We start from the raw sequence: 131896 nt of genomic DNA, 5'->3' as shown, positions 1-131896 counted from the left end.
TGTTTTGTCGTGTGCTACCGTATTAGTCATAGTACATTAATATTCTGATGAGACTCCCTGTGAGGTCGGCTTGACTCATACACACATGTAGGTAACAACGTGACAATATTCAACACAATATTAAAATCATATTAACCATAAAACACCAACAATTGAATAAAATATAAAATATTATTGCTACTTTTTATATAACAAACAACGAATATAAACTTATATTAAATATATATTTACCGGTGGGAGGCCTTTGTAGACTAACCAGTCTGGGTAGGTACTCACTCATTTTTCAATATCCTGCTGCCAAGCAGTTATACTTTTAATTGCTGTGTTCACGATTGAAGGGTTAGTAAGCCAGTATACTTATAGGCACAAGGGACATTACATTTTTAGATCCTATAGTTGGCGGCATACCGACTTTATACGTTTTATATGGCCAGTTACTACCGTCGAAATTGGTATATTTGCTCCTTCACCTACTTATTAAAATAAAAATAAATAAAGAAGATAAAGTATAAAATAAAATAACTTACTATTATCTTTTATGTTCAATGTTATAATAGCCAATAGATTGCAAATCATGTCAAAGTTTAACATAATATGTGTACTCCCTACATTATAGTTTTGTCCTCTTTCAAAACAATCTGTAATGGGACAACAATCTAACTTTCTAGATTTGATCGTAGTTGTTATCGCAAAAGTTAGAGACAGAAAAGATCTAAAGAACATATAACGCAATTGGACTATAAATAAAAGGGCCAAATCTTATTAATTTTTTTGTTTTTCTCCAGCATTATATATTGGTATAATATTTTTTCTATAAAATGTCCAAATCAGATAAAAAATATATACTAAAATGTATACTTACACATATGTATGTATACATACACCCAAGGTTGGTGGCGCATTGGCGATGTAAGGGATGGTTAACATTTCTTACAATGCCAATGTCTATAGGCTTTGATGACCACTTACATCGTCCGCATACCTAAACCATAAAAAAATACTCTTACGCAAAAACATCTATCTATAGTAAACAAAAGACGAGTAAAGTAATTTAAAAATTGTCAATTACTTTAGCGAAACGACTCAAAACAAACAACTATTGTCATGTTTGTTGCTACAGATACATTAAATAAGCATTAAAAGACGCATAAACTACAGAGACGGAATGGCTTGTTATTTACGTAACATCGCCTCATGCAATTCAAGTGGTAGAACAATGGGTGGGTAATGTCCTTTCTGGTCCAGAAACTTCGTCCGGCCTAGATTCACTTATACGTCATCAGCCATGAAAGCTATTCTGGTAATTAAGACGTTCGATATTTGCGAAGACTTTTAATTAGACGATTTAATTTTCACTCTTTTCCTCCCGCAAGCCAATTGAGTTTGAAACTACTTCAAGAATCTAAAACTTTGAAATTAAGATATAAAAATCTATTTTTATTTTATTTTATTGGATTTTGGATTATTAAAAGAAAAGTTTAAATACAAATACACACTAGACTAACCGATATATTAATTATTACCAGTGTTCGAATTATTATCGAAATTCAACCATAATCATTATGGAATTTATCATTTAATTTAAAAAATAAATCGTATATGAATTTGCATGCTTCAAACATGATAATACTTAATTCAAAACTAATTTAATATTTTCAAATTGATAAAGCTACGAAACAAAAAAAAAACAAATTACATTGATAACAGAGGAGAAAAATGAACCCACCTGTTTTGCCTATTTATGTATAGATATATTGTATAGGAAAATCATACTTGAAATTTTACAATTACGTGAGACAAAATTGCGTTCTAATATTCTCTTTCGAAAATGTTCCTATGAAGTCAGTTTAAATTTAATTTCTTCAATCAATGTTACTTTAACATTTTGATAGTCAATCTATTTTCGGTTTCTAAAATAAAAAAAATCTTTATATTCTAAAGAAAAAAAAACTTATTTCAAGAAAATTTTAAATAAAACGAAACATTTAAAACAAGCACCTTAACTTAACCTATTTGTTTCTTAGTCATTTGTTTTCAACTAAATAATATTTAAATTAAAGTAAAAAATTGTATTGCTTCAAAACAATAACAGAAGGTTTAAATATATCATTTTGTGAAGTCATTAATAATAAATAACAAATATTGGAATTGAATAAATATAAAACTAATATAAATCAGTTGTGGGTTAAAAATAATCACATTAGCTTTCCTTGTATTTTAAAAAATACTCAAAAAATTAGTGTATTCGAATAACAATTATCAATTCGATTAATTTAAAAGATAAAGAAATACTCATAGATAAAGAAAAACTCATTCGAATAAGAAAACGGGTAGATGACTTTACTCCAATTCAAAGTCGAACAGATTTTAATAGTCACATATCACATTAAGTCAAACTGTGTTAATTAATAAAATGATTTGTGTATGAAACACATAACGATTTGTTAGTAAATGATGAGGCATATAAAGCAAACATAATATGTAGTACGCACAAACGAAGTATTCACAGAATATAACCCCAATATTATAAGCATAAAATTTGTTTGTTGTGCACGTTTATAAATTCTCATAGTAGTCGGTGTAAATATAAGAGTACATAATAGAGATTATATATACGTATAGTTTGGAAATATATAGTCAAATATTTGCAATATTTTTTACATAAATTGTCAATAAGTCGCAGTTACCAAATTTATGTTTTAGAAATGGTGATAACAGCGGTAAGCAACTTCAGCTTCATTTATTTACCACATTTTTAATTCCAATTATTTATATAATAAATTATATATTCATTTGAGATCTGTTTGAGCCACACTTCATTGATATAGTATTTGTTTAAATAGCTGTTTTAGCAACTATCCAAAACTATACAAATGCAAAATAAAAATAAAATCGTTAAAGATCGTTTCTGTGTTTAAGGGATAAAGCTAATGACTTTTTAGATGAAAACGCACATGGGGAATGAAACCATCGCCTCCAGACCCTTTTAAATAGAGATATGAATAACTGCAATGTAAATAAGATATAAAAAAAGAAAAACCCAGCTGAGTTTTTTGTCGGTTCTCCTTAGGTCTGAAGTGTAACAAGCACTTCAGAACCGACATCAACCGACAGCAACCGAATCGATGGTTATTTTTTTAGTATTATTACTATTATTATTTAAGTTAAGTGGTTTAGTCGTGATAAAATATTAACAGGTAGACGAAGTTATTTTTGCATTTATAATATTATCATAAATCATAAACAAAGTGGTGTAAATATAAATATATTCGAATTAATTAATGTGACCGAACAAAGTCGGACCATGCAGCACGTTCTATTATAATTTCATTACGATATACCTACGTATTGAGACCGCAACGTATATCGCAATAATGATAACTACGAACAATGACAAATGTGTCATTAATAAGGATAATATTACAGTTCATCAAACGGTTTAATGAGATTCATTCACAATATATTAATCATAATCTAGTAATTAGTCATTACGGCTCTCATAAATAGTAGCAATGCTTTTAGTTGTAGAGAAATCCTGTAAGGGTCGGCCTGATACCAAAGATTGGCTTGGATTGCGATTGGTAGAGACTTTTTCAACCATCAAGATACCCGGTAAGTAGGTGACAAGGATTTAAGCCATTGCATTGTGATAATCATTGAGTCGCTATATTATTAGGGCAGATACAAAAACCTGTTCTAATCCAAGTTGTTATTATAAAAATAATCCAAAGGATAAAGTCACATTGACTATCACTTCGACGTCTTCCACTTGTAACTCGAGTTACTTTACTAAACGTCTCTTAATGAACGTACAGCGTTATCCATCGCTCGAATGCTCTTTATGAATTGAAATTGCGGACCCTGTGAGCTTGAGAGCACTATGTGTCCTCATATTTTTGTTTATTAATATGGGCTTTAATCATTTTTTTTAATATATGGTAGTTCCAATGACATAAACTTAATTAACACAATAATCTAAGTTAATCGGTTTTTATTGTATAATTTAGCTTTTTTTTAAAATTGGTACAGAATTTAACAAAAACATATTTTATAATTATTTTGTAAATTTGTTTTGCATATTTCTTTTTATCTTTTGAACTTTGTACATATTTTTAACAAAGAGCTTCTAACAAAGTCCTTCGGTTTATGATTTTGGAAAAGTTGTTATGAATATTAAATGATTTTTAATTGAAGTAAAAAAATCCTTTTTAATTCCGTCACATCAAAGAAATCGCAGACAGTCTGCGGGCAAAATGAACAAGAACAATTAGAAGTAAATTGTTTCAAGGGTCCTTAATTGCGTTGGTATTTCAATGCTCCTTAGGGCTGGAAAATTTAATTATATTTAAAAGAACTTTGAAGATGAAAAATTTTTATAATTAAAAAAATTTAGCAATATTACGTGACATTGGTTGCTATTTAATAAGAACGTTTAAAAATAAGCCTTTTCTTAATACTCTGTAAATAATTGGTATTCGTATATATATTTTGAAAAAAAGTATGTATATTTCTTCAATTTCAAATATTATAAAATAACTGTTGATATTTCGAACGGTGCCTTCAGGCTGTTGTTAAATCTGTTTCAAATCAATTTGCAAAGCTATAAATGAGCATTAAAGAAGCTTGAAGCATGATCGCAAGGTCATATGCCTGTTGAAATATAAATCAATGTGATTTACTTTTACGTAAAAAAATAATGTATAGAGAATATTACATTATAATTATCAGACTGATATTATAAATGCGAAAGTAACTCTGTCAGCCTGTTTTTTACCATCACGACTAAACCACTGAACCGTTCGTAATGCAATTCGCATATAAATTACGAGATTTGCGGAAAGACACAGGCCCAACGGAAAAAATAATTTGACGCGTATTAAGTCGTGGAGAAAACTTACTATAAATATGCAATTAGAAAAAAAATTGTCCGTTAAACCGTTACTACTTCGTTTGTATGAAATTAGTATTTTATATTTTACTTTAAGGACATTTTTTTAATGGAGACTAATACAAGTATATCCTTTCCTAAAACTAAAACTGTCTCAATACTGAATTATATCCAGTACAGTCGTGTTAAGCAACAGACATACTGTTAAAGTAAAAAGTAAAATGTAAAGTACTATAGTGTTCGTAAGGATCATACTTATAAAATTAAATTTAATTCTTAATGCCTCATTTATAAACAAACGTTCACACAGTCTCGATAGCATCGGATCGGATGCGGGCGCTACGTAAGTACATGTAATTATAACGGTGAAATGACACTTGTCGATAGGCATCATAGCGCTCATTCGAGTGGAACTTCTGCCTCGTTCCCATCATGAAACCGTATACCATTGTGAAGGACTCTTGCCGCTATAATCAAGAGGTGATGTAAATTAAATCGTAGAAACCTCCTTTTGCTAACGCTTTAAAATAAAACAAAAGTGAGATAAACAATGTAGTCTGTTTCAGGGCTTCAAAATCGATTTGGAAATAAAATCTTGTAAATATCGATAGCTCTAAGTCAAGATACAAGATTTATATCAGACCTGAAAACACAACGGCGAAATAAATGAAGAGGTAATATAACTATCGTTTATTTACATGGAACAATAAAACGTTGTTCATTTCATTCAAGAAAAGAAGTGGTATCATCTAAAAAATCGCTTAACTTTAGTTTAACATACAAGCGGTATTTTTTTAAATATTTCACTGTCGAGTTCAGGATTTTTTAAAACTCACTTTGACTCTTTCGTGAAGTAATTATTCATTGATTTCTATATAATAGATAAATTTAATTGTATATATAGATTTATATTTGCGCAAGTTGAACTGGGTAGGTTCATAAAATGTGCCAAGCAGTAATACTTAGTATATTTTAGTCCGGTTTCAAGAGTGAATGAGTCTACTGGCCTAAGGGACAAACATCTTAGTCTCCATTTTCGGTGGTGCATTATCAACGTAAGGAATGGCTAATATTTCTTACAGCACCATTATTTATGGGTGGTGATAACCACTAACCATCAGGCCCAATAACCCAACCAAACACCTATTTCAAAAAAATATATAAATGTTGGCGTTCTTCTATTCATCTTCTGCCAATATATTCCATAGACATACTATAAGATAAAACACAAACTACGTATTAATTTCACTGTTTTCTGTTAAGTTTCTGTAAAGTTTGACTGGCAGAGAATGCCTACAGGCATTTAGTCACCCTCTTGTTTCAACTGCGTATCGTGGTGGTCAATAAAGTATTTAAATAAATAAATATATTTGTAAGCGATATGCCGTTTCATTGTATTATTCTTATTTTAAATAAGGCAATTAAAACATGTCTAATAAAAGAAACTAATACACTATTACTCAAAGCTACAAAAACTACAGTACAACTTGATGTACAAAAGCGTCTGTTAGCGGGTCAGAGAAAACAATAGATGTAAATTTTTCCCACGACATCGCTGTAAATGTACCGGTGATGGAAAACTCATGTATAACATTCTAGCATATTTAAATAGCAACAATATTAGCGAGAATATGTTAAATATAACGAAAGTTTTACTTGCTAATTATGTATATGTGTACAAAAAGAATTAAATATTAAAAGAGTATTACTTCATATATTTCGCTTAAAAACTTATATATTTTCAGCCTTAAATATGAGCCGAGATAGCTCAGAGGATAGAATACGTGAATCTTAATTGAACATTAAGCAAGTACCAAGGAGTTGCCACATGCTTAGTTTGTTTTTATAATTCATATCATGCGGTGAAGGAAGACTACGCGAGGAACTCTTCCTAACATATTAGTTGAAATAATGCCTTATATGTCAATCAACCAACCTGCATTGGAAAGGCATGGTGAAATAACCTCGAACCTTTCGTCTAAGGCTTTGCCCAACGAATTTAAATTAGTTTTTAAAGCCAAATAAATTTAGTTATTAAATAAGCCTTGAAAATTTCTTATGCAAATAAAATAAATTATTCAAATCGATTTTCATCTGAATATACAAAAGCCGATCCAATATAGTTAGAATACCACTATAATTATAGTATATATAGATACGTATGTACGTGTCCGCTATTCACTTTATATGGTTATAGATTGTTGGGTTATTAGTCATTTGCTACTTTACATATCTTCGTGCAATTTGTATAACAATTGTCAAACTAGTGGCTTTGCATTAGTATTCCGTCTGGTAATTTAGTTAACAAATTATTATATATTATCATCAAAGAAGGACTGTTGTGTTCATTCTTTGTAGCTGAAGTTAATATTACCGTTTGACTTAAATAATATTTCAACAGATACATAACATTAAATAATATAACAGTGTTTTTATAAAAGTATGTGTATCATTTAAGGTGTAATATATTTCGGACCGCGACATAAAAAACATAAAAATTAATACTAAAAATATTTTTAATAACGTGATTTAAATGTTCTAAAAAGGTAAAAATTACAATTCAAAGTTAATCAATCTCATCATTTTGTTACATTATACAATTTTGTACCTAATATAATCGTTTGTCGCGAGATTTTCTGTAACTTGCTTTATAAATATAATTTATTAATAATAAACTAATATCGAAATAACCAAACCTGATCATGCTCGAATCATATAAATATAACACAGTTAAATGTGCTAATCTGATTATGTCAAATATGAAAGATAAAACAACACGTCAAAAATTATAATCATTTTTTTAGTTAAAAGACGAGTGACGTCAAATTTAAAAAGCTAAAACAATATTGACACTCTTAAGCATGTAGGGTATTCATTGTCATTTGAAATATAATTAAAACATACTTAAGTGTAGTATATTGACAAATGCACTATAAAAATAATAAATTATAAGAAGAGGACATTTCGTCTAGCTGACTCTCTTGTGATAGTATACCCAAGTAGAGTACCGAGATGATTAAACAAACAATAAATTACATATTGTTTTCCTTATAAATAATCCAAGAAATGTATAATATATACAGTGTATGTAATTTATAGTTTTGAGATCCAAATTTTAGTCATAATTAAAAGCGACATGAAAACAATAGCAAGCCATCAAGACGACCCGGATCAAGTATGTTATCATTTAGATTTAGACCGTGATTATAAACTTGTATATCGCTGGCGTGGGATTAACGCTCTTAATAAGTTTCCTGGTAAACATATTATCATAACTTAAATTGAATATATGTAAACTCATTTATATCGTCTACGATATGTTACAGTAAAAAGGTTCTATCTTTCTTTTTAATTTTAATATTTTATCAAAACAACATTCCATTTTTTAATAATAATGGCAAAAGGTTTTTGGAGGATATTACAGTTAATAAATCATAATACATATTAATTTAAACGTACGCTATTACAAGGAATTTGTAATTAATATATATAATAATCTTATTATATTTACAAATGAACTTGTTTCAAGTATATTAAATGTATACATATACTAACCTTCTTTAATTATGATATAAGATTAACGTCAACTTAATTACTCTAATTAAACACACGATACACGAAGACTATATTGAACAGCATACCTATAGTGACAAACATAAGGATAAAGAATTATATATATATATATTATATAAAACACTAGCACATCCTGATTTCGCACGGAAATATACCTTTTATTATTAAATTTAAAGGTACCCGGTACACCGGTTCACAATGTACCCTTTGTACTGAAAAGAAATAGTATTTAAGTAGGAAATCAGAAAATTATAAACAAAAATAACTTGCTTCTTTATACAATACTAGCCGCCCATCTCGACTTTGTACAAATTAATGGGAAGGAAAAATTAATAAAAAAATCTTTCTTAGCGGATACTAACGTTATGGCGATTTTATGAATATTATTGTAGACTATACCAGTCTACAATGTAGTATAGTATGATATATAAAAAAATTATAAAAATTAAATTGAATCGATCTTATGTGACTACAATAAAATCATTGCTAATTATCTCTGTCAAATAACAGAAATTATCCCGAAAATTAACAATAAAGTTAAATGAGACGCTGTAATTGTGCCTCAAATTGCATCTCACGTTTAATTGAATAGGCTAATGATATATATTGAAGTATTCATTTGATTGCAATTCTATCATCTGGATTGAAAATAGCCAGTCAGGCAGCGTGAAGGTCATGTAACAATATTGTAACCTTGAATGAGGAACTCGCTTCCTTTGTAAAGAATAATAAATTAAATTTACATTGATTGCTATTATATAATAATAAGTGGTATCGAGTATGAATTTGAGTATTTATAGCAATTAATTTGGGTGTTTGTAGATAATTTGAAGACTTTTAAAACATATTATAACTGACAGTAAAAAAAAACAAAGATAAATAAATAGTACACACAAGTATTAGCAGCAGCTGTAGTTTTTACAAGGGACATAACATCTTAGGTTCCAAGGTTTGTGGCGCATTGGCGATGTGAGGAATGATTAATATTTCTTACAGCGCAAAATGTCTACGGGTGATTACTAACCATCAGGTGGCCCACATGCTCGCCTACGTATTTAAAAAAAATTAGCAATTGCTATTTAAATTATTATGAATTAATAAATATTAGTAATAATAGTATTTTATGTTACTAGTTTCTGGCCGCTGCTGCAACCGCGTTTAAACGGGGGACGCATGTGTTATATGTACCCTATATTCTTCTCTGTACTGACAACGTGTGTGCCATTTTATGATGATCAGTTAACTAGTTAAGGGTCCGTTCACACAGACCGGCTCGGAGAGCATCGGCCTGCTTTTTTCTTTTCACACAGACCGGGTCGTATACGCTTGGAATTGGCCGGAGCGGAGCCGCCAACTATTTCACATCGACCGGCTGGAAGAGATCTGAAAGCGGGTGCGAGCGAGAAAGAGCACGCAAGCGGAGCCGGTCGGCTCCTTTTATTACTTCACACGAAGCGCGTTCAGGCATTTTTAATGACAAAAAAGGTGCAAATGCAAAAATAAACTTTACTACAATCACTCAAAACACTGTTTCCAACGTGATAAAAATCTGCTCTCCTCTCCGAGCCGGTCTGTGTGAACGGACCCTTAAGCGTAAGAATCAAACTCACTTACGCATTTATAATATTAAGTTAAGATAAAAATCGGAGTTAACACTTTATCTGATATGCCTATGTAATATATACGCAACGTCAATATATATACCATACACATTGCGAACCGAATCTATTCCGAGTATAGTTATTTGTGACTAGTAATTGCACATTCCACGGGAGTGGCAAAAGGCGTGTCGTTCTCAGAACTTGAACTCAGATGTTTGTATAAGGAACCCTTTGTTGTTGTTACAACTCTTATGAGAAAGAAAGGTGTAATGAACGGGAGTTCAAGAGCTATGGTGATGAGACTGTCATGAATGTTTGCATTTGAAATATTTTTCTTTTATTTACACGGAAAGATAACTTTGAAAATTTATCGACATTCGATTCGATCAATCTATTATATTATCGACATCTACAACGCTAACATTATATGAATATTTGACAACATTGTAATACTGTTGCAAGTGTTAATTTTAAAAAAAAGTAACATAAGCAAACAATATATATGTGCTACGTACTTAACTAATTTTTATAGTGCTCAATTTGTATTTATAATTCATCTCGTTAAGGACAACAATACAACAGAAAACTCCACCGACACATGTCGAATGAAATTCTGCTATAGGTGTAATCGCCAAACCGCAGTAAAACAGGGTGGTGTAATAAGCTCCAAACATTTCAAACTCCAAACCAAACAAGAAGCTTTGCCCAGAAGTGGGATATTTATTCATAGTTTATATTTAGCTCTATTATTGTACGTAGTATTTCGTACATAATTTTTAAAAAAGCCACACGCATACATTAGTATAAGATGAACATTAACACGATAAAAAGAGTTAACAATTTAATACAATAATAACAAGTTCAACGAATCATTCTATACCTAAGCTGTGAGTCCGTTGTGTGAACTGTTATTATAATTCTAAACTGCTTCCGCACTGCGCAGCCAGCCAGAACAATAACATACAACAATATCGCAGTAAACCTTTTGATTAAAACAAATGTTAAAGCCTAAAAAACTAAACAGTAAGTTAATTTTAAACAATAGTCGGTGTACTTGATTCATGTCAGATTTGGAGACTTACTTATATGTTTAAATTATAGTTCAATAACTCTCATGTCATAATTAAGTCACATTCAATTTAAAAAAAAAAGAAATTCTTATCTTAAAAATTAAAAACAAAAGTTCACTGCAAAGTCACTCGGGATGATGTAGGGATGTACACGGTACATCCAAATCTGTTGAGGCATTTAAAAGTTATGGTGGAATAAAGAAACACACGTACATGAAGGCTGAAAACATTACTCTCATTTTATGGTCAGTCGTGGAAAAATGTATTGGATATTAATTATTAACTTTGTATACACAAGACAAACAGTTACAATTAAAACAAACAAAATAAGGTTGATTAAATTAAAACAAAGCATTTTTAAGCGATGTATAGAGTAAAATGGATTTTATAATGTATTGTTATCAGCACAACGTGCGAAAGCGTGTATACAATTTCAGCTCAATCAGTTAAGTGAAACAGGTTTAAAATTCAGTTGCAAGATTTGTCCTTCACATCTAACAGCTTAAAGCTTTTAAAATATAATACAAAACATAAAAGTTAACTATAACGCAAGAATGCTATCTTCTCCAGGGACCGTAAAGTAACGGAAATAGAACTCTAGTTATTGTCACTAAGCTATTTTATGTACATAATACTGATTGTTAGACTCAAAGATTTTCAAAATATAAATATCATTATACTATACAAATAAACATGTGTTTTGCGTTTATCGTTTCGTATTAATTAAACGATAAATATTATTTTTTTGTTATCGCACATGCCTTTCACATGCCAGCGAGGCTTCTCACAAGTCGTTAGCTAGAGTTCGACCAAAACAAAACAAACGTACACACCTATTATAATCATGTGCCAGACCAAAATACGGGACGATACAGTACGATTTTATTATGTTCCTAATTTTTAAATTTTCGTTTTACTTTTTTGCATCTACTAACTTTTGTGTAATAGTAGGCTTTTTGAAAGCCCGTCTGGGTAAGTACCACCCACTCATCACATACTCAACCGCCAAACAGTAATAATAATTAGTGTTGTTATGTTCTTAGTTCCCAAGGATGATGGCACTTACCTTCAAGTGGGCAACTTCCTACCTAGTCTGGTCTACCTAGTAAAATAAAAATAAATTGACTTAATATAAATATTTAATCCGAGATATGAGTATTTTGGTATACTATGTATTATTTTAAATTTTGCTATTAATAAATCATTAAAACCAACAAAGAAACAATTATCAACACTCCTTTATCGGCACTACCGATAAAATAAAAACTTTATATTTATTTTTCTAGAAAATTTGGGGTACACGGTGCCAAGTTAATAAAACCACCTAAAAACAAAATTTTCTACCTGCTATTGTTTTACAAATATTGAAATATATATAGAATAAAAAAACCTATAGAATGTGATAGGATTATTCCAATCTTTTGAGAACGGTAATATTTCGAGTAATTTCGTACTCTTTATTGGGAATACCTTTGTTTAAATTTTCCCTTATCTGGACTTAACTAAAAAAGGTTGAAGTACAAAAGATAGTCCTCTTTATTATTACGGAAAAAAATATTTTTGAATGTTAATTTTTAAAATGGAATTTACAACAAAAATAATAAAATATTCTATGAACAATGCAAATTAAGTAGCTAAACTTTTCTGAACTGTCAAATATTGTTATATTTATTAAATATTCTCCAGATATTAACATTTTTTGTATATTTTATATGGCAGGCCAATGAAACATTTACATCCAGTAATACGCTTAAATTATATTATTTATTAATATGCTGACAACCATATAATCTAATATGCCATTCTCCTTGTGCCTTTATTTACATTAGCCTACTTAACCTTAAACCAAAACCAGATGGGCTTGCAAATAGCACTAACACCAGGTCATATTCATTTATAATCGCTAACGCTATTTGCGTCCAGCCTGTATATGATATGGTAAAACCACAGTATAACACGCCTAACTTCACATACAAGAGTCGTGCGCGTGCCCCTTCCAGACTGCGCACGCGCAGGAAACACGCGCTGCTTAACCACGAACGGTTTGCCCCATGCAGTTATGGACTTGACAAACGCCTTATAAAGTTTGTAGAACAAGCCGTCTTATATATATGAATTAGATTTATGATAACATAGATTTTATTTTCAATGCTAGAAGAAAAATCGAGCCATAACCTTGCTATTTTCTTTTCTTAAAAAATAATCATTAATTAAATTATTTTAATTTTAAAAGCTTGTTTAAAGCTAATTTGCTAAATAAAATATTGTTTATATATTACTTTCAAGGGAAGAAATTGATCATAAACAACATGACACATGTTTGAATGGGCATTTATAGACATAAAATCCTTGAACTAAAATGTAAAGATATCAATATAAACTAAATCAAATCCTAAGTCTAAACTGAAATCTGAATAATATTGATAGCATGAATTTTTATTCAATTAATTTAGGAACTTTGGGAGGGAAATCTTAACTGCAGCCTTGTAGACGCCAGCTCGGGCGCCAGACGGTACGATTATACACTACACCTACCTATGAACCTTGACAGCATATCTTAGACATTATAATAGAATTATTATATGTCAAGCGATTACTTCTCGTATACAGCATTATTTAGATTTATAGTCACTATTAGCACTCATAGTTTATTGTTTATATCAGATTCATGATAATGCTATTATTCGTTAAATATAAATATATTGATATAACTCTTTGATATAAATAGCGATTAATATAAACTTTAATAAATATAATATATCTTTAACATAAAAAAATATTGATATTTTCGAAATTATGAAAAGCAAACTGTGGCTTATCAATACATCTTATTAGAGTTCTGCTTTTATCGAAAAGTTTAAATTTTTATCAATGTTATATAAACACAACGAAGTGGACATAGTTAAATTGGAATGTGTGAGAACGCGTGCTTTAAATATGAACTGCAGTACATTTCTTTGATTGAGCACTGATATATGACTCATGTTCAAGGATATTTTCTTTGATCACATTATTACTGTACTGCAAGAAATATTAATCAGTCCTTACTTCGCCAATATAACCAACCTAATGTGTAGGTGTTTTTTTTTTTTTTTTATAGAATAGGAAGGTGGACGAGCATATGGGCCATCTGATGGTAAGTGGTCACCAAACGCCCTTAGACATTGGCATTGTAAGAAATGTCAACCATCGCTTATAGCCAATGCGCCACCAACCTTGGGAACTAAGATTTTATGTCCCTTGTGCCTGTAATTACGCTGGCTCACTCACCCTCCAAACCGAAACACAACAATATCAAGTATTGCTGTTTTGCGGTAGAATATCTGATGAGTGGGTGGTACCTACCCAGACGAGCTTGCACAAAGCCCTACCACCAGTAAGTAGTGTTGGACAATCTAAGGTGTTGTGTCCCTTGTATCTCTAGTTACACTGGCTAACTCACACTTTAAATCGGAACATAACAATAAAGTATTGCTATTTGGCGGTAGAATATGTGATAAGTGCTTGGTGCCAGACAGACTTGCACAAAGCCCTACCAAGAAGAATACAAAGCTTATTGAAAAGATTATCTACTAAAAGTGAATTGACTTTGAGATCATTTAATTAATAAAAAAATATTTAAAAATATTATACGTAACGTATAATGTTACTTTTAACTTTATGAATGAAACTAAAAAAAATATAATATCTTCTACCGAATCTTAACAATAAAGTGTAAAATACTTATACAAATTTTATTTAAAAGCAAACAGTATCAAACGTACGACAAGTGGAAGGAATTCAAAGCAGGTTTTTGTTAGCTGTTTAAAATCATTCATTCCTTTAAGCCTCATACGATAAAAGGGTCCCTGGGATACGTTGCGCAGGTACACAGTTTTCTTATTAACAATTTTTTTCATAGACGAAGACAAGGCATTCTTGAGTACCTGTTGCTGCTATCTTTTCGCGTAGAAAACTGAAAAAAATAAAACGGTCTGTTTTTATATTAATTATATTTTATACAAAAATCATCCACATTCTTAAACTTTTTTTTAAACAAATAAGTCAAAATCTATTAAGTCAGATTATTACATCGTAGTGCATCGGAATAGTTAAGTTTACAAAAATTAGTAAACATATCTACCACTGATGTATGTAATTAACATTATTTCAAGATATACGAAAGTTGTTATTTGATTAAATTTAAAACAAGTTTCTTAAAGTAGTACGTGTACCAAAATAAGTTTATATCATCAAATTTCTTAGTATAAATAATTTTAAATTTGTAAAGTATTGACATTTACTTTTAAATGACAAAACAACAATCGTTTTCGTAATATGATTAATAAAATTTACTCCAAAATTAGACTTTATTTCAATACACTATTATTTATCACTTATACGAATAGCTCTGCCTATATTTACCATAACATATTGTCGTCCTTTTCCTTACTATGAGTCATAATATTTTTGTCTCGGTTCTTACGCCCTATTTACAATCGTACTGAGTATAAACAATTTCTTCAACGGTCGCGTAGCTGCGTAATTTTTAAGGTTATGCTAGTATTAATTCAGCCGTTGGTGGAGACGAACGTGCTGACGGGTGTCACTATCGCGTGCATCGGTTCCGTGGGATCGATACGCGTAAAGTTGAGTGCATCTGTGCTTCGTACGAAGTTTGAACTGACAAATTGATACGATATTGAACATATCGGAATGACAGTGGATCCTAGAAAAAAGTTAATTGTATTGGATTTCATCCCTGTGTCAAATATTTTTTTGGTATGTTATTTTTATATTTATATATTAACTTATTATTGAAATAATATTGAAGTTAATATTCTAGAATGTCATACATTTGTTTTCATACTTTTTTTTAAATTAATAATTTTATTATTTAAATTTCGAATGTAACGGCTATTTTCAAAACCTACATCACGTTGAGAAATCTTGGTATAATTGAGAATAAAGTTTTTATCTTTTAAATTCATACTTATTAGTCTTATTACTAATAATATCATAATTCTCACTAGCTCAACTGCTTCATCTTATATTTTTTAACTAACTACAACTTCTAGTATAAACGATTCTACATAGTACGCCACATAATTTTTTTTATCCCAATCAATGAAATTTAACGTACTCTTCAGTCAGCTGGAAAACTGATACGTAAATGTTTTAAAAAACATGTCTAGCGAAAGTGCATAGCACTGGGGTAATTCGTCCCCTTATAACTTGGCCCCTCACAGTCGCTCGCCACACTCCGGTTGACAATTGTACCAAAATTCCGTCTGCACCTACTGTTCTCTTATTACAATAGTATAAAGGATATAATCCTTTGTACCGGGTCATGAAAGTATCAGTCAGCTCGCAGTGTATTCACCCAACACCCTCAGTTTATTACCTATACAGCATGCATATTGCGGTACCTATTGTAACGTACATCAATCCATTAGACGATTAATTCATAGTATTGTTATAACAACCTTTGTTGTGCAAATGATGTCTTGCGGATTACCTAACCGCTTACCTAACAAACATATTATAACATTATCTTGATCGCTGCTATAAATTAAATACACTTTGATGTTTGTTTGTCACATGATGATCATCTAGACAACTACGCAGAAGATGTCTGTTCTGTAGCTACAGAAGTTAGTATTAGATGTACGCAAACATGGACGTCTAATACTAAATTATCAGACATATAATTCTATGAGATGACAGTCCGACACGATCGAAGAGAATTCTGGCGCAGGACTGACTTTGAGTGCTATCCGAAGAACGGGTTTATAAACGCTGCTAAGCACCAAATCCCAGCCTGCTACTAGAAGTTCTTGACAGAAAACCCAATAAGCGTTTTTTCGCCCTACCCGGATTCGAACTTAGGGTCTGCAGCTTTATAAACTAGGCACTTTGATCTCAACAAGACTATACTTGCTAGACTAGACATATTACTTTGGATAAAATGTATTTTATATCGCAAAATATATTTAAATATGAGTCATTTCCATATCATTGCTTTAAACTTAATATAATATGTTCCTTATTCAAAAGAAGGCGTTAGGTCATTACCACAACACACAAACGAGATCTACCAATTATGGCAATGTGTGGGTTTCGCTATTAACAAATGTTTCTGTTATTGAGTATATTTGAATACAACCAGAAAACGCTTCAGTCAGTTGGTACATATATATGCATATAGCTGAAATGAATTTCATAATGTATCATTTTGTAATATCATTTGTAGTACACAAATTAAAAATATGCGATATTTTCAATATTGGTACAATTTTATATAAAAACAATTATTTTACAAGTTGTATTATTTATTTAAATTTAATGAAATAATTTAGGAAAAAATGACCATGAGGTAACATGTTACACTAACAGAAAAGTTCAAAAACAAACCCTTATAGGTATTTAAATATTTTCATATATATATTGTTATTTCATATTAATGAATATATTAATAAAACAACAACAAAGTTTGTACATTTTATTATTCTTAAAGCGACTTAAAAATCTGTTATCGTCTAACGGCCTTATAAACGTTGTTGGTTGAACACTGATTTATCTATTTCGGTCATCATTGATTTGACATTCGTAAGAAGAAGACACAGCTTTGCTTAATTAAATATTCCCTAAACAACGTATAACTATAGTTAAAGCCATAAGTCATAGTGTCCATAAGTGATCAGAAGTTTTTATATATTTATCGTTAGAAGTATTTATATATTTATCATTTATTTGTGAATTTTCGGTCATTAAATTATTCGTATATCGCATGTTTCATAATCATAATTTTTACCGAGTGCTATACACTAAAATATGTACAATTTTAATATGTTGATTTATACTACACATATCTTATACGTTATTGAACATTGTGAAAAAGGTCGTAACAAACATTAAAATGAAGTATGTAATATAATGGTTGCACATCAAGATTACAAGATTATCATTATTTCATCCATGGAGTAAAAATATTATCTGTATCTGTATAATCTGTAAGAACAAGTCACAATATCAAAAATATGATGTTGGGATCAGCTTAATTCCAAATCAGTAAAGGCCTTGATCTATAACAACCAAGATAACATTTGACTTGTACCTACATTCTGCAACCTTTCACGTTATTACAAGTCACGATAATCGACACTAAAAGACAGCACTAATATATCAATACAATTATTATTCTAAAATGTTGCCATATTACAATAAAAAAACCAAATTTATAAAATCCTTTTTACTATCATGGAAAGAGATTAAAATATTTAATATAAATATTAGGGATGGGCCGAATATACTTTTTAAATTCGAATTGATTGGCTTACCTACCTTTCAAATGGCCAGTAGACCAATTATTTGGCTGATATGCTGGCTGATGTTTGAAGCATTCTGCCAAATTTTCTTATCATTAAGAAGTTATTGACTCCATTGGCGTATGTCTTACTTACAATACATTAAATATATCAACTTTCGAAACTAACATTTTTAGTTTCTATATTCATAATAATTATGTTTCGTTTAATCTGAGCAGGCTACATCTCTAACTTAAAGTGGTTGCTCAAGTCTGAAAAAGAAATTTTCCGGCTATTAGTAATTAGCGAAGGTCTTAACAAACTAAATCTTTTCACTTTTATCACGTGGGCACGAAAAATTATCTTTTATCTTACTCTAACTATTTCAAGCACAAGTCATTGTTCCCGCAAATAAATGTAGCTATAAAAGATTTTATTCACTTCTATCCCTATTTTTTTACCAAGCATTTGCACTATACGCCTAAATTGTTACTAAATAAATACATCGAAATTATTAGTAAAATAATATTTTGTCTACACGAATTAGTTTTAGCATACTCGTTTTTTTTATTAAAAAAACATTAAATTAAGTTTATTTATTTCAATTTGTAATAATAGTCAGCGGCATAGCTTCCCCTTGATGGAAAATTAAAAATTTGATGGGGGGCCCTGCCTTAACTGCAGCGATGACCTTTTTTTTCACGCGAATTTAGCGCCTTCACCATCAAATACCCTTTCAAATTTATTTTTCACATATGTATTTTTTTTTTGCGTACGGTCTTAGAGCTAGAGTGACATTTTGGATAACATTTTACGAATTTATTTATTTACTCGGATTCGCGGCCCCGATACCTAGGGGGCCCCGTATTTTAGAGACGCCTGACACGGCGGTAGCTACGCCCCTGATAATAGTACAATCCAGTTACGTAAGTATTGCTCCAGAGACGTTAATAACTTTAAAAATAACGCTAATGTTTGTTAGTATAAATATAATTGTTTTTGCTATGTATTAGAAATACAAATATTTTCTGAAATAACTAAAACACATGATGCAATGCATGTACGAAGTCATAGGCGCCAGCTATTTTAACATAATGTTTTATATTTATATTTATAGTACTAACAAGTATTCAAGGCAAAGTTTTGTTTGTGTAATATTTATGTCTTAGTGTTGCTTATTATACAAATTCAATTTGCTTATTCATAAAGGTTATAATGAACAACTTAACAGGCTTTAGAATCAAACCGACCGATGTGTATTATATAACATAATTATTGACTTTAACATTATTGAACCTTAGATCACAATAATAACAAAAATATTAACTTATAGACACGTTTGAACATTTATTCATTCTTTCATTGAATCTGCTTTCTTTTTGTTTCAAAAAGTAAATAATTTTAAAAAACTATAACTAACTTCATCTTATAAATAAAGCATAGAAAAAAATACATATTACATGGGATTGATTACATAACCCACCACACCTAAAATTAGAGTAAAGAAAAAATAACACGTATAAGATATCAATTCACTAAAAGTATTTAACATAATTTAAGGATTGTATTGTCTTTAGATAAAAAGATAGAATACAAGTACGAGAACACTAATATGTTAGGCCTCCCACGTCCGATAATGAAGCCCGCATGCGGACAATGGCTTCTTTATGTATCGAGATATATAAGAGGACGGTCAACGACAATGCTGAATAGATGAAGAATTCCTAAACCGGCACTCGACAGCGCTCTTGTCTTTGTAAAGATTTTTTAAGCCGTAGGAAACACGTTGACAAGTAATTTATTCAATGTTTATTCGAAGCAAGTTAACTAAGTTTAAAGATACTGTAAAACTCAGTGTCGAGATGCTTAAATTATTATTAGTTTATTTATTAAAATGTAATACACATATTGTTTACATTAATCTGAATATATATATATATATATATATATATATTGTTACTGAGGTCTTACATAGGAATGGCTTACGGTTCTGTCAGTCTAATATTTAAAGTAATATGTATTCCCATCATTTAAATTAGAATAAAGCTTTAACTGTCAGCAAAAATACTCCTGAAAGGAGTTTCAATATAATCAACCTCCTTCTAAATAATTATTGTCTGTGAAGGAGGTTGTAGTTACTGTAACTACAACCTCCTTCACAGACAATAATTATTAAACATGAACTTTCTTATTTGTGATAATTAAAATTACACTTACAGCAAAGCCGCAAATCAGTCAGAAATAGAATGGTATAATAATAACTAGAAAGTACGTTCTTAATATTACTTTCCTTTTCTTATTGATTGTCAGATATTACAAAGGAGTTTTTATATTTGAAATAAAAAAGTAGAATAAAGTGCTATTTATACCTAATAATTAGAAGAAGGTTTATATTTATGCATAAGAGTATAATTTGAATTTAATTATATTATAATATAGCAACCTGACATGTTGCATAATATATATATTTCATTTATTTTCTACTTATATATTTTAACTAAGTTTCGAATTATTTACACATTGGGAAACGTTTAAAACATCGTCTTAATCAGAAAAAAATCTAATAATAAGTGGTAATTAACTTTATTACAAGTATTTAAATATCATACTGAATATACTTAATTGTTTATTTTATATTCATTCAATTTGTTAACATTCATCAAGAGAAAGTACGCAAACATTATACAGATAAAATCTGATTTTCTAAGACATACATAAGGGCTTTATAAAGCATACGAGATAGGCATCTAGTGGATTGAAAATTCTTACCATTAAATTCATTCACTCGGAAATCCTGATAGTGCCATATCAAAGCCAAAGCTTGCATACAGATGACTTAAAAATGTATATTTCTTAGATTTTCCATATTTCTTCTTGGTTCTTATTTTATTTCTTCTACCTTAAGGCTGTCTGAAAGGTATCGTTGTCTTAATGATAAGGCCGCATCTTTTACATCTTCCTCGTCTATATCCAATGTTTAAATTTAATTAGTTTACAATATTTGTATTGTGCAATACAATATTTGCATTTGTATTGTATTTATTATACTTTTCAAGTAACATTAAAAATATTTTCAATCCATTTTTCGTGATGTATTGTTTGTAAACGAATTAGAGATATTAGTAACACACACGTACAATTGCGAAATCAAACGATGTCCTATATTCATCACAACGTGCACAGTTCAGACGTTGATTAAACGCACCGCATTCATAGCCGCATTACGCTATTTATTCCAATGAAGACCCTTACTTCATTGTCTAAATAGTTACTCAACGTAGTTTATATACTTCTCTTTCGACTTTTAACTGACATATGCAATTTTTTTTTAAATTTATTAATTGCATATATAATATTCAATTCTCAAGATGTTTTGTCTAGTGTTCAATTTGACTTGGAAATTTCAATTTAAATTGATACAAAAAGGACTAAATTAAATACAGACTCGGGAAAAAATCGGTTGTTGCTCAATAAAAATTTTTGGGTATATTTGTATATTTTTTTTTCTTCAGATCTGCTTTGGCGGTAGAGTCGTTTTAATTATTGTTATTACGACACTTACAGAACAATATAAAATAATCGCATGTAGTAATTACAGGCACAAGGGACATAAAATCTTAGTTCCCAAGGTTGGTGGCGCATTGGATATGTAAGCGATGGTTGACATTTCTTACAATGCCAATGTCTAAGAGCGTTGGTGACCACTTACCATCAGGTGGCCCATATGCTCGTCCGCCTTCCTATTCTATAAAAAAAAAAAAAAAAAGTGTGTTCGATTATTTACTTTACGATTTATTAAATGTAATATAGTATTCAACAAAAAAGTAAATAAAAGTCCTGTAACGGATAATAATCACCTACCTTTGCTTAAGAATTTTGTAACCCGAAAGCACAAAGGTCCATCATCATCATACGATATTGCTAGCTATTGCTATGCTCTTATATAGTTACTTAAAATTGTAGCTAGTTAATTGAAATATAAGATTTATATGTACATAGTATAGGGTATATTCATATTTATCGCAACAGTATCATACTTTCTTAAAAAAAAACGTAAAATGTTGGTATAACTAGAACAAACGATTTCACCTGAGAAAAATTTAATAAAGGTGACTGAACATAATGGCAAGTACAAACCATCATTTCCCAGATACGTTGAATGAGATCTAGAGCATCGGTGATGAAAGGATGGTTGCCGATTGGCTTACAGCATTCCGTGTACTTTTACTGCACATTGTAGATTTATCAGTCAGATTATTGTCTAAACCATAGAAAACAACGCATATTCCTTTACATAACAGTAAGGTAGATCTAATGATTACTTGGTGGTAGGCCTTTGTGCAAGGCCGTCTGGCGTCTGCTACCAAACAGCAATACATAGTTTTTTCTCCCTCGGTTTAAAGGATGAGTGAATTAGTGTATTTAACATAACATCTTAGTTCCCAAGTTTGGTGGCGCATTGAGGATGTAAGGGATAGTTGCCGTAACAGCCTGTGAATGTCCCACTGCTGGGCTAAAGGCCTCCTCTCCTCTTTTTGAGGAGAAGGTTTGGAGCTTATTCCACCACGCTGCTCCAATGCGGGTTGGTAGAATTCACATGTGGCAGAATTTCAGTGAAATTAGACACATGCAGGTTTCCTCACGATGTTTTCCTTCACCGTAAAGCACGAGATGAATTATAATCACAAATTAAGCACATGAAAATTCAGTGGTGCTTACCCGGGTTTGAACCCACGATCATCGGTTAAGATTCACGCGTTCTTACCACAGGGCCATCTCGGCTTCTAAGGGATAGTTAATATTTATTAAAAAAAATCTAAAGTAGTATAAGTTGAAAACAAGAAAATTGCTTTATTTGTGTTCGCTGTAAGTTCGCCGTGACAATTGTACCATGCTCGTCCTACTTAGAAAAATTAAACGCTTTGAAACAAGATAGAAATTAATAGTTGCTATATCTCGCGTCGTTTTACACTTACTAATGTTGATATTGATTTATTGTTTCATTTTATTAATTTGGAATAAATAAAAAAATAAACTTTTTACTTACACAAAACGATATATTTTTATTGTTTTTTGTTTCCAAAAATTTATTAAATTGTTGTCAATGATATAAGTGGTAAGTTTTGTTTATTTATTTTAAAGAGTTCAGGCGCAGGACCAACGGCTTTACGTGCTTTCCGAGGCATCCTACTAAGAATTTTCGAATGAAAAACTCAATAACTTTTTATTGGCCCGATCTGTGATTTGAACCTAGGACCTCCGGGTCTGTGGCCTTACATCTAGCCACTAGAACAACGAGGCAGTCATAAACATAGCTTCTCTTAATCATTTGATTGTTTGCTCGTAACTATTTTCAGTGAAATATCAAAAACAGTTTGATAAGGTTACTCATGTTTGTTAGAGATTATTTCCTATTATATTTCTTAATACATAATATGTTTAATAATATATTATGTATTACTACTACGGATTGCTGATATTATATAAATATAAGATGGTCGTGTGATCTTAACCAAAAATTACGGGTTCAAATCCAGCCAAGAACCACTGTATTTTCATGTACTTAATTTGTATTTATAATTCACCACGTACTCGGTGGTTTAAGCAAACATGTTTAGGAAACCTGCATGTGTAGGATGAAAATCTACCTCATGTGTATCCACATCCGCATTGGAGTAGCGAGGTGGACTACGATTTGAACCTCCTTGTAATTAGAAGATATCTAGCCCGGCAGTGGGATATTTACACACTGTTACTTTACTTTTATATACATATTAAAAATAGCTGTGAATCTTTTCAATGTTCACAAACAATACTAAACTTGGGCCACATTCCACAGGCCCTGTTGTACCACTATCGCCCTCGTAGTTACGCATAAATCTCAGTTTCGTTAATAAGTGTGGGCGCTGTGTAGACACGAACCTGTTACACGCAATATAAATTCTTATTTAACATTACTATGATCGAATGTCTTAATATTCAGCATTTACGTGGTATTTTAACGCCGTGGCCTTACCTACCGGTAACACAAAACGCATGACAAATAATATTGCGGCTTTTAATATACTTTGTAATATATCCATTGTCTTAAAGCTTAATGACTGACATCAGCAAGATTCGTTACGACCGCATTTTGCGGTTACGATTAAATAATTTTAAATAAGCTAACATTTATTTGTACACGATATTGATGTCCTTCTAACCGAGTCCCAGCTATTCTCATCATATTCGGATCTCTGATTAGGAAATATTAAAGTGTATAAGTCTGTGCAGAAACACAGGTGCACTGTCTATTCCTACACTTGTAATCCGATGGATTATCAATCCGGCAAGTCTAGAGTTCGTTCAAGCGCAGGTCTCAAAGGCTTATTGGCTGTCGAAGGCTAGAGAATGTAAACCCTACCAACTTCCAAATATTGACCATCTACTGAGAATTTATTAAAAGAAAAATCTATTTTTTTTAATAACCAAGGGGTTGTATCCACAACTTCAGCACCTACAATCCTGTAACCTAGCTATTATACCAGCAATTCAATACAAATATACTATCTTACCAATGTTGTTTTGAAGCTCATTATCATCATTTTCATTTTTATGCAATAACAAAGCAGGTGCACTAATAACGATGATTAAAAGTCTTTAACACCTGTGAACGCCCTTCTGGGCATTGCTAATTAGCTCACAAATAACGGAAGCACTGTTCCCTTAACTAATTCACACGTTTTATTATGCGAAATGAGGTAAACGAACCTCATTTAGAGCTGATCTAAATATGGTAATATTAATTACTGTAAATCATCAATCAAATATATTTTATAAAATGTTTATAAAGACCAATGAAATCGCTTTACAAATTATAAGTTTTTTGACCTTACATCGTATAATGTTGAATACTAGATGTTGGCTGTAGCCACACTATACGATAACCAATCGATGTGATACAATACAGATGTTACAAATTCAACATTCAACACATGTGGCGCTCGTATTCAAGTTATTTCAAAAATTAAACTACACTATTCTTGTAAAACAACATATTTACTTAATATTTATCATAGTAACTGATGATAAAATAACGGAAAAAATCCGACATTGATTTGGTGTTAAAGTGATTATTTTATATGATATAATAATGCCAATTAACATAACAATTCTACAGTACACATACATAGAGTATGTATGCGCTTTAATATATTAATATCATATGTTTGTGATACTTTCCAAAAATGAAGGTTTCATATGTTATTTTAAGCAAGGCAGAGGAAATAATAACAAGACTCCATTGAGTTTGAATAAAATAAATTATTAGATATTATATTTGAATAAAACTTAACAAAGATAGACAAAAATAGATTAACTGCGTTAAGCGTAAGTGATTCAAAATTTAAACTGTAAAAAAACAAAAGAGTGAAAACAATGAAAGATAAAAAAAATTAAAAAAAAAAAATTAAGACAAATTTAACTACCTAGCGTCATATTGAATTTAAGTTCTTCATTTAGACTAGCGGGAAATGCTAGACTTGCATAAACTGTTGGCCGGAAGAGCAGTGACCACGGGCTGCCGAATTCGGCTCACAACGGTACCGACCGGCGCAAATTAACGATGCCTTCAGACCGGCTACGCTGATTCTTTGTTTAATATCATAGAAACACAATATAATATTTATTACCATAGCAATGAAAGACAACAGCTAAATAAAATAGTACACTTTAAACTTTCGCGAAGAATAAATCTCTTAAGCTCAGAATATTAACATAAATAATTTTCAAAGAGTTGAACTCATTTAACATAATATTTATTAAGAATAATTAAAATTTATTAATAAAATATATTAACACAGTAGATAATAAGATATGAGTGTAGGTGAAGGAAAAAGAAATGTCGCAAATAATTTATTGAAAGTGTAATCTTATTTTTACAAAACCAATTGTACGCATTCCTTGCCACTAGCAATATATCATTCCGCCCTACTAACATTCGACCGCAGGGCCTTTCGATATTAAAGATCGCCCCTGATCAGGCCAAGCGGGAATTTAATTACACATCTGTATTTATTTCTCCCTGGAGACCACAGTGCTATCACTAGCAACATTTTTTTACGGTTGGCAACCCTTGCCATAGAATTAATATTAATCGCCGCCATTATCCTACATCCTAACGACACACTGTCCCACATTCAGTTCGTTACTGTCAATTTATTTCACTTGGGCCAATCAACCGAATTAAAATAATATTTATTAAGAACTAAGTTTTAATGTGATGCGATGTATAATATTTTTAATGGTCCATGAGAATATCATTAAATCATCGTTAAAAATGATATATTATTATATAAGTCATTTTATCACGCAATAGGAATATTAAACCAACTCATATTTATATATTACATATTAAACAGTACTTTTATTCTGGTGTTGTATGTTTCATTAGCATGAACAATAAGTCGAAAGCACTTATACTTTTAATCGTCAAATACCTAACTATCGCTTTAAAGGAGTTATAAAGCGTTCATTTTTAACATTCCGGACTTTATTTATTCCGAACACGCGATCCCTACCGCTCACAAGGCCTAGTAAGATTCTTAATTTTCATGGCCAGATGTATAATAGCTATGTATAGGATAATGAACGTGTTCAATATGGGGAGAACGCAGCCGTTTCTCGACCGGATATCCGTAACGCACCGGCGGCAGAGCGGAATATTTGACGCACTGTCTGCTTAGATTCTATTTTACGATAAATTTGATTTTAAGAAAAAAAAAATATTATTCCGAAATCAACACAACAATTATTATATCATAATCAACATTAAACGAAATTAAAACCTGTATAGTTAAAATAATGGAAATACAGTTATAGCATATTTATGTATTTGTACTAACAATAAACATCGTTGTAACGCAATGGTATGTAAAACTAAATTTCTGACCGACTAAGGTATAATGTACCCAATGATGTCCGGATGTTAGTTGTTTGCGCTACCTAAGCCCACGCCGAGTGGGTGTTATGGTGGTCAATCTCTATTTGGTCACTTAGCGAAGTAAACAAGAGCAACTTATTTTAAAATTTATTACAATTGCTGTAAGAACTATATTAGGTTAAAGACATTAAAAACGCTGTAACATTAATACTGCGACCGTTTTACGGTCCTAAAATGTTTAAAGCATACATTTTAAAAAATTTTATATGCTAGCAATCGCTTACAACAGTTTATCTAATATATTTAGAAACCTTTTCAAAATCAAAATACACGACGTTTATATAGACTCTTACAAGCATATTTGATTTGGAATTTCTGCTTATAAGATTAATTCAATATAAAGGTACCACCCATTGGGGATGTAGATTCTACTGAGAAAAATAAACAATAAACTTTGAAAAAGGAGGATATTGTCAATTTGTCTATGAATGTATATTATGTATTTTGATGATTCTTATGCATCCCAATTTTATTGATTGTAACATTGTTAAGCCATAAGCGCCGGCATATTTGAAGCTTACCTTTATTTACTTTTTTTTTGGTCTATATATTTTTAGTGTTATATATTTATATCATCAATGAAGACCAATTATTTTATAAAACTAAACTAAACAGTAGTCGTAAATCACTCTTAAGAATAATTATAAACAAATGGTACTCGAGAGTTGAAAGGATTCCTATTATTAGCCGAGTGTGGCTGGCCAGGTTAGTTCTTGATATGTACTTTAAATGTGAAGTACTTCGGCGTATGTATACAAATATAAATTTCCTTTATAACACTTCCTAATACCTTTATAGTTTTTTCATTAAAATCAGGAACAATAATTCATCTATATGATGAATGATATTAGAATTTTAAAATATAACAAAGCTATTTTATTTCTCTAACAAAATTATTTTTAATTTAATTATCAAATGACAGTAATGAAGGCAACCAATACGATACAGTAGTTATATATGTCGGTTAAATATTGCAAAACAATTGGTACTTTTATACCATAAAATTTTGTTATCAATGCGAAGTAACATTAAGCGATAAGCGAGGTGTTTAACCTTCTTTGCGTGTGCCTCTAGACGTCTGCTTATTTGTATTTGACGATTATATTATATCACTTTTTTGGACTTTATAAATATTTTAAGACACGTTCGCTTAAAATAAATATTTTTTTATTTTATTTTTTGTATTCAAATATTCATTTATTTAATTTACCAAGTTTGTATTTTAATAATTAAGTACTTACATATATATTTCTTATTATTACAACGAAATGAACTTTAGATAATGAAAATTTATTAGGTAACAATAATGTTTTAAGATATTCTACCACCAAACGGCAACAAGTATTGTGCTCCGGTTTGAAGGGTGAGTGAGCCAATGTAACTACAGGCACAAGGAACATAACATCTTAGTTCCCATAGTTGGTGGTGCATTGGCGATATAAGGAGTGGCTAATATTTCTTATCAACGATGTCTTTTGGCTTTGGTTACCATTTACCATAAGGTGCTTCATTTGCTCATCCACATCCCTATATTATAATATATGTATATATATTGTTACTAATACTATTTCAGTAAACAACAATGGGAGCACCTGCGTGGGGGTCCCGCGGCGGCGACCGACCGCGGTTGCTGCGAATGACGCCACTACGTCACAGTTTCGCTGCACCCGCCACACCGCCCGCGCAACCGCCTCGCACTCACGACTATGCATCTGATGCCGATACTAATAAAAAAGGTAATAAAATCTGTAGAAAAAATAACAAAAGTATGTTTTTATTTATTTGCATCATGCAGCACATACGTGTACATACATAAACCCTGGAAAAGGTGTTGCAAGTAGGAATTATTATAGTTTTAATACTTATAATTCTTAATAAAGAATGAACGTATTTATCATTCGTAAACCCAGTGTTGACTTTTATTAACAATTTCAAAGTTTTTTTAAAAAAAATTATGTCACCGATTTAAAATGTTATACCGGTTTAATCACTACCAAACAAGTTACGTTTTAACATACAAAACATTTTTTCAGAAGAAAGCTGGAACGCAAACTTATCTCAGAGATGGAGAAAGTTAAGACGGCGATGTTCGCGACTGCGGCCCGGATCTGGTAATCGCGAACCAAGCCCTGTGCGATGTTCACCGTCGCCCCCGCGACCGCCTCCACACTGCTCCCCCGCACCGCCTTCAAAGCTGTCTTTCAGACATCGTGGTAAAGTATACACCACAGCATCCCTACGTGTTACTAGTGGGGCACCAGATTTACTTAGAGCACTGGGAAAATTAGGTGGTGGATTACGAAGGCGTGCTCTATCAGCTCACGATGTTCTTGCACCACCACCGCAGCAACCTTCTACTTTTTACGTTCCTAGTCCAAGCAATGGAAGAACACCTTCTTCACCATCGCCGCCTCGACAGAGTGCAACATTACATAGACGATGCAGCTCTCCTAACGTTTACAGAACAAAAGATAGTCCTCGTGATCGAACACCTCTCATAAATCAAGATGATGAAAGTCGTGACGTCGTTGATTATAGTTATGGTTTAGAGCGTAAGAAAAATAGTAAAGAAGTTAGAAGTAGGCCATACAGTGAAAATGTTGAAGTAGAAAATATATACAGAAACGGCTATAACCGATTGACGTCAGAAACTGCAGAAAGAGTTTGGGAAGAGCCGTACAGACTACCTCGCGTCCATGCTCGACAAGAACCTATACAACATCTACGTAACTCTGTAGCTGAACTAAGAGTAAGCTCTACTCCTCGATCATCTCGACCGCCTCCTGCTCCACCTGGATTAACTCAAAAATCTACTAAAAAACCACCTGCACCTGAACCACGTGATACCCACACTTTCGAGGTGAATTTTTTTTATTTCTTATATCATACTTTAGACATTTTTAATAAGTTTTTTGTTTTAAAGTAACTATTAATTTGTCAATAGTTTTTAATCAATAGATTTAATATGTACGTAGTGACCAATTTAGGTTCAAAAATAAAATAATCTAAAGATGATTATTTTATGCTATTTCATTTTAACATTCCAGGTTCGTTTTACTAAATCAGCCGGAGGCAAAGGACTTGGCTTTAGTATTGTTGGTGGACGCGACTCTCCACGAGGCGACATGGGTATCTTCGTCAAAACTATTTTCAATAACGGGCAAGCTGCAGAATCTGGCTTGCTTCGTGAAGGTATATTTCCAAGAAAATAAGCAATTACTTTTATATACTACATTAAACATTAAAATCCGCATATATTCATATATCAACCTTCGCAACATGCATTTTTAATATGAATAAAAAAAATAAAAAAACATTGAAATAACCATTTTTTTGTCATAAATATCTCTTTTGAGGAATAGTTTATTTTGTATATGATTTTAACAATTACAATTCTATGGTAATATATAAATATAATATGTAAACGATTATTGGATCACCAAAATTTATTATTTGAGTGAAAAAAAAAAACAATTTACTTGTATATAATTTCTAACGGTGTCGTAGATATTTATGTTATAACTGACGTTCTTTTACAACGGTTTCATTGCAGCTGCGCTCAATAAAAAATACTTATTTTCACCTGCAACATTCAATGTTTTTGTTTAAAGGTTACATAAGTCTTAAATCATTAAATAATAGCTTAGCATAATAAAAATGACAGTAATGTTGTTGTTGAAAATGGTTTTGTATATATATTTTTTAATAAAGTCGTTGCTATACATTTCTAATCTATAGCTTTAATTTTTTGCTTTTTGTCGAAATTCGTCGGGAAAAGTTATAATAAAGTATGTCATTACAATAAAAGTACGCAACTTAGACTCTATAATTCTAGTAAAATGAAAATTAATACAAATGTTGAATTAATAAAAAGGAAATATTGGTATTTAAAAATAAAATCAAGACATGACAAAAACATTGTATCCAATATATTCAAAATACCGGTAGTAGTATGACCTTATGCAGCCGCTTCTGTAGGGACCACCTACTCAACAGTTATTCTACCGACTTCTGCATGCATATAGGGGTTATGACGTGGCTTAATATTTCTTACAATGCCAGCATCTGTGAGCGATTTCCACTTACTATCAGGTCGTCCGTTTGTTCGTTTGCGTTCTTATATAATAAATAAACTAATGATAAATATCAATGCATTTCAGGAGATGAAATATTGTCAGTGAACGGGCGAGGCACAGCTGGTTTGACACATAGTGAAGCAATAAGACTCTTTAAAGATGTCCGCGCCGGTCCTGTAATCCTGCGGGTGACGAGGCGGGCGCCCGCGCGCTGACTGCCTTGCGCCTGTTGCGGCGATCCGCTTCAGGCGCAAACTAACATCTCGTCCTACTCCACTTTGTAAATAATTACTTTTTATAAAACAATGTGATGCCCGATGCTTAAGCATACTTTTGATTTTAGGAAATTGTTATTGCATTGTAAACTTACGGTATTTCTTATAGTTAATATTAATTCATTAACTTAGTCCAAAGATGGATACTAAAAAGTTTACATGACAACGTGCAAGTCTATCTTATTCATAAGTTTGTATATTGTACACTTTTTGCTTAAGAATATTATCTAATAATGAAATGCTTATAATTTAATCATTGTCTCTCACGAAAACACATTGCATTATATTTAATATATACATAATTATAAAAGAATTCAAAAATATTAGTCTGTGATACTATGATTCATGACGAAAAGTTAAAATTCACTGGCTACTAAATAGCTTTTATTTATTTTATTTTTAGAATTTGTGTAAATATGTAAAGAAAAGGAATCTATTTTCCATTCATTTAGTGTAGTTATATATAGAAAACACAGCATGGAAAATAAAGACGGACGGAAAAAGATAAAAAGTGATACCAAGAAAGATAAAGCCAATCAGATCCTAAAATGCAATTTACCTTGTATACAAATTCTTTAGGTTCGAGTTATATGGCAAGTTGAATTTACTATACATGTACAATATTCATGTTTCGTTATAATTCTCAAATTTATCTTACTCTTGTATTACTTTAAAATAGGTATAAAAAAATCATCAAGTACTTTGGTACATATATACCGCCTAGCATGCAACAATTATCTATTAGACGTCCATTCTATTATGACAGAAACCTTCAAGTATTTTTCAACCAGTGCTAAGTTTAAATTGAAGCGGAAGATTGATAAATAATAAATGAAGTTAGCACACATGTAATATTATATTAACTAAGATAAATTTACCCAATTACCCAAATCTGTTTGCGTTTATATTATGAAATTGTAGGTGCTGTTTCACTTAATTTGTATTAAAATAGAAATCAAGGAATACTCTATTCAAGTAGGATCTTACAAACTCTTTCACAGCGTCATTTTATATGTTTTAATATTTATGTATGAATGTAAAATTTACCAAGAAGAACCGATAAAAAATAGTAGTTACTGTTTTTCGTCAATCAAAAATATACATTTAATACCTGCGAAAATCAACGAATGCTAACTGCAAACTGGTCTATCATCTAGAATCCTTGTTTAGAATTAAACAAGGATTAGTATTCTGTACAGGAATTGTTTTATTCACATGTTAATTATTCTGCAAAATATGTATCTTTGGCATTCAAAATGTATAACAATTGATACTTTTTTTTGCGATTTCTTAGAATACTGACCACTTTATTTGTATAAATTTATTTTTTCCGTCCTTCTTTGCTGATCTGTAAAGGATAAGTACAATATTATTTATTTTGAACAAATGACATTTTTAAATAATAAATATAGTGATAGAATGAAATTTAGAACAAAATAATAATATATATTATATATATATCGGTATTTTGCCAGTAGAGTTTGTCATTTCTTAAGTTTTGTTTCCAACTTTATTAATTTTGCTTCTGATTTACGAAAACTTGTTGGAAATAAATGTTTTACGTTCATTTTGTTTTGATTTAACGTATTTATTTAATTATTTATCCAAGAGCAAGAATCTAAGCAGAGAAAATAAAATGTTTTTTAATCATGTTTAGAATAATATTGATTAAATTTTTCATCATCACCAAACTTATTTTTGGAATAAACTCATTAGTCCGAAACAATGACATTCCATTTGTTAAGAATAATTGGATAACTTTACTGGTGAGCATAATATATGGCCGATATTTTATGATTAAAAAGCAAAACTTTATAAATAAATAACGTTTTTATAGCGCCTTTACATGCAACGATATTAGAAATATAAATGTATTATAATTTAAGGGAAAATAATAATATTAAACTGTTTATATACTTTTTTAACTAGTTTCTTAGTGTTACTTACGAAACAAAATGAAGAATGTTTAAATGTGTGACGAAAATCGAAACCACCATTTAATATTTTGTAAAAATCTTTAAAGCTTTATATATGTATTGGTAAACAAAAATAAAATTCAATATAAATATAGACTGACTTATAAAGATATATAAGTTTCAATATGGAGATTCAATTTGTATATTTTTTAATGAAAAAATTACAAAATTACAGAACATAAATTAAGATACATTCTTTCATCCATGGTTTCTAAATTTTAATTTATTATGGTGTAAAACAAATGAAATTATAAAGTATTTTTGCATTTTTGTACATAATATAAAGAATTCTGTTTAATAAAATTTATATTAATCAGTACTTTTTTATTTCAACTTGTATTCATTTTCTAATTAGAAAATTACCAAATTTACCATACCAAGACCATTTTAATTGTAAAAGTGACGTTTTCAGTGCTATTTATTTATATTTTAAAGAATACTAGAGCTATGCGCGTTTTTAAGGAATGACTCCCTGTTTCCGAATTATAGTACAAGCTGTACGCTTGTACTAGAAGTGAGGGAAGACAATAGCCCAAGGGGTCAGGATCGAACCTGCATCTTTTACATCGCTAGGCGAAGTCGACCATTGCGTTATTGACGCTTCACCATTATGACTTAATCATAACCGAATAGAAAGGAGGCAAGAACACCAGCAACGTTTGATCGTTAATCAGATTCTCTGGGCCAAGTATGAACCAGCCATGCTATCACCAAACAAAGCAAAACGACGGGAAGTTATAGTTTTTAGAAACGTCTTTGATTTAATGCTCCAATATCTAGAATCTGTTGTTTCAACGTTATAATTTGAAACTACTTCGCTTCAGCTTTTCCCGCCATCATCACATTGCTACCATATTGAATAGATTTTTTATTTTGTATGTTTTACTATTACTACAACTTTTGCTCATATTTTATGACTATACTCAAACAAATAGAACTTGTATCATCCAATCCCTCTAATGGCATTCTAAGTTTTGAGGAATAAACGTTATAAACTCTAAATTACAAATTGTGTAGTTCAAATAAAACTAGAAAACTATTATGACATACATACATTCTGTGGTATGTATAATTCATGGTATAGTCAACGGTTTCCCATTATGAAATTTTTGCCATGCTTAAAAATAATAAGTAAAATAAAAAAATTAAAATTTTTCTAAGAACTTGAATAAAATATATGTTATTAATTTAAAGGAGGAAATTAAAAATGCCCAATAATGTATAAAGAATATATTTTGTAAGCTTACTACAATATACGTGTTTATAAACAGCTGTAATGAATACTTTAAGTATTCATCAGTAGCAAGTAATACGAATATATTAATTAGTGATATTAATAATAACAAAAAAAAAGATATATACAAACTTCTTAATCTAGAAATTATTGGTAATGGCATTAATAGAAAACATGGCAAGTTACCAGGATATAAAATGTAAAAATATAGTAATACATTTTTAGTTACAGATGAACTTAGATTTATGAACTATATATTATTTTTTAATAGAGAACCTTTATATTTTGTATTGAGAGAAAATAAGCCATTTCGGTTTAATTTTTACCTTACATATATCAACTCTAGTCCAACGTTTTATAGTGTTTAAAGGAGATAAAAAAATGTTTATAATGGAAATTTAAAATGGCACTCAAATGAGAATTTATTTTAAAATTGACACCAATACAAAAATACGCATAGTATTATAGATTAACACACTATCATCATCTTACACTTGTCGTCGAGACTAGTTACTTTTTAAAAATAATAAATTATAATTTTAAGCAAATCGGAATACAGTCTTTATAGCTTATATACCAAGCACAATATACACCATCTTAATCAATTATTTCGTTATTAAAATACTATGTACAATGCATCTAACCAATGCTGACTAAGAGTAAATAGAACACCGTAATACTTACAAAAATACATTTCGTCAAAAATAAATTAACAGAAAGGTTTTAAAAATAAATTTCAACTTACTAACTTTTTAAAATTGATTGTTTTTCTCCTAGATTTATGATTTTTTTTGATAGGAGTTTATAATAACCGGAGTTTAGATATTGTATGAACGAATTTGTATTACTTCTGTGGATTTCTAAGAACTAAAGCAACTTGACCAGCTGGCAATGCTTTCAACGCAGCCCATGCTTGGGTTCGTGTGAATCCTTCCATAGATTGTCCACCAGCGGATAGTAGTTCTGCACCAACTACAATGCGACCACTTTGTGCAGCAGCACCACCTGAAATATATTTTAGATATAGTAAATACTCCAGCTAATAAATTAATACATTCAAATACAGAGAAGAATACATGATATCAATGTGAAGTTTCGTTTAGAATTGTCTTTCGGCTTTTCTTTCACTAGAGTAAGAACTGTACGAAATTGTTATTTATGTACATAAACACCACAAATAAAAAAATATTACCTGCGAAAAGTTTCTTAATAGTTAACGGTCGATCACCCTGAGGGGAATCTCGACCTCCGTCTAAGCCAAAACCTAAGCCAGCACCTCCACCAGCTTTTTCTAACAACACAGTAACTATCGAACAATCTGATTTGTCCTTTGAAGTCTTGACTTCATCAATTTGATGTCCTTTCGACTCCGCTGAAAAATTAAAAGTAGATTAGCAAAAAACTATGTTTCTTTTCATTTATATCAATTTAAACAACATTGTTTATTGAAAAAAGATTTTTATAACTCCATACCATGTTCAGAGCCGCATTTTGTATTGCCTTTATTTTCTTTGACTTCATTTTCTATTTCAATAACAACTTCACAACGCTGCTCCTAAATAATTCCAAATGTTAGACTAAGTATATATTAACTTTAAATTAGCTCAATAAAACTCGGATATTATATTAAAAAATAGAATATTTCATTAAAATATTTACAAATATATAAGAGAATTATAATAATGTCTTACTTTAAGAATTGAAACAGATTGTGCATGCGTTAATCCTGACATTGAGTGGTTGTTGATGCTAATTACTTTGGAACCTCTTTTTATTCCTGCTTTGGCTGCAATACCATCCTCCAAAACGCGATGAACCTAAATAAATAAATGAGATAAAAATTTGTTCCATTATTTCAAATAATTAAAATTAGAATTTTCTAATAACAAAATTTAAAAAAAAATCTTACAGTGACATCTTTAGCTTCACAGTCAACGCCTCCAGCTAATATTAGGCCTACACCTGAGCCAGTACCTTTCTTTAGTTGAAATATTTCTGTTGAAGCTGTCGGAAGCTGTAAACAGTGCGTGTTGTTTTTAGGAGATTTCTTTACATCTCTATTGGTATCAACCATAGACTTAATATTGTTAGAAACTTTGACTATCTCCCTTTTACTTTCAATTGATGAAATACCATTGTTTTTCTCCTTCAGTCTTTCAGAATTAATATCTTTATTTATGTTATTACCATTGAAACTATTCTTTTTATGTAATGTTGCACTTTTAACTCTTTCTTGATTTTCTAAGTATTTAATGGGAACATCTTTTAGTTTCTCATCTTTTATAAGCGTAGATGTCTTTTCTATCTTTTCTATTTCTTGATGGACATCATTATTTTTAACTTTATTTGATGTACTAGAGTTGCGTTTTAGTCTAGGGTTTTTATAATCTGGTTTTCGTTGTCGAATATTCATTTCAGCATCTGAATCAGAATCGGTATCGACAACTATTTTACTACGTCGTCTGTTTTCACCTTTAGCCGCTATTGCACTCACTGCTGGTGTGAGCGTAGAAAGGCGATCAGACGCTTTTTGTATTGGACTGGGAGATCTGTTGTAAGACTCATGTGAGAATTTAGTTTCTACAACCGGTGACTCTAGTTTAACATCTCTACCGCTTCTGCATTTCGCCGAAGCGACGATATTTCTCCTGTTAATATTGTCAACATTGTATATTTTTGAAACTTTCCTCTTATCTGAGTCAGCCACAGAACTCTCTAATGAACTGCAACTTGCTTGAGATCCTGATGTCGCTGCGGAGCCCGCAGAAGAACTAAGTGAAATGTTCGTATCCGAAGATACAGATCGAAAAACACTCCTTTTAACATATTGCTCGCAATTCTTGTCAGCAGTAATAGATTTGTTTGGTATTTCAGACTTAATACGAGAGTAGGAATTGTAATGTGAAATTCTAGGAGATAGTCTGGAGTTGTCTGATTCTATATTGTTGTCAATAATATGCATAGGCGAAGAAGCCGATGAGCGATAGCTAGATTGTGTTGAACTCATAGCAGAATCATTATCGCTGTCTACTATATCGGTCGTTGTACATATTTTAATTTCAACGTTCTTAAAATCTTGTATATTGCTATTAAAATGTCTTTTATGTAAATCGCGATTAAACACTGGAGCACATTTTGCCGAAGAATTCTTTGAAAACTCAAATAAGCTTTTGATGGGCTTAGTGGGAATGGGATTACTGTAATTGTTAACTCTGGATAGTGTTTCAATTTTTTCTATAAATTTGCGTTCTGGAGTAGATTCCTTTGACAATGAAGATGGAGTATAAACTTGTAAAGATTTGCGCTTGAAGGCTGGAGAGTATTTAGGTATGTTATTTGGTAAAAAGTTTGTTTTCCATTTGTTATCTGTAAACGCACTGGAATTGCTAACTTTACTATCTTTTTTAACTACTTTGTTTAATGAATTATGAAGAAATGTTTTAGATACTGGGTCCTGAACTTTAATTTCTGGCAAATCAACAATGGGAGCTTGAACCTCAGGAATAACTAGACCTCTCAGCTTTGACATGGATTTTTTCCTCTGCTCTATTAAATATTCTAGATTAGATTTATGTGTTGACATATTTTTATTGCTATTATCGTCACTAACACTTCGCATATGATATGTCGGTCGTGTAAAAGAAGTATCGGAGGGCAATGTTGTGGTACTTCCATAAAATAATGGTTTATTCTTTATTTCGGTTTGGTTAAATCTATTATTTCTGATCTCAGAATTTGTGTTTTCTAAAGCTCCAAGAACTTCAGGTCTATCAGAGTTTCGCTGAAATGAACGAGGCGTTTCATCTAAGTTATCTTGAGATTTCGTTAAACGCCTATCTAAAGATGATACTTCAGTGTAACTACTAATATAAGGAGTTGAATTCTTTCTTAGAGTTGAATGTGATCTAACTGGAAGGGTGCCACATTTATCCAGACGATCTGAAGAAGACGCAATATCAACAGAAAACATAGCAATTTTGTCCTTAACACTTGCTTCACTTCTGGCATCTTGAGTTCTCGATGAGTATGAATACCGAGAACGATTAGTAGACCAGCCGGATGAAATTCGGGGTGGTAATCTTGTGGGTAAGTCAGGAGTTTTTTCAATAGCATCCGATGGTGTCTCGACTCCATCAGGAGGTTGTCGCGGACAGGATGGCATTGGTGTCTCATCATTTGAAAGACTCTTATCTTCAGCATCACTTTTATTGACACGATCTGAAAATAAAATGAAATTTGTTATTTATTTTTAAAATAAAATTTATTACATTCTTTGTTACTTAATAAGGTTTATTCTACTCAACATATAATTCAAAATACATATATATATAATATAAATATATACGTATAGATGAATGTTTTTAGTATTATATTATGCTAATTAATAGCAGACGGATGTATTACTTAGGAGTAGCAAACTTCTACCAATAGACTTAAAAAACATGAGGGATTAAGCGTAAATAAGATTATATTAAGCTAATTTAAATCACGTTTATTTAATTATCGAAAACCTGACAGTAACTTATTTAACATTCATTTTCGGTAAGGAATAAATATAAAATTAAACCTAAATAAGTATCAAATGTTTTTTTTATTTGAAATTATTAAAGTTGAAATGGTTATAAAATTACGAAACCTTATTATTCGAATTATATAAAAGTTATACTTTGGTTCCAAATTACAAATTCGATCGAGACTATTTCTTTTTTTTTAAGTAAACTTTTTATTTCCCGTTTTGATGTTCAACTTCGTTTCGCTGGTCTAAGCAAAACTACACATACATACATACATTCACACATACATTTACAGTTCATATATGTACATAGCACTTATATACTACTTATATAAATATAATAGGTATTGCAATCCGTTAAAACATGCTGTGTGGGACCCCAAGCTGTTATATCCTTAGTTTATTTATTACACTGTCTTTCTAAGCAGTTGTACTTTAATATAAAACGTGACTGACTCGTTGGTCTAGTGGCTACATATAAAGTCACAGCCACCTGGAGGTCGTGGATTTAAATCCCAGATCAGACCAAAAAAAAGTTATTGAGCTTTTCTGTAGAAAATTCTCAGTAGCAGCCTGTAGTCTGGAAGTTGGAAGTGTATACACTCCCGTGCCTCGGAAAGCACGTATTCGAATTATGAGAGTTAAAGGTAGAGTGCTGCGCACACACTTGTGCACTATAAAATGTCCTTCGCAGTTAGCTAATCTCTCTTGAAATTTGACCAAATTAAGAAATATATACGTACATACATAATAATAAACACAATCAAATACTAAAGAAAGTTAAATGACACAAGATAACTAAGAACGAATATATACAGTAAAATATAGTAATAAATATTATCCTCAAATTCGTAATGGCTTGTTTCAAATTTCTAAATACCTTCTTCTTCAATTGAGTGCAATAAACGAGAATGTCGAATTTTGATAAGGCTATAAATTTTCGTGTCCGTTACGAGAACTCTTTGTTTATACATCACAATTTCAATAATAAACTTAAAGAAACACACGACAAGATAATCGAGTTGAAACTGCAAATTAAAAATATTAATTTCTGTAAATATATTGAAAAAATGTGTATTCACGATCAACTTTATACAGTCATGGCACGCTTCAGCTTATTTGCACAACTGTGTAGACCACTGAAAACTTGCTGTGTTATCCGATTGGTGTTTTAGTGTCCTTCTCAAAAGTATATATTTTATTCGGGACAGCATTGAAGCTATTTACCTACCTAGTTATAAGCAAATGAAGACTGCATGTTAACTAATATAAGTAAGTCAAAGTCTAAAACTAAAACGCGTTTTTGTTATAGGTATGTTTGTATGAGTACGCTAAAATCATAAATTATTTGCGGAGCGGATTTTCTCCAATAGACTGACTAATTTATAAGAAAATTTAAGGTAGGTGTGTATATGTGAATATTTAATACAAATTAGCTAAGGTAAAATTATTTGCCAATTAAGTCGAAAAAATTCCGACTGGCAGATTCGATGACGTATGTTGTATTACTCGATAAAGTTGTATGAAATAGTGTATGGTGGTATAGTTCTAAAGAAAAGTATGTTATTCTTTTTATCTACTATGTAAGTACTTGTGTTATCTGTGAAAAATTAGAACCAGGTGCTTCTTTTTGATAATTTAATTTTTTTTTTAAATTTTAAGTATGGAATATGTTGCAAATGGACATTGCCATTTCATTATGTAAAAATATGACTGATCTAGAGTTTTAATCTCTTAAAACAACAACGCCTTCAAAAGGTTTAAATACAATGAATGATTCCGATCGGTTCTGTTAATAGAATGAAGGGTCTTTTAATTCTGACTTTTTAATAAAGCGACATGGAAGACAATTTTAATTTAAGTAATACTAATATTTTAAAAAATACATTTTTACCATCGCGTTTTAGGGTAGTTTATTTCCGTAAGTCTATTGATTTGAATGCTATAAATTATCCCAATCTCTTTATTTTTTATATTGAATAGGAAGGCGGACGAGCATATGGGCCATCTGATGGTAAGTGGTCACCAACGCCCATAGACATTGGCATTGTAAGAAATGTTAACCATCGCTTACATCACCAATGCGCCACCAACCGTGGGAACTAAGATGTTATGTCCCTTGTGCCTGTAATTACACTGATTAAGATGCGATTTAATATAAACACCTGAAATGATTACCAAAAACAAAACTATTTTTCTAATTCGTTCAGCTCAATTCATTATCATGATTAAAATATTAGCCCTATAATTTTAAACCTATCGAAATATTGTAATTTATGAAATGTTCTGAATCACCTTCATACTTCCTAAATAATAAACTCCTTTGAAGGACATCGCCTTAAAGTATATATTCAAATTTTATTAATCAAATTATACTTTAAACAATTAGGCTCTTAACACAATCAAATAATATTTGATCTTCCTTTTAAAAGTTAAATGTGAAGCTACCGCCGGGTTCGGGATATGGATCCTACAGGAAGAAACTACAAGAAACTGACAGGTTTTCAATTGGTATATCTATATTATAATTTATATATAGTTTTATACTTGTTTTGTTTTTATAGTACCTCTATTTGTGTTTTTTTACAAACGTCATTTCAAAGTGTAGAACGCTGGTTTAACGAATTTTCAGAGGTTTAAGAGTGAAAATATTTGCTTACTAACTAAGCTGCTCCTGAAATTTTCCAAATAATAATAATTTAATTGTTTTTTTTTAAATTAATTTTAATTTAATTTGATAATAATTTGTCACCTAAAGACAAATGCTTTCAATTATATAGTAGTGTGTATATATATGTATACATTGCGAAAGGAATCATCGTTTGTAAAGAAAAATTAATAATAATCTATCCAATTAAATATAACCTTTAAATACTATATCGTTTCCTTAATTCTGCAAATAAGTTTATATATGAATCTAAATATAAAAAAAAAACATGAGTGTAAGACAAAATATAATAAAATAGTTTTAAATGTCTAATGATTAAATGAATTATAGTCTAATAAAAACATATTTCTTTTTCATTATTAATAAATCATCTAAACTGATTTCTAAATGTTAGAATAGCTAATTATATAAAAAAAAATCTCCAAAACATTATCTTACAAAATTAAATTTTAAATTATTGATTTACTCTAAATAAAGTAATTTACGCAATTTAGCGAATAAAAATACATTTGATTATTTACGGACCGATGAGTGAGATAGAGCGTCTGGGCAGCTTCCGTGTGTCCAGCATCGTGAAATATTTTTGATCAGTTCCCATGTTTAACATCATGTGTACAAATCCAAAACACTACACTTCCATTTATGAAACCAGTTTTGGGCAACTGCTCATTCATAATACGTTTACTTTCATCGTTTAAAACAAAAAAAATTAAAACATTTTCACCAAATTCGTTACGAGAACAAAAGGCTAACCACTTGAGTAAGCGAATTGATGTAACAAATTGACATGAATGAGGTTTGAGTTAAGAATGCGGAACATTGGTATTAAAGACCGAAATAACAGTTATTTAACATAGGACGGTGCGTGTGCTGTGTGCAACCACGGCGCCGGAGCAGCGTGCGAACTCTTAAGCAGCGAGCGGCGTGCGCGGAGCCGCCGCGGCGGGGCGCGATGCACTGAATCGCTTCGGACTTGCAGAATTTTGCAGCGTCGCCGCCCTTGACGGGGGCGTTGCTCCGAGGCAGGGACGGACAACGAGCTGCGCACGCGACTTCCCCGCATCCCTCAACCCGTCAAACGCCTTGCAGACCCCTTTGTAGATCTGGATTTTACCCAAGTATATCTATGTCTTATTGTTATAACAATATAAAGAGCCCAAATATTTTAAAATAAATAATAATTAAGTAATTTCAATTCACATAGAAAACTATTTAATACAATTTAAAAACACTTTCGCTAAGTTAGATAAAATAAAGTTGTCAGCTTACATCAAATCAATAATTTATTAATTTATTTAAATTTGATTAGTTACTATAAAATAAGTAAAAGCACAAAACATTCCAATGGAAAGATAACGCAATTAACTGTTCCGATTCCATTATCAATCACGTTTGAATATCGAAACTGACTCCGTATATAAAGAGCGATTTTATCTTAGTCTATTTTTAGGCGTATAAAGGCGCTAGAGGGCGCCGACCGAAGTTATGGGTTATATACGAATCTTTTACTACAACAATTAGGGTTGTGGAAAGCGTTATATAATTACCGATAAACGTCTTCGTGAAAAAGTATAGATTCAATTTATAATTTCCAAATTGATAGATTTAAATGCATTGAAGGTTTATAATGTTTCAACAAAACCTTAACAACATCTTTGCAATACAGGCGACTTCACAAAGCTCTGCAAGACCATACTTATTGTAGATACAGGCATAGAACCAACAGAGCCTGGGAATGTTCATAGTGACGTCGCCGCGGCCGCAGAGGCTGGAATGCTGCCGGTGCCCTCCGCCGTCGCCCCTCACAATCCGGACGCGGCCTTTAAACCGCTCCGACGTGTTTGTGAAGTTGTTCGCACATTTTTTTACATTCCCCTCTTTTATTAACTTCTGTAGCATCAGGACTCCGGGATAAGTTACAAATTTAATATGATCTGCGATTAATCAAATGCAATTTTAATCGACGAAACTTTTATCATTATATTCGTATATGTTTCAAACGAAAGACGATCAAAACTTCAAACTTGAAGAATTATGTAGAAAGAGACGAGAACGAAAAACCATATTTTATAACTCATCATGTTCCTTCAAATATATAAGGGATATTAAATAATATCATCTTGGTTATATTATGTTATGTTTCTTCTTTGTGAATAAATAGACTATTGATGACTTGTTGGATTTATCCATTATACAAATAATGCAAACCCCGAATCGGTCTATGAAATGGATAAGTAGAAGAAAGTATAATCGATTTCACTTTCAAAACTAATTTAACTTTCTCCAGTGACATGCCTTATGTAATCTCTAAAGATAAAACGATCAAAACAGAAATATTTATATCTTGCTTCGATCTAAAGGTCATCGGGCAAAATCCACGCACTATAATAACTCTCTATTATTTAAAAAAATCAATGCAATATCGACAACAAAATTAAAACTATCTACAAATTGCAAATTTAAAATTAGGTTTAAAATATCATTAATATCACGAAGAAAATACCAAGAAACATATTATGGTTATACAAGACGACTTTTTATAAGAAATCTCTTACTATTCGTTATTAAATGGCAGATATAAGATGTGACAAAATTATAGGTTGCTTGTATTCATGTCGAATAAAACGCTCCTCTGATGGTATGTGAGCAAACTGAAAGTAAGCCTGCTCTGGAATTTGCCAAAATGTATTATATTAAACGTTGCAACAGCCTCCATCTCGACGGATGTTTAAATGTCGACTCTGTATCTTTTAGTTACTAAGACATTGTTGAAATCGCAAAGCTTTTTGTTGTTTCTTACAGGAAATTCCAAGACTTCAATTTTGTATGGAAGCCGGTTGGCTAAATGTCAAATCATTGAAATTTTTTGTGTACGTTTTCTTGAATCCTATTGTAATTACGTTGGTATTTTGTTTTATGTTTCCTTAAACTGTGTGTTAGAGGTCTTGCGAATGTAAAGAATCGTCAATCACTTTCAATCATAAAATGGCTGCATGAAATTGTAGTCGCAGCATGCAAAGTGCTGCCTGAACAATGAAAGCTGACGGGCAGGTCGCGGTCGTTACCTTAATGGTCGTGCAGCGGGATTCCAGCTCACCTTACTTTCCTCGGGGGAATTCATTTGTGTGCACATTTTATAATTGGAATTTTCGTTTAAGAAAACAAAGCTTTCATTCTCGCCATCATGAGAACGATGTAATTAAAGATCATTTTATTCATTCATATAATAATTTTATGTGAGACTGGTTTAATTTTGCTTATCGTGCGGTTTTATTCAATGTCTTACGTAATATATTATGTTCACAGAATTAAGGTGTCGTGCGTGGAATTTTTGTTAAACAAATAAATTGTTTATAAGACAGTTCCTTACATCATTGTGGAATTGTATGATATTGATGGCTTCACAAAAATACTGTTTTAAGTGAAAGTACTGTACTGTACTGAACGTCATGATTATTTTTACTTAATTCGATCAGAGGTCTATAAAAACATAAAACTACTATTAAAACTTTAATTCTGTAAAATGCTAGTAAAATATTGTTTTTACGAATTCAGTAACTAAACAAATATTTGTAATATTGTTTAAATAGTTGTTAATATAATTTATTTGATATAACTCTCGTAAAAAAACAATTTCGACGCACCAAAAATGACCGTTGCATCGAATCTACCTATTACGCCATGTGTAAGGAATGAACAGGTGCGACAAAACGGGCGTTCGTGCAAGGTGCACTTTCACGACTTTGAACACATAAGGTTTCCTACATAATGAAAATATTATAATATCGATTAAGGTCTATGATCAAAATAAATTTCTCTGTAACTCGTGCCCAGCTAAGTAATTTGCATTTCCTAACATGATTTTGCAATGTCCATTTATTATATTATTAATTACGTAATAAATAGTTTTAAGTTGGAGTGTAAAGACGTAATCACTAATTATTTATGAAATTATATTACTCGCTTAACGATTCTGAAGTATTTGCTTGAAATAAATTAAAATATTTGCATTAGTAGACATTTTAAATATAAGATATTTCTGTATTTAGTATATTGAACAAAATGATTATATATTTAAATTATTGCACTTCTAGTAAAATTTCTCATGTTACTAAAAGTGATCGACACTGCTTATAGACATTTCTACGATTGAAATATTGATTGCATTGATACACTTAAAATTTTTGTGCTTGTAATTACTAATATACTACTACTATATTTTAAGCCGAAACACAGCAATACAAAGTACCCCTTGAAGTTTGGAAGGTAGCATAACTAATGAATATTACCTCCCTAGAAAGGCAAAAGCTCTCCCAGCATAGTCCAGTCATTATATACATACATTTCAAAATGCATGAACTAACAACGATGATTTTGGGTACTGTTTGCAATTTTTTCGATAAATGTGTCAAATCACAGAAGACAAAACCGCAAAAAGCGTATTAAAATCGTTTTAATTTTTACTTTCTCGTTCGATACATTAACGTAGGTGACAAAGAGCGTAAAAAAGCAATTAATGTAGTTTTCGTTTAAACCTCGAGCACAGACATCGCAAAAAGAAGTTACCCCCTGAACAAGATGGCGGAGAAAGCTCATAGGAAATCTTCGTCGACAATTTCAAGCTATAGTCTCGCCTCCACAATATCCAAATACCAGTCTTCTCGGTTCACATATTTATATATATTCACATAATTATATATCATTTTATCCGACATAATGACTGGGTAATATCGGTAGTTATACTAAAATGAATTAAAATATAAAGATTATTATTACTTACCATCCCAGAAATTTCTCTCAAACAAAGATTTTCGTTTATTCGGTTCGTTTTCAATCGGTGTCTTCCTGTAAAATAAATATTGATTTAATTAATTAATTACATTTTTAAGTAAAGCAAATTGAATAACCTCATTTCTAATTAAGCATATATTATCGTTACGTGTACAGTGTGCTATTAAGGAAATTATATAAATTGTACCTATGTCCCTTAACAATAACTGAATCAACCTTTAACTAGCAATACCAATTATTTTGTTTGGTGGTATACTAAGGGTTTAGTACTTGTTGGTAGGGCATTGTGCAAGCCCGACTGAGTAGGTACCACCTACTTATAATATTATGACATAACATCTTAGTTTCTAAGTTTGGCAGTGAATTGGCAATGTAATAAATGGTTAATATTTTTACAGCATCAATACAAATGGGTGATGGTCACTATTTACTACCAAGTGACCCATTTGTCAGTTCGACAAAATGTACGTTAAATAAATAAATAAATAAGTGAATGCTTCGCGAAGTAAAGAGTAAAGTTGAGTATAAATAAATCTATGCTACATTTAAAGAACACGTTCCATCCCATAAAGCAGATGTTTCAACATAAAACTAATATAATATCAGTAATTGAATCAAATATCGATAAGATCAGAGAAGCGACGTGATCACATACTTTTTTATAATATAATAAAAAAAAACATTTGTAGTTTGACTTATTCAAAGGTGAACTAGTGACATATGAGGAGCATAGCTAACCGCGTCAATCTTTATGACCATTAACATCGTTTCGAGGAATATAAGATTTTTAAAAGATTTAACACGCGTTACCTTCACCTAAAAAACCTTTCGAAACTTCAGAATCGTTTGCATATTTCAAATATCCTTGACATCTGTGCATGTCTCATGTGTATTTTCATATGATTCATAATAAAGTGCATGTTCAAATCTGTGAGTTGAAATGAAAACGTTAACAATGTTCCGTATTATTAATCTCTTTCATATTTAAGTTAACTTAATTGTATATTTTATTCGCGCTTATGATTATAATTGAAGAAAAAATAAGTCAGATTATATAACCCTAATTTTTGTCTTTATCTTAACGGCCATAAGATTTCGCAAAATATAAACCTGCGGCAGAATTTCATCCGACACATGCAGGTATCCTAAAGATGTTTTCCTACACCGCCAAACACAAAATGAATTATTAACCCAAATTAAACACACGACAATTCAGTGGCGCGCGCTTCGGTTGAGATTCATATAAGATCCAGTGGGTCGCAAAATATAATTCATCCTTATTAAAATAGTTGTGCAATATCCTGAAGATTAATCCGTGAATAACGAAAAAGCATTTTATAGTACTTTTAAGATCTCACGATTTTTAATTTTGATATTACGGAAATATAAAAAGAAGTATTTATGAAGTTTATTCATAGCCGTCTGACTGTCTATGACACACTTATATTTGCAAATTTGAAACTTGAATTTATGTGTCCCTTTGCATGCTTTGTACAAAATTATCAAGTATTATTTTGAACTACAGAAAAAATATAGAATGTGAATTATTAATTGTCTTAAAGTTATATGAGTATCAAACTATTAAAAAGAGTTCAATTAAATACAACAGAATGTCCTATTAGCACAAATATTATCTTAAATGAGTACATGACTAAGAAATTACATACTTCATACGCATAAAATATAATTAAAAAAATTAATATCTCGACTTTAACATTTTATAGTGAAGCCTTTAGTGTAAGCACATGTCGATACATGCGACTCAACCACACATCACGGAGTGAGTGATTGAGATGGCTCTCGACCTACCGAGGGTCAGATCGACTGCGCCTGGTCCGGACGGAGCTTGAGCGTGTTTTGCGCAGCGCCCTGGAACATTTAGGTGGGAGGATTCGGGAACTGTTTGATTTGGGCATTCTTCTAGCGAATAGTTCCCAAAGCCGTGTATGGAGAGTAACTTTGTTTAGTTGTTGAAGGAAGGTAGTATAAAAAGGCTCGTATTGATATTATTGCCTAATAAATCCACAATGTTTAATGTTTTAAATTTCACTTAAAGCACACACACACATATACACAAAACACGTAATTACGTATGCTTAAGGAACTTGCACTCATTGTGTATTGTATTTAATTAATTGCATCATATCATCAAGTTGAAACAAATACACTTAACTTAGTATCAAATTATTTTATTTTTAATTAGCTCTAAGTCAGTTTCTTTTTTGCAAGCAGAATATTTTTTTAAGTGTAAGCCATAATGATGATTGTTTTGCAAGTTAACACTTTCAAAAAATGCGTACGCATAAACAATGATTCTTTTGTTAAAATTTGCATGAAATATTAAATGCTTGATTTATGAAATAAGACACTCTATATATTTGTTTTTTGTTGAAGTTAGGACGAAGTAATTTTGTCACCTAAATGAATTAAATAAGAGCGAAACCTGTCAGTTGGCTGTATCAAAATGTCAGGGTCCGCGCATAAACTGGCAACAACAACAATCAGAATGCCAACAGACTCCACCGAAGCTTGAATACCTCACAATTTGAAATACCTATCCAATATGCGCAACGAAGCCTTGAAGGCTGTATAATATCGAGCATTAAACTAAACATAAAGATAATTACGATTATTTATTGACGCTATAGCTTTTCTGTGTAAATACTAGCTACTTAAATATGCGAACGAATCGCTTACTGTCGTTCCAAGTCGTTTTTTTTTGTATGTAGCAACTATTTGGTATTTTGTGAATGTCGATGTAAACATCGGAATCGAATAAAAGTTTTGGTGTCAGCATGCCACGCGAACACAGACACAAACAAAATAAAAATTACAAGGGAATTCAAAGTGACGCGCGAAAGTTAGCATTTTAGAGCGTGGTGTAACCTAGGTTAACCACGTCGTGACCCCCCTTCCTCCCCTCTCGCTTCATGCGCCCGCTCAGTTTGTGGAGTCGCCCGTCGCTCACCGGAAAACCTTCACGATTATATTCAGTTACGTCGATAGTCGATATTGGATCAAAGTTTCTTCATAATAAAGAAACAATGCATGCCTCACTTAACCTTTTAAATTCTTTTACAACCTATTATGGAGTGAAAGTCGTAACGGAAAGAATGGCTTATTGTAATGATTCAAATCTATAATGTCCTACGTTCGTACTAGCATTTCTTGATAAAGAATATATTTTACAGTTGTGTTAACCTATTTCCTCTAATTTTGGTACAAAAAGATAGTTCACTTGCAGTGTAAGAGAACGAGAAAATTTATTACGGAACTATTTTGCTGCAATGATCTCGTAACAGTCTACAGACCCTAATACCGTATTTTCAATGCAACACGGTTATTCGCTTAGGAATGCATGTTTTAAGTTTTATTTCAATTAAGTTTTCCTTATCTAATGCGATGGTTTAAATACATATGAAATAGGAGTTTAATACACATTAAGAAAGGTTGAATAAAAGACCGTAATTATAATATATGAAAAACATATGAGTTAAAAATATGTTGTCTTGATAAAAGGTTTCTTGCTCATTTAAGAAAAATGTATTTGATTTTTTTACGCTCGACGTGAAATTTCTATAAAAGTTTTCGTCTGCGAAGCTTACGAAAATAATTAAAATGTGTACATTTCATATCACATACCAAAGGACTTTTTTGCGTTAGAAACGTTACGCGCAAAGATTCTGCACACAAATTTGACCTCAAAATTTTACTCTCACCATTACCTAAGAAGCTTAATTTTAAAATAGCATAAAAACACAAAATACAAAAATGTTTATAACGAATATATTTTCATTACAACTATTTCTTGCAAAATTATTAGCTTTATCGTATATATATAATAATAACTATAATATAAATTTTAATATGGTATTGTAGTGCTAGAAATAGTATTTCTATTGATAAACGTTACTAATACAACATAATTTTAAACATTTATGCGAATGTCTACTGTATTATTGTCTATTAATATAAAAAGATACAATTTGCCTTTTAAGACAAGACTAGTTTTTGTCGAATATATAATTAAATTTGAGGTTAACGCAACTGAAGGGGGAATACAGTAACATTACAGTAACAGCCTGTTAATGTCCCACTGCTGGGCTAAGGCCTCCTCTCCCTTTTGAGCAGAAGGACCTATTCCCCAGGTGCAATAAAATTTTGCGATCTTTTGATACCACAACATATGTAATTAAGCGTAAAAACCTTTAATTAATACATATGTTTTTGAAATACATGCTGTGGAAACAGCACGTCGATATAAAGCTAATTGATCCTTGAGGCTCTGCTTTAGTTTGTAAATTTTTTTAGATTATTTAATTATTAGTATTAGCTATGTGATTTGTATCTTATATATATATATTACTGATTTATAATTTGATGACAACATCTTGTCAAGAAAAATATAATATTATAAATTTTGATTGAGAAAAAATATAGTCCCGCTGACTTTCTTTCGTCGGTTTTCTCAGGTCTGTAGTATTTTCGAACCGATTTTTGATAAAATAAATAACAAAAAGTAAATTGACGCTTCTATTATTTAATAAAGATTTTGTTTTTGTTGCTGCTATTGTTGTGTTTATTTGCCAAAAAAGTACTACTATTATATATTTTTTTTGTTTATTACAATGAACGCATAAATAATTTATCATATTTTAAAAACCTTATTATGAAAATAAAGGTATTTTATATGTCACGATTATATTGTCAAGCCGCAAACAAATTAACATGCTATCATAAAATACCTTATTAGGAGTAACTGGTTGTAGTCCAGTATATATAATCGTATGTAGATAGCATTGATCGTGCAACATTCCCTTTTAGTTCACCTCTTAGTTATAAATAGCAACCACAGTCAACAGTTTTTTTCATGTCTTACGGAGCCTGTTGTTCACTAGTCATTATTTAGTCTTTTTGTCTATTTATCTGCTCCGTAAATAGCGTATTTGTTTTATAGAATACTTATACAATAACAACCGGCAATTTTGATGCAAAAAACTTTTTTAAAAACAAACATTTTCTATATTGTTTATTTATTTTTACAAGCTTTTATTTAACATCACCTGTTAGGGTTTTAGTCAAATAGTACTACTAAATTTTAAGCCAGCCCCACTCAACGGATTGAACTGAAAATTTTCACACACTTAATATTTGTGTTAATATAATCTAGTACACTAAATTTCATTTTCATTTCATGTAACAACTTTATTATTGTTTTTAAAATAGTTTTGTGAACTCCATAATAATTATAATTACTCATTGCTGCAGTTTTATAATATAATATAATTATATAATGAGTGAATTTAATGCTACTATTTTTTTTTAGGCAACAATAAAAATCACAAGATAAAGTTTTATTTTTGTATGTTAACATTATTTATAATTCAATGACGTAACCCTTAAGCGGTTACATTTCAGAACCCTTAAACAGATTTATATCAAACAATAATACAAAAAAAACCTTTTATTATTGCTTTAAAATTATTTTTTTTTTACGGTTCTCAACTACCAAAAAAAATTACATTTAGCATTGAAAACTTTTTTCTTCATAGATATAAAATAATTTTTATATTAGAAAAAACTTATTATATTTACAATTGCATTAAGCCGTAATGGTTGCTTTACTTGACAGAGCGCGTGAAATCAACTCTGCATGATTCCATAGAACCATTGAATTACTCATATTTTTTAATATTCTTAAATTTGAAATTATATTAGTTTAAACGAAAACAGTTTATACCTCAAATGTAAATAATAAATATACAAATATCTACTATATAATGTAATAATTATAAGAATAACAGATTTTCGAAATAAATTTACTTTGTCACAATTTATAAAATAGAAATTAGATAGAAAAAGATTATTAACAAATTTATTTTCTAACATTTTATAACGAAATTCAATCATGCAACATGTTGAACGAGTTTTGAAAATGGAAAATAAAAGCAGATTAACAAGATTATTATTGAACTACTTTTTATTTTCGCTATAAATAATCGATATGATATTGTACTGTTGTCGTCCGTGTTGTTCGTAGCAAATACCGTTAGAGGGCGACACTTCGCAGAACCTCGCATCGTTCATTACTTATAGCCTGGCTTATCTGCAGATCCACTGCAAAAAATATTTTCGCTCCCACACTACATGTTTCTGCCCGGCAACGTACGGTAACATTCTTGTTACACCCTTATAGGTGTATATATATATATATATATATATTTATTATAATGTGCTTGTATTTTATCTCTGGAACCTGCAGTACCGTTGCTTGTTATATTTTTTTGTGCAAGTGGGTTTTAATAATTTCGACTTTAAGCTTGGCCAGCACGACACAACCTACATAATTTATGTTTTGTGTTATACAGGATATGGTTTACTTTCATTTACATTGTTAAATAAATTAATATACCTATTATTTAAACAAATATCAGAAGATATAGCGATAATAATTATTGCCAGGTAATCCCTGGTATTAATAAAATTTTCGGAGGAATTTAATATCATCTCTATAATGAAAGGTACAATACATAGTACCGTAACAGCCTGTGAACATCCCACTGCTAGGCTTATCTCCTCTGTTTGAGGAGAAGGTTTTCAGCTTATTCCACCACGCTGCCCCAATGCGGTTTGGTGGAATACATTATGGCAGAATTTCAGTGAAATTAGACATATACAGGTTTCCTCACGATGTTTTCCTTTGCCGTAAAGCACGAAATGAATTATAATCACAAATTAAGCACATGAAAATTCATTGGTACTTCCCCGGGTTTGAACCCACGATCATCGGTTAAGATTCACGCGTTGTCACCACTGGGCCATCTCGACTTTAATATATAATTTTGTACAATACATAGTATTGAATATAATTAACATGAAATGCGAATTTTCAGCATACGTGTAATCTTTGATCTTAAAGTATTCTCACTCATTTCTCTATAATATCAACTATCAATATCATTTTTACAATTTCTGTTTAAATTTCTAAAAATGGGACAAACACAAAAATTTAAGCAATATATATTCTTTGAAACCTTAGCGAATTAAACTCAACAAACGTAATTTGAAATTTAATCAATCAACTTTCATATTTCACTATTCATAAATATCTCGTCATTTGTATTTTATCGATTTTTTAAAATTCAGATTACAAGAAAGCACTAATGTAAGTAGCTGTATTCGTAACCGTTATAGGTCTACAAACTAATTCAATTTAGTCGAGTAAGCACATTAGGTAAATAGCCTATTAGACAGGAATTTTGTTTGAACTACAATATATGTAAATGTGCAAATAGCTAAATCGCCTCTAATAAGCGGGACGGCCGACTAGTCAATATCTCGGGAAAGGGACGAGCGTGCGAACAGGGTCAAACGTGCTATTGTCACTACGTCTCTCTCTTTACCACTTCGCGACATATGCTTCTTATAAATACATATATTCACATAATATGTGGACATATGTATATACAAGTATAGTCAAGATCAAGGGCCTGTTCTCCGCTTCCGCCTCTTACGTGTGGAATTCTATGCGTCGAAACACCATTTTACTGGTTTGCGGATCTGTAGCCGCATTATTGCAATTTCGCAAGCTTTCCAACTAAGTATTTAATTAGTGTGAACGTAAAGCTGTACCGCCATCTTTACTTTTTACACGAGACAACTACATAAAAATTATATTTTATAGACGAAAATAATACTACCTGTTGTAGGTGTTAAAATAATCTTACACGCCCAAAACGAGGCAGCGATACGATCTTCGTGACTGATGCTTATGATTATAATGAACGGGAGAAAGTACGATCGGATAGGTACATGCATAAATTTAATAACAGTATTAGATGTATCGGATCGCGGAGACAACGTCCGCGAGTTGCAGGGCCAATCGGCGAGAGCGCACGGGTACCGTTAGCGGCCGAAGCTCGCCACATGCCGCCAGCGCTGGCGACACGATCAGGCCACTTAGTCTCGAGATAATCTTCAAATCATGTCGGATAGTATTAAACTCTCGATTACATAGAATGATTTACGCAGCGAGTGTGTTCACAACCGAATAATTAAAAAATTAATTATTCAAAAACCAGTCATTGAGTCTTAAACCTTTTTTCTATAAAAGCTTGATCAATATCCTCATGGAAATGTTATAATACAAGTATCTATATAAAAGCTTTAAAGCCACCTTTAATGACGATGTTATTTTTAACTACAAATTTTCTTTTAAGAGTTCATAAGTAATGAACTAGTAAGTAATCGCCTCGGAATTTACAAACGATCGCAACATGCGTTGTCCTAGAAAAATATAAAGTCGTGAACTGCTTCTTGGCAAACTATCGCAACTAATGCCAAAGTCTTTCACGTACGCACATAGAATATATCAATACAACCGAGAAGGCGTTCCGTTAGTGAGAACATCAGTATGTGACCTCGAAAATTGCAACCATGTCTCGGCTCAGATGACTTGCATCTCAGTTCAATAGGCTACCTTGCTGAATTGTCATAATTTAAACGATAATAGAAATAAACGACCAAGCCTATCAATTATCTAAAAAGTGTTTATAAAACGATCAATTACATTATATCTGTTTGCTAAAATGAGGGTTATGTGGATACTAATATCGATATTGTAGTGTTCCATATAAGTCAAGTTTTCTCTTTCGAAAATCGGAATGTGGGTCACAATCACAACGTGAACGTTATTACTTTGATTATCTTGAACGAAAATGTGCTACTGCAACAGATGCGGTCAGCGATAATAGTGAAGTGTATTTACGGACTTTACGGTTTCATAAACTAATATAATAAACTAAAAGTTAGCTAATATTCAAACAACGACACAATATTAAAAAAAGTAAATTCACTTTTCACAAATAATATTTTAAGAAACGTTCAGGCCAGTTACGTCGCTGATTTATAAAATAGGTCTTACTTTGTCTTGTATACGTTTTATATATTTACAAATAAGCAACTGTATCGAAACAATTATAATTAGCAAAACCAACATTTAAATACTTGCTGCGATTGTTCTTTTTTCCATACATCTGCATATTATGTTTATATGTATGAAGTTTTGAGGAACTTCGCAATAAATTACAATTTTATTAGGCAACAAAATAAATAAAAACAAGTGTACAAACAAATACGCTTTTAAAATCAAGTGTAAAACATGTTTATAGCCGGTTTTATATTACATTCTCTTCATGTACATAACAATTATTGTTTTAAAATAAAAATAAACATGGTTAATTAAATTGTCAAAAGATACTGACGTAATTAAATCACCCTGTAATTTCGCTCTGTAGTAAAAGTGAACAGTAAGCTTCTTATCAAATTCGTGTTTCTACTCTGTAATGATTACTTTGGAAAATAAATAAAATAGTTCTATATCGTAAGCATTTTTATTTATTTTATCTTAAGCTGTGGCACAAACTTTGATTCCATCGTTATATAACTAAAGTGGAATTCTCCGACTCTATAAAGATTTAATTCGAATGCAATTTGGCACTGATCGCTGTAGAAGCGCTAGAATTATGCAATAGTATCACGAACGAATAAGTGAGTGTAAACTAATATCTTTTGGCCAGAATGATCATGCTACAGAATTGAATTGAATTTCAATAAATATTAATGACAACAAACTTCACTTATAATTGGACCTGCTTTTTTTTCATAAAACAACATATTTTTTAAATTCACCAATTAAAATAATATGTTTACGATTGTATCGGCATACTTTCACATATCACATTGTAAACATTAAACTTAATGAAAAAAAATACTGTTAAAGAAAGTCTAAACTGTATTCGACATACAACTAGATGTTGTAGACGATTTTATAATACAAATAATTATTTAAAACGTAAGAAGTTGAAAGTAGGCCTTTGTTGTAGAATATACGGTCAAAGTTTGTTCCGGTCCTATAGTATATACAGTTGCTGAGTGGGTGTAACACAGTGGCAATTAGAAGTGCCAAGAGAAGCATACACTTAAAACCATTATACTTCTATCGACTGAGCTGATACACGATAATAGTAAACGTTTATAAGATATAATTCACTATCGCAATTATAGTCGACGAAAGACATAAATGAAATTTAATTGTCACAGAATTTGTGTTCTTTAATTGATAATGATTATTGGGCTTAAAATCTAGCAATTATAGCAGTCTCATGTGTATATCGGTGACCTAAATAATTGGAATGCTATACTACAAGTAGCTAATTGATCTATTGATCTACTTGTTAACTACCCGAATTCGAGGCGCTGTTGTATTAAACTTGTTTAATAAACATCATTTTAATCGATTGATGTTTGCAATCTTCTTTCCAATTAAACACATTAAAATTTTGAGACCAAATCAATAAATTCAAACTTTTAAAGATAAATTGCAAGCGAGTGATATTCCTCGATGGAGTGATCCATCAATGAGAGCTTTGATTTTATTTAATTTGTTTTCGTTTTTCTCCATTATAAAATATTGGTTTTAATATTTTTCAAAGATTTATGAAAAATATTATTTAGGTTGTTTTAATTAATATTTATAAAAAAACAGTTACTTCAATAGAAATATTATACCTTACTTGTACCCCTCGTTTACCGGGTGGTTGTGTTTTCTTCTTTCGAATGGCAAATTAATGACAGAAAGGGTAAAATCAGTGTATACCTAAACGGTCGCTAAGCAACGTTTATAAGTAAGGCAATAATAAGTACCTATATTAAATGTTATAGCACTAATAAGGTTATCGTATTTTAGAATATAAAATATTACATATATGAAGCGTTTTGACAGATTTTTTACTACAATATTATTCAAATTTTTAACAATTAAAAATAAAGATATGAGTTTTAAAAATGAACCCTATAAAAAATATTTTTTATTCTTTCTTTTTGCAAAACAAGCTTAACATTGATTTACATAAATGCTAAGCTATAATGAATTAAAAAAAACCGAATCCAACTTAATACAGTAATCAAAAGTTAAAATGTTTGAAAAATCTTTTTTAATCGGTATACTATAACTAATAAAATTTAGTACACAATATTTACGTTCCAAAAAATTCGTACATCTGCTTAATTAATTCAAACTGACTTGAAAGGTAGTTACAAGGTTTTGCCTACAAATAATAAAATATTGTACAAATTGAAAATTGTTTCTTAATAGTTTTTTTTTTTAAATATTTTACTAATGAATGTAAAACGTAGCAACATGCCACATTATTAATGAAAAATGCGGCTTCATTAATCATACTGATGTACCAACAATGAGATGATGTTACAAACATTATAATATATACAGCTTGAACGTGTCGTGGACTCCATAATAGTTCATTATGTCTCTGGGCTATTTATTATCTATCATCTTCGCTTGTTAGTCATATTCAATCGACAATATTCAACTAAGATTAACCTTTTATTTTTAATATTCATTCGATTTGTATGTATAAAATTTAATAATTTCACCTGTTAAATGCAAAATTATTGGTAATAGTTTAGACATCTAAAATATGTAAACTAATTGTATATTTTTTGTATTCGCATTAAAATTAAGATAAATTACAAATGTTTGGTTTCAAAAGAATCAATAATTTATTAAATAAATAATTTAAAGTAAAAACGGTATATAGAAATTTTGATTTTATACTACAACGGCTTTATCAATACTTATTTAGATCTTTGTATGTTACAGACTTTTATCTTATTAATAAAATATTTACAAGATAACCTCAATGAATAAAGTGACGCATGTATATAATTTTGCGAAAAATATTATGCTTATAATATTTATATTGAAGATCATACAGCGTTAAATCAATGTTTTACTAAAATAAATGAAATTAAATAATTGTTTTTTAACACTATTGCAGTTTCCGTCTTACTCGTAAATAAAGTTCACAGCGCTTAAACTATGTATGCTTATTAATGGAGAAAACCGTTCAAAAATGGTTTCTTATTATTGTGCGATGAAACATATAAACAAAGAACTTGCTAAGTAATTATGATAAAATATATAAAAAAAATAATAGTAAAATAACAAAATGGATACATTAATATGTTCTATATTATGACACTTCTGAGTCATTGTTGAAAAATGACGCTAACGTGACTCAACATCACTTAGATGAATTCACAACTCTATGGCATAACATCTCTTCAGACTTCATAGCTCTTGTTTAGTACCGCTTTTTGCAAATAGCTATCTCGTCACTCGCAGCGACTATAACTGTTATTTACAACCTTATCCTAACAGTCCCTGTCGATCATAGGTCAGGAAGTTCAGATGTCAATCATTTGGTTCAAAACGCAGTGATAGTTACATTCAATTTAAATTTAAATATATTAACGGTTATTTGATTAAAATATGTTGAACGAAGCTAATTGTATTTATTTCAAGGTCTTAATGAAACCTAATGATAAGGTTAATTAATTATTAATATTGTTATTTTTGCTTGTCATGCAACTATCTCTCTTTCTTATTCTTTAAAATGAAAAGTTGACGAGTTCAAAGCTCTCGCTATCAGAATAGTTCATACATACATGCAATGTCTATACGTGTCAGAGAGTTTACACAATAGGTTGTACAGGCCGATGCATTTTCAGGGTGAGCGGCGAGGGCGAGAGCGGGGGTGAAGTTGGCCGTTATCCACCCGTCCTCGCTGCTTGCCATTGTTACGTTAGTTTGCTTGAAAATACTAGAAAATAAAATATTCTTTTCTTTCTTTATAGTCGTTATTCCCATGCAACTAGTAAAAGTATTATCTGTTTAAAAACAATGCACACGCTGTGTAACTAGTTACGTTTATCAACTAAGGCCATGCTTCTTCTAGTTTTTATTATGATAAATATGTGAATTTTATTTTAAAATGTATGAAGAGACATAACCTATTATAGACCAGCTCGTATTGGAGCAGCGTGATGGAACTCCAAACCATCTCAAGTGGAGAGGAGGCCTTAGTCCAGCAGTGGGATATTTATAGGCGGTCACTTTTACTTTACTTTTGGTAATATCTCTTATCTTTACAGTAAAGGTTTTGTCAATAAATAAATTGAAGGTTATTTCCAGCAATTATAAAGTACTAGTTTAAAAATCAAGGTTGATAAAGCTTTAAAAAATTTGCTGTATATTTATTATATGTGCCCAAATTGTTATTATCACTGAAATGAGATTTTATATTGGAGCTGTTCCAAAATATTAAACTCGACGATTTTGCAAGATTGAAACATTTATGCACCTCCTGAATTTAATCCGCGAATTTTTCTTGTAGAATTAACGTATTTACACAACATTGCTCAATTTATTTAGTGATGCATTTTTATTCGTCATCGTTTTACGTACAATGTATATGCATTTATATAGACACACATAAATCATCCTAAAAATATCGAATTGAATCGAAATAAAGACAAGCAAAGGCTTTTAGTTTGGTTTTCAAAAAGATGAAAAATACTTAAAATTATATCTCTACTATTGTTCCACGTTTTAAACTGCACGTTTTATAAAATGTAATCATGATTGTCATGTTTATTCCCTATACATTTCGGAATGACAATCAACCTACAACACAATCCAGGTCATGACAATCCATTGAAAATACCAACAAAAACCAAACTATATCTTTTGTAATATAAGTAAGATAAAATTCAAAATTGATAAATTAGTATTTATTTATTTTTTATCAAATTCAATTTAATAATTCGGTTATTGTTTGGCCAGTAACTATCACTTACTTATGTGAATTTCCGTATTTAGTTGAAGTTTTCGAATATTCAGTAAATTTTTGGCTGTTAAGACTTTTTACTGATATACAAGATTTAGAAGAAACGTGTTGGACTAGTGGATAAAAGACGTGAATCTACACCGATGATTCCGAGCTCAAAACTGAATAAGTGCCATTAAATTTTATGTAATTAATTAATTTATATTTATAATTTATCTCGACCTTAGACCAGCAATGGGACGATAAAAGGCTGTTATTACGATATTTATATTATGTTTTTTTTATTGTAATTTATTAATATAAACACAAAATAGTCTACTTTGTATCAATCGAGAAATGTCTTTGCCCTAAATGACCTCTAACAGAAGGAAAAACGTTATATTATTTTTTATTTATAAGTCACTCATCGTTAGTTAAAATTCAGGGTTTTTTACAAATGCACAATATTGAATTTCTTATTATTGCTTTAGAACACTAGAAAATGTATTTGCGTTAAGTCACTTTATTACAGTAATTGCAAAAGGAGCGAAAGGGTAACGTACTCGCATATAATTTAAATAGCTAGGTCTTATCTTAGCACTTAGACGTTAGGTAAATAGGCTACATTGTTAAAGAGCATTCATGATGTTTGAATAATGTTTATAATCTCTTGATAAATATAGTTAGTCCCATTTTTCAGTTATTTGATTAAATTTAATGTTTTCGTCATAGTTTTTTAAAGAATTTTCACAAATTATTATCATTATATATAACAATAATAAACGAAGTAAAATTAAAAAAACTACAGCATTCCAAAATACCTATTATTTAGGCAATTTTTATAGACTAAGTTGGACAATTATGCAATTGCATAAAATATAATATTCTGTTACATACCTGCACTCAAAATAATGGTAACATTATAGGACAAATGTTCATTTATGTATTAATAATACGCAATATAGTGCAACATTTTTAATTATATCGTTAAAAAATGTTTCGGAAGCGATCAGTTATTTTATTGAAATATATTAGGTTCAGATTAATTGTGAATTAAGCTATTATTTCATTTATATGTACTATGTGCATAGTACAACTGATTTCATTTGCAATTATTAATTATGATAAAGTTACTTACGCATTATCAGTGACGTCACAAGATTCATCTAGTTCTCCGATGGTGTCAAGTGATGCCCCTGAACCATCTTCCCTCGTCTCTGCAGGAGGTGGCGGTGGTGGAGCAGTAGGCCGTATACAAGTTGTTGTTTCCGTGCCACATTCTTTATATTGTGTTTTAGGCACAAAGTCAATAAGGCGCGGTAGTACCTCGGGTGCAGATTTTTCTTCCAATTTATCTTCTAATTTATTGTTCATTTCGGCTTCAGATCGCTGCAGCCAAGATTCGATGCATGTTTTTTTTGTTGGTGTTAATAAAGGTTCTGGTACTGGTGCTGCAGGTAATTCTGGAATTGGAATAGGCCGTCGTTTCTTGTCACTAGCTGATCGTTCGACTTTTGTGTTTCTCGGCATAGGTTTAGGTTTTTCAGGCATGATTTCTTGTTTTACCACTTTGTCATTATTTTCTGTGTTTTTTGAGGTAGGCTTTATATTTTCTGACACTACCGAGTTTTGAATAATTATATCTTGATTTTTTACTACATTAGAAATAATCTTTTTATGTTCCGTTTTGCTGTCTTTACTAACTTCTTTTGATTTATCCAAGTTCCTTGCACTATTCTGCATATCTTTTAATATATTTGTATCAATATTTTCAATACTATTTAAAACTTTTTGAATGTCTATCGATTTTGGTTGCATTATAGGTGTAGATGGGATGCTATTTTCAACAGAACTTGCCATTGATCCTAATCTATCAACTACTGTTGAAATAGAACTACCGGTGTCATCTGACTCTGCATCTGCTAAAACGAGACAACGTTCCCACTCATTAGAGAGCAAATCTATGTAAATATCAGCTTCTGGGGGCATAGCCTTACCATCTGATAATCGCCGAACCAAACGTCGAACTTCTTCAGGTGATCCTTTTCTTAAATATGCAAAGCTTTCCTTATTTTGGCGGTGTATATGAGAATCGAAAGATGACTTTCTTGATAACTTATTCATAGTTGAAATTATTGGATGTTGTGTAATAACTGTTTCCTTAACATTATCGAAGTCTTTCGATGAATCTATTTTAACAAGGGCGTTTTGTTCACCGAGTGTTTGAAGAATAGTTTTGTCTTTAAAGGAATGTTTCTTTCCTAACTTTCTTGGAGGAACAGGAGGCGGTAACGTTGTCGGTCTACTTAACTCTGTAATTAGTTTTACTTCAGTACTGGTTTCTTTTGATTCCATATTGGTTTGTTCCGAATTATTGTCGGCATCCAAATGTCGTACTAAAAGTAATAAAGATTCATCAGAATCTTTTAAGCGACGTACGCATTCGATCCTTGTTAATTCAGAAACAGACACTCCATCTATGGCTAAAATTTCATCTCCAGGTATTAGTTTACCCCAAGGTGTGGAGGCTTTAGCAGCAGGGCTATCCTCTGCACATGATTGCACCAAAAGTCTCCTTACTTTCTCTGCAGCAGCAGAACCACCTTCAAATTTAAGCCCTAATCCTAAACGAGCTCCACGAGGCCTGCGTACTGTAACTTCTGCAGCGCCACTTGCAGGACCCACAGTAAGTACTGTTACAAAGGCAGGATCAAGGACGGCAGGTTTATTTTCACCCACCGGTACTATTGTGATGAACTCCTCGACAGTCACGCCTGTCTCCATACCGCGTACGACGCGCTCCCGTGCAGTTTTAATAACCGCTGTCGGGTTGGAATCTGTCAACAAAACGAATATATAAGCCTTTATAATTTAAATGCAATAACGTAGTTAACGCTGCGCGTTCAACGAAAGATACGCGAGAACTGCGCAAAGCCTCTCTCTTTCACCGTTGCTCTTCAATCAAAAACTCCAGATGAGCAAGTATCGCATCATATTCTCATTAAATAACCTTAAGGCCACGGTTTTATGTTGAATAATAATTTCTTATTTGCCATTTAACATTTATGTTACGTTATACTTGTATATATGTCTCTATTACAAATATCAATTAATTATTGACGTCTCTTAACAAACTATGCAAATGAATTCTTAAAGATTTACAAATCTAATATACGCTTATTTCAAACTCACGATCTTGGAGTACTTTCGTAGATCAATATGAAAGTATAACGAGCGTGTTCGAGAACGCCTCGGAAACAAGCAGTCGCATCGTTGGATGACAGAGATGTGGGTTAGTGGCACCAAAGACAGCGTTGGAGCTCGCGCACGTCTACGAAGATCGACGAATTAGCATAACGCCCGGGGCTGCGACCCGTTACTCCCGAGTTCCGTTTAAGGGCCTGTCATTCTCACATTTCTCGACAATTTTCATGGTAAAACGCGATTTTCAACAATACCTTGGCGCATAATAAAGTTAAATTAATTACTTAACAATATATATTAAAAATATTTAAATAAAATTGTGATTTTCAGACATGACTCTCCATTATCATAATGTATACTTGAAAACAACAACATTTTATCCAATAGAACGATTATAGTAATCGCTATATTGAATAAAATATTGGTGTTACTCATAACTCATACTTATCTTAATAACACATGAATTCGTCTTCAAATATACACTAATAATAACTCTACAATGATTTCGAAAGGAATCGCTGTTCGACAGACCATTACAGATCATACTTGACCTCGGTTTGTTTCGTTCAAAAAAGAGAGCGAATGTTTTTGTTAGACGTTACTTAGTTGTTATCAAGTAAACAAAGAAAAAAAACGCCGTACAATATGCGTATAGTATTGTTCTGCGATATCACATAATTGAATCTTCACACCGTAACCTACGAAGTATAATACGAAAGATCGTATTTGTACATTATAATCCTGTTTTTAATGATCAAGAATAACAGTTTCTTATTTTAAAGTTGTCTTAAATGAATATAATGTACCGTTAAAATTATGTTGAGAAATTATATTTAGTTATTTAACAATCACATAAATCATAAATATTCATGGCTACTTTTCTTAATTAACATATTCTAAAATGGATAAGCAAGCCGAGATGGCCCTGTGGTAAGAACGCGTGAATCTTAACCGATGATCGTGGGTTCAAACCCGGGCAAGCACCACTGAATTTTCATGTGCTTAATTTGAGATTATGATTCATCTCGTGCTTTACGGTGAAGGAAAACATCGTGAGGAAACCTGCATGTGTCTAATTTCACTGAAATTCTGCCATATGTGAATTCTACCAACCCGCATTGGAGCAGCGTGGTGGAATAAGCTCCAAACCTTCTCCTCAAAAAGAGGAGAGGAGGCCTTTAGCCCAGCAGTGGGACATTCACAGGCTGTTACGGAAAATGGATAAATATGGCTTTTATGAATAGAACAGTCCAAACTAGATTGCTATTTACTATATAATGTAATATCTAGGTAGTTCTATTGAACTCGTAAAATTTTCCTAATATTTAAAAAACGCTTTTTATCAGGTCTGAAATAATTTAACAGTAAAAAAGTTATTGTACCTAATTAATATATAACTTGAGTTGGTTGTTGAATTTTTAAAAAAAATAGTATAATGGAGCCGATTCTTGTTTCGCTACATGTAAAGCGACGACTAAACATAGAGAGATTGATTACACGTTTTCATTATGTGAAAAAAGATAAGCCATTGACTTTAAAATGTCCCAGTTACTGATTACCTGACATCATTCATCTTCCACTTCACTTTACCAGCAGTTCAAACTACGCAAATACTAACATCAAATAACGTTTTGAATAAGTATTATAATTTTAATAATCTTTTTTGCAAATTATTTCACAAATTTTAATCTAGAGTGAACAAAACGCACATGATATATTTGCAATAAAACTCTTGTTGTACTAATCAAATATGTAAATAATGATATCATAGCTATCAACTACATCATATTCTTATCGGTTATTGTCTGAAATCGAATAATCCCAAAAACTGTAAATATGAAGATTCAATATTTTCAACGCTTATACTTCTACTGCTTTTATTTATTTATTCGGCAAACAAGCAGAACAAAATGTTATAAACAATAGCAAGACGACATAAACCACTTAATCATTCATAAACAGCTATTAAAAGAAGCAGAAAATAATAATAATAGAACAGTACAGTACTACTGAATCTTAACTTTGATTTTCTTAGTTTTACCTCTTTTTTAATTTCTAAAGTGTAAAAATATGAGCAGTTTAAAAGGTATATATACATTTAAACGTGACAAAAAATCTTTATTAACAAACGCTAGCATTATTTAAAACGAAAAAATGTAAATTTTTGTAATTTATGATAACAATAAATGAGTCAAATGTACGTGAATAATTTTGCAAACAAAATCTTATAAGAGCATCGGAAGTATCAAGTGATAATTTTTTTTTTTAATTCTAAAAGATATTTTTTTCTTTAATTAGTAATTGATTAATAAAAAAAATATCGGTAATTACATAACTAACCTAATTTATCTATTTATTTAAACTGAATCAATGGACTAAAGTAAGTATCAATAAAAATTAAGGAGGTAGTAATATTTATGCGCAATGCATCCTACATTTTCGTGTACAATAAAACACCAGTGAGTAACGTGGCATAATTTTCGTAGTAAATAGTAGCGGATCGGTGTAGCACGACTAATTAAACCATCCTTGTACAGCGCTTGTGCAAGCAGCATACTAACCTGCAAACCTGCCACGAGCCGATGTACTCATAACATGCGATTTTACTCGTAACATACTCGTGATAGCTACTGGTTCTTCAAATATAGTTCACATATAAAAAACCAATAGGGTTTAAATATTGCTTATTAGTGACTCGATATTCGGGTAACCTAAATAATATACATCTCAAGAAGGAAGTATACACATAATTTATGTTTAGGCTGTCTTTATTTGTAATCAAAATAAGTAAGTGAATCAATGTAGTCATTTTTATTTTTTTAATATTATAAAACAGAAGAGTCTTTTTTGTTTGAGTGCAATAATTTTAGAATCTACGAGTGCGTTTTGAAAAATTATGTTAGCGTTAGATAGACCATTGAGGAAAGTTATAGCTATATATAACAAACAGTAAAACTAAGGTCTACGGCGGTGAAGCAGCAAATTTTAATACGGGCGAAAAATTGCCAAGTACGTAGTTTATATTATAAAGCTGTAGTGAGTTAAGATTGAACGCCCTAATTTCGGAAAATACCAGTTCGATTTGTATAATTCTTCTTGCATAAAATAGTCCATTATTAAAGGAACTTATTAGCTATATGAAATAGATCTAAAGAAAAGAGCACTAACTATAAACGTTAAACAATATAGCGAATTGTATAATGAACCTGGCATGCATAATCTTATCATAAAGGAAAACACGATACATCACTAGTTAATAAGTAAAAAAAATTAAGAAACATGAAATCTTCCATTGACCAGTGAACGAATAAAGCATTAAAAACCATCAAAATTTTTAAAACACTTTTTTTAAATTAAGAAAATAAGATTTCAACATAAATATCAATCGATATTCTAGGGTGCAAGGTCAAATCTCATAACTCCTTTCGCCTTATCGTTGTTTACGTACAAAATTCATAATGTATTTTAAGAAATGACTCGAGAATACATTGCCACATCCGTTATTATGTAAAATATCCTGTTTTCTAAACATTTTGCAATTTATTAGCTTTCGAACCCATGACTCTATTGGCATGCGACATTTACATAGCACGGTAAGCCGTGTCATAGCTCGTAACAATCAAAATATCAAGATGTTGTCACCTAATAATTTAATCTTTTATAAATATTATTACTGTAAAACATTTAATGAAGATCAATCTCTCTAATCAATAAAACTTATAAAGCTATATATTGACATACATCTGTATAAATTGCCTCACATTAAAACTTTAATCATTGCAAATTTACGAACGGAAACATTTGTCATTATCACATCAGATAAATTATAATTAGGTAAGTGAAAAATGTAAAACAAGTTTTTTCGTAATTATTTTGCAGTAATTTCGGTTCGTCTAGCGACTATAAACTGGCTTTGATGTGCAGTGGCCAAACGGGTGCTTCAGACTCTATCTACGTAGAGTGTCTCCGAATAAAGGAAAGAAAGCGATAGCGAACCTCACGATCAGATACAAAATTTTAATTAAAAAGCGTATCATTCTGCTTTGTTAGTACGAAATATTTTTATTTTATTTTATTAGTTAGTTTCTTGGATATTTGTCTGTAAGATAACGCTATAACGAATTCAATTATATTAACTTTCAATTTAATAAATTAACATAAACCTTTATTTAACATAAACTATTATTTATGTTAAATAAAGGTGTATTAAGTATATTTTATATTATAATTAACATAAACCTTTATTTAAGTATCAAGTCGGACAGCGTGCAATTAATTATGTAGTTAAACTATTTTAAAACAATCAAATTTACATTGAACAGAGATTCCAGTAACTTATACACATAATTTAATATGAATAAAAATTCTAAATATTTTTTTTAAATAAAAAATCATTCTATATGCGTCAAGCTAACGGTGAAAATGTTTTATTACTCACTTCATCGAGTTTCGTAGAGCGAGGTTAAAAAAAGTCTTGTGAAATGAAGTTGTTTTATGTGACTATTTTTCAATTTACTCCCTTTAGATATATAGCGCTTTAAATTGGCTTGCAAAGTTTGGACTTATACTTGTAATTTTAAACCATATGTTGCGAATATTATATATTTCATATACGATAAAAATAAAAAATATTAAGAATAATATACCTTTTGTTCATAAAAAACACATAATAAATGAACGAACAAAAATACCTTTGTTCTCATTTGTAGAATTTCAAGCTCAGTGGAGCTCTGTCTGTGGCTAACAAGAACTTATCAGAATTATTAAAATATTTATCAGAATTACTACAATATAATATGTTCTCAGTTCCTACAAATAACTTCACATAGTAAAACCAATGTTAAAATGTTTGTCATATCTTCGCCTGATTATGTAATAACTAAACCATAAACTGTTTAGTGTACCATAATTAGTTTGTTTATATTTAGTGGTAAAGGATTTTTAATAAAAAATAACTTAATATTAAGAAGTATGCGATATTAAAGAAATCTAAGGGGTCTAAATTTGATTGAAAATGACTAGATTAATATTATATTCTTCAATCAAGATACCAATGAGAATTTCATTTAATCAACTTCCTCTTCCTTTTAACTCATTTATCATTTTAAACATAAGACGATTTGACGTCTCATTAAAAGATCATTTTGCAGAAAGCTTACCATGTTTTTTTTAAAATCGAATTATTTCGCTGAGAATGTAATATAAAACTCCGAAAAAATGAGGAATCATTTACGAATCGAATGGATTTTAATAAAACGAATCCAAATTATGAGGCGAAGTGGGCGTTATTAGCATGACATCAGACAACGTTTGCCACGGTCGCGCCGCAGAGGTGAACATCCTTCCTTGTCTGACCAATAAGATCAATTTCAAAACCTAATAACAATAAAAAGCCAGGTGGACGCCAAATTATTGCCTTCTATCACGTTATGTCAGACGAAACTATTTGAATATCTGGTTTTGGTTACACCATGAATGATCCGATATTTTTAAATTTACCGTAATTTTTTATCCAAAAACTAAATGCTAATTCTCCAAATTGTTACAGGCTTATAGACAAAATAAATCAACGGTATTAGTTTACTTATTAGCTTACGGTAATTATATTTTATATGACGTTTATTGCTATTTAGTATATACCTATTTTAAAAATTGCAATCACAACCTAAGATCATAGCAATCTAATTTACCATAGTTCTTCCATTCGTATAAAAAATATTTATATTTTCTATTAAAAATAATGGTATGGGTATACCATTTTCATTTATACCATGATTTATCATTTGAAAATAAGATTCCCGTGTAAACCTTTTTTTGTAAACACACTTTCTCTTTTCTCAGAATAAGTCGCATCACTTGCGTTAAGCATATTTTGGTCACAAGAAATTATAGTTTATTTTGTATTACTTATGTATTATATTACCCTCTAAAGGTATAATAAAACCGAATTGACTTACGGAAAGATTCAAAGGATAAGGAATACATAGATTTCAATAAATATTATAGTTACGTTTGTATATTGATAGATGTCGACAAGGCGGAACCGCGTTACATATACTCGTAGACCTTTCGAAAGATTTAATCAGCTGACAGGCAATTATCAGTGCCACTGTTCTAGTGCCTAATAATAAAACCTCAGATGATACTTCCGTATTAAAATCAACGATAATAATTTACACCCATTAGAATAGCGCAGTGGAACCAATAGCGCAGTGTTTAATTATTTTTCTTAGATGTTAATACTAAAATATTGAGCTATTATTTTGTTGTTGCATCTTTTAATTATTTATATTAACATAATATGTACTATTTTATTTATTTATTATAATATAATATATTTTAATAAGTTTAATGTATTGTTATATAGATTTTTGAGTGTGTGTTGATTCCTTTCTATCTTTTCAGTTAAATTACTTTATATATAGTTAATACAAGAGCAGAATTTATTATTAAATAAAGTAAAGTATTAATTTATGTATATAAATTAGGTATTTATCTTATATTTTCTATATTTTTTGTAATAAAGCTTATCAAATTCAACAAACATTAATGGCCGCACGCGTCAGGGCGGGCGGAAAAAGAAAATAGGAAACCAGTAAGTGCATATGGCGCGGGAAACAGTAGCGTTTGGATGTGTGAGGCGAGGGGTAGTGGAGCGGGGAGCGGAGCGCACCCGGGACGCCTGGGACGCGGCGCAGCCTCACACCCGCCCCTAATCTCATTACACGCACGCGGCGCCTACCTCGACCTTAGCCCGCTTTCTGACATGGGAACCCGCATAATGCCTGGTTCACCTGGCTATTGTTTATATCATCCAGTGACTTAAATTTTACCTTAATATATTGCGAATACTCACCCTAATATATAGGAGCTCTCAAATCTCAGCTTGAATATACTATATATTCACGAATACTAAATCACTTTAATGAGTCCAAGAACACTGATTATAACATGTTTGTTTTTTTCACATCTATATATCCGCGAATTTTCGATATAATAAAATAATGTTAAATGATAGTAGCGGTACGGTTCGGTGTGTCGCACACGGGTGCGTCGCGACGTCGACGGCGCAGAGCGGCGTGTGCGCGCGCGCTGGCGGTGGGGCCGACCGGTCGCAACCGGGCCGCGCTCTCACCAACTCGGCCGCCCTGCCACAATATTCACTATAATCGCACTTGACACCGCGTTCTTATGTGCGATCTTGAAGAAAGTTCCGTTTCTATGTCATTTATGTTTAACTTCAATAAAATATTCAGAAATCAAAGAGTACTCTCGGCTTCCATGCGACGATCGAATACGACTGGCGCCTTTTCTCTTCACGAAGCCGACTAAACAATTATAATTGAATTAGGTAATTCCATAGGTCTTACCTATTTGGCTTCATACGGTCTCAATAGAGATTTCTGCGTATTGGTTTAAATGGTAAATTTATCGAATACAATAAATATAAATGTACCGCACCCGATATCTCAGCAATTTAGCGATTATTGAAAGGAGGCAAAGTGAAAGTACTAAATTATTATTACTACGTACTCGTAACAGCGGAGAGATAAATATTTAGTTGGTGGTCACTCACGTCATAACAAACAATCGGCTTTAATTAAAATACGCATTATTCCTAAAGCTATATTTCACTAATGCATTAAAGTTCTACAACACCAAGCAGTAAATATAATTAAAATCACGTGTATATCGGACACTGCATTATCATGATGATGCATTAATCTCAACAAGAGTGTGAATGAGTTCACTTATCATGAATCATTATATATAATAAGTTGGTATGAAATCATTAGCTATTCCGTTCGGTGTTTCGATATGATTATACTTTAAGTCAAATAAAGTTTATTATTTTAGGTATTTATTATTACTAATAATATTGTAATTGATATCCAACCAATTCTACAACTATAATCTTTCGTATGATTTAAATTTCATCCTCGCAAAAAAAAAACACTTATCCGTATGATACGGAACGTTCATGTTATGACAGATTCAGTAGAATCTGTGTGTGAACGAGTTAATTTGTTGTGTGATGTATGTGGCGTATACTGTGTGTTTCCCAAATATAATAAAAATAAAAATAAAATAAAAAATAAAAATCTTGTCACAGGGCGTCCTACACTACGTTTACCATGAATTCTACTGAATCTACTATCTACTAGATATCTGTCATAACATGAATTCTACTGAAAAATTCTACTGAATCTGTCATAACATGATAGTAATCAGGGCTAAAGGGTAGACAGAAAGTGAACGATTTGTATATTTTGGTCATAACTTATTATGTCAATGTCTTAGAGCAATTCTTCAGGGTATTTTTAAATCAAATGCAAGCGAACCTATAGCAAATATGAAAATTTAGTATCAAATATTATATAATTTTATATAGAATATACAACATAAGTCAAACTACGTCTGTTTTTATGTAAAAAAAGAAATTTGTAACGGTAAATTTAACTTAATTTAATTATTACAAAGCTTTAATTCCCCACCAAAATAAATATTACGTTTATTTGAAATATTTTCTGAGAATACTTAACTTTGCCATTTGGACCAATTTTATCAGAGATATAACCAAATGTTTGAAAAAACGCATATGAAAATGCTATAAGGAAATGCCCAGTGGTTAGAATACGTGAATCTTAACCCTAGATTGCGGGTGCAACAGAAAGAGAAAACAATTTCTTTCGGTAAATCCTTTATCACTGAGCCATAGCGACTCAAGTGTGCTTTGTTTTTAAATAAAGTTTTTTGTGTAAAGATTCAAAAAGAAATATGAATAGTATATTCTCACTGTAGAATTAACGGAATTTGGAAAATCATGTCTTGGCATACTGGACTTGGACCTTTATAAATATGATTTTTTTTTTTAAAACCAAAGAACAATTAAGATTGATTGCAAATACAAAAATATACAGTTTAATTATAAAACATATTTATGTTATAATTTCGTTATAAAGGCGTTATGGCTTTCATGGCTAAATCGAAAGAAAATATTTGAGGTTACATTGTTATGAACATGGTTTACCAATTAAAGATTCAATCATTGAAACTTTAAATCGGTATATTATTTATCTTGTGGTGGGAGTTTTTAGATAGGTTGGAATTTAACCGACTAACCACATAACTGTTTCCTAGAACAACCGATACCGTTGGCAAAAGTCTACAGTATCCCAGGTGTCCAAAGGTGGGTTACGTTGTCTAAAAATTTTCAACCTTCTTATTAACACATACTCCGCATAAATATCGTCGTCAGATGAACTTATTACATATTATCATATATATACATATTATCATATCAAACTATGTTTAAACTTCTTAAAACATATTATTAAATAAAGGAATGAAGAATATAACTAGTAAGTAAGTATCAATGTACAGGCCATTCGAATTCAATTAGCCTTAGGGTTATGTTTCTTCATGAAATTAGTAAATTATATAATTGAGGTTCATTTAATAAATAACCAGGACACCTGGATAAAACGTACACAAAGGATAAAAAAGGAGAAAATTTCCTCCATCATTAGTATTACTAAACGACTGTTGATCACTGTTAACTGAAATGCTAAAGATTTTATTTTTAATGATTAAATCTGACAAACATCTAATTTAATTTGCAGTAACTATACTATATAGTGGCCCTGTGGTAAGAACGCGTGAATCTTAACCGATGATCGTGGGTTCAAACCCGGGCAAGCACCACTGAATTTTCATGTGGTTAATTTGTGATTATAATTCATCTCGTGCTTTACGGTGAAGGAAAACATCGTGAGGAAACCTGCATGTGTCTAATTTCACTGAAGTTCTGCCACATGTGAATTCTACCAACCCGCATTGGAGCAGCGTGGTGGAGTAAGCTCCAAACCTTCTCCTCAAAAAGAGGAGAGGAGGCCTTTAGCCCAGCAGTGGGACATTCACAGGCTGTTACGGTACAAGTACGAGTATCACTAAATAGTTATACAAAGAATACGACGTTGACAACAAGAAAACTGTCGACAGCTGTCGTGGTTGAGAGTTAACCATCCGCCTTAATGTTAACTCTCCAACGTTGGGTGCTTAATTTTTTAAACTAATAGTTGATTGATTTGACCATTGGTAATACTATCTATTGATCAAAAATACATTTTGCCAACATTTAACAAATCGCTACTATTTTTAACTATTGGTTGAGTTAACTAGGGATCAAAAAACCTCAGTGAGAATTAATTAATTATTTGTTAACTATTTATGAAATATTATATTTATATAAAATATTTATATATATATTTTGCAAGTAAGCTTTCAAACCTTTTTACATCACAAAAAGGTTTTGATCATTTGGTTTCTTCGTTGCTTTCACGAATTCCTTTCGGGTTTTAAGACTAAATTTCTAACGTGTAATTTTAGAAGAGATGATATTTTTAAGGACAGGACATAATAATTACCCGCTGATGTTAATTTAAAATTAATTGTCAATAATACGGAGCCTGACGAATATGTTAGACGAATAATACGAAAAACGAAGAAGAGCTAAAAGATACTAACATAAAAGGTAACATTAGCTTGACAAAACAGTGCGTCAGTTGCTTGCAATTGTCGTTTATAATGCAGTTAGCATGTGTCCATTTATTCATGGAACATATAACGACACATGACATGGTATTACGAGTTGACATTGTGGCCTACTCAAATTATTTAGTTCTGTCATCGTAAAATTAGTAATTACGAAACGGACACAAAAAGTTTTTTTACTATAAGATACTTATAAGTCATCATATTTAAATAAATTACTTGCAATAGACTACTATTTAAAATAAATTTTTGGTATTGCAGAAAAAGATAAGTCAGAAAAAAACTTCTCCAAGCAAAATCTCATTTGAATTTATATGGTCCGAAAAAGACACCAATCAGAGAGGAACCCAAGTAGTTACAATGAAGTTCGATTTACACCCGTATATCCCTAAATCAGATATAAAGATAAAACATGCGATGTACTTAAAATATCAATACAAATAAAGGAATGAAGAATATTACGTAAGTGTCAATGTATAGGCCATTCGAATTCTATCTATGCCTTAGGGTTATGTTTCTTCATGAAATTAGTAAATTATATAATAAATAACCTGGGCACCTGGATCTGTACACAATCAGCGGGATATCTCGTAACGTACACAAAGGATAAAAAAAGAGAAACGACATTCTCCATCGTTAGTATTACTAAAAGACTGTTGATCACTGTTAACTGAAATGCTAAATAATTTATTTTTAATGATTAAATCTGACAAATATCTAATTAAAACTTGAAGTAACTACAAGTACGAGTGTCACTAAATAGTTGTTAAAAGTATGGTGAACAACATTTTTTACATTTCGGGTTAATGAAAATCACCGCTTTCATCCATAACCGGAGAGCAAGAAGTTCACTTAATTACCTGGTAAGGCCTAAACGAGTGGTAAACTCGTCTTACTGCGAGAATTCAACTACGAACATAACAAAACCCTTTAAGTCAAGTAAAATGGACGTAAATTATCGTTTAAAGTAATGTCAACATATTATCGATAATATATCGATTTTACGGTACTTTATTTTCAAATATATATTTTTATCGACTTCTACTATTAGTTATTTAAATTGTATTATTTCATGTATATTATTGTATTTATCCAACCCGCATTGGAGCAGCCAACCCGCATTGGAGCAGCATGGTGGAATAAGCTTCAAACCTTCTCCTCAAAAGTGAGAAGAGGCCTTAGCCCAGCAGTGGGACCCAGTAGCTGTACCTCAGTATGCGATGAGAACGATGAATTTAACGTAAATGTATATTTACCAAAATAATAATTTTAACTTATGTTAGTTTGTCTGAGCATATTTATGATTCAATTCTGATTCTTCTAACTGACTTCACTGAGGCATAATTAAAATGTGTTATAAGATTTTTCCGTTCAAATAAAAAATGACACGCCTAACGATTTTTGCGATATTGTTTTATCTACCCACATATGTACATATATTTGTAATTACGATTAAAACATTTGAAAGTACATATCGTAGTATTACTTTTGACTGCGAGCCTCCATTCTCACAATATATGACTAAATAGGCAGACCATATATCACTATATTTTTCTCAAAAGAAAAAGGTGCTTAGATTTATTTACTTACTTTGGCTTTTTTGACTTTACTTTAACCACCAACCAATTTGTCTGTAGATAATAGGTAAGTTCACGCAAATATATGCGTCCAAACACAATTTGTTTCAAAAATTAAAAGAGCACTTCTTCATAATATCAAATGAAATAGACACATGTATGTTGCTACAGCGATGATGTAATTCACAGGGTATGTCAAGTTAGAACGGCGCAAAGGGTTACATGTTCGCCTTATTAGCGTATTAACTTCTAATAAAGCTAGACGCATGTGCAAAATTAGCCTTATTAGGATAATATGATCTTGAACTTGATAAAACTTTTGTATGTTTGGCATTCAACAATAGATATAGCGTATGTTAAAAACGGATATCGTCATCAAATTAGACTTAATTTGAAGAGTCTTAAGGATATTTTTATCCTAGAGGTATAACACTATGAAGTAAGTTAGCAATAATTACCAAATTAGAAGCGATGATGCCAAATAACCGCAGGGCGTTAGTTCCGGATCTCGTCGATCTTGGTTCAGAATATGAAGAGTAGCCAACTAATAAGAATATAGAAAATATTTCGTATTGACACATTATAATATTTTTAATAGAAAATATAATACTGTGCTAGAGGTTATTAATCTTACTAACAATCCTTATTAGTTAATAATTTTTTGAACTGCTGTTGATATTTATTATTTATGTTTTAGCTGAGTATTAACATTTTCGCACTTTTTTAAAAAACATCGCTATTATATTTAAAAAAAGGCTTTCAATGAGGGGAAAGAGAACTGAAACCAAAATTCATAATATATATTTTTTTTATCCATCCAAATCCAGTCCAAAATTAAGATAAATTATTGTATGTAAACAAAATGATATCTTCAAGGATTGGGTCTGATCAAAAGCAAAAAATTAAAAGCTAAAAAAACGACGAAATATCCTCTATTCTTTCCATTTTTCTATTATTATTTTTTTTTTTTTACTTTTGTAATGGATATGCCATTATAGAGTAACCGTTAATTATAACCAATTATAAAAAACTGAAGACCTTCTTATTGATAATGAATATTATTATTATTTTAATATTTAGCAAAAAGTCAACATTTTCCCCTCTTCCCTCCCTCTGTGGTACTCCGCTGGTGATGCAAAGCAAAATCGCCATGCTGGGGATTGACGTTCGCTGCGACCTTAGTCCAAGGGATTACATCGAGGCTGTTATAAAAACAGCTTCACGGAAACTCGGAGTTCTGAACAAGGTGCGGCGCTTTTTCATGCCACAACAACTGTGCCTGCTGTACAAAACACAGGTACGGTCTTGCGTTGAATATTGCTCGCACCTTTGGGATGGCTCCGCTAAGTACCTTCTTGAGGCCTTGGACCGGTTGCAGCGACGTGCCGTACGCATTATTGGCGACGTAAAGGTCACAAACACCCTTGAACCTTTACAATTGCGTCGTGAGATAGCAGCACTGAGCGCTTTCTATCGACTGTATCACGGCGAGTGCTCTGAGGAATTATTCTCTCTAATTCCTGCTTCCCCCTTCCTTCTTAAGTCCACGCGAGCTGGTTCTCGATGTCACCGCCTAACTGTGACATCAATTCCATCGCGAACAAAGAAATTTGGCAACTCCTTTCTTTGTCGCACTTCCAAAAAATGGAATTCCTTACCAGCTCACGTGTTCCCCTCCTCTTACAACCCGGGTTCCTTCAAACGAGGCGTGAAGAGGCATCTTGCGGGCCGGCAAGGCGAAGGCGGCTAGTGCAGAACGTTTTTCCCGTCTGTACTGGCCGTCGTCGCGTTTGGACTCTACTACCACTTACCATCAGGTGGAGTAGAGTCATTTGCCCTCCCGGCGAATATAAAAAAAAAAAAATGGATGTATTATTAACAACAAATATTTTGTTTCGCAAAATAATTTTTCATTAACATGACAGTATTTTAATTCTAACTCTGAAAAAGTATTTTTAACTTATTAAAATAAAAAAATTAGATAAGTAAAGCAAGATTCTAAGCTCACCTTCTTAGTCTCGCAAATAATGTTAATTAGGCTATAAAATAATTATAACTATATGAAGAATAGCAGCAAATGGCACACCTAATCGTTCTTTCAATTGATAAAAGTCCTGGAAAGGTATGTTGAAGAAGTACCAACTGAAAATAAAAGCATTTCTTCCAGCCTTTTTTGTCAATCAGCTATCACAAAAGCCGAATCGCATACTCAATATATCATACGTTATTAGTGTTAAAGTCTACTCTGCTAGTGTATTAGAAAATCTTAATAGTAATTTGTTTATCCTTAAAACGATTATAACGCCTTAAGCGTTTACTTGATCATAAATAAAAGTAAAAATATTTAATATTATAATAAATTATAGACGTAATTTTCACAAAAAAATCAGTAAATAGCTATAATTCAAACTCATATCTTACATATTGCAGAAAAACGTACAAACATATACGAGTAAGTGCGTTTTGAGTGCGATATATTGGTCTAATTCCAAACTCGTACATAACCATATTTATATATGTTGGGGCGTAAAAAGAATGTATCCTTATGTTATAGTTTCTTTTATCTTATTTAGTTTATCATTCAAATCTTAAATTAATTTCCATAACTTTATTACATAATGACCGCATTTAAAAATATACCTTATATTTTGAATTACACAATTACAATTTACAAACGTAAAACGACCCAAGAAAAATCATTACCGAACGAATTTGTTTCAATCAATAACAATATTTAGGTTAAATATTATTCTCGAGCGGTAATGGATGGTCATCAACATGTAATCAGTGTCCTTGATTATCAATCACTTGACATTCCTTTAATGGTGATATCTACACATTTTATACTCATACTATGACATATTTTATATATTTTATAGACGTAATAACATCCCGTCTTAGTACCTTTGTTGACAAGAGGGCTGGTTTCGACAGAGTTAATACGTGGTTAAATTATATAATATAGGTCGCAAAAATATAAGTAATGTAAGTACAGTATCTAATTAAATTAAATCTTATAGAAGTAATACTTATATTTTTCTTGGTGGTAGGTTTTTGTACGAATCCTTCTGTACCAGCGTATCACATATTCTATCGCCAAACAGCAATATTTAGTATTGATGTGTTCCGATTGGAAGGGTTAATGAGCCAGCTTAATTACGCACAATGGACATAACATACTAGTTCCCAAGGTTGTTGGCGCATTGGAGATATAAACGATGATTATTATTTTTTACGGCGCCAATACGGCGGTGACCACTTTACATCATTGTGGGCCCATTGGCCGACCGCATATATAAAAAAATAGTATTATAAATAATAGTCATTTACATATAAAAGCTACGTTACTTCTATTAACATATTATGTTGAATTTATAGTGCACCTAATTTAAAACAATTCTTCATTATAATTATGTCATTTATATTTTAACAAAATGTTATTTATTTTTTGTTAGTTATTTGGATTAAGCAGAAATTCATCATTTAATTTTGTATTTATATAATTTGAGACAAATTTAAAAAGATATCTAATAAAAACTAACAATTTCAATAAAAATTTTGTTTTCGCCAAATATATAAATTGGCGTTCCAATTTTAATGGTAAATTTCAAAGTTTAGTAATCGGTGGAAATGTACTAATAATGATCGGTTGCAGTTGGACAGCGTGTAATATGCAATTTGCGATTGAGAATACTGTAGTAGTCACGCGATGACCGCGCTTCCTAACGTCGATACCATCGCAATATAAAATATTCGTTTTTGGAAATTAATAAATAAATGTAGTTTAAAAATAATAAACAAATATAAAGAGCCGAGATGGGCCAGCGGTTAGAATCCGTGAATCTTAATTGAAGTTTACAGGTTCAATTCAAGACTAGCACCAGTATATTTTCATGTGCTTAATTTGTGTTTATAATTACTGGCCACGGCCACATGTATTAAAAAGCTTCAAATATTCTCCTTGAAATAAAAGAGAGACGGAATTTTATTTCAACTTAAAGAAAAATTTAAATTGACTGACTAAAGATATTGCAAAATTATTATTACATACTATTGGTGTCACTATTTTACCAATAGAAAATTAATAGTAAGAGGTTTTTTTCTGAAATCTAACAATAGATGAAACTTTCACAAACTAATCGAATTAAAATTTATAGATTGATCAAATTAGATCAATTACAAGTTGTCATATCATATACAATTGAAAATCAAGCATGCGAGTAATTTAAAACACGAACGTTAAAACTTTTGCCGTCGTTCCACAATTCCAATTATTTATATTTTGCGAATTTGTTTAATATATATATTATTTTATATTTATAATGTTGTCAAAAGAATTGATTAAGCCATGATTATTTTCGAGTTGAAATAGTATTGTTATATACGAAAAATGCTAAAAATCATTATCAAGTTATCGTTACCAAATACTTATATTTATTACTTAAACTTTTTTACTGAGAAGTATCGTTAATAAATTCTTAAAATCATATACATAACAGATACGATAAGATTTAGAATCTTATTAGAATGATTACGTAATAAATTTTTATTAACAAAGGTCAGGGAAGAGTCCTACGATATTCTTATAAAATGTACATTATATCGAACTCAGTAGGTACTTATTAAATATTTTAAATCACTATGTTAGTTACCACACTAGCGCAACAATACTTCACCGTATGAAAATTCTAGTTGCTCTCTGCGATGATTTGCAATTTGCATTCAAATTTATGCACTGCCAGAGGGGTTGCCAAAGTCTTTAACACTAAAACTCATTCCATTTATTTAACAATTATTTACAATGGCACTTGCTGTTGGGAAAACTTATGTTAACTAATGGAACAAATAAACACCAAGTTAGATAAACAGCTTTTAAAAAATATATATTCAAGTATATCATGGCATGTGTTTTTTTTTTATAATACTAACTACTCATCAAAAAATATATCACTATTACAAAATATCAAAAATATTTTTATTATTTACTAAGAAGTCCTTATAATATACTCATATAAAATTACCTTTCATTTAATTGAGTTATGACATACAAAATTGCAAATATAACCATGTCGTAATTAATTCCACAACATTGCAATGTTTGTTATAATCTATCTGTTTATATAAATTATAAGATATTTAGATGATTTCCACAGTGCTATAGTGGTTCAGATTAGTTAGTAGTATTAGTTATAAACTATAAAAGACTTTCAATTTCATTCAAGCTGACGCAACATTGTAAAATATATATTTCAAGAATAGATTTCTATTATACTGCTTAAGGTCTCTTTATTTACGATAATAACAATTTCAATTTCGTAAATATCACATATTGAGAATATTACTGCAAAAAAGAAAAGATTGTGTGAAGCAAATATATTTATTAATAGCCTTGACACTAGCTAAAACTATTTAAAAAAATAGATATTTATTTAATATTCAGGAGTGAAAATAAAGCGTACCCCATATAAGCTAGGTGCAGAAGAATTGGAACCTAGCACCAGTGGAAGTGGGTTAGATTTGTCGCATCTACCTGGTCGTGTGTGACATAAGAAACGACCTAGGGAAGAAAGGAAAATAAGACTGGCATGAAAAATGTATAATTGGAAGAGGAAAACAGGAAGCGCAGGTGCTATAAAGAATACTTACATTACGGATGTAATCAAATTAAATCAAATGTATTTCATTCAAGTAAGTTTTACAATAAACAATTTTTAATCGTCAATACTGTAACTGTACCCTGTTTCGGAGAGAAACTCGCGTGTTGTTGTTTCTTAAATAGATCAGATTTACAATGTGGTAGAATAGAATATGCTTCATTGTACACCAAAAAAGTTACAGAACCATTTTAAACACAAACATAAAAAAAACGAAAACTATTTATGTACAAAAGGCGGTCTTATCGCTAAAAGAGCGATAAAAATATTATTGACTTAATACAATTTTAAAATTTGTTATTGTTGTATCTACATATGCGTATACCATTGCCCAAAAACTTTCTCTGTACTGTATACAATCGAAAAGCTTATTTTTATTTCTTGTATTAATAGTATATATGTCTACTTTACGGAATATTTTTGTATATTCTTCCGTATAAACAGCATATTATCATAAATATATCGTGAGGCAGACGTCAACACACGTAATTATTATTTTTTTTTTTAAGTAAATAAGGCCTAAAGATAAAGCTTTTTTTGAAAAGCTTATTTTGCCAAATAAATGTAATTTCAATATCTGCGGCATTACTCTATAACAACATTCCATATGACATAAGGCTGAAAAGTACTAAATTTAGTTGGAGTAGCATTACCTATCCCACCTAAAACATAAATGTGAAATGATAGCCAAGTTCAATATTATGATATATGCCTGAATTGTTGATTTCAACGACAAAAAAAGTGAGATCTAAATGGGTGCCAAGTTCAATGTTTAGTCCTGAAATTTATTTATAACAACATAAAATATTTTATAACAACTTAAAATATCATTTCTTCTTATACCTTAAGATAATATATTGAAGCGTAAGGTCTGACTTGGCTAGTTTTCATATAAGAATTATTATTAAGTACCTACTAAAACAGTCATGGAAGAGCTTTATTATGTTCGATGGCTAGTTCTACCAGCAAGCCAAATTTTCGGAAGAGTAAAATAAGAACTTACACCTTTAGAACTTGCGAAGGTTATAATATAATTCATAACGTATAAATAATTATTATTAAAGTAAAAAATCCAAAAGTCGACTATAATCTTAGTCATAAGTCATAAGTAGTTATAAGGACTAAAACTGATATGTTTGGATTAAAAAAAATAAAGGTTGGTATTCCACTCGTTATATATTCAGGAAGACCTTAAAATCCACATAAAGACCGGCTGTCATCAATTATGATTGCTGATTCAATAAAATCAATTAATTGAAATATTATAACAATATGATAAAAAAATACTATTTTCTGATTTATTCCTTTGTAATCACCCAACTACCTATCTGGATGCCAAATTTGAACTTTCTAGTTCATCTGGAACTGTGCTACACTTTTGATCTTCAGGTCAGTCAGTGATAAAAATGACGATTATTGGACGTTAATATCTTAATAACCGTTTATAAAATTTGATGTGTTTATAAAATTTGGAGCACATATGTATCTCGCAAGTCTAAATATATGAGCCAAATTTGATATGTTTATATGAAATAGTTTTTGAGTTATGAGGGGGTCAAAAGTAGCTCCAAATGGTTCGTGTAACATTACACACGGTGCTGCTCGCCAGTTCTATTAGCTTGAACTTGGCTTGACACGCTACCGCGTCTTTAGATATCTGTGAGATATTGAATTATTTTTTTAAGTAGATTGAACTACTTCGCTTCCCTACTAATATACAAATGTAATTTAAATGACAAAGAGATAGAGACGACAATTATATTTATTTAAGTAATTTTACAAATCAGCAATCACCGATAAGTATAAATATGGTAAAAGTGTGTAGGAGGAAAAGTCATGATACCGGTTAAAATACCCTTACAAGTTTAGAAGTTGTTAAAAGAGGGAAGTCTGAATTACGGCTGACTAGATTCTTCGATAAATTGTTTTATAAAAAAGCGAATCTAAACCACGTGCACTGTGCAGCAGTGATCTGATAGTTTTTTTACACATTATTTTTAAAACAGAACTGTACCTATTAACTAAAGAGAAACGAACTCATATCACACAGACTGAAAGTGTATGTAACAAACAAGCTAGAAAAATTGATTATAGTTCATTTGGTAGCTGAAAACACCGAAAGTTCATTACGCCCGTATGTTTTATTAGGATCCAAAGAAAAGTGTTCGAAAGATATCCAGAAACTTTTAGGAATCCACTTAAATCTCTGCAAAAGCCCGGATCGGAGGAGCAATTCTTGTTAACGATAGATCTCCTAACGCCGAATATGTAGGAAGAGTCACCGTCTTAAATACTTTATGCTAATGTATGCATAGTTCTTATCGGTGAAGATGGGCTACAGTATATTTGCCGGAAAATTGAAGATCAATGTTTTTAAGGTCAACCAGTAAAACGTAAGTGCCAACAAGCAATGTTTTTATTTATTTATTTATTTGTATTTAATGGAAATAAACAGCACATAATAAATTTTATAAATGTCAAATATTAACAAATCTTTAGCAACAAAAGTTTCCAATGATTGACTAACACATAACTGGCGTAGATGCAACGGATAACGGATAAAATTATCAATAATTTAGAAATTAGGTCCAAAAGAGAGAGAGAGAGAGAGAGAAATGACCAATTCATTCAATGATAATTAATTAAATCAGTACGACCATTAGTCAAAATATTTTTGAATCCTTCTAGGATTAAATTTGACAAGAGAGATATGAAATATATCACAATCTAAAAACATCTGGTTATACTTGGTACAAGTCCTATTTAGAAATATTTTTTTACTAATTTAGTTTTGGTAACAGAATGTTTCCTTACGCCTAGCATTGATACGCGGACAATGGAAAAGTAATTTAGAGATTAGAGAGGGCAAATCAATATGATTATTTATAATTTTATATAATAGTACCAGATCTCGTTGAAGAAGTCGGTCATTGGCCGACATTAGTATAACAAAATATGTATTTTTATTATAAGTTTATTTTGTGCTAAGGACTGATAAAAAGATTATGTATACGTCCAATTTTATATATGTGATTTTTATACTGAGGATTTGTTATTTTTATCAAATTTTTCTCTACTTGATAGTGTGACAAAAATTGATAGAATACAAAGTGAATTAAGGTGATATTATATGAAGGAACGAATGCCAAATTACAGGAAAAGACTAAAGTTACGAAAGTTACGGTTTCAATAGTACCCAACAAAAGATGGAACCAAAAAAATACACTGCGCCAATCCTAAATTAATTTAATCAAACATGATAACCTAACAAAGATATACATATTGGTATATTATATATAGACAAAATAATATACCAATATGTTTATCTTGTATAAAAATTAAGAAATAAAAAAAGACTTATTCCATTTGTTGTTGCCCACGCGTAATATTTAGGTAGTCTTCCTTCAAATAGGTAACATTTAACGTTAACTTTGACATTTTACTTATAGGGTATTCTTTATTTCACTAAGTTTCACCAAGCAAATGAACCGCCTCTGTTTCAGGCACTCTATTCAGCATACTCATAGATCGCTTTAACCAAGTTTCGTATACTTCCTGGCGTAAAACATTTAGCATATTATACCATATTCAAACCGCCCAATAAGCGTTGAACTAAATCGTGAATTCCGAATATAGCATTGTTCTACTCCTCATTGAAACCACGTTTAATTAATTATTGGCGACATTACCATTAACGGGATCGCATGATATGATATAGCTCTTATACAGCTTCACTATTTCGAAGCCAGCTAGTTTATAAATATATTCGATGATTATATAATTCATGTATGATAATTATCGATTAACATAATATTAATAAAAGTTTATTTACATGATCAATTATCATGAAGAAAACTTGCATTGATATTTTTAGTTTAAATTGGTTGGAGCAAAATTACATAGATCTTAAATAATTTTAACACTTGTATTCTTCATTAAAATAATAATTGATAAATTAGAAAAATTTTTTTGGTATCATAATGTTAAGTTTGTGTGAAAATTCGAAGTTTGTGAAACAAAGCCTTTTTACGATTTTAAAAGAGAGATCGAAATTACAAAATTGTTATTTTATTGATGAATGAATATCACGATTACAGTATTTGCAATGGTAAGGCGAGCTTAGAGTCAATGTGCGAATTACTAAAGTCAGTTCGTGGTACTAGGTTGCAGAAAGGGGATGGGGGAGAAGGGAGCGAGGTAGGGCAGTGTCCCTCATTGATCGCAAGCCGCGCAGCATCCCCGCACCGCGGCCCCGCATTCTCCGCTCGACACAACCACAAAATTCAACACTCGAAATTGCAATCGTCGGAATTCGAAAGCTCATCTCATTCTTAACCCCATTAAAGTCATGACTGATTGGAATGAATGTGGTTTACGGTTTTCATTTTTACTAGGCGTTTTAACGAGGTTCAAAATACGTAGAAGTTTTAACATTCTGTTAAAAGTATGAACCCTATTAGAAGTTAAATAGTCTTATACATCTAAATTAACATATTTTTTATAACATTCTATTATTTATTTATGTGTGTATTATAAACGAAAGATTTAACAAACTTTTTCAATACTGTAACAAGCTTTTTTTTACTTTTAATAAGAATGTTGATAAATTTAGTTAATGTGCAACCACTATGCCTCAAACGAGTTATTGAACGTAAAGAGAATGGTAAAGGTTTTCAGTCTAAAAGTCTACTGCTGATGCAGTTTCGATAAAAAATAGAATCCATTATAACACTAAAATATAATTAGATTCACTTCTATGCCAAAACCAAAAACAAGCAGACGGATTTCGAAAAGGGACAAAATTTACATAATTAGATAGAGGGCGAAAGAAATGTTGGAACAGGCGTGCAGGCGTGTGGGCTGCGGCTGCAAGAAGCGGCTAAGGGCGGGCGGGCGACGGGAGCGAGGCGCGCAGCGCGTGAATGGGCGGCGGCGGCGGCGCGGCGATGCGACTGCGCGCCTGCGGCACCTCCGCCAGTCCGCACACCGGCGGCTCCGCTGCCCCACGGTCGGCCGCACTCCGCTGAACAACAATGCTTAAAAACACAACGTAACTCGACAGACCCAGCGGCGGCGTAGTCGGCAATGCTCGAGGATCGGACGGCACGCGTGGCCGTCGGCGAGCGGTCCTGAAGAAAATTTGATTTATGAAAACCACAATAGAATTATTTTTTAAGCTGATCGTATTCGACGGATCGGAATAGAGGGGCAGGAGTGCGGCGAAGGGAGGCGGGGGCCGGTGTCGCGGGTGTCTCGGATCGAGGCTCGGGCGGATGATGGCGCGGCGCGGCGGCGCAGCGGCGCGCGGCGCGGGCTCGCGGCGCTGACATGGCCGGCCGGGCGCGCCGCTCGCTGCTGGCGGCGCCCGCGGGCCTGCTGCTGCTGCTAGGCCTGCTGTGGCCGAGGGGTAAGCCTCAATGCCTGCCCTCCACGTCTCCGATCCATGACTATATAATTCCCATACCCATGTAGTTTGACAATAATTGCACCTTAAAGTATTTATATCTTTTTATTTTAAATCAAAAATAATAATTAAACTAAATACAGTTATTTTTTGTTGTAATTGAACAAATATCGTATCATAAATTAGCAATCATTCTTTACATGAGACAATATAGAAACTTACAAAATTAAATATATCTTATAATAAAATAAATAACAAATACTATATTCTGTAATTAATTATTTTGACATAATGTTTGTAATAATTTATAATAGTTACCTTTACTGCGTAAATGAAAAATATTTAATATAATTGAAAAAAAACCTAATTAATTAATGGATTGGAATCTTGGACAGGTAGAGTAAAAGTTGATAAAAACTATTTTATAAAACTAGATGACCTTAGGAAAAACTATGCCATATATAAATAATTAATGGAAATCTAATATAATTATTTAAAGATGAATAAGGTATCCTATTTTATCAACTCGCGGTAGAATTCTCTACACCCACATCTAGCACATTTAAGTCCGCCTACAAACGCTTAGTCGAGTACCGAAAAACCATGAAAGATTCTCTGCCCGTTGAAACTTAAGAGGGGAAAATTCCACACAAAAGAATGTGCTTTTAAGCGGTGGCATTTTATTGGAGGCAATCTCGAGAGCGTTTATCGTCTGATAACGTAACATCTATGAGAGAGTTTGCGAGATCGCTCGGTTAACAGTGGCCCTAACAAGACTGAAAATTATAATATAGAATGACCATTTCCATGAAAAACAAAGTCGATTTTCGTTAAATAAATTATTACGAAAAACTTTAAAAATGTTTTAATGCTAAGGCATTAAATCTATACAGTAAATAATAACGCGGGTATTAAAAATTATTAGGCTACCCTAGTATTTTAAATTAAAATTATTTCTTAAATTAATATTATAATATGATTAAGCCGTGTCAATGATTTTAAGATTTAAAAATTAAAAATATCGTACAATTAACGGGTATTGTAATTAATGTAACTGATTTTTAATTACTGCTTGAAAAAGTTATGAAAAAATGTTATCTTATATGTATCCTCTATAACATAAAAAATTATATAGTTATAAATTACCAAAATATATTTGAAATATTTATTACATACTTTTCTTTGTGCATGTTTAAGTATATTTTCTAATATGTTTAACTTATTACCTATAGTTATATTAAAACGCGAAGACCGATTATTGTTGTGTACTTTTTATTATTTGTTATAAGAGGAGCGAAATTAAATGTATATATTTTATATAATTCAAAAAACAAGAAGAAGAAAGTAAAAAATAATAGGTCTAATTTCGTCACAAACAATTTTCGATATTATTTTTTTTAAATACGTGACTAAAATGTTGTTGTTTTATATATTACATTATTTTAATATTTTTTTATGAATAGATGGGCAGACGAGCATATGGGTAACCTGATGGTAAGTGGTAACCAACACCCATAGACATTAGCATTGTAAAAATGTTAACCATTACTTACATCGCCAACACACCACCAACTTTGGGAACTAAGATGTTATTTCCTTCGTGCCTGTAATTACACTGGCTCACTCACAATTCAAACCGGAACACAACAATACCAAGTACTGCTGTTTTGCGGTAGAATATCTGATGAGTGGGTGGTACCTACCCAGACGAGCTTGCACAAAACCCTTTCACCAGTAAAACAACAATGTACATTATTGTATTACGATTTGTCTTTTTTATATTTTACATTAAACATGTTATAAAACTGGTCAAGTCAATGATAGCAAAGCGTTTTCTTACTCCTTGCATAGAGCAGTTTCCAATTTCGTTTCAAAAGTTGCTTTTTTATGTCTGGCTAAAACATATGACACAGTCATTTGTTCACCGATAATTTTATGGCATATATTTTGATTGTCTATTTATTTATTATTTTTTATTAAAAGTAAGAAATATCTCAATGTAATTTGCAAATGGGCCACATGATGGTAAGTGGTCACAACCACTTAAAAAAAAAGAAAATTAATATATATAAAAAATAAATAAAAAATAAAAGTAATATAAAAAAAAGAAATATTAACCATTCCTTATATCGCCAATGCGGCTCCAACCTTGGGAACTAAGATGTTATGTCTCTTCTTCGTGCAATTACACTGGCACTCACCCTTCAAACAGGAACCCAACAATACTAGGCATTGCTATTTAGCTAAGTATTATTGTTTCAATATTACCATCCCTTACATTATCAGAATAGACATCGAACATTGTTTTACTTTTTCATATTAATTAAACAGGAAAAAGTTAGGCAAGAAAAATAGATTTACCTAAGATTTTGTTTAATCATGTGCAAAAAAACGAATATCGACAACATGCGATTCTAATATATATTATTTTGAATCAGTTAAAGTTCTCTTAGTAAATGTATCTATAGCGTTATGCATTTTTAGAGGCTCGCTGTGGCTACCACGAGAAGCGGCTGCTACACCATCTGTTAGACCACTACAACGTGCTGGAGCGGCCCGTGGTTAACGAGAGCGATCCGCTTCAGCTCTCCTTCGGCCTCACGCTCATGCAGATCATAGACGTGGTAAAATATTAAATAAATATCTATGATACATTTTCTAATAGGTATAATCATCTAAAGAATCATTTCCAGAAAAAATTTTAGCGCGTCACTACGCGTCCACCCTAAACTTGGAAAATTAAACCATTATGTACACACAATAAATATAGAGTGGTTCATAGATTGAATCAAAAATATTGAATTTTATCCAACAATTACAGTATTTTTTCACCATTACGTATTATTGTATATTATATTTAACTTTTGTAATAACTTATATATATATTTAAATCTACGTATTTCTACCCTTGCCTAATGCAGTGAATAATCATGAATAAATAATTAAGCGTGCTTTAAGTCTAAATAATAAACTAAACTTAAAATCTTCTAATTAAATAATCTTTCACAGGATGAAAAGAACCAGCTACTTATAACTAACATCTGGCTTAAACTAGTAAGTATTGTGGCCATAAACTCATCCTATAAATAAAGTCGTGCTAATAAAACCTTAAATATAATTATAATATATCATATAAATTCCATAAATATTTACAATCGAGAAAAAATATAACTTATTTTGTTTAGGAATGGAATGATATGAACTTAAGATGGAACACTTCAGACTTCGGTGGAGTCAAAGATTTAAGAGTTCCGCCACATAGATTATGGAAACCAGACGTTCTTATGTACAACAGGTAAATAAAGGCTAGACAATTTCAATTCAAAATATTACAACTTAATCTAACAATCGAAAACGTAAACGCTCACCTTGTTGTAAGTCACATTGGCTTACACACAGACACGGAACAGGCAGTGTTTTATTTGTTATTTGGCAATGGCGCTGCATGTATGAAAGTATCTTTTGTCTTTTAATTATTGTTTGCTACATAAGTACCTACTACGTCAGAAGAACTCGTGACGCATCATATTCTTAAATCATTATATCAAAACCATGAACATTTTATTACGTCATATTTTAAACAATAAAAATTTTATTTGTGTTGTCATATATACTATTAAAATATATATGTATATATACTTATTAAAATCAGACATAGTAGAACGTATTATATTATTTCACACCCTAAACTTAGTATATAATTATTCTATTCGTGCTCTTTAAATAAAATTATGTTTTCAATAAAACAGTGCAGATGAAGGCTTCGATAGCACTTATCCAACCAACGTGGTTGTGCGAAACAACGGCTCATGTCTATACGTACCACCTGGAATATTTAAAAGTACTTGTAAAATAGATATCACCTGGTTTCCTTTCGATGATCAAAGATGTGAAATGAAGTTTGGAAGCTGGACTTACGATGGTTACCAAGTAAGAATTATTTTTTAATTCTTTAGCAAAATATTACAATATATTTTTTCTTACTGTATACTTAGATGTATGTATGTAATTTTCATTTGAGTGTAACAAAACAGTTTCAGTTAATTTGTTTAAACTTGATAAATTTATAAAATAAATATGTTCCCAACAAATTATTTAATAAATAATCTAATTATTTATTACTACTAAAAATTTTGTTATTTTTCAATATTTTATACAATTTTTAAATATGGATTATAGATACGGAGATAGAATACAAAATTCTTGACTTACAGTTTTTCTTGTTTTAGCTGGATCTTCAATTACAAGACGAAGGAGGTGGAGATATAAGTAGTTTTGTTACAAATGGAGAATGGGAACTTATAGGTACTGGTCATTACAATGATGAATCCTTAATTATTTAATATAAACTATAAAATATTGATATAAATGACATTTTTTGTACAGGAGTACCAGGGAAACGTAACGAAATCTACTATAACTGTTGTCCCGAGCCGTACATCGATATTACTTTCGCGGTGGTAATTCGGCGAAAAACTTTATACTACTTTTTCAATCTTATCGTACCATGCGTGCTCATTGCCTCAATGGCATTACTGGGTTTTACTTTACCACCTGACTCCGGAGAGAAGCTTTCATTAGGTACGCATTATTTCTGAACTAATAATATTAGTACAGTATATATTACATACAGTTAAAAAACTGACCACATTATTCATTTTTAACAGGTGTTACAATTCTGCTGTCACTAACTGTGTTTCTGAATATGGTAGCGGAAACCATGCCGGCGACGTCAGATGCCGTTCCACTATTGGGCACATATTTTAATTGTATTATGTTTATGGTGGCTTCTTCGGTCGTATCTACGATCCTTATTCTTAATTACCACCATCGACATTCAGATACACACGTGATGAGCGACTGGGTTTGTATTATTTAATAATATATGTAAAGATAAGACAGCAAGGTCTAAATAACTAATTTTAATGTTATTCTAAATTGCGTAGATCCGATGTGTATTTCTCTACTGGCTGCCTTGGATCCTTCGTATGTCACGGCCAGGTGACGCGGCCACGCCGCCACCCGCTCGCGCCCCTCCTCCTCCAGACCTGGAATTGCGCGAGCGTTCTTCGAAATCGCTACTAGCTAACGTGCTCGACATCGACGACGACTTTCGACATACCCACGCGCAGCAGCCGCCTTGCTGCCGATACTACAGGTCCCTCGACGATCTACACGAACACTACTCGCCGTAAATAGCACGGTTACAATATTACACCCCTGCCTCGAACGTTCCGCAGTCAAACCCGGCCGAACAGCTTCAAAAACATCATTAAACTCATCTATGTTCACGATTTATTTCACATATTTTTAAATTTAGCGAATTTCTCTGGGACTTTTCTGGGTCTTTTCTTGACACAAATCAGCATCACTCCCGTAGCGCCCAATACTCCCTTTGCCGAACCCGTAGATTAGATTACAAATGTTTTTAGAGATTACAAAGTCTTATATTCGTAGGAGTGGCGAAGAAAATGGCGCGGGTCTAGCGGCGCATAGCTGCTTCGGTGTCGACTACGAGCTCTCTCTCATACTTAAAGAGCTTCGAGTCATCACAGATCAGGTAGGTATTTTGATATATATTTATACTTTTTATTTACATTACAAAAAAATTCTTCCAAATAGAGGTGATACTAAACATGTATTTGTTTCAGATGCGCAAGCAAGACGAAGATGCGGACATTTCGCGCGACTGGAAATTCGCTGCCATGGTCGTGGACAGACTGTGCCTTATTATCTTTACCCTGTTCACAATCATTGCCACGCTAGCCGTGCTACTGTCCGCACCCCACATCATGGTGTCGTAGCGACCCGCCCGCTTGCGGCTACGCATGCGTAACGTTCTGTGATACCGCGAATATAAATTAAGTTGTGATGTGTGAAGAGGTTTGGGCGCCGACGCTGCGACGTTGGAGTTGCCGCCGCTTGCCTCGTCGCCCACACCCCCCTATAGTGATAAGTTACCGCTGACTGCCATCCCTGTGCATGAACCAAATACTGCCTATTCTGTCTCTTATCCTTTAATCTTTGAGGCCTCTCTTTCAGCGGCTTAGTCTTTGCTCTTCCAAAAATTAACGACTGATAATTTTACTTAGAGACGCTATAACATCTTGTCTCGTACAGTCACTATTAATATGCAAGTCCAATTTTTAATTTTCAGTTAAAATCAATCGCATTAAACGTTGGTCTATTTTTCATAAGAAAAATAGTAAAACAATGACCAACCTTGCAATAAATGTGTTATGTCACTGGCACTTTTATGACCGGGCTTATTATAGTAATCCACGCTAGAATAGTCGCCATTTTGGTCTAGAATATATGATTGTGGTTAATTCTGAAATTTGTAGCACAAAAACGTCTTCCTTCTTACCGTTGAACGACCTGTCGCATTTAAAATTTAATCTCTGTTAGATCTTTCTCAAATCTTAAAATTTATGTACAGTTTAGGATTTGGGCAGTGGAGCAATCGCCCTTTGTTTCCTTCTTGTTCGATTCCGTGAATCGTGGTTATGATCCCTAACTTTATTTTCAGATGTATTTGAGTCAGTAGCTAGTATAGAACTTTACAAACAATGTTGATTCAATTGGTACAGGTTGTGATATGCCTCGTTGTGAACGGGTCGATATTGTTATAAATGGTAAAATATCCAAAGCTATAGCTTAATAAAACGTTCGTTAAAAGTTGTAGTTAAAGTATTATTTTATTAAAATCATACTTTGGTCTTTCGGAATAACTTATACAAATAATTACATTATTACATTACACGGTGATATCACGTTTGTACCTTGTACTTCTATCGATACAATCATAATACTGAAATGATGTAGCTTTTTAAAGCTTCTCAGTTAAGGAGCATACAAAATAATATATATACTCATACTTTAAAATAGACGATCAATGGATTCATATCCCAAATTATTTTGATCACTCCTCAAAGTTATTTTAAAAAAATCAGATTTTACGTTTGTGATTTTTATTATACTGAGATGTCTTTAAACCAGCGACAGAAAATAACAAACATCGATTTTTTACAAGTCACAATTATTAAGTTACCTCTGAAAAGTTAAGGCCCTAAGGAACCAGTTGATTTCATAAAATCACTGTACATTAATTTATCATATCATGTCATACATTCTTTTATTAGACATTGTCCTACTTTTTATTATTGTTTTCGAAAACATTGTACACCTCCTAAAAGGAAAACATAAACCGAATTGTTGGAGCTGCGCGGATACACTCATAAATCGTGTCGATTGTACCCTCGCAGTCCTCCTTTATATGATGTTTTCCTTGTCTGAGGTTATGCTTTTTAATAATCAGAGACGTTCCTTTGGAAGTTGCGGAGCGGATGTGATTATTCGCCAGTGTTTTCTAACTTATCTTTATTTATTTATTGTTATACGATCTGATCTCCTCAATCTTATGGTCGTGGAGTGCCGTACGGAGGATAAGGCGCATTATTTATCTCATTGTTGGTTGCAGTAACTATCTTTGTACTAGATAGTGCAGTAATGCGCCGCATCCACGTCGGCGATGGGACGATGTTTGTCCCCGTAATTTGTTCAATTGTTAGGGTTAATACTCTGAATTGCACTTTGTTTATTAAATATAAACGAATGAAAATATATGTTTTTTATTTAAACTTATTCTAGCTACCTTTACAGTTCTTATTACTAAGTCAATATGCGCAAATACGCCCTGACCTATATATTTCTAGTCGGATTTTTGGGAGCAGCCTGAGTAGTTGTAGACAATCGATGATATCCCGAGGGATACCTGCACATGCGCACATTGGCAATGCCGATGCGACTAAGGCATATTTCTCTACGACTATACTTTATTGGCTGTAATATGTCTCCCTTAACAAATATATATATTTTATTAATTACAATAAATTATACGGCAAAAATAAGTCAAATTAACTATATATAAATAAGTAAGAATTCTTTATAAGCTAATTAGAGTGTAATTCCCAGTTTAACGATTAATTGAACCCAATACTGATATATATCTAAGACAAAAAAATAAAATTATAAATAAGGTAAAAAATAAATAACGAAGGGCAGTTTATAAATATCATATTACTTTCAAATTTATGCATATATGTATGTTTGTATGTGTCTTTACATGTACTGTTCAAAATGTTAAATCAATATAAGTATTTACTCAAAGTAAAGCAATTAACAATTGACATTTTCAAGCTCCGTTAGAAAGGTCTGATTTGTTTGCTTCCATTTTACAATATTGAAAATATTTATCTCATAAATGACAAAATGTAGGCATTGAGTTTGAATGTGTTCTTAAAAGTAAAGTTGTGTGAGGCGGGCGGTGGCGGCTCGGCCATAGGGCGCGGGCGTGAGGCGCGGCGCGGGGACGTGCGTGCCGCGTGCGGCAGTAGCCGCCGCCATGACGGCAGGGTCGCGCGCACCCCTGTTAGCCATCGCTTTGTTTGCAGCACTTTATTCAGGTACGTGATAAAAATATTTTAATTATTTTATGTGAAAATGCAAACTGTAATAAATTTTTCGACGATGAATGAATTTATAATATATCTTTAAGTGTAACCTTTCACATAATATATATAAATATATTTTATAATATAAAATTAAAAAAGCAATATATTTTTATCACATTTGAAGATGATTTTATACTTATCTTAAATATGTATAGCATTTCATAATATTCGTTTATTTTTTTTTATTTAATTAGTCAATATAGTTATTAAATACAAAAATGGTTTTATATTGAGTAAAATTGAAGATTTTAGATTCACGTTAAGCCTTCTTCGATATTGATACAATTTATATATTGTACGCTTATCTCGCGAAGTGGTCCTTATTGATCGCGGCTGCAGCATCAGCGTAGTACCTAGCGCTTGTCTGAGGAAGCAAATATTAAAATATAGATTAATTTTGATGTTTCTGAAAGGTGTGGTTTATCTTTTTTTGTGTATACAATATCCGTTTGCATGCCAAGCTATATCCAAATACGTTTTCTTTTAATGTTTAGTTAGGTGATTATTATGATCACCTTGATATTACCCCATAATTAAATGCCCCATAAAGAAATTAAAAAGATCGTATATTCAATTTATTTTGCGTGATGCGCGTACAGACACGAGCTACTATTTTATTTATATATATACTTACATACGATATATAAATGCGAATACAATTTTGTTGTAATATAATTTTTAATTTTATAAATATAACCAATTAATAATCTACAATTTTGATTGCATCATAGGATGGTGCTCAGAGGACGAAGAGCGACTAGTCCGGGACCTGTTCCGAGGTTACAATAAGCTCATCCGACCTGTACAAAATATGACACAAAAAGTCGATGTTCGATTTGGTTTAGCCTTTGTGCAGCTCATTAATGTCGTAAGTTAAAATAATAATTACATTTCCAAATTAATATATAATAAATATAATTTAATATGTATGTATAGACAAATCATTTGTCAGCGCTTAAAACCGATTTTGATTATCCTTTTACCTTATTACTATTGAATATATTACTTATCATGCGTATGGATAAAATAAGTTATTTATTTACAATATTAATAATTGAATTCGTGAAAGATATCACATTAATCTTTATTTCAGAACGAAAAAAACCAAATCATGAAATCCAACGTTTGGTTACGACTCGTTTGGATGGATTACCAGCTCATGTGGGACGAGGCTGATTATGGAGGCATAGGCGTGCTAAGACTTCCCCCTGACAAAGTTTGGAAGCCGGACATTGTGCTCTTTAACAAGTAAACATTTTTGTTTATCTTTTATTTTATTAACCGATTATATGATTTTAAAGATATTTGTTAATGCATTTCAAACTACCACTCTATTTTATAAGCAGTTAATAAAGGACTTTTCTCAAAGTATATAATAAAAAAATGGTTCAATTTCACAGCGCTGATGGCAATTATGAAGTACGATATAAGTCTAATGTCCTGATTTATCCCAACGGAGAGGTACTGTGGGTTCCACCAGCCATTTACCAGGTATTAAAAAATTATGCATTTTTAGAACTTTTTACTTCTTTTTTATCATTTAAACATAAAACCTCGGGTATAGGCAGTTCAAAGGAATCCTTTAAATTGATTTTTATATTTCTAAGAATAAAATATGGTATTTATAAAAGAACATTATTGTTACAGAGCTCATGTACCATTGACGTAACCTATTTCCCATTTGACCAACAAACATGTATCATGAAATTTGGATCGTGGACTTTTAATGGTGATCAAGTATCGCTTGCATTGTACAATAACAAAAACTTCGTTGATCTGTCAGATTATTGGAAATCTGGTACTTGGGACATCATCGAAGTACCAGCGTATTTGAATATATATGAAGGCAACCACCCTACTGAAACGGATATAACCTTTTATATAATTATTAGACGGAAAACTTTATTTTATACCGTGAACTTAATTTTACCAACTGTTTTGATATCATTCCTTTGCGTCCTGGTCTTCTACTTACCCGCTGAAGCTGGTGAAAAAGTAAGAATTCTTGTAGATCCACTTATTATTTAATATTACGCTTAAATCCTATTACTCTCTACAATTTTTTTTATTCTATCATTTATATAAACTTTGTAAACAGAGCAAAATTAATTCTTTCTTATTTCAGGTTACATTAGGCATAAGCATTTTGCTGTCACTGGTCGTATTTCTACTTCTGGTGTCAAAAATTCTGCCGCCGACATCTCTAGTACTGCCACTCATCGCAAAATATCTTCTGTTTACATTTATAATGAATACCGTCAGTATTCTTGTCACTGTCATCATTATTAACTGGAATTTCAGAGGACCTAGGACACATCGGTATTTCACTTTTTATTATGTCTCAAATAAAATATCAAGTGTACAATTATATGGCCTTACGTTTATCTGTTTTCAGAATGCCGCTTTGGATCCGAAGCGTATTTTTGCACTATTTACCAGCGGCTCTACTTATGCGTCGACCACGTAAAACACGTCTGCGTTGGATGATGGAAATGCCAGGAATGGGAGCCCCACCCCATGCAGCGGCTCCTCACGATTTACCGAAACATATAAGGTACGATTAGGATTCAGATGGTATATACCCGAATACTCAGTCATTACTTTGTATCTTTCATTAAATATATCAAAATCCTTAAAATAACCGTTTCAATAATGTGTTAAATTATAAATATTAATTATTTTATATATTGATACAGTGCGATCGGAGCTAAACAAAGTAAAATGGAGGCAATGGAACTATCCGATCTTCATCATCCTAACTGCAAAATAAATCGAGCATCTGGTGGAGTGGGCGAAGTTGGCGCACTAGGAGGGCTAGGAGCCCTTGGCGGTCTTGGACTTGGTGAAAGAAGAGAATCCGAAAGTTCTGATTCTTTACTTTTGTCTCCGGAAGCAGCTAAAGCTACCGAAGCCGTAGAATTTATAGCCGAACACTTACGAAATGAAGATCTTTATATTCAGGTAAAAACTTTATTCTACAGTGAGTAGTAAAACCCTTTTTTAATATATTTTATTAATGTAAATTATTTTCAGACACGAGAAGATTGGAAGTACGTAGCTATGGTGATCGACAGACTGCAGCTTTACATTTTCTTTTTCGTAACTACTGCTGGGACCGTAGGGATTTTGATGGATGCGCCGCATATCTTTGAATATGTCGATCAAGATAGGATTATCGAAATATACAGAGGAAAATAAGCTATTACTGCACATTTATTGATTGGAATAATGATAGAAATATGATTTACTTTCTCTTCGTCTTTCAGAAACAATTATTGTCTATTTCAAACATTTAATTATTATAATATAATACGAAATACGACTTAGCGTACTAGATACTGCTTTTGACATCATGTTTCAAGGCAGTTTGCAAAATTGAGGCTTAAATAAATACATAGTAATAAAATAATTATTAAATGTTATACGTTACAATGTTTAACGTTTATAATAAGGTCTTCTTGGCTCATTTATTGCTCAGCTAAATAAAACACTCATAAGTTGAGACAAAACTACTGTATTAGAATCTTAGATTTTAGAGAATATGCTATAACCTTAATGAATCGTAGCTTAATTTAAGAAATACCTACTGATAGAATTATGAAATGGCTGTGTTCGATGTTTATAAAAGAACAATATTAATGAAATAAATGGATTTTTATGTAATTTTGTATATCATCAGCGACTAAATTCCGTATTCTTAAGTAATTACCCTAGGCCCTAAGATAATTTAATCACAAGTAAATATTAGATTATTAAATTGATCACATTTCATTCTTCAATTGATTGACATTAAGTATTTGTATACTAGCTAAAGTGCCCTTTAATTGTTTATTAATTTTATAGGAAATTCAACAAAAATCAAAAACTTATACGCTCACTTGAAACTAATTACTCTAAAGATTTCTTTAAACATGTAAAGTATTAAGATTTACTTTAAATAGTGCATTATTTTATATGCAAGTCGTCTTCGATCTTGTCTTGGTTTTGATCTCGACTTGTCTAATATATTAACTTAATCAAAAATCATATTAAATTAACGAAATAACAATTACGTGTTATATATCTTGGAATATTGCTTATGTCATATTTGATAATATGGGTACTTGTAATGTGTTATTACTTTATAAGGCATATACGATTACCTATATGCCAATGTAACTAATAAAATATATACATATATGTAGTATAGAATAATTTGTTGTGAGACGAATCTTCCAAATAATTAATTGATATATATGTAATTAGACATAATTTAAAATATATATCTTTACGTATTCACATTATTCGTTGAGAATGTTGAAAGGCTTATTCTTATTTATAATTAAAGGAATAAACACATTATTAATATTGTTTTATAAAGCAACAATAAATAAAATAACTTAACTGTCGTTTTTTTTATTAATTTGCGTCAAAAGTATATTTAACTTTGAAATCAAAAGAAAAATGGATGAAAATTGGACTTCATGATCGGTACTTCGAGGCCTACCTTGTATACATCAGATAAAAAAATTTGAGTCAATAATTCTCAAAGAAATAGCGGGCTAAAAAATCAGAATCGGTCTTAGAAGGCAATCTATATCTAATGACGCAACTCAAAAAAAACGGACCCGTTACAACGTCCAAACGGGAAATCTTATTAGACTTAGATTTAGACATGATTGATTGGACGGGTCAAGGCTCCAATGATGGCGCAAATATCACGGTTTACTTTAATAAAGGACTAGCCCCGGTGCTATATATATACAATTGTATAAAGACAATGCAAGTTCTTTAGGAAAGGACGAAACTTAAGTTTAAACCTATATTGGAAAAATGAATATCTTTAAAAATATTTAAAAAGACAATCAGACTCTTGCCAAGCGTTTCTCGGCCTGCAATAATTTCCGTCTTTTTTTTTCGCTGGAAAAAACGCATTTACGCGTTTCCCTCACATAAAGTGGGGGGTATGTGGGGCTCGCTGACGCTGAAGGTGCCGGAAAGCTAAAAAACCAGTGGTACCCACACCGCCTTTTCGGGGGACGCCACGGGATAGCTTGCGCATACTACCGTGACGTCCCGTCGGTGACGGCCCGCCTCTGCAGGCTTCCAAATTCTAAGGGGTTCTCGGGGTACAGACACCCCCTAGCCCCGGCGACACTTACGGCGGGAGGAGAAGGTTGGTTGGCGCCGACGTCTTCTCCCCTGTCTTCTTCGGCGAAGCGGGTCAGCGGAAGCACTGTTCTCACACTCCCGCTCCGCGGCCTCCTTCTGCGACATGACGTTTTCGCAGAAAGAGACCACCTCCTTCCGCGCCGTGTCCGAGGGTGCACCGCACTCGTGGCAGGGGGGAGCGACCTCCAGCCTCGCTATCTGGTGCAGATATCTGCCGAAGCAACCGTGCCCGGTAAGTACCTGCATCAGCCTGAATGTGAGTGTGCCGTGACTCCGTTCCACCCAGCGACTCAAGTGGGGACGAACCGCCCCTAAATAATTTCCATCCTTAAACAACATCTTTATAGTGGGTATTCCAATGTTCGGGGCGCTCTCGGTGCCTTAGACACCGGCAAGCCCCACATACCCCGCCCCCACACTGTTCCCGTAGGGGAAAGCGTAATGGGTCTTTCCAGCGAAAAAAAAATAGGTTACACTTGGCCCTTTACGCAGGTGATGACCTGTCACGGTTGTTTTTTTTTTAATTTTATGTTCATAGGTCTACAAAACAAAATGACAATCAAACAATTCAAATGATTACATTTCTCTTGATGTAGACACGACATGCGCTTTTGATTAAGTGCAAAAAAAGCGTCTAGTCTGTGACAGCAACAAAGACGTAAGCTTTTAAGTTTTTTTAATGGGTAAACAATTTAAACTATCGAAACAGTTTTTTTAAAATTTTTCAATTATGCTATAGAACTGTCGGTAAAAATTTCATAATTAAAACGAATACTATTATAAGAGAAACACATGCGGTATAAAGGCGAGTGGCTATGTACATTTGTTCTAGAGATAGGAAGACAACACATATAATATCGCATGCGACTATTTGGACGAGGAATTGAAAATGTATGCATGTATGCATTGTAAGATATCGGACGAGTCAATAAGTCCATGAATTAGCTTGTATAGAAAGATGATATCATTTATTTTCCTTCGAGTGTAAAGTGAGCTTGCTCTGTAAAAATTCAATCTCTGTGTATACGATTTCAGTTCAAGACATTTATTATCGGTAGAGGAAAGGTGATATAAGAATCTCTTTTGAACACATTCAAGTCTATTTGAACCTGATATGTGAACCTGATAGCAAAGGCTCCACACTACACTGCAATACTCCAGGATATTTAGAACTAAGGTATTAAATAAAAGAATAGAAACACTCGTTTGCTGAAATATCTTTAAATGATTATTAATAAATCCAGATAGTTTTGACGCTTTTTTTATTATATGATCAAGATGTAGCCTAAAGCTTAATGAACTATCAAGTATAACGCCAAGATCACGTATGCTCGTTACTTCTTGGATAGTTGAATTATTATTGATATAATATGTCACCGTATCAGAAATAATCTTGCAAGAAAATTTTTTGTAAAAACATTTTGAGGTACATTTGATTTAAGTGGCACCAATCACAAATATAGTTTATATCCGTTTGCAATATTAGCCTATCTAAATCATTATTTATTACGCGATAAATTTTCAAGTCATCAGCATAAAATTTAAAATTTGATTTTATATTAATACATAAATCATTTACGAAGATTAAAAAAAGTAAAGGGCCTAAATGTGATCCTTGAGGGACTCTTGAAGCTACCTCAATTTCCGCGGACTTAAAACCAAAAATATTAACTAATTGTGAACGTTTTTGTAGATAAGACTCAACCCATCTCAATAAAGAACCATGAATGCCCATGTGTTAATTTTTTTTCAATAATAACCGGTGGTTCAAATCAAACGCTTCCCTGAAATCAGTGTATATTGAATGAACCTCTTTTTTCTTATCTAAGGCGTTTGCAATTAGCGATTCATAAGACATTAAATTTGATGCTGGTGCTGATTACGATTTATATATTTACGTGTATGGCCTAGTATTTCCCTATGCACAATTGACTCAAGTATTTTACCACAGTTAGATAGTAATGATGTAGGACGATAAGCAGTTACATCACCTACATCATCCCCTTTTGTGGATTGTATTGAAATGATTTATTACAGAATAGTACTGTTATTGGTCACTGCTACAGACTTGGAAAAAAAAACTGACTATTGATTTATTTTACGCTTTTATTATGTTCAAGATCTTATTTAAATAATTTATACATTACTTGTATTTTTACTTTCTGAGTAACATAAATCGTACATTATATCGTATTTAAAATTTACCATCTTTGGGCGACTGTTACTTATAGCTTTTTTCTTGGCTATTGGAATTTGTGAAATTAGATTTTATTATTGTAGGTAATAAAATGTATTCTGACAAAAATGGCAAAAAACATTGATTTTAAAATATATAATTTTATTAATCATAATGTAAGTGTGAAACAAAATTGTTTCCTTGTTCTTATCGTAATTACAATAATTAAAAACTTATAAATTAAAGGTTAAAGTTGTTATAAATATTCTTAGAACTTAACAAATATTTAGTATGCGTCTTTATAATACAACATATTTTTAAAGAAACTGACCATTTTTATATGTTGATCCCGTAAACAAAGCATCAATTGGCTTACTTATGCATAATTATTATTGATTAAAAATAATGTTATTTTACATTTTAAAAAAAGATCTAAGGTAAAGCGGTGTATAGAAAATTCTGAGGGAATTTTTCATTTGACTTTCATTGAGCATATTGACGTCATTCTAAGGCAACTAAAAATTTTAACGAGCACTATAAAAAATAACATTATTTCATTAATCAGTTTTAAAAGAAAGTAAATTATAAATTTTGAATTAAATTTATTTGATATATTACTGCAGTTTTACTACAATTGGTAAGAACCCAATTGTGCGAAAGCTTATATTACTATTAATAAAGAAAGTCTGTTTTAAAAATTATTTAATTACTATAACTTTGCTACTAATAAGAGTAATCGTATAGTGCGAACCAATAAAAAAAATATTTATGAGGGGTGACCTCGTTCTATCTCTCTCGCACACTTTCGCAACATTGTTAAGCCCTTATAGTTAGAAATCGCAAGAGGTAAGTCAGTTTGAATTTTCGTATTTATTAAATATAAAATATCATTGTATTGTAATTATTTTATATTTTTACTCCACAACTTACTTCAACAACGTCAGAACTTAATTACTTGGTGAATATTGGTTATTTTATTTATTGTTACAAAAAAATTGAAATAGGTTCACTATATCAATAGGTTTTTGTATTAATCAGCAAGTAATTAAGTTTGGAAATATTTTTTGTCCATTTTAACATAAATGCCCTCTAACATTTATAAATTCTTTATTTTTTCGCACGCCTTGTACGCACTTACTTGCCGTGGGTGTCTTACACTTTAGTACATACTATGTAATACAAGCAAATAGCTAAAATTGCTTGGTCAGTACAACGATTATAATGTTCAATATAAGTGGAAAATTATGTGAACATACAACACAAAACAAAGTTACACTTACACAAGAAATATACGAACATAACATTTACTCAATTAAAAAAATTTTTTTTTTTTTTTGTAATTTTTTTTACATTTAATGTAACTTACTGTCTAAACTTATATTATAATTATCTTAGTTTTGCTTTAATCATCATCATCATCATGTGTTGGTGACGTCGCGGAATAATTTGGTGTTGTAGGAGAGTATGATGGGCCAGCCGAAGATGGCGAATAGGCTAGTGACGTGGGTGAATAATTTGTAGATGTAGACGTGTATGTAGGTGATGTCGGAGAATATTTAGTAGAAGAAGGCGAATAGCCTGGTGATGTAGAGGAGTAATTTGGTGACGATGGAGAATAGTTCGATGAGGAAGGTGAATATTGTGTACTACCAGGATGTTGGGGGGATGAAGGAGAATACGCTGTGCTGGAAGGTGAGTACTGTGGACTTTTTGGTAAATACTGTGGACTGCTTGGACTACCTGCAAGTGATGGCGAGGTAGGTGAATAGTTTGGAGACGGTGAGTACTTGAGTGTTGATGGCGAGTAACTCTGAGAGGCTGGAGAGTAAGCTGAGGTTAGGGAATAATTGGGAGTTGTAGGTGAATATGGAGCAGGTGTTGGTGTATAATTTGGTGATGATGGGGAATAATTATGAGAGCCTTGACTGTAAGCTGGACTTGTCGGAGAATAATTAGGTGATGAAGAATATCCCGGAGATGTTGGAGAGTATGCCACACTTGTTGGTGAATATGATGGGCTCGTTGGTGAATAGGTAGGCGAATAGCTAGGAGAAGTGGCTGAATAACTTGGAGATGTTGGGGAATATGCTGGGCTGGTTGGAGAATAACTTGGCGATGTTGGCGAATACCTAGGCGATGTCGGGGAATACGACGGGGACGTAGGAGAGTAACCTGGTGAAGTAGGTGAATAACTTGGTGAAGTTGGCGAATAAATAGAAGTCGGTGAATAATTTGGAGATGTTGGTGAATAGGACGGACTGGCGGGTGAATAATGAGGGGATGTAGGAGTAAGGCTGGGCGACGGAGCCGCATAAACTGGACTAGTTGGTGAATAAGACGGAGATGCACCTGCCGGTGATGCGTAGGGAGACAAAGGAGCGCCAGGAGAACCAGGTGATCCGGGTTGTGGTGACCATGAACTGCTGTAAGCTGGTGACAATCCTGATGCGTCCGATGCACCTGACGGCGAAAATGATGGCCCAGGCGTCATACTGCTGCCGACTGAAAAGATTAATAAGGAAAACTAAATTAAATTACTTTTTAATCTAAATTAAATTATTTTTCATGTATTTCAAAAATTACCTTGGCCAGGGGACCAAACTGAGGCACCATATCCAGGAGTATTTTGATTGGACCAAGGGGTCATTAACGGGGTCATAGATGGAGTTCCAACTCCGAAGTATATTCCACCTCCAACCCCCATGCCGACACCAAGCCCACCCATTTCCATTCCATGTTTGCATTTTTCAGCATCAAGTAATAAGTCGAAGCAGCCTAAAAATATTATTCAAAAATTTTACAATAAAACTACAGTGTTCATGTTTTAATTAAAACAATTACCACAATATTAACACCTGCATTACATAAATTTTAATAAATAAAGTCTTATTAACTTATTTTACCAGATTTTTTTTAAAGTGTTTCAGTATTCACTGAACAACAACAAAACTAGAAAAATAATCCCGAATAACTAGAAAATTAAACTAATTAACTTTAATCTTTTTATAAGGACCTTTCACTTAACATAAATATGAGATAAATAATTAATGCCCAGACAAAAAAAAATTAAATAGTAATTTATTACGCTTACCAGTCCCCATCCTGGGTAACTGACCCATAATTATGTTTTCAGATACACCTCTCATGGGATCAACCTCAGCGTGACTTGCAGCGTCAAGTAACACGTCTACCGTTTCCTCGAATGAGCATCTCATGAGAGCTCCGGTATCTTGTCTATTGATACCGTGTCGCGTAATAGCCATAAGATGACCTTTAGCAGTCATCACGTCACAAAGTAAAGCAAGGTGCCGATAGTTTACGTATAAACCGTAGAACTGTAATACAGCATTCATTTCCTTTTCAACAGACTTACGTACAGCTTCAATACCTAACACTTGGAATATTTCGCATATGTCGTTACTGAACGTTCTTATTGGATCCACGTCACGTTCGGAAAGCACTTTCATTAAGGAAGTACCATCAGTTTCTAACAACCACTCTGCAATAGCTTTGAATTCACCTTGCTCAGTAATAATAATACGTTTTTTGGCTTCTGTTTGTGGTAAGTGCATGTACACTTTTGCTATAGCTTCTATACCTTGCAATGTCATATCAGATAACATGTTAGCTTCAATACATCTAAGGAACATATCATCTTCCATCTTGTCAACAGTTTCTTCGTCATTATCTTGAAATTTACTCTCCTCATTATTCATAATTCTAATACGTAATACTAATTTCTCTGCATTATCGTCATTGAAGATGCAATTTAAGTCATCTCCAAATCCTGCATTTATCTTTTCTGCAATTTGTTCCATAGTCAATTTCTTGTCTGTCATTCTTTTACGATCTAATTCGATACGTAAGAGCCATGGAGAAATCTTCGTAGGATCAAAGTCAGGCATTTCGTAGTAGACATTAACAAATTCTTGATCTTCAGCAATAACAGTATTTTGTGGATCGGGATCGTAATAAATAGCCGTGTTTGCAGTAACTTTGCGTAAAGTAGTATGTTCCAATCGACATAAGACGTTTTTAGCTTTTTCAGCATCTCTAGCTGCACCTCCAGTAAGAAAAACAGTTAGTGAGGGAGCTTTTGGTTTCTTTGAAATGTTAATAATTTCCTTTAGTCGAGGAACACCAAGTGTCACGTTTTTGGATGACACACCAGCAAAGTGGAAAGTATTCAATGTCATCTGAGTAGCAGGCTCCCCAAGTGATTGAGCAGCTAAAGCTCCAACCATTTCACCTGGGTTAACTTGGGCCTGTTGAAAACGTGTTTCTATTTCTCCAATTAACCATTCAAAGGCTTCGCTAGACAGTCTGTAATCTTCAGAAACAAACTTTGTACACAGTGTAGATCTGACTAAACATTGGAAAAGTAGAGTTGCATTTTCATTGGCTTGTTTAGACAATCGATCGTCACCAGCAACTATAACACATTTATTTAAAAGATCCTTAACACCTTGTATAACTTTGATTGGACTCAGATCAGTTTGCAATCTTTTATTAATATGGAAAATTTTTTGTACATTCCAGATCATTCTCTTGAAATTGCAAGGCAATACTACTTTTGATTCTCCACTGGGGAAAATTTGACGAAGTACTTCTCTATCTTTACACAACTGCTCCCATTCACTTTCAAGATCAGCAATGACATAGCCTGATTCTGTCAATTCTTTTATTATATCTTCATTGAAAATTCTTTTCAAATATCTTTCATTTGTTGGGTCAAATTTAAATTTCTTTTCAAATGCCTTATTAGACAATTTCACTGTTGGTAGATTTTGAAATTCTACTGTTTCTCCTGCTAATCCATCTTCACCATATCTCAATTGAATCAACTGTCCCACAGAGTTACGGACGGTGCCATCATAGTGTACCATGACCGATTCCATGGCCTTTATTAGACGTCGTTGAATATATCCTGTTTCTGCTGTTTTTACCGCCGTATCGATAAGACCTTCACGACCACCCATAGCATGGAAATAGAATTCAGAAGGCGTTAAACCAGCAAGATAGGAATTTTCAACAAAACCTCTCGATTCAGGACCATAATCGTCTTTAATAAAATGAGGCAATGTTCTTTTCCGGAAACCAAATGGAATACGCTTTCCCTCTACGTTTTGTTGACCCACACAAGCAATAACCTGAGAAATATTAATATTTGAACCTTTGGAACCTGCCACCACCATGGCTTTAAGATTGTTATATTCTGTTAGAGACTTCTTAGCAGAACCTCCAGTTTTGTCACGAGCGTCGTTTAAGATACGATTTACTTGGTTCTCGAATGTTTGCCTAAGCGTATTACCGGGAGTTGGCTCTAGCTCCATATTGTGTGCCTTTTGAATAACCTCTATGACATCATCTTTAGCTTTAACAATAGCCCGCTGAATTTCTTGGTATGTTTGTGGATCAGCAATGGTGTCACCAATACCAATGGAGTGACCTTCCAATAAAAGCCAATTATTAATCACAGTTTGAATATTTCCATAAAAACGTCCAGCAGTTTCATGGCCCAGTTCTAACATGCAAATGTGAAGCAAGGAACCCGCTGATGCACCCAACGATTTTTTACATAGAATTCCCTTTAGCAACTCTCCATGTTCCACTACAACTTTTGTATCTCCTGGTGAAATCCAATTGTATGGACCGTCATCTTCTTCATCAGGATGTGTGGAATGAGTTCGAACCATGTTTACATTTCCAGGAATAATCAGTGTAAATATTTGCTTTCCAGTCCAAAGTGGTTGTGGTTTTAAGATACACGGTTGTGGTATTTTACCATCCCAGGTTGGCAAGAACATAAGTAGATTCATAACTTGTTCTTTAGTCAAAAACACATCTCTTTTCGTCATTTTTCTTACTGCAGTTAATGTGTCCTGTACAATACCCATAACAGGTTTGTTTGCTTGTGGAGTAATAATCTGTCTTGGGGTTATATGTATATTCTCTACCTCTGCACGAGTTTCCATAGATTGTGGGACGTGTAAATTCATTTCATCTCCATCAAAATCAGCATTGTATGGTGAAGTGCAACTCAAGTTCATCCGAAATGTTGACCATGGTAATACTTTAACCCTATGACCCATCATACTCATCTTGTGTAATGTTGGTTGCCGATTGAAAATAACCAAATCATCATCTCTTAAATGACGTTCTACTTTATATCCATATTGTAAATGTAAATCTGAGGATTTAGGGTGGAATCGCAAATCTATTCTTTCTCCATTATCCCGTACGATGTATTTAGCTCCTGGATATTGTGCATTACCACGTCTAACTAACTCTTGCATCCTATCTATGTTAAAAGGTGTCACTAATTCTGGGAAAGTTAAGTTTTGAGCAATGGATCTCGGAACTCCCACTTGATCGATACGCAAGTTAGGATCTGGTGTGATCACAGTCCTAGCAGAGAAGTCGACACGCTTTCCCATAAGATTTCCTCTAATTCTTCCTTCTTTACCTTTTAAACGTGCTTTAATTGCTTTAAGTGGTTTTCCTGACTTTTGCATGGCTCTGAAAGTAGAATAATAAGTTTAAATATCAAAATCTTTTTTTAGTTGAAAATAATTTTGACTTCACATTATTGTTTACTTACTTTGGCATTCCAGGCATGTCATTATCTACAAATGTTGCCACATGAAATTGTAACATTCTTATATTATCTGTTAGAACATGAGCAGCTGCCCCTGATTGTTCATTTCTCATTAACTCATTGTTTGCTTTGATAATATCTGCAAGTTTGTGGGTCAAATCATCCTGGTTTTTTGCCGATCCAAACATTACCACAGCGGGTCTTACAGCTAAAGGTGGAACTGGAAGAACTGTTACAATCATCCAGTCAGGTCGAGCAAACTTAGGGTCCATACCTAAGATGAATGACTCTTCATCTGAAATAATTAAACGATATGGTAATAAAATCACTATTGTTCACCCTGCAATATTTTCAAACTTCAAATATTTCCTTTTAAGCACTAACTTTATGATACAAATAAAACTAAACATACCACAAATGACTATCTAAAGTTTTTAGCCTAAAAATACTTTGAAAATAAATAATACAACACAATCTCTTTTAAACCAAGTTTTCTCTTATTTCTACTTGAACTAAAAATAATTCATAACATTTTTTTAAATAAATTCTGTGAATCAATTTCACACGAAATTTTAATATCTAGAATATTAAATTTCGTTTTGTCACATTTATTAGAGATGAAATGGATAATTGTTTGTAGTAGTGTAGCGAAAATCAAATGATTACTTGCTCATTGCTGTGTATATTATATGACGTTGTTTGATTATAATATATTTGTATATTTATAAAAACATAAAGAAAACAGATAGAAAAAGAAAAATATTTCATCGGTGAAGAGAAGGTGCCAATTTGACAATATTTTGACATCAACATCAAAAATCCTTAGTTTTTACACTGTTTTGTCTACTGATTTAAAATTTCTTATGGTCTCTTTGGTTTTTCATATAGAAGTAACAGCTTGTGAATGTCTCACTGCTGGGCTAAGGCCTCCTCCCTTTTTTAGAGGAGAAGATTTGGAAACTTTTCCACCACACTGCTCCAATGCGATTTGGTGGAATACACATGTAGCAGAATTTCAGTGAAATTAGACACATGCCCATTTCCTTACTATGTTTTCATTGCCAAGCATGAGATGAATTATAAACAAATTCAGTACATGAAAATTCAGCGGTGCTTACCTTCGTTTGAACCCACGATCATCGATAAGATTGAATTAAGATTCTCATACATTATTTGAAAATTAGTTACCAGTATAATCTGTGTACCTAAGTCTAAAAATTCTTAAATAACAAAATAAATAAAGGATGCGCTACACCTAATCTGCCATACAGAACCAGTACACTATATCTTATACAACAGGATAAGGTATAACAACCTAATATCCATTTCATATCTAATATTTTTATAACATAGCTTATGTCTATTTTGTAATTTTATTTGTTGTCAAACATAATATGAACCTAAAAAATCTATTTACAAACCAAACTTACCTCTACGATATTAATGTGCTACTGTCATATACAACATTTAAGCTTTCTCCAACATAATAGAAACACATGGATAATTACCATATAATAAATGTAGAAAATAATTCCAAGGTTACATTTAAATGATAAAAATTACATTAAATGTAATCTTCTTTCTCCTTTATACCTATTCTTATAAAAGTAAAGTAAATATTTTACTTCTATTCAATGATCAAAACTATTCAAATACCTGTTATATGTTTCAAAATTTCATAAACTCTTTCTGCTGTTATAATAATTTTCTTATCTTGTGTATCTTCATTAGCATGTTTCCACTCTGCAGTCAGATCTAAGCCTTGTCGTCTAATAGATGGCTGATAGTGACCGCAACCTCCATGGCCGGATCCCCTTTTGCCTTCTTCACCTTCTTTTCCAATATCCATATCTTCTCCCCCCTCACATATATTTTTACCCTTACATAAATCATACACATATGTCAATCTTTTACGTGGCTGTCCTTTTGATTTCATAACCACTTCTTTAATCTTAGGATTTGTCTGAAAAATAAAATATATATATGGTATCAAAATTATTAAATAGCGAGTAAATTCAAAATAACTGTATAAACTAAGCTGATAATTACCGGACTGACTAACAGCTTTGAACAATAAAAACAAACACATCTTAAAACTTTTATTGTTTTTGTTATAAAACCAATGTGAAAAACTGGTTTTGATAAATCTATGTGTCCAAAGTGTCCTGGACATTCTGTCATATTTCCTGCACAAGTCTGACACCTGGAACTTCTGTCAATTACCCCTTGTCGAGGGTCCATAAGCCCACCAAGCTTGGGCCTTCCACCTTCCATAGTTTCTGGAAAGCGAATGCCTCCCTCTGTGACTGACATTCGTCGCTAAAACATAACACCATAATGAAAAATAACAAGTTATGAAGTCAAATTTTGAAGATTGAATGATTTTGAAGATTGTTAACTGCGCTTTCTTTAAAAATCAATTAAGTTAAAAATAATGACAAGATTTCGTTCAATAAACTTTTGAAAGTAACACAACCAGAAAAACACAACGCAGTCATCAAAGATGCACACTTGCACAACATATTTTATGCATACTTAGTTTTTGCATATTTAGGTTTTTTTTATATACAAAACAATAACCATGTTATAAATTAAACTTACGATCTCATCTGGGGATAATATACCAAATTGTACTCTTTTAACTTGGCGCAAAGGCGCCTTAGAATCGTTCGTGGTCGCCATTTTGGACGACTAATGATAGTGACAACCTTTGACAATCGGAGCATTTTAACTAAATATATATTTTTTCTAGCATTGTGTTCAATGACAAGTAGTTAAACAGCCAAAGATTTTTTATTCTACTTATTTATGGATTTTGATACTACAGTTTAAGGCCACAATCATTTCAACTATAATATATATATATATATATATTATTCATACTGGCTTTTACTAGTTCTTTTAAAAAGACTTTTTATCAGGATAAATTAATATAAAAACAAAAAGTTAAAATACAAATTAGTTGTTTCTCTTTTTCATAAATAATATATATGTAATAATCATAGACAAATTATAGATTATACAAAAATCGAAAACAGATTCTAAGCTAAAGGGCAAAATGCAATCAGATTAATGATAAACGATAACGATTACAATATGTTATCATCAAATATAATTAAAAAGCCTAGTGGGTGAGTGAGTCAAAGATAGCATCCCCGCGTGTACTCACTGCCATCTTTAAAATTACTTTTCTTGGGTTTTGTGCAAACCCGTCTGGGCAGGTTCTCATCATATATTCTACTGCTAAATAGCAGTACTTAGTATTTTTGCGTTCCGGCTTGAAGGATGAGTGAGCCAGTTTAACTGCAGACACAAAGGAACTAACATCTTATTTGAGAACTAAGGAGGCTTGTGGCGCATAGGCGATGTAAGGAACGGTTAATATTTCTTACAGCACCAATGTCTATGGGCGGTGAAGTCCATTTAAAAATTATATTTAAATTGAACATTTACTTAAATCTTTGTTTTTTTTTCGACGACTGGTGGCCTCAGTATGTGAATATGGATGCTGTGAGCGTTCTCCATTTAATGGGTTAATATATCTTTATTTACAATACTATTCCAATTAACTAATAACTACTTATATCCACTTTCATTTTACGATAACAACCTCACCGACATTCTTAACACTGTTTTTCACGAATCTACAATGGCTATATAACAATTTATGGTATTATTTATTATATGTATTATTAATTTAGATGTAAAAAAATTATGACAACTCAATTCAAGGTCGAAGTTTTTTATTTATCTTTATTCTTTACTCCTCCAGCACACTGTCATTGAAATCGCTTTAAGTTTTTAAAAAAGTTTTTCATTTTGACAATAATAAACGACTTTAAATTAAATATTCTCTAATTTACATGCACCAATTTGTAAATTAATAAAAAATATTTTACTCATATTGGGGAAATGTGCCTTGTAATTTTACATGCCAAATTTGCATTTAATGGTTCTGTGACTTACATCAGGATCACGTCACGTGGCGGCAATAATTCCTTACTTAATTTTATTGTTGTGAGGATATTTTGATCCTTTTTTCTTACAATAAATGACGGAGGCTTAGAATAAATGTATATTTTTAACCTTGACATTGACGGTAGGATCTTCACAGTCGTAACTCAGTTACTTACGACGGCTGAGAATGTTTTTTTATAAAAAGGCGAAGAAAGAAAATAGTTATTTCTTTTGTTTAGTAGTAGGAAAAAAATATTCGAAATATGTAAATTCATAAAAGTTTTCCTCGTATTTTCAATAATGATTTTGCTCATATTTCGAAGATGTGGGCAACACTAGAATTTTTGATTGGTGAGCCTTGCATAAAGAAAACTCAAATACCATTTTCAACTATTTTATTGCAAAGTCTTGTTAATAAATATACTTTGGCAAAAGAAAATACCTAGCTTTCTGAAGTTATACAAACATGCTTATTGCCTTTATTTTACGATTTTATTATTATTTTTGTTTCATATTTTACTACCCGAGGCGCTATTCATATTAAATTCTAAAAAGTCTTTGAGCAATGTTGTTCGTCTCTTTTCTGCAATATCCATTTGATTTTCTAAATCACCCCTGTCTGTTGTTTCAGCTCTCTCTACTTTCCATGATAAGTTTTCTATTTCTGCTTCTAATTGTGCCTTTAAAACAAAAAAAAACTATACATTATTTATAATTTTATATACTACCATAACTATGTCATTTTTAAATTAAACATGATTTTAATGTGAGGTTAGCAGAACTAACTTTTAATTAAAATCTACACATACCTGTTGATATTCAAAAAGTTCTTTCCTTGGTCCAACATCCATATAATATGCGAAAGGATAAGTGTATTGCAGTGTATATCTGCACCTCTTCAGTAGTCTAGCTGCATCCCAAAGGTACTGCCAATCAATCCATGTTCCTTCACCAGCCATAACCTAGTATTTTCGAAATAAAATTGTATGTATTATATATACTTCAAAAAGCATGTATAATAACTTAGTTGAATATTCTTTAAAATATAAATTTCAGTTTTCATTATATAAATGTGCTTACTACTAAAATGCTCTGCAATTCATTTTAAATTAATATATATAATATAAATATACATAATTAAAAAAATACCTTTTGATTAATACGACTTTTTAAACTTGCAAGTGTTTGTTCTTCCAATTTCAATGATCTTGCATGATTTTCCCATCTTTCATAATAATGCAAATATTTTTTCAGGGCTTCCCTTGCCTATAAAAACAATAATATATTCAGATCGATATAATAAAAAAAAAATTGGATAATGTATGCTAAAGATGGTAGTTGATATTTTTTCTCTTGTCAGCATCCTATCCAATTTATAAAATTGCATTTTGTGGCTATTTTAAAAATTATGGACATGTTGAAAACCATATAAAAATGGAGTTAAATAAATAAAAACAGTGTCAGATGGATAAGTTCTTTGAGAACATGCGGCGTGGGGGGCAAATACGTTGCAGGTATACTCAGCCCACAAAGCGAGGTAACATATCATACGTCCTCAGTCAGTCGGTACAGAAATTAGAAACACACACAAATGCTTGTCCTTGATAACATTTTATTTCTCAAGAATCATGTACATGCAGATGTAAATTTTAACCTTTTTAAAAGTATTTATTATTTATGGAAAAACAATATGTAACACATTATTTATATTATTTAGCAGTATTTTTTTTCTATGCTAATTAAGTTGTTATAAGTTGAAATATTTTTACTGACATTCCTATTTTTAGGATTATAGCTTTTTACTTATACTACAAGTGAATTGCAGCAAATTTATGGAACCTTGAACAACAATTCTACGGCCTTTAGTAGTATAAGTTGTGTCATGAACCAGTTAATGATTGTTTGATATAACACCACTCTGGCAAGGCATTAAAGGCATTAAATATTATTAATTGTTTGTAAAAACCAAAATATTTGCTGGATTAATCCAACTCATGCAGTTAAAAATAAAAAAATAAGTTTAAACAATTTTAATTATTTCTATATTTACCTGTGCATGTTGACTATCATTAGCTAAATTTGGATCTTCTTTGTAACGGCTGCATTCATAATATTCAGAACCATGATTTTTCCAATCACCTAAGCATACCCAACAAAAGTCATGTCTGCAAGCACCACATTGCATATGATTGCAACCACCATTCTTTTCAATGCAAATCTGGCATTTAGGGCAATCCTACAAAGAAATAAGTTTTAATAAATTATCTATTTAACTTAATCATTAAATTAATTTTAAAACCTAACCTGTATTTGGAAATGATATTCAGTACTATAGATAGTGTTATAACAGTCAGAAAAGACTACTGGTCAAATGAAATACATACAATTAATACATACATTTAAAAATACACACATACAAGCAGGTGAAGTTAATGAAAAGCTAGGACAATAAATGGAAGTGTGAGAGATATAATGTAATAATCAAGCCACCATGCTATTTAAGCTTCAAAATGTTGAGAACATTACCTTAGTATGAGCACTAATGTAATTTGCTGTTTCGGAATCATCAGCACATTTAGTAAGCCAACGACGGATTGTCGTGCAGTCCGTTGGTGCATGGTGTGGTGCCCCACAAGAAAAACAAGTTAATAATTCACAGCCTTGACACTCAACGCGACGTGCACCTTCTCTGAGCCATGCTTGATAAACCCACTGCAATTTTATAGAAGCAAAATAATATTTTCCAATTAAAGTAATATATATATATAGAAATATACATGAAACATTTACATTAACTTCAATAAATATATATATAAATATATATTAGATTTAAAAATAGCTACTGGACATATGATGACTGCATAGTGGTACAAATACAGCTAGTATTTGTACTATACTTTATGCATTTTCTTGTTGGATTACAATATCGATTATTTGGGCTAAAAGCAAACCAGCCTTCCTGTCACCAAAGGAGGCAATAAAACAGTGTAAAAATAAATGTTCTTGCACTAATGCGAAAGGTATACAACTGCATACAATTTAGCAGTTTTAAGGAATAGTTATTTCAAAATGTTTTAATATTTATCAATATGATTTCAAAAAGTTGGTATTTAAATATAAATAGACTACACTGTATAATTGTGGGGTAATTTATATAACTTTTTATTTCATACTTGGCAATTAGGTCCTGGACAAAACCTTAGTTGGGGATGAGATTTCACATGATCCTTAAACATAAACTGCTGATAACGTTCTCTTAAAGCTGGTTTTGTCACATGAGATAACACAAAATCTTCGGGTGCTCTTACTTCACACTCTTGAGCCATACACTGTATAGTGTTAGATACACCTACAATTAACAAGGTTTTTTTTATTTGATTAAATTATAACATATTTTAACATACTTGAGTTGTATGTAAAATTTAATAATAAAAAATATATATTCAATTATTGAAAATGACCACTTAATTTATTCTTAAACAGATTATTACCTTGCATAATTTGTACTTCAAAGTGCATGGTCCAGCAATCATTACAAAAGTAATGTCCACAGGCTAGTCCACTATATTTTTGTAATGGTGGAGTACTTGCACATACTGCACAAACAGAGCGACTTGAACTTCCCTGTACTAGTGACATACGAGGTTTTACGCGACTGTACACTAAAACTTCATTAGCATTTTCCTTATATTTTTTTATAATGTCTTGAGCATTCCATTCATATGCGTTTAGTATTACCTAAAAAAAATATCACGTAATAATGAATATTATATATAAATATGAAAAACAATACTTTGTAAAGAAAGTCATTTTACCTTAGCCAGCGAGGGCGTTATTTGAAGGCTATTGCTAAGTAACTCAATCGATTCATTTAACAACTTCTCTACTTCTTCCACTCTTAGACATGTAAACAAAAAATACTCGGGATCAGATTTACTACGATCAACAGCTTCCATATCGCAATCATCTTGTCCGCCGTAGTAGTCATAGTCATCTCCATCATTATCCGAATATTCCATATCAGATTCAGCAGACATTTTGACGCTGATTTAGCAGGTTTAGTACCTTTATAAAGGTATTACTAATAATCATTCAAAGAGAAGTGGTTGTTTGGTATAATCACAAGTATAAAAACATCATAGTTGGACTGAATTAATTATTAAATAAATCTAATGTTTCGAAAATATCAAATTATTTATTGCGAGAAAACATAAAATACAGATTAAAAAAAATAAAACGATTTAAATGTCAGGTCTTCTTGCCATAACTGTTACTATTATCAACCGATATACTTTTTTAATAGCGCGATTTAAAACTTGAAATTAAATAACAATTTAATTTCAAAACAGAAAATTCTACATTTCAATAAAAAAAAACATCTAGGCTAGCTATATTATCTAAGATGACTTTAAAGATGATAAAGCGTCAAACAAAATCTGGCTGTTCACTACCATTTCCGTTCTAAAGTACTTGAATGTTTAGCTTTCCTGTCAGTTGTCAAACAGATTTAAACTAAAGGTCACCTTGATAAAGTTCACCTTCTGCGGCATTCAAACATAAAGATTAACAAGAATTTGTTAGAAAATTTAAATATTACTTATAAAGTGAGTTATAATTTATACATTAACTTTATTTAAAAATTAAAATGGATTTTTTAAATTAATTTATAAGTCAATTATTATATAACTTGTCTTAAATACTATTTCTTATGTTTAAGTTTAGGTGTTTTGGTGATCTAAATATCAAGAAAAATGGATGGATCATCCACTCAGAGATTTATTGAGCGAGGCTCTCATAAAGGGAAGGGTCTTGCAGTTTTTACAAGCGGTGGCGATTCACAGGGAATGAATGCTGCTGTACGTTCTGTTGTGCGAATGGGCATCTATTTAGGATGTAAAGTATATTTTATTCGTGAGGGTTATCAGGGTATGGTTGACGGTGGAGACAACATTGAAGAAGCTAATTGGTCGTCAGTTAGCTCAATTATTCATAAAGGTGGCACCATCATTGGATCTGCTAGATGTATGGATTTCATGTTAGTAATTTATTAATTAACTAGTTTCTGATTTAAATATAAAAAACAAATGAAAACAATAAGTACAAAAAACCTAACAACATTGCAGAAAACGGGAGGGACGTCTTACTGCTGCTTACAACTTAGTTACAAGAGGTATTACTAATTTGGTAGTAATTGGAGGTGATGGTTCACTTACTGGGGCCAATCTTTTCCGACAAGAGTGGTCCAGCTTGCTTGATGAATTGCTACAAAATAATCGAATCACTAAAGATCAAAGAGAAAAATATAAGTACTTACATATTGCGGGAATGGTAATTTTTTTTTTAAATGAATTAGTTTAATAACTTTTTCTTTTCCTATTACAATTTTAATGATACATTTCAATAATCAATCATAAATCAAATAAGAAAATGGATGTAAAAAAAAATATTATTTTAATTTAATCAATGTACTTTATTTAATGTATTATTTATTATTTACTTTATCTTTTTATTTTATGTAATTCATAAATATTATATTTTATCTTGTAATTATGATTTACCAGGTCGGTTCAATCGATAATGATTTCTGTGGGACAGACATGACAATTGGTACAGATTCAGCATTGCATCGTATTATTGAAGCTATAGATGCAATTGTCAGTACTGCATATTCTCATCAAAGAACATTTATTATGGAAGTCATGGGCAGACATTGTGGGTAAGAAATAAAAATCCTCAATGATAAGAGATTTCTCACAAATATAAGCAAATGATACTGATTTATGGCCTTACTTATTAAAATTGTTTAGTTGAACACTGATTTGTTTCTTTCTGTCATTGATTTGACATTCGAAAGATGAAGTCACAGTATTGTTTAAACTAATCATCTGCTAAACAACATTTATAAGTCTGTCTATTAATAATTATAAATAACATTAATAATGGGTTAAAAAAAGCCAATTCATCAATAATTATGTTGTCAAAATATATATTGATAATTAATAGTTTGTTGGTATAGATATCTTGCTGTGGTCACAGCCTTGTCATCTGAAGCAGATTATGTGTTTATCCCAGAGGCCCCACCATCAGTTGATTGGAAAGATAAGCTTTGTGATAAGTTAGAACAGGCAAGCTCTATTAAACTCATATATTTTGCCTTTACATGCCCTGTTTGATTTACCTTTCCTCTGTTCACAATTAGTGCTATTTCTTTAACATTTAATTTAAACATTTCATTAGTTTTCTTGCAGTATTCACGGCACTCTGTACGGAAGCTACCTATAATTTTATTTGTGAAGAGCCAGCGCCTCTGAATTGGGATAAAAAATTGTGTGAAAAAATAAAAGAGGCAAGAATTTCATTCTATTTGCATATGGGAGAGCAGGATCACTTTATACCTTCTATTTCATTTTTAATTGGCAATATAATTTGGCAATTAATAACATACCTTCATTTTCTTGAAAGTTGAATTGGCATTTTAATATCTATCTATCTTTTTGATAGGTAGAGAACTCATTTGTTTATGTAAAAATTAAATTAAATTACAAAATTTTGGTGTCATTTCCATGGTCCATTGCGTTTGGGTGCTGCTTGTTGCAGTTATCTGGCATTAGTGGCCGCTCTGGCAAGTGAAGCTGACCAAGTTTTCATTCCTGAAGACCCTGTTCCCAATAATTGGGTTGAAAAACTATGCAAACGTTTGCAACAGGTATGCTGACTGGATAGAGTGGCAATGATAACAATATGACATTTTTAAAATAAATCTCACGTCAGCAAATTCAATGATACGTCATGCAGTAATCAAGCAATTAATATTTACTCGCTTTAAACAGGCTTTTGTTGGTTCAAAAATTTATGCACATATGCCAAATGTATTGATATTTTAGTTAGTTACTTGTGATCTCTGTCTTTTCTTTCTTATTTATTTCTCATCATTAGTTAAGCATATTATTGTTTCTTCTTATTTATTTATATGATCTGTTCTCAACAAAAATTGTATTAATAAAATTGGTATTTACTAAATCTATGGTAAGTTATTAAAAAGTGGAAATTAACTAATTGCATGAGCTTCATATATTTAATGTTGCAGCATGAGCATGAGCATTTTCATAAATATGAAAAAGTGTTTTTATAGGTTTGAAGGCTATACTAAATCGTTTTAATATTGTGGCAGGAACGTAAGTCTGGTCAACGTTTGAACATTATTATCGTCGCGGAGGGGGCGATTGACCGTGAAGGTAAGCCGATCACTGCAGAGCTAGTGAAGAAGGTGGTAGTTGAAAACCTTCAGCAGGACACCCGTATCACGGTCCTTGGTCATGTGCAGCGTGGAGGATCACCTTCTGCTTTTGATAGAATTTTGGTAAGAAAATATTTTTTGTTGTTTGAATTAAAAATTGAAATTACTTGAATATAATAAGGCTTACAATTAATGTTTTATTGAGACCTACAACTGCATAATATTTAGTAATTGTAGATTTTATAAACTGTTTTTTACTTCAACTTTAGAAGTTTTAGTAACATTATTTATACCCGAGGTATAATTTCATAGGGCTGTCGAATGGGGGCCGAAGCTGTAATGGCTCTAATGGAAGCTACACCTGAAACAGAGTCGTGTGTGGTAACTTTAGATGGAAACCAGGCAGTACGACTGCCGCTTATGGAGTGTGTGCGTCGTACTAAGGCGGTCGCACAAGTAAGAAAACGACGTTAATAATTAATTGATACTAAGCACAAACATAAAACAAAACAATATGTTTATTTGATACAATAAACATTTACTTGATGAAATGCTGTTTTAGGCTATGGCAGACAAAAATTGGGACCTCGCAGTGCAACTGCGCGGGCGCAGCTTTGCTAGAAACTTAGAAACTTACAAGATGTTAACTCGTCTTAAGCCTCCTAAGGAAGCTTTCGATGAATCTGGAAAACCTGCAGTGAGTATATTTTTAGAATAACACGTATTTACTTTAAATATATGTATTTACCAGTTAAAAATCAGCAAATATAGTGACAGACCTACCTCCCATGGGGAGATCGCGAAGTCTACAATTTCACGCACGCAACTTTATTTACGTCACACATGGCAGAATTTCATCCGACATATTAAGGTTTCCGCGCGACGTTCTTCACCGGCAAGCATATATAGGTATATCGCAAACACAAATTCAGCATACTAAATCTATGACTTTTCCCTAGATTTGAATTCTCTACCTTATGTTGAGATCCATGTGTTGTATCTCGGCTCATAGATAAACCAGTAAGTATATAACTAAAAAGAAACGCATAAGAAAACAGGCACTAAATGCAAATTAAATTAGACTGAAAATCTGTAAGATGAGGATCGACGATAGTTTCTCACGAAATATATTTATTGAAGTTGAATTTGCATCTAATAAGATTACAATGTAGATTCTACCGAGATGATTCGGCAAGTGAGTCAGTACTCAGTAGTGACGCTGTGCCCGCAGGAGGGGCTGACGCTGGCCGTGATGCACGTGGGCGCGCCGGCGTGCGGCATGAACGCGGCCGTGCGCTCGTTCGTGCGGAACTGCATCTACCGCGGGGACACCGTGCTCGGCATCCACGACGGCGTCGAGGGGTTCATCAGCGGGAACATCGTCAAGATGGACTGGTCTCGTATTTTTATTCCAATTATTTACCGTCTGCCCTACTGGTACTGGAAGGTATCGATACTCAGCCGAGCAAAGAGAAACTCCAGTAAGAGAGACGGTGGCATACCTCAGCTCGGGACGTTGACCGTATTGGATGGGCTATACGCACGTGCGATCGACCAGTCGCCGGGCGGGAACATCAATTCCCTCGACGAAGACGATGTTTTATGTCTATTTTAGTCTCGTTTTTACTATCGCAACGTCGGTTACAATGACCTATCATCATTGTCATTATGACTTGAATAATTCGTTTGAACTTGCTTCGGCCCCTCGACCTTTTGTGAAGAGCAAAATGATTATTCCTTTACTCTGAATAAACAGTATAATGCTTCGTGCATTACTTATTTGGTTCTCATTTAACCTTCGCATATATTAATTAATATAGTTTTTTTTAAATATATTTTTGGACACTATGGCATTGAGGATATTTCAAATCCGTTATTATTTTTTTTATTTTTATGTGTACATTACAATTTAGTAGATGGATCTTCATTTGAAGGTTGATAAAATCGTTTTGATGCTAATTATAATTTATAATTTTATCCAATTCTTACAAACTATAAACTTCTTGAGCTTGAATAAATATAATAAATAATTATAATTGATTATTATAGGTCAGACGTGACTGGTTGGGTGGGTCAAGGCGGTGCGTTCTTAGGAACCAAGCGAACTCTCCCAGGGGATAAGAAGAGCGAAATCGCAGCACGCATCAAACAGTTCAACATCCAGGGACTACTTATCATTGGAGGATTTGAGGTACCAATTCTTTGTTTTCGATTATTAACTGTGTCCACTGATATTACGAAATTAATCTATATTTAATATGAGTAATTTACTTTTAGGCGTACCAAGCAGGGCTTGAACTGTACGAATCACGCGCCCAGTTCCCAGAATTTTGCATTCCTCTAGTAGTAGTTCCAGCTACGATCAGTAACAATGTACCCGGGACAGACTTCTCCCTGGGTGCGGACACCGCGCTTAACGAAATCACTGAGATCTGTGACCGCATCCGACAGTCGGCTCAGGTGAGAAAACAATCGTCTATAGCTTTCTTTTCATAGACAAAGTACTTATCTAATATAAATATAACTTTTGTTCTGTTTAATTGTTTGTTTATAGGGTACTAAGCGTCGCGTGTTCGTTGTTGAGACTATGGGTGGATATTGCGGTTATCTAGCAACTTTGGCAGGTGAAAATATTAACATTTATAATAATTTGTCTGACCTAGTGCCTAAAACATGTGAATCGTAATCGAAGATTGCGTGTTAAAACACTGGCTCACTCTCCACTGAGTTTTCATATAATTGATTAATGTTTATAATTCATCTCTTGGTTAATGTTCGAATGTGTCGGATAAAATTCTCTTGTGTATACTAACCCACATTGTATCAGTGTGAGTGTGAGCAGTACCAAATCTTTTCCTCAAGAGGAGATGACGTTTTGCAAGCAGTCAGAGATTTATTTATTCATTTGCTTTAGATACATAAAAGACCCTTATGCACGGAAAAGATTAAAATACACAAAATGTACAGGTTTGGCCGGAGGTGCTGACGCTGCCTATATTTATGAAGAGAAATTCTCCATTAAGGACTTACAACAGGATGTATATCATATAGCTTCAAAAATGACAGGTGGTATCCAGCGAGGACTTATCCTTCGTAATGAGAAAGCCAATGACAACTACAACACAGATTTCATATATCGTCTATATTCTGAAGAAGGCAAGGGTCTCTTTACAGCAAGAATGAATGTTCTTGGTAAGTTATTTCATGATATTTATTACAAAAAAATCAATAATTACAATGTTGTTAAACTTCGTAAAATATATTGTTTAGATTTAGATATTTAATAAAATTTTATAATTTTAAAGGTCATATGCAACAAGGCGGCTCCCCAACGCCATTCGACCGGAACATGGGAACTAAAACAGCCGCCAAGTGCTTGCACTGGCTCGTCGAGAATATTCAAAAAGGCTCAGCAAATGGTCCGGATTCCGCCTGTCTTCTTGGCGTCGTCAAGAGACAATACAAATTCACACCACTTGAAGAACTAAAATCTCAAACTAACTTTGCGTGAGTAAACAAAACATACAAAGTAGTTAATTAAACTTATTTCGAAAAATAGTCATTAGATTTACAAAATTGCCCTTAAATGCAGGCCAAAAAATAAAAAAATAATATTAAAAATCTAATATAGATTGAAGTGAACGGTAACTAATCTCGTTAAATTTGCTATTTATAAAAATATTTCAGCCAAAGAATACCCAAGCAGCAATGGTGGATGAAACTTCGTCCTCTTCTGCGTATTCTAGCCAAGCACGATTCCACATATGAAGAAGAGGGCATGTACATGACAGTGGAACAAGGAGAGATGGACTCGGAACATGTTATTTAATTCCCTTAACTTGTTGCGTGATTACTATATTTTAATGTTGCCATGCTTAAATGTAAAAGCTGCTAGAATATTAGTGAACTTTTTAAGATGAAGTATTCATAAATACATTATATTAGTATTCTGAAAAAGTAGTTCTCTAAATTATTTTTATTGAGTAGTGAATAAAATGTATTTATTATTAGTATATAATTAAAACTCGTAAGTTATGTTATTTTAATGGGGCTGTGCAAACTGATTTTATATATTTTCATATTTTGAGATTATACTGATTTTTAGAGATTTATCAGACTTGAGATATATTTAAATTAAGTGAAAGTATAGTTATTACTTTTTGACAAAAATGACTTAAAGAAATTTGACTATTTCTAATTTATTTAGTTAAACAAATTTATTTAATTGGAATGTTATGACCACAATTATTCTAGACTCATAGTATTTTATTACGGTAATAATAAATATAAGTAATAATCCATTAAATCAATGAAGAACTTGTTTTTTGTATATTTTACTTATAGATTATTCCGTAAATAAATACTATTTTTACGACAATTGCAATAATAATAACTATTCTTTTTAATATTAAAATAGTTATTGCTACTTTAACTACTTTAAAACTTGTAGTTATTTATTATTATTACTATCCATACGATAGACCATATATTATTTATTTACATTATATACTGCCCCAGTTGTATTATTTTTAATCCTGTAATCAATCAAGTTCATATTGAAATCAGTGTTGACATGTTTTACAATTTTTATTAAACTAATTTTTGCTATTTATTCATTTATTTATTTAATACCGTCTTAATTTACTTTCTCTTGCAAACAAATTATTCTAAATAACTTTCGTAAATAATTTACTCAGACTTAAATCAGAAAGTACAGTCGCATTACTCCTTTTTTTGCCTTGTTGGTCTAGACCAGCCAAACTCAACCTTTTCTTTAAAGGGGCCACAAACACATGTTAGTTCAAGGTGTCGCAGGCCGCAAACATAAAATATTCAGATAATGATTTGAATTAAATAACGGAACTATCGGATATATTTTACCATTTTTTTATCATTTCTTGACGTTTAAAATACTGCAGTATCCATGGTCACAAGCAATTGTTTAATTAAAATTATTTAGGTTATAACAAAAACCTTTGACATTTAAATTAATAGTTGAAAATAAAATAACATCAGGTGAGCACACCACAAAAGCTCGCCGGGCCGCAGGTTGAGTACAGTTGGTCTAGACTCTAGTGACTAGATATAAAGCTGCAGATCTCTTGGTCCAAGTCCCGATCGGGTCGATCAAAAGTTATTGGGTTTTTCTTTCGAAAAATTCTCAGTACAGCAGCCCGGAATCTGGTAGTTGGAAGTTGTGCATCCGCTTGTGCTCTATAATATGACCTGCGCAGTTGGCTAGTCTACCTCGAGATTGGCCGCCGTGAACGAAATCGGTCAGGACATAATCATCATTATCACATCATATGTGAATTATGGTTGCCTGAAGACTGAAGAAAGTTAGTAAGATGTATTTTTTTTTAATATTTAAGCTAGCGCTTGACTGTTATCACACCTGATGGAAAGTGATTATACAGTCTAAGATCGAGCGCGCTTGCCTAGAAGTTGCCTATTCACTCTAGACTTGAAGGTACTCCTATTGTAGGTGGTGGGAAAAACGGAGGTCGGGAGGGTATTCCAGATCTTAGCGGTGCGTATCAGAAACGAGGAAGCAAATCGTTTCGTACGTGTCTTAGATATGTCAACTGATGGTGCCGATCTTTACGATGCCTCGTACATTTTTACCACAGAATATGACGGAGGTCCCAAATTAAATAGTTGGCTAAAAAACTGGGCACACTCCGAAATATAATCTGTAGAAAACCGACAGACAGTGTCTGGTCGCCAATGAACCTTCTAGCACGACGATCCACTAAATCCAAAGCTAAAAGCTGGTACTTAGCAGAGCTGTCCCATAATTTTTTTTTTTTTTATAGAATAGGAAGGTGGACGAGCATATGGGCCACCTGATGGTAAGTGGTCACCAAACGCTCTTAGACATTGGTATTGTAAGAAATGTCAACCATCGCTTATAGCCAATGCGCCACCAACCTTGGGAACTAAGATTTTATGTCCCTTGTGCCTGTAATTACACTGGATCACTCACCCTTCAAACCGGAACACAACAATATCAAGTATTGCTGTTTTGCGGTAGAATATCTGATGAGTGGGTGGTACCTACCCAGACGAGCTTGCACAAAGCCCTACCACCAGTAATGCTGGTATGTATGTATATATATGTATGTATGTATATATGCTGAAATGCCTGCAGTACTCCATGCACGATCTGACTTGAGCTTAATATAAGGTCAGAAACTGTTCCGGTGTGTAGTACTGTTTGACCTTATTGAGGATACCAAGTTTTTTGCCAGCAGTTACAGCTTTGGATTCAATGCATTGCCCAAAGTTGAGTTTGGATGTTAAGGTAACTCCTAGAACGTCCGGAAAGTCGGAGTCAGGGAGAATGGACTCTTCTTGGCGATGAACAAACACGCTTGAGTCTTGGTAGGATTAAATTTGACTTGGTTATCGTCACCCCAATCCGATACCTCTTCCAATGTCAAATTGATGCATTCTACCAAGGCCTCCCTGTGCTCAAGAGTTTCTGTTGCATTAGCTCGGGCACCAGATATGTATCTTAACGTTACAGTTCTGTCGTCTGCGTACCCAAAGATACCGGGTTTCAGCAGATCGTTTATATGCAGCAGGAAGAGTGCAGCGGAGAGAATTAATCCCTGAGGAACATCGGCATTAATCGCCATTAGATCAGACGAGAAGCCATCTACCACAACTCGAAATGATCGTCCTTTCAGGAAATCTGATGTCCAGTTGCAAAGGTCAACAGGTATTCCGTAGCTAGGAAGCTTGCTCAGAAGGCCAGCATGCCAGACCCGGTGAAAAGCCTTGCACACGTCAAGTGAAACGGCTAACGCTTCATCGTATTTGTCCAGGGCCTCGCCCCAGATGTGAGTAGCGTACACTAAGAGATCTCCTATTGACCGATCAACGTATCAATAATAACAGCATTGTTTTGTCGTGGTCAATTTGATGCTTTACTAAAATGTATCCTGTTCTACAGATATACTTTAATTTAGCTTAATGTATAAAGCGTAGTAGTAAGCATTAAATTATTTATATAATTAATAATCGCTTCAAGAAAAACAATAAAAAAAAATATGGCAACAACGATTGTAATCACTTTAATATTTTAATTTTTTTAATAAAGAATATGTTCTTTATTTATATTAAACTAGATATATTTTACTTTATACAGAATAAATTAGTGCTATGTGTAATGTACATTCTAATATACTATATATATTTATTTCAATAGTGATTATAAAGATCTATAAAATAAAACTTTACCCGTGTGACCTGTACCGTACATTACTGTAAGTTTCGACTAAGGAAATATTTATATTTAATAATGTTAATCTCAAATTACGATCAATAGACATAGATCTTCCGGTTCAACAAAGCAATTATTACATTTAATTATAAATTTGATTAATGAATAGTAAGAAGTTTAAGAAAGTATGACTTCGAAAATAATTATGTAGTTTTAATTTTTTTATGCTGTGTTTATATCGACAAAAAGAAGAACCGTATTTATTTTTTCGGAATTAACTTGACTTCTTCAGTGCCAACACAACTATCAACAAACAAGAATCTTATTTTCTTATATGTTGACGTTTGACCGCGTAGCAAGTGAAAGTGTCACGTCAGTCGAAATACTGTCAGATTCCTGATAGTCTTTATATTTGTTGGCTCCGTTTGAATTTAAAGTTCTGGTAAATTAGTACAATATTTTATAAATATTCGAACAAGTACTTAATAAACTATTGTGGTGATCAATAAAGTATATGTTATACAATCATTATTTTTAGTTTTAGGTTAAAACCGGGAAGATGGGTGTAAAACCTGCAATTGGAAGAAAATCTAACAAGAACCCCCCATTTTTCAGTCACGACTTCGTGATTCAAAACCATGCCGATATTGTTTCATGTATAGTGATGGTGTTTTTGGTGGGATTAATGGTGCAGGTATGTTCTAAGTGAATGCCACGTAATTACCTTGTCGTTGGCGAAACTCCTTGATATATATAATTTTTTCTATTACTTTGCAGTCGACAAGCCCAGTTGCAAGTTTATTTATCAGCCTACATCATAATGTTACTGGTGTAGAACCGTCACGCGAAATACCGAGAGGAGAGCCTTTCTTATATGAAAGTGGTTGGAAAGATGCTTGTGCTATATTCTTTTACTCCTTGGTTTGCATCGTTATGCACGCCATACTCCAGGAGTACTTCTTAGATGTAAGTAATTTTAAAGAATTATTATTTGATAAAATTATTTAAGTTTTTATTAACTCATAAATGTAACATATTGTTTCCAGAAAATATCAAAGAAATTTCATTTGTCTAAGTCAAGACTGTCTGCTCTCAATGAATCAGGTCAACTTATTCTATTTCAACTTATGACTTTGGTTTGGGGTGGAGATGCTATTCTTCGGGAAGGATTTATCTTCAATATTTCACTTCTGTGGGATGGTAAGAAAAAAAATTGCAAACTTATTTTTGAATGTATTATAATTTTATGAATAATGCTTTCAATTAATTTTTATGTATGTTAAATATTTGCAAATAGTAATGTCTCCTGAGATGAACTTCAAATCAAAATTTTATTTTATGTCATCAGAAGATAATTTAAAAATGAATGAATGAAAATACATTATTCAAAAAATTGCAGGTTACCCAAACCATCCAATGAGCTTCCTATTGAAGTTATGGTGGATAGTTCAAGCATCATACTGGATCCATACAATCCCAGAGTTGTACTTCCTGCGTATCAAGAAGGATGAATGGTCAGGCCGAATTAGACACGCTATTGTTGCATTTGCATTTTTAGCTATGGCATATTGTTTCCAGTGAGTGATCTTTTCATTTAGTAAAATATTTCTTTTTTCCATGTAGTAAAATTTAAATATTTACGAAAATATTCTGTCTCATTTCAGATTCCAGAGGGTCGGTGTTTGCTTGGTTGTCTTGCATTCTCTATCTGAATTTGTTAGCCATACCTATCGTCTCAACAACATCCTCCGAGGTGAAAAAGAAGACTATCTAGACAAAAGTAAGTTAAAGATTATGTAATTTTAATATTACGTATATCCAAAACAGCTTGGAGATGTTTTTGCCTTTGTAGTAGTTTACCATCAGCAGAAAAACAAAATGGCATGACACTTCTAATGGTGCTTGCTAAGCTCGCGAAAGTACCAGGCATGTGGTAGCTAGCCCATACTATACTGGTTTAATCTGGTTTTAATCACAGTTTGTATCACACTACTGCTAACACAAAAATGTCTCCAAAGTGATTTATCTGTACAACATTTATCAACTTAATAATCTTTTTTTTTGACATCTTATCTAAGCTTAACCATAATTTATTGGTATACATCAATCATATTGTAGTAGCAAATTATATAACAATTAGATGTGCATTAATATAGCTTTAGTAAGATCTTGTTTAACTAAAAATTTGAAAATATTTTAGTATAGGAGCTATTGAAATATAATTACTAATATGTGCATGGTAGAAGCAAATTAAATATAAAAACAATATTACTCTTTTTTTCAGTCATGGGGTTATTAAACGGCATTGTGTTTGTGGTTGTTCGTCTTTGCTCTCTGGTTCTTGGAGTGTTGACATTCTACTTTGGAGTGGCTGGTGCGGCACCATTATTGTTACGTATTGGTGCTCTATCAGTTCTGGTCTCATTCCAGGTAAATATTAAAAATATCATTATTTAGAATATTCTTATGAACGTAAATTATTTTTAATCATAAATAATTTAAACTTGGATCTGTTCTTTTCAAACCATATAAAAATATTGTAACAAAGATTTTGTTTTTGAATTTATGTGTGCACTATGTTTGTTGGTTTGACTTAATAGGTTTTTATTGTTAAAGTTTTTAAAACTGTATTTATTACATTTGAAAATTTTATAAAACAACAAATTAAAAAATTTGATTCTGATAAACATATTAAATTATAAGTTTTACATTATATATAATATTGTTACAGGTTTACTTGATGTTCAACTTCATTTCTGAAGCTATTAAGCAACGCCAGGAAGCTCGTCAGCTTGCTCAGGCCCGGCCAAAGAAGGAGAAAAAGGAAAAACCTAAAAAAGAAAAAGGTTTGTTTTCTTCCCTTCAAAGACATCTCCTTGATAAAAGCTAATAAATAATTGTAATGTGACTAATATTTATATATTTACAGTAAAAAAAATCCATAATGAAGAGTCAGACCTGCCAGAGGTTGATCAAAACACAAATAAGACTCTCCGACAGCGGCAAGCTGCTACTGTAAAGACTAAGTAAATGCGCACATCCTACCCGTCAACTTGGAATAACATAGGTTGTCCCCTTCCGACATAAAATACACATATTCTCCCCCATATATTTTTAGTTTAACTTCCTTAAATGTCTATGCACAAAGGGAAATGTGTATTATAATATATGTCTATAATAACAATACTTAGGATAAGACATCCTTAAAAACGTCTAATGAAATTTTTGTCTGAGATTGGTATATGACTTTTTTAAATGCATGTGTGAGTTCATGACAATTTATTTTACCACCCTATAGTAACAGTTGTATGAATGTAATGGTGTCGAGGTAATTGAAACCGTCATTAGACTATGAAGCGCACTATTGTCATTATGTGTAGTGGAAACAGGGTTGTAAAAATATCTCTTTAAAATGTAAAAAAAAAAAAACTTAAAATATAGGTTAAAATGTTGTTTATATGAATATATTGATAAGAATTTTACAGTACTGTGTTTGTACACATAAAAAAAACTAAAATTCCATGTTATGATTTCGTGCATTTTTATTAATATTTTTTATCTTGAATTCCAATATGTTGTTTTTATATACTTTATATTTTATTTTTATAGACTTTATAATACGATATCTTGACCATATCTATTTTTCTATGACAATAGAAATTTTCTATTGCACTTCACAATGATATTTCGGTGCTTTTTTCGTCTACTATACTTAACAATTTTAATATATAATGTTTATATATTTAATCAACGATAATTCAGGACCTAATGCATGCAGTGAATTTGGAAATGAATTAATTTTAAACTGTGAGAGTGAATCCATGATTGTTGTTATACTCGTAACTGAATTAGACGTTTATGTAATTATTCTTCTTAAAATAAAATTGTGCTCATAAATTATTAAAAAATTTCCACGAGGAATGTCAATTTTTAAAAGCTTGATGTTACTTTGATTTCTGAATAAAATTTGGTAACAATAAAGTGGTATTTGATTTTTGAACGCAAGGACTATTGCTATAAAATC

The 131896-nt window shown here is 31.8% G+C and overlaps 8 protein-coding genes across 14 annotated transcripts; 5 read left to right on the top strand and 3 right to left on the bottom strand.

The window, feature by feature from the left end:
- Positions 1-15699: 15699 nt before the first annotated feature.
- Positions 15700-33089, top strand: LOC126771893 (serine/arginine repetitive matrix protein 1-like). Of its 2 annotated transcripts, none has more exons than XM_050492174.1 (5): positions 15700-15893; positions 28972-29134; positions 29435-30258; positions 30446-30590; positions 31559-33089. In XM_050492174.1, exons 2-5 carry the CDS (start codon positions 28981-28983, stop codon positions 31687-31689), a joined length of 1254 nt encoding a protein of 417 aa, XP_050348131.1. In that variant the 5' UTR covers positions 15700-15893; positions 28972-28980; the 3' UTR covers positions 31690-33089. The 2 variants fall into 2 exon arrangements, with proteins under 2 accessions (XP_050348131.1, XP_050348048.1); XM_050492091.1 differs by having other exon boundaries at positions 29432-30258.
- Positions 33090-34956: 1867 nt separating this feature from the next.
- LOC126769402 (uncharacterized) lies at positions 34957-71092 on the bottom strand. Of its 2 annotated transcripts, XM_050488291.1 has the most exons (9): positions 70680-71092; positions 62617-63456; positions 61758-62541; positions 46921-46985; positions 36869-39177; positions 36651-36776; positions 36433-36514; positions 36152-36331; positions 34957-35964 (listed from the first exon to the last, which is right to left on the bottom strand). In XM_050488291.1, exons 2-9 carry the CDS (start codon positions 63401-63403, stop codon positions 35804-35806), a joined length of 4494 nt encoding a protein of 1497 aa, XP_050344248.1. In that variant the 5' UTR covers positions 63404-63456; positions 70680-71092; the 3' UTR covers positions 34957-35803. The 2 variants fall into 2 exon arrangements, with proteins under 2 accessions (XP_050344248.1, XP_050344157.1); XM_050488200.1 differs by having other exon boundaries at positions 34958-35964; positions 61758-63456.
- A 7827-nt stretch (positions 71093-78919) lies between these two features.
- On the top strand, positions 78920-94590 carry LOC126768505 (neuronal acetylcholine receptor subunit alpha-7-like). 2 transcript variants are annotated; one of them, XM_050486668.1, is made up of 12 exons: positions 78920-78939; positions 86671-87015; positions 89497-89636; positions 90022-90066; positions 90198-90307; positions 90762-90942; positions 91242-91317; positions 91399-91593; positions 91680-91876; positions 91959-92203; positions 92470-92572; positions 92664-94590. In XM_050486668.1, exons 2-12 carry the CDS (start codon positions 86937-86939, stop codon positions 92814-92816), a joined length of 1524 nt encoding a protein of 507 aa, XP_050342625.1. In that variant the 5' UTR covers positions 78920-78939; positions 86671-86936; the 3' UTR covers positions 92817-94590. The 2 variants fall into 2 exon arrangements, with proteins under 2 accessions (XP_050342625.1, XP_050342631.1); XM_050486674.1 differs by lacking the exon at positions 78920-78939 and having other exon boundaries at positions 86577-87015; positions 91959-92170.
- An 808-nt stretch (positions 94591-95398) lies between these two features.
- On the top strand, positions 95399-99463 carry LOC126781926 (acetylcholine receptor subunit beta-like 1). Its single transcript, XM_050507050.1, has 9 exons — positions 95399-95477; positions 96257-96393; positions 96619-96773; positions 96926-97016; positions 97173-97520; positions 97651-97844; positions 97921-98079; positions 98222-98486; positions 98559-99463. Exons 1-9 carry the CDS (start codon positions 95417-95419, stop codon positions 98721-98723), a joined length of 1575 nt encoding a protein of 524 aa, XP_050363007.1. The 5' UTR covers positions 95399-95416; the 3' UTR covers positions 98724-99463.
- Positions 99464-102764: 3301 nt separating this feature from the next.
- LOC126768380 (DNA-directed RNA polymerase II subunit RPB1) lies at positions 102765-112170 on the bottom strand. Its single transcript, XM_050486408.1, has 7 exons — positions 112052-112170; positions 111500-111769; positions 111107-111413; positions 109454-109745; positions 105944-109371; positions 105436-105627; positions 102765-105354 (listed from the first exon to the last, which is right to left on the bottom strand). Exons 1-7 carry the CDS (start codon positions 112130-112132, stop codon positions 104255-104257), a joined length of 5670 nt encoding a protein of 1889 aa, XP_050342365.1. The 5' UTR covers positions 112133-112170; the 3' UTR covers positions 102765-104254.
- Positions 112171-113785: 1615 nt separating this feature from the next.
- Positions 113786-117641, bottom strand: LOC126771007 (potential E3 ubiquitin-protein ligase ariadne-2). The gene is made up of 8 exons (XM_050490635.1): positions 117223-117641; positions 116899-117145; positions 116581-116756; positions 115934-116119; positions 115458-115643; positions 114557-114673; positions 114217-114369; positions 113786-114087 (listed from the first exon to the last, which is right to left on the bottom strand). The coding sequence occupies exons 1-8, from the start codon at positions 117442-117444 to the stop codon at positions 113917-113919; spliced, it is 1458 nt and encodes a 485-aa protein (XP_050346592.1). The 5' UTR covers positions 117445-117641; the 3' UTR covers positions 113786-113916.
- A 251-nt stretch (positions 117642-117892) lies between these two features.
- Positions 117893-124920, top strand: LOC126768453 (ATP-dependent 6-phosphofructokinase). 4 transcript variants are annotated; one of them, XM_050486534.1, is made up of 15 exons: positions 117893-118011; positions 118130-118442; positions 118531-118735; positions 118969-119123; positions 120005-120113; positions 120579-120767; positions 120957-121100; positions 121207-121341; positions 121876-122039; positions 122694-122835; positions 122922-123104; positions 123199-123268; positions 123612-123836; positions 123950-124151; positions 124332-124920. In XM_050486534.1, exons 2-15 carry the CDS (start codon positions 118159-118161, stop codon positions 124471-124473), a joined length of 2349 nt encoding a protein of 782 aa, XP_050342491.1. In that variant the 5' UTR covers positions 117893-118011; positions 118130-118158; the 3' UTR covers positions 124474-124920. The 4 variants fall into 4 exon arrangements, with proteins under 4 accessions (XP_050342491.1, XP_050342502.1, XP_050342480.1 ...); XM_050486545.1 differs by lacking the exon at positions 120005-120113 and adding an exon at positions 119645-119753; XM_050486523.1 differs by lacking the exon at positions 120005-120113 and adding an exon at positions 119424-119532 and having other exon boundaries at positions 124332-124919.
- A 3259-nt stretch (positions 124921-128179) lies between these two features.
- LOC126780105 (translocating chain-associated membrane protein 1) lies at positions 128180-131337 on the top strand. Its single transcript, XM_050504404.1, has 9 exons — positions 128180-128314; positions 128411-128566; positions 128650-128838; positions 128919-129072; positions 129272-129449; positions 129537-129652; positions 130157-130302; positions 130604-130718; positions 130802-131337. Exons 2-9 carry the CDS (start codon positions 128432-128434, stop codon positions 130900-130902), a joined length of 1134 nt encoding a protein of 377 aa, XP_050360361.1. The 5' UTR covers positions 128180-128314; positions 128411-128431; the 3' UTR covers positions 130903-131337.
- The last annotated feature ends 559 nt before the right edge of the window (positions 131338-131896 follow it).

The sequence above is a fragment of the Nymphalis io genome, chromosome 1 (assembly GCF_905147045.1).
Source record: "Nymphalis io chromosome 1, ilAglIoxx1.1, whole genome shotgun sequence".
NCBI lineage: Eukaryota > Metazoa > Arthropoda > Insecta > Lepidoptera > Nymphalidae > Nymphalis > Nymphalis io.
This window is presented reverse-complemented; position numbering and strand designations above follow the sequence as displayed.

Excerpts from the sequence above, each read along its gene's own strand:
- LOC126769402 (XM_050488200.1), bottom strand. The coding sequence starts at position 63,403 with ATGGAGACAGGCGTGACTGTCGAGGAGTTCATCACAATAGTACCGGTG. Across the intron at positions 36,515-36,650 it reads AATCTGTTTCAATTCTTAAA|GAGCAGCGTTGTGAAGTTGT; the intron begins GTAAGACATTAT and ends GGAATTATTTAG. Across the intron at positions 36,332-36,432 it reads AAAATGCGGCTCTGAACATG|CGGAGTCGAAAGGACATCAA; the intron begins GTATGGAGTTAT and ends TTAATTTTTCAG.
- LOC126780105 (XM_050504404.1), top strand. The coding sequence starts at position 128,432 with ATGGGTGTAAAACCTGCAATTGGAAGAAAATCTAACAAGAACCCCCCA. Across the intron at positions 128,839-128,918 it reads TCCAGGAGTACTTCTTAGAT|AAAATATCAAAGAAATTTCA; the intron begins GTAAGTAATTTT and ends TATTGTTTCCAG. Across the intron at positions 129,450-129,536 it reads GCTATGGCATATTGTTTCCA|ATTCCAGAGGGTCGGTGTTT; the intron begins GTGAGTGATCTT and ends GTCTCATTTCAG.
- LOC126768453 (XM_050486534.1), top strand. The coding sequence starts at position 118,159 with ATGGATGGATCATCCACTCAGAGATTTATTGAGCGAGGCTCTCATAAA. Across the intron at positions 119,124-120,004 it reads GTCATGGGCAGACATTGTGG|TTATCTGGCATTAGTGGCCG; the intron begins GTAAGAAATAAA and ends TGCTTGTTGCAG. Across the intron at positions 122,836-122,921 it reads TTATCATTGGAGGATTTGAG|GCGTACCAAGCAGGGCTTGA; the intron begins GTACCAATTCTT and ends ATTTACTTTTAG.
- LOC126771007 (XM_050490635.1), bottom strand. The coding sequence starts at position 117,444 with ATGTCTGCTGAATCTGATATGGAATATTCGGATAATGATGGAGATGAC. Across the intron at positions 115,644-115,933 it reads ACATTAGTGCTCATACTAAG|GATTGCCCTAAATGCCAGAT; the intron begins GTAATGTTCTCA and ends ATTTCTTTGTAG. Across the intron at positions 114,370-114,556 it reads AAAGTCGTATTAATCAAAAG|GTTATGGCTGGTGAAGGAAC; the intron begins GTATTTTTTTAA and ends CGAAAATACTAG.
- LOC126768505 (XM_050486668.1), top strand. The coding sequence starts at position 86,937 with ATGGCCGGCCGGGCGCGCCGCTCGCTGCTGGCGGCGCCCGCGGGCCTG. Across the intron at positions 90,308-90,761 it reads GACGTTCTTATGTACAACAG|TGCAGATGAAGGCTTCGATA; the intron begins GTAAATAAAGGC and ends TCAATAAAACAG. Across the intron at positions 92,573-92,663 it reads TTCGAGTCATCACAGATCAG|ATGCGCAAGCAAGACGAAGA; the intron begins GTAGGTATTTTG and ends TATTTGTTTCAG.
- LOC126768380 (XM_050486408.1), bottom strand. The coding sequence starts at position 112,132 with ATGGCGACCACGAACGATTCTAAGGCGCCTTTGCGCCAAGTTAAAAGA. Across the intron at positions 109,372-109,453 it reads GACATGCCTGGAATGCCAAA|AGCCATGCAAAAGTCAGGAA; the intron begins GTAAGTAAACAA and ends TTCTACTTTCAG. Across the intron at positions 105,355-105,435 it reads AGTTTGGTCCCCTGGCCAAG|TCGGCAGCAGTATGACGCCT; the intron begins GTAATTTTTGAA and ends TAATCTTTTCAG.
- LOC126781926 (XM_050507050.1), top strand. The coding sequence starts at position 95,417 with ATGACGGCAGGGTCGCGCGCACCCCTGTTAGCCATCGCTTTGTTTGCA. Across the intron at positions 95,478-96,256 it reads GTTTGCAGCACTTTATTCAG|GATGGTGCTCAGAGGACGAA; the intron begins GTACGTGATAAA and ends ATTGCATCATAG. Across the intron at positions 97,017-97,172 it reads TTCCACCAGCCATTTACCAG|AGCTCATGTACCATTGACGT; the intron begins GTATTAAAAAAT and ends TTATTGTTACAG.
- LOC126771893 (XM_050492091.1), top strand. The coding sequence starts at position 28,981 with ATGGGAGCACCTGCGTGGGGGTCCCGCGGCGGCGACCGACCGCGGTTG. Across the intron at positions 29,135-29,431 it reads TGCCGATACTAATAAAAAAG|AAGAAAGCTGGAACGCAAAC; the intron begins GTAATAAAATCT and ends ACATTTTTTCAG. Across the intron at positions 30,259-30,445 it reads GTGATACCCACACTTTCGAG|GTTCGTTTTACTAAATCAGC; the intron begins GTGAATTTTTTT and ends TTAACATTCCAG.